This window comes from Lactuca virosa, chromosome 8, assembly GCF_052849685.1.
Source record: "Lactuca virosa cultivar CGN04683 chromosome 8, Lactuca_virosa_CGN04683_v6, whole genome shotgun sequence".
Taxonomy (NCBI): domain Eukaryota; kingdom Viridiplantae; phylum Streptophyta; class Magnoliopsida; order Asterales; family Asteraceae; genus Lactuca; species Lactuca virosa.
This window is the reverse complement of record NC_136433.1, coordinates 267,506,907-267,651,085: the sequence shown is the minus strand read 5'-3', so window position 1 is coordinate 267,651,085 and position 144,179 is coordinate 267,506,907.

Here is a 144,179-nt window from a genome sequence, read left to right as displayed (position 1 = left end):
ATTTCTATGGATTTTATCACCAAGTTACCGAGGACTGCGCGTGGGGTTGACGCGATATGGGTGATTGTGGACCGGCTGACAAAGAGTGCTCACTTCCTCGCTATCAGTGAGAGCTCTTCTGCAGAGAAATTGGCCAAGATCTACATTCGGGAGGTGGTGGCACGACATGGGGTGCCGACATCGATAGTATTAGATCGGAAATTTCGTTTTACTTCCAGGTTTTGGAATAAATTTCATGAGGATTTGGGTACCCGTTTACACTTTAGTACCGCATACCACCCGCAAACAGACGGGCAGAGCGAGATGTCACACCCCTGAACCAAACGGCGGAAACGTCCGAGGGCTCGTGTGACTTAGAAATATCATCACAATGAATATACATGAAACATAACATAAACATCACCATGCATTAATACATTACAACCGTCATTGTTCACATCCAGTACATTGTTTACATTACATAATCCCAAAAATAATTTGTTTATCAAATGACATCACATAAAAGACATTCAGACACATGCTTGATAATTCTTCATTCTAACGGTTACCTGAGAACACAAGTTATTTTAAAAACGGTCAACATATATAATGTTGGTGAGTTCATAAGCAGGTTTGATATGAAAATGTTTTGTGTAGTTTGTAAAACCCAGAAAATCCGATATTTTCTAAAACGACAATTGTTTACGAAATAGGTGTGATGATCCATAAGCATATGCGTGAATGATTTCAAAACGTGTAAAAGTAGTATGTTTCTCATAATGAATTTTTGTATTATAGTTATCGAAGGTAAAAGTGAATAATGTTGTTCCCCTGGAAAACCTGATGTTTTCCGATATAAATAGTATGATCGTTTTGTATTATTGTATCGTCACAACAAATAAATATGATTTCCCATGATTACTTAGATGGTATTGGATCTCTATGTGAGTCGTTATAACCATGCATAATAATGACTATTTCGTCTGTCTTGGCATTCTAGTGAAAGCCGATATTGAATTTAAGATTTTGTCACCCTAGACTGGCCGAGTCTAACTGTAGCGAACAACTTAGGTGTGGGGGAGTCACCCCCGTATAGATCTATACACAAACTCTCGCTCTCCCTCTAGGAGACTTTGATTATAACTACAGACTACGACCGACACTTATTGGTGTCGCCCATTATTACTCACTAAATCCAGTGAAATTGAATAACCTTGTTTAACAACCTGATTTATGTTTACTTGAATAAAATGTAAGCCTAACAGACGAAGAGATGAGGATTACGGGGGCCCAATAATCACGTATGTTATTATAGGCTGTCGAGTATGCGACGGACACGTTAGCTCATCACACATTATGATTGATTTAGACCTTACTAGCAATGCAAATGGGCCACTACGGCCCAATAGCATGTAAAATCCATTGAGGGTCTATTAAGCATGTAGTTGGGTCACCTGAGGCACAATAAGCATGTGTAATTATATTGGGCCCAATAATCATGATATTGGGCCACAAAGGCCCAATAGCACGAATAGAAGGTATTTGGGCCCAACCATTGAATTGCTTATGTTTTATCGAGTTTAAGTTCGTATTGCTGGTATTTGTTGTATGCTAAATGTTTATTTGCAATGTAAAAAAAACACCTTAACGTTTGATCTATAACGAAGCCTTTCGTTATATATGTGTATATATTTTTAAAGCCGTGCGTTATAACTTGATATTTTTAACCCAAACATTTATAATTGTTTATTTGGCCCAAAAACATTTAGATTGACCATTGTGGCCCCTTTTTCTATAAAAATGGCACTTTTAGTCCCTTTTTATGAAAATTGACATTTTTGGTCCTTAAACCATTTTTCTTGACATTTTCCACCCAAACTTTATTTGAATAGTAATTTCAGTCCAAAACTATTGCATTTGTCATTTCCAACCTTTATTTGTAAAAAGTTTACATTTTTGGCCCAATTTCCGTAAGTTTTACAATTTTGACCCCAAAATCAAAAACGTTGCATTTTTAGTCCAATTTGGTAATAAAATCATTTTCAACCCCTGAAATAGTTGATTTACGTTTTAGACTCATAGTTTGTTAAGTTTTACATTTCAGCCCCTCAAAACTTCATTTTTTTCGCAACCTTGGGCCCAAAACTCGTGAGGCCCAATTTAAAGCCCAATAAGCTAAAATTTATGTTTTTGACCCTTTGAAAAGTATTATTTTCATAAAAATCAGCTTTTATACAAATATACATAAAACCGATAATTATCCATTTACACCTTATCGTTGTAATTTTTGTAAAAAATGACACTTGTAAAGTTCCTTGGCTTTGTTTTTCATTTTTTAAACTTAAGGACCCTTAGATCTATGATGTATGTTGTTTATTATGTTTTTGTTTATGATTCTTTCACCCTTTTTGCTATAGATCTTGAAATATCACAAGTATTATATATTATCACAACCAAAAACTAAAGAAATCACACATAACATGCAAACACACATAGATCATCACATAATACTTGTATTCTCCCCCAAAAACAAGTAAAAACCGAAAACAAAGGGGTATGAACTCACCTTGATTTGTTGCTCACGGGTTTGAAGAAGAAATGGAAAAGATTGATGAGATTCTCGGCCCTAACAATCTTCTTGAAGAGACCTTCAAATTTGAAGAGTTCTAGGGAGTATGATCAAGAATTTAAGGTGGTAAGAAGAGTGATTAAGTTGTAGAAAGAAAGTATGTTGACAAGATCTTACCACAAGTATGTATCTTGGAGTGATTTTTGGATGAAAACCTTCTTCAAATACCCTAAATCTCGAAAATTAGGAAGGAAGAATGAAGGTGTTCTTGAGAGGATTTGGAAGTGAATTAAGTGTGTGTGTGTGTGTGTTGGTGTTCTCGGCCGAGAGTAGAAGAAAGAGAAAAGAGAGAGAGTGAGGTGACCATTATGGATGCATGTTGGTCCATGCATGGATACATGGTACACAATAAGGAGGTTGCAACTCCCAAAGTCAACCCTCCCCCATTTACATCTTTTTTTTCCACTTGGGCCGAAAGAGAGAAGGGAAAGAAATGGCTTAGGCCTTTAGTGCTTGAGTCCCATAATATTAGGTCCAATTTGATGGTTTTCGACCCATTGGGCCCTTAGGAGGGTTTACGGACCAATTAGAATGAAAGAATGGGTTTCACGGCCCATTGAAGTTTATTAGGTTTGTTATGGCCCAATAAGGCCCATTAAGGTAAACCAATTTATTTTGGATCCATTATGGCCAAAAATGTTAAGTTTCATCGAAGTGGGTCCAATTAGGGCCCATTTAAGGGTCCTAAGCCCAAAATAGTCAAATTGGAAGCTTATTGGTCCATTAGGCCCAATAAGAAAATCCTAGTCCATAATGTACTTAAACCGGGATTTTTAGGGTTTCCAATCTTTTGTTGACCATTTGAAGTGTTGTATAGAGTGTGTGATGGAATTTTGTTGTCATTGAATAAACATCATGCATACTTTCAAGTTTTAGCCACAAATGTTACTCTTGTTAATGTTTACAAAAACTTTAAAATTCGTAGTTGTGACATCATCCCCCCGTTAGAGGGAATTTCATCCCAAAATTCTTTTTGAAGCTAGATTTGAGAATGCGAGAATAGGTGAGAGTACTTTTGCTTTATATGGTCTTCGCGTTCCCATGTGAATTCCGGTCCACGTTTTGCGTTCCACCGAACTTTCATAATCGGAATGCGACTTTGTTTAGTACGTTTCACTTCCATGTCCATGATTTCAACTGGTTCCTCGATGAACAGCAGATTCTCGTTGATTTTGATTTCTTCCAATGGGATGACGAGAGTTTCGTCGGATAAGCACTTCTTCAAATTGGAAACATGGAACACGGGGTGTACACTGCTGAGCTCGGTAGGTAGCTGCAGTCTATAAGCCACTGGACCGATTCGAGCAAGAATCTCGAATGGTCCAATGTACCGTGGGTTTAGTTTTCCCCGTTTCCCGAAATGAATCACCCCTTTCCAGGGAGAGACCTTTAGCAACACCCGATCCCCGACTTGAAACTCCAAGGGCTTTCGCCGTTTATCAGCGTAGCTCTTCTGTCGGTCTCATGATGCTTGAAGTCGAGCTATGATTTGAACTCTCTTCTCTGTCGTTTCGCATATGATTTCCGGTCCTGTTAATGAATTGTTTGGTGTCTGTCCTCTTGCTAGCTGAGTGTCGCCTACCTCATCCCAACACAACGGTGATCTACATTTACGACCATATAATGCTTCGAAAGGAGCAACTTTGATGCTTGTGTGATAACTGTTGTTGTACGAAAACTCAATTAAAGCAAGTGGGTATCCTACGACCTTCCAAAGTCTATCATACATGCTCGAAGCATATCCTCAAGCGTTTGAATGGTTCGCTCACTTTGACCATCCGTCTGTGGGTGGTAAGCAGTGCTCATGTCGAGTTGTGTTCCCATAGCCTTTTGAAGTGATTGCTAAAAGTGTGAAGTGAACTTACTATCCCGATCTGAGATGATAGATATTGGCACTCCATGGAGTCTCACAATTTCCTTGATGTAGATTCTTGTCAGTCGCTCCATCTTGTATGTCTCCTTTATTGACAGGAAATGGGAAGATTTTGTCAACCCATCAACTATTACCCATATGGCATCCATTCCATTAGTTGTCTTGGGTAATTTGGTCACAAAGTCCATGGTAATCCTTTCCCATTTTCGCTCGGGTATTACCGGCTATTGTAATAGTCCCGAGGGATTTTGATACTCTACCTTCACTTTAGCACAAGTGAGGCACTTGCTAACGTAAGTGGCAATCTCTGCCTTCATGTTAGGCTACCAATAATATTGCTTAATATCCAGGTACATCTTATCTGAACCCGAATGGATGGAGTATCGTGCCTTATGAGCCTCATTGATGACTACTTCTCTGAATCCCCCAAGTTTAGGGACCCAAATTCGGTTCATGAAATAATATGTTCCATCCTCCTTGACTTCGAAATTCTTTTCCATTCCACTTAACGCTTCGCTTGTTCTGTTTTCTGTCTTCATGGCATCGAACTAACAGATGGGATTGAATGGTTATTGAAAGAGTTTTCACACGACGATTTGGGTATTCTTTCCGACTCAAGGCATCAACTACCACGTTAGCCTTGCCTGGGTGGTACTTGATTTCACACTCACAATCGTTTAACAGCTCAACCCATCTTCGTTGCCTCATGTTTAAATCTTTTTGATTTAAAATGTGTTGGAGACTCTTGTGGTCAGTGAAAATAGTGCACTTCGTACCATAAAGGTAGTGCCTTTAAATCTTCGAAGCAAAGACCACGGCTCCCAATTCGAGATCATGGGTGGTATAATTCACCTCATGTGTCTTTAGTTGTCGGGATGCATGAGCTATCACCTTCCCACGCTGCATGAGTACACAGCCTAAACCCTGATTCGAAGCATCGCAGTAAACTACGAAGTCCTCAGTTTCCTCTGGTAAAGATAGTACTGGTGCACTACAGAGAGCTCGTTTCAGAGTTCGGAAGGCAACCTCCTGATTTTCTGTCCATTCAAATGGTAAGCCCTTCTGTGTAAGCAGGGTAAGTGGCTTGGCTATTCTGGAGAAGTTCTGAATGAATCTTCTGTAATAGCCTGCGAGACCCAGAAATTGACGAATTTCTATGGGTTTCGTTGGGACGGCCCATCCTTCAATGGCTTTGATCTTAGAAGGGTCCCCATGTATCCCTCTTGACTGACAACATGACCTAAAAAGTTGATGCTACGGAGCCAGAACTCACACTTAGAGAGTTTTGCATATAACTTTTCGGTCCGTAGGGTTTCCAAGATTTGCCGGAGATGTCGACTATGCTCCTCTTCGCTTCGAGAATAGACCAGGATATCATCGATGAAAATGATGATAAAGTTGTCGAGGAATGGTCGGCAGACTCGATTCATCAGGTCCATGAATGCGGCAGGGGCATTCGTTAGACCGAAGGGTATTACAACAAATTCATAATATCCGTAGCGGGTTTGGAAAGCAGTTTTGGGAATATCCTCTTCCCGGACCTTGAGTTGGTGGTAGCCGGATCATAGATCTATCTTAAAGAAGTAATTTGCTCCTTGAAGCTGGTCGAATAGATCGTCGATTCGTGGAAGTGGGTAGCGATTTTTGATAGTGAGCTTATTCAGTTCTCTATAATCGATACACATCCTAAAGGATCCGTCCTTCTTCTTAACAAAAAGGACCGGAGCTCCCCAGGGTGAGAAGCTAGGTCGGATGAATCCTTTGCTCAAGAGTTCGCTAAGTTGGCTTGACAGTTCTTGCATCTCCGCAGGAGCCAACCTATAGGGTGATTTGGCAATTGGTGTAGCTCCTGGCACAAGGTCAATTCGGAACTCGACTTGTGTTTCTGGGGGTATCCCCGGAAGATCTTTAGGAAAGACATCTGGGAAATCACAAGCCATTGGGATGTCTCGAATATTGACCTCTTCCTTGGACTTATCCTCTATGTGAGCCAGAAACGTCAAGTCCTTCTTTTGTAGATACTTCTGTCCCTTTATGCACGAGATGAGACGAAGGTTCATAGTGGGTTTGTCTCCGCATATAATTAGGGTTTCGTGGTTAGGGAGATGAAGGCGAACGGCCTTCTCATGACACATAATTTCGGCATGATGGGGGCTCAACCAATCCATGCCGATAATCACATCAAAACTCCTAATACTTACAGGCATCATGTTTATTTGAAAGGCGTGGTGATTTAAGGTTAGGGTACATCCTATGTAGATTTCCCCAGTCGATTCTATTTTCCCATTAGCCATTTTCCACCGTAAAGGTTTCATTAAGCTTCTGGGGTTTTTGTTTTTGCAAATGTTTGAATTTATTACTCACAAAACTTCGCTCTGCCCCAGTATCAAACATGATGCATGCATATGTGTGGTTAAGGAGAAACGTACCAGTGACAACAGCGGGATCCTGAACCGCTTCTCCTTGACCCATTGTCAGCACTCTCCCTGCTCCTCCATTTCCTTGGTTGTTGATATTGGGGCAGTTTCGACGGAAATGCCCGGTCCTTCCACATCCATAACAGGTGTGGCTAGCCCCAGCGTTGTTGCCGTTGTTGTTGTTGGTGTTGTTGTTGTTGCTGTTGGTGTTGTTATTGTTGTTGTTGTTGTTGTTGCGGTTGTTGTTGTTGTTTGCTTGTTGCTGGTTCTGGGGAGGATAGGTCCTACAGTATTTTGTCGTGTGACCCATTTCAGTTGCAACTAGTACAATGCCTCTCCCTGCATTCACCATTGTGATGGAGATTGCACTTGTTGCACTTTGGGAGACTCCCGAAATATTGCTTAGGGGCACTTGGGGTGGATGAGGCTGGAGCATGTGGTGTGGAGGGAACTTGGGTGGTTGCAGCATGAACTGTCACTGTTTGTTGTTTCTTTGACGACTCTGAGCCTTGTCGTCCCTTCCTCTTGTTATTCTTTCCTTTGTTGTTGTCACTCTCCTTATTTCTTTCAGTTTCCCCTACCTTCTTGCCCTTCTTATTGTTGTGGTCATATAGCTTCTTGGCCAACCTCTTGGCATTGTCAAAGGTTTCAGGATTTGCGGCTATCACGTTTCCTTGAATTGGGGGAGTTACTCCCCTGATGAATCGTTCGATTTTCTTCCCTTCCGAAGTAATCATGCCAGGTCACAACAGGGACAGTTCGCTAAACCTCGATATGTAGGCATCGATGTCAGAGTTTCGTACAGTGAGATTCCATAACTCTTGCTCCATTTTCTGAACCTCGCCACGCGGGCAGTATTTAGCCATTAGCATTTCCTTCAGTTCCGTCCATGGCATGACATTAGCCACCGGGAGAGTCATAGCCTCCACATCCATTCCACCAGGTGAGAGCTTGATCAACAAATGTACATGCTGCAAACTTCACCTTGACTTCATCCAGGCACCCGCATATCTCGAACTCCGATTCCACCCTTTTCAATCCATCTTTTCAGGGTTATCACTCCCCCTGTGCCATTAAAGGTTCGTGGCTTAGCGTTGGTGAAATATTTGTAAGATCACGCCTTGATAGTTCCTTGGTTCATCCCGTTGTTTGAACTTCCGGCCCCCTGCCCGTTTCCTCCACCATTATTCCCATTGTGGATCTGCGCCAGTGCTGCTGTGACTGCAGCAGATACAGCTGCTTGAAACGCAACAGAGTTGATTTCCGGTGGTGTCGGTGGTTGATTGTTTCCACGGTTTGGTCTTTGCGGCATCTTGCTGTTATGGAACAGAAAGATGTTGACTACGTATTGTATTAAGTTGGGAATTTCGTGAGTCGATTTTTGCATTTAAGTGATTCCATGTATTTACACCAAAAAATAAGAGTATAAAACACATAGCAGATCACAACATCACAAATAAACACATAATATCTTCCACTAATAATATCCGCACTTTGATACATGAAAATTTTCTCTAAAGAGCATACATAAAGGTACAAAGTTCGGCAGCATAACGACTCTATGAGTAGTGTAATCACTTAAACATGGAGTCGGTAGTATATAACATGGTAAGCATAAGAGAACATAGCACTAGTAGGGTGAAACTGGTCCTAAACATGATAGGAGGCGCCCAACGGTGGTAGCGAAATCATATTCCAAAATTTTGTGCCAACAACTGGGCCATTTCAGTCATTTCTCCAATGACTTCATCCCTTTCTAGTTCAGCCTGCACCGCTCGTGCTTCCATGGAAAAGAGCTGTTGCCGTAGTGCGGCAGCCTCAGCCTTCGGAGAACGATCCCCTTCCACGGGATTCCCTGGTGGGGCAGGGTGGTCCTGATGTGTCTCGTCGGTAGGTGGTGTAACGGAGGCTTCGTTTGTGTCTCTTTCCTCCTCCATGTCATCATCGGTCCCATCAAACTCGTAGTCCGTGTCCGTGTACTCGTCGGGCCCAATGCCGTGTGCTGCCCCTTGTCCTTCCTCGGGGTCGTCTTCAATCATTCCATGGTCCACCAAGACCTGGTGAAACTGAATGCCTTGATGCTCCTCTTCCATGGTGACTGTGATGAGGAACACGTACGGAGGGTATATAAATAAGCTATTATTATTCCTAAGATATTTTTGTTGTTATTGAAATTGGTTTGATGTTCTCCTCTTGTTTAACAAGAGGGAATGTCTTGGGTTTACTGACCATCGCGATCGACCCAGGGCATGTGACAGTTGTATTCCGAAGAAATGTAGTTGATCACGCTACATTCATCCCTAATACAACTGTAAACAGTCCTGGCATAACCGAGACGTCAGGTTTTTCCCAATCATCTTCTTTGATTTGTTATTATGTTCATTTTTTTCTATGTCGCACAGGTAAGAGTGTTTATGAGTATATTTTATTTGTTTTGTTCATAGTTATTTAGTCCCTCTTTGGGTTTATAGTTGCATATCAATGTGTGGTTAGATATGCCAGTTCACTATAAACAGAGCTCTGATACCAACCTGGCACACCCCGAACCAGACGGCGGAAACGTCCGAGGGCTCGTGTGACTTAAATATTTCATCACAATGAATATACATGAAACATAACATAAACATCACCATGCATTAATACATTACAACCGTCATTGTTCACATCCAGTACATTGTTTACATTACATAATCCCAAAAATAATTTGTTTATCAAATGACATCACATAAAAGACATTCAGACACATGCTTGATAATTCTTCATTCTAACGGTTACCTGAGAACACAAGTTATTTTGAAAACGGTCAACATATATAATGTTGGTGAGTTCATAAGCAGGTTTGATATGAAAATGTTTTGTGTAGTTTGTAAAACCCAGAAAATCCGATATTTTCTGAAACGACAATTGTTTACGAAATAGGTGTGATGATCCATAAGCATATGCGTGAATGATTTCAAAACGTGTAAAAGTAGTATGTTTCTCATAATGAATTCTTGTATTATAGTTATCGAAGGTAAAAGTGAATAATGTTGTTCCCCCGGAAAACCTGATGTTTTCCGATATAAATAGTATGATCGTTTTGTATTATTGTATCGTCACAACGAATAAATATGATTTCCCATGATTACTTAGATGGTATTGGATCTCTATGTGAGTCATTATAACCATGCATAATAATGACTATTTCGTCTGTCTTGGCATTCTAGTGAAAGCCGGTAGTGAATTTAAGATTTTGTCACCCTAGACTGGCCGAGTCTAACTGTAGAGAACAACTTAGGTGTGGGGGAGTCACCCCCGTATACATCTATACAGAAACTCTCGCTCTCCCTCCAGGAGACATTGATTATAACTACAGACTACGACCGACACTTATTGGTGTCGCCCGTTATTACTCACTAAATCCAGTGAATTTGAATAACCTTGTTTAACAACTTGATTTATGTTTACTTGAATAAAACGTAAGCCTAACAGACGAAGAGAAGAGGACTACGGGGGCCCAATAATCACGTATGTTATTATAGGCTGTCGAGTATGCGACGGACACGTTAGCTCATCACACATTATGATTGATTTAGACCTTACTAGCAATGCAAATGAGCCACTATGGCCCAATAGCATGTAAAAGCCATTGATGGTCTATTAAGCATGTAGTTCGGTCACTTGAGGCCCAATAAACATGTGTAATTATATTGGGCCCAATAATCATGATATTGGGCCACAAAGGCCCAATAGCACGAATAGAAGGTATTTGGGCCCAACCATTGAATTGCTTATGTTTTATCGAGTTTAAGTTCTTACTGCTGGAATTTGTTGTATGCTAAATGTTTATTTGCAATGTAAAAAAAATACCTTAACGTTTGATTTATAAAGAAGCTTTTCGTTATATATATATATGTATATATTTTTAAAGCCGTGCGTTATAACTTGATATTTTTAACCCAAACATTTATAATTGTTTATTTGGCCCAAAAACATTTAGATTGACCATTGTGGCCCCTTTTTCTATAAAAATGACACTTTTAGTCCCTTTTTATGAAAATTGACATTTTCGGTCCTTAAACCATTTTTCTTGACATTTTCCACCCAAACTTTGTTTGAATAGTAATTTCAGTCCAAAACTATTGCATTTGTCATTTCCAGCCTTTATTTGTAAAAAGTTTACATTTTTGGCCCAATTTCCATAAGTTTTACAATTTTGACCCCAAAATCAAAAACTTTGCATTTTTAGTCCAATTTAGTAATAAAATCATTTTCAACCCCTGAAATAGTTGATTTACGTTTTAGACTCATAGTTTGTTAAGTTTTACATTTTAGCCCCTCAAAACTTCATTTTTTCGCAACCTTGGGCCCAAAATCGTGAGGCCCAATTTAAAGCCCAATAAGCTAAAATTTATGTTTTTGACCCTTTGAAAAGTATTATTTTCATAAAAATTAGCTTTTATACAAATATATACCTTATAACCCTCATAAAACCGATAATTATCCATTTACACCCAATCTTTGTAATTTTTGCAAAAAATGACACTTGTAAAGTTCCTTGGCTTTGTTTTTCACTTTTTAAACTTAAGGAACCTTAGATCTATGATGTATGTTGTTTATTATGTTTTTGTTTATGATTCTTTCACCCTTTTTGCTATAGATCGCGAAATATCACAAGTATTACACATTATCACAACCAAAAACTAAAAAATCACACATAACATGCAAACACACATAGATCATCACATAATACTTGTATTCTCCCCCAAAAAACAAGTAAAAACCGAAAACAAAGGGGTATGAACTCACCTTGCTTTGTTGCTCACGGTTTTGAAGAAGAAATGGAAAACATTGATGAGATTCTCGGCCCTAACAATCTTCTTGAAGAGACCTTCGAATTTGAAGAGCTCTAGGGAGTATGATCAAGAATTTAAGGTGGTAAGAAGAGTGATTAAGTTGTAGAAAGAAAGTATGTTGACAAGATCTTACCACAAGTATGTATCTTGGAGCGATTTTTGGATGAAAACCTTCTTGAAATGCCCTAAATCTCGAAAATTAGGAAGGAAGAATGAAGGTGTTCTTGAGAGGATTTGGAAGTGAATTAAGTGTGTGTGTGTGTGTTGGTGTTCTCGGCCAAGAGTAGAAGAAGGAGAAGGGAGAGAGAGAGAGAGAGAGAGAGAGTGAGGTGACCGTTATGAATGCATGTTGGTCCATGCATGGATACATGGTGCGAAATAAGGAGGTGGCAACTCCCAAAGTCAACCCTCCCACATTTACATCTTTTTTTTTCCACTTGGGCCGAGAGAGAGAAGGGAAAGAAATGGCTTGGGCCTTTAGTGCTTGAGTCCCATAATATTAGGCCCAATTTGATGGTTTTCGGCCCATTGGGCCCTTTGGAGGGTTTACGGCCCAATTAGAATGAAAGAATGGGTTTCACGGCCCATTGAAGTTTATTAGGTTTGTTATGGCCCAATAAGGCCCATTAAGGTAAACGAATTTATTTTGGATCCATTATGGCCCAAAATGTTAAGTTTCATGGAAGTGGGTCCAATTAGGGCCCATTTAAGGGTCCTAAGCCCAAAATAGTCAAATTGGAAGCTTATTGGTCCATTAGGCCCAATAAGAAAATCCTAGTCCATAATGGACTTAAACCGGGATTTTTAGGGTTTCCAATCTTATGTTGACCATTTGAAGTGTTGTATAGAGTGTTTGATGGAATTTTGTTGTCATTGAATAAACATCATGCATACTTTCAAGTTTTAGCCACAAATGTTACTCTTGTTAATGTTTACAAAAACCTTAGAATTCCTACTTGTGACACGAGAGAACGATTCAGATGCCTGAGGACATGCTGCGTGCATGTGTTATGGACTTCGGGGGAAGTTGGGACACTTATTTGCCCTTGGCTGAGTTTTCTTACAACAACAACCATCATTCGAGTGTTGGTATGCCTCCCCTTGAGCTTCTATATGGGAGGAGGTGTCGGACTCCCATTTTTTGGGGAGAGGAAGGGTAGCGAGTGATGGGTCGCACGAAGATAGTGCTAAAGACGACCGAGCAGATTCAGCAGCTCAGCCAAAGGTTACTGATAGTCCAGAGTCGCCAGAAGAGTTACGCAGATTGGCGACGATCCGAGATAGAGTTCCAGGTTAGAGATTTTGTCCTCCTGAATATATCCCCGTGGAAAAGGGCGATCCGATTCAGGAAATGGGGTAAGCTGGGGCCCCGATACATTGGTCCTTTCAGAGTGATCACCAGAGTAGGTAGGGTAGCCTACCAGTTAGAGCTACCAACAGAGTTGAGCCAGATTTATAACACCTTCCATGTGTCTCAGTTGAGGAAGTGTGTAGCCGATGAGACGACAGTGGTACCCTTAGAGAACATTTAGGTGGATGTGAGCCTGAATTATTTTGAGAGAGCGATTGTGATTTTGGATCAGAAGGTGAAGGTTTTGAGAAACAAGGAGGAGCCCCTGGTTCAGGTCCAGTGACAACATCGAAAGGGGTCCGAGTGCACTTGGGAGTCGGAGTCCGAGATACGCGAGCAGTATCCACAGTTATTTTTGGAGCCTGACTTCGAGGGCGAAGTCTAATTCTAGTGGGGGAGAATTATAACATCCCAAGACCAGGTGTCACACCCCAAAACCGGAACGGCGGAAACGTTCAGGGGTGGAGAACGTCATGTAAAGTATCATAACATTGCAAAGTAGTAAACAAGCAACAACATCATCCATTGCATTAAAAGTAAAGTTTTAATACATGAGTGTTGTTTCATAGTAATAAGACACCAAAATATGTAATCAAAATAAAAGACGAGTCTTGTCTGTGCTCCGTCTTCTCAAAAACCTGGTCATCGTACCTGTCTACTGGTGACCTGAGAATACAAGTTATTTTGAAAGTGTAGATCAGCATAAAGCTGGTGAATTCATAAGTATTATGGTGTCATTGATTTGAAAAGCTGTTATGAAAGACTGGTAAATATTTGATGAAACATTTAGTATAAGTGTGAAAACCCTAGAAAATCCCATATTTCCTACTAGTATAAAAAGTAGTCTTCTACCAAGACCCGAATGCTTTGAAAGTTGCCTTTCTGTATCAATGAAAGTTTTTCCCATGTGCGACTATTATTATAAATATATAGTCTACCTCATCGTTTATGTGAATGTGTCACAAAATAAAAGTAAAAGGGAAATTATATAATCATTTAAGTATTATCCTTTGGTACTAGGATAAACACGGCATAGTAATTGCCGAATAGTATTAACCGTAGCCATCCGTCGATGTGCATTTTCCCTCTGTAGCTAACAGCTGGGTGTAGAATGGTTAGTCCCGTACATATATAATAATATCTACACATATAATATGTAATAGTATCTCATCATATAGTATCTATGTAACAGAATCCATGTAAAAGTATCCATGTAATGATATCCATGTAATAGTATCTCTTCATATTGCATGTAATGTATTAGTATAGACTCATGAATGAACTGACTCTTGTGTAATTCCTTGTAATAGGAATAGTAGTTTATATCCCCTAAACTATACCTATAATAGTTTACTGGAATCTAAATTGAATGTCCAAGTAGGTTTATACACCCTTGCTATACAAGAGTGTTGGAACTGAAGAAAGAATGAAAGCTCTCATATCAATACATATGTATATGAAACATAAGTGTATAGATATGGTTTTTAACAATAAGTTGAAAGAGGTTTTGTAAAACATTTAAGAGTTTTGAACAATAAATAATGATGACTTGATGTCAGTTTATAAAAAGATTCAAAAGTAAATCATTTGATAACAAAGTATGAAAGAGCCGAAGACTATTGTATTTATTACATTTTGAAGTATGTGAAATCAGTTGGTTGAAAACACAGTTATAAATCACATGTGATTGATTCTATAACGTCCTGTTTTCTACTTGTATTCCCCCCCCATGAAAGCATTTAAAATCATTTAAAAGATTGATTAAGGGGTATGAACTCACCTGTAGTGGGTGGTTGTGGATGAACTGAATGATGTAGGATCCTAAGTGTCAAGTGAAGACTTGTACACACACAATGATCCTAGTTAACATATAATCACATATATGTATTCAATTAGTCATAAAACAACTAATTAACCAAGTTTAAGACATCCTAAGACATGTAAAACACTTGATTTAAGTGCTATAAGTCATAAGGATTGCATCTAAGGGTGGTAGGACCTTACTATTGAGTTTGGGGTTCAAGGCTAAACTTCCTTGGAGTTTACGGTTTTGTGACCATAACTCCTTGAGTTTACGGTCGTAAACCCATGAGTTTACTGCCGTAAACTCATGTTTCTTGACCATTTTGTTTTCTGAAGCCTTAAAGATCACAAGAAGCATTCCTACTTCATGTTTAAGCCTTAGGAAGAGGTTAGGGCACCATTTCACTCCTTTTTAGGAGTTTACGGTCCTTGGACCATTTCCCTTTGGGTTTACGGCCGTAAACCCAAATGGTTTGTGGTCTTTTGATGTTTTCAAGTCCTAAACACATTAAGGAAGGGATCTAGGCTAGTTTCCAAGGCTTAGAAGGGACTAGGGCACACTTTGGCACCCTTTTTAGGGTTTACAGTCCAAGAACATCTTGGACCGTAAACACCTTGATCTTGTGTTTCTTGGTTGGTTTCTTGATGTATAGAAATGTAACAAGCCTTATTATACTCTAGGATAGAAGTACTTACAAGATAGAGGCTTGAAAAGGTGCTAAAAGTCCAAGAACACTAGTATGTGTTCTTGGTGTTCTTGGTGAAACTTGAAGATCTAACATTTTGGAATGATTTCACGGATGGAAGTGTGTTAAATCACTAGATTAAGTAATATATCAACTTATTAGGGCTAGAAAAACTTACAAGTTGATGATCTTGAAGAATTGTTGGATGATACTTGAGAGAGAATTTGATTTTGGATCTTAAAAATGTGAAAAGTGGTAAAATATGACTAAGTGTCATATTTATACCCTCTTTTAGGGTTTACGGCCGTAAACACCCTTGTTTAGGCTGTAAACTCCAAACTCTTGGAGTTTTGGAATATTATTGTTGCACAATAAACCCTAGGGCATCCTCTCTCCTGATATCTCCTGAAGTACTAACTTAAAAACACTCAAACTTATTCCTAAAAGCTTGAAAGTTAGCAGAAACAGTTCTACCTTCTATTGAAGTGAATGGTTGTACAGAATAGAAATTCGGGTTGTCACATCATCCCCCCGTTAGAAGGAATTTCATCCCGAAATTAGAGTTTAAGCAAATAAGTAGTTACAAATAACTAAGTAAAAAGATGAGGATATTTCAGTTTCATCTGATCCTCTCGCTCCCAAGTGAATTCAGGTCCTCGCTTGGCGTTCCAGCGAACCTTCACTATCGGGATACGGCTTTGTTTCTTTTGCTTGACCTCCCGGTCCATGATCTCTACTGGTTCTTCCACGAAGTTGAGGCTCTCGTTGATCTCGATCTCGTCGAGTGGGATTACAAGAGTCTCGTCGGACAAACACGTTTTCAAGTTCGAGACGTGGAAAGTAGAATGTACGTTACTGAGTTCGCGCAGTAAGTTAAGTTTGTAAGCTACAGGGCCGATTCTTGCGAGAATCTCGAAAGGCCCTATGTACCTTGGATTTAGCTTTCCACGCTTTCCGAAGCGTATCAAGCCCTTCCAGGGTGAGACCTTCAATAGAACACGGTCGCCCACCTAGAATTCCAACGGTTTCCTTCGTTTATCAGCGTAGCTTTTCTGTCGGTCTCTAGAGGCTTTCAATCGTTCACGAATCTGAACGATCTTCTCTGTCATTTCCCGAATGATCTTCAAACCTGTGAGAGTGCTTTCAGGAACTCGTCCTTTAGCTAACTGGGTATCACCCACCTCAGCCCAGCACAGAGGGGATCTGCACTTTCGGCCATAGAGGGCTTCGAATGTAGCAGCCTTTATGCTCGTGTGATAACTGTTGTTGTAGGAAAATTCGACAAGGGGTAAATGAGTATCCCATGCTTTCCCAAAGTCAATCACACAGGCTCGTAACATATCTTCCAAGGTTTGGATAGTTCTCTCACTTTGTCCGTCGGTCTGTGGATGGTAGGCTGTACTCATGTCCAGCCTAGTTCCTAGGGAACTTTGTAGCGACTGCCAGAACCTCGAAGTTAATCTACTATCTCTGTCCGAGATAATAGATATGGGAACACCGTGCAGTCGTTCAATCTCCCGAATGTAGGTTCTCGTAAGCTTCTCCATCTTGTCTGTTTCTTTGATAGGCAGGAAGTGTGCGGACTTGGTCAATCTGTCGACGATGACCCATATGGTATCAAGTCCACCCGTTGTCTTGGGCAACTTGGTTATGAAGTCCATAGTGATCCGCTCCCACTTCCATTCAGGAATTTCAGGCTGTTGCAGTAGACCTGAGGGTTTCTGGTATTCGACCTTAACCTTTGCGCAAGTAAGGCATTTACTTACAAAGGTAGCAATTTCTGCTTTCATGTTAGGCCAGCAGTATAGCTTTTTAAGATCCAGATATATCTTATCTGAACTTGGGTGGACGGAATAACGAGTGTTGTGTGCCTCGGTCATGATCAAGTCTCTGAAGCCACCGCGTTTCGGTGTCCAGATCCGATCCATGAGGTATAAGGCTCCGCCACCCTGGACTTCAAAGTTCTTATCTATCCCTCTTAGGGATTCACTCGCCACATTTTCAGGTTTCAAAGCGTCGAGCTGAGCCTCCTTAATTTGCGTGGACAAGTGTGAATGGATAGTTAGAGTCAAAGATTTGACCCTACAAACAGAGTATTTTTTCCGACTTAGGGCATCGGCTACTACGTTGGCTTTACCCGGATGATAACGAATTTCTCATTCGTAATCACTGAGTAGCTCGACCCACCGTCGTTGTCTCATGTTGAGCTCCTTCTGGTCGAATATATGTTGTAGGCTTTTGTGGTCTGTAAAGATCGTGCTTTTTGTATCATACAGGCAGTGTCTCCAGATCTTTAGAGCAAACACAACTGCTCCTAGTTCAAGATCGTGGGTGGTGTAGTTGACTTTTTGTGTCTTCAGCTGTCTCGAGGCATAGGCGATGACCTTACCTCGTTGCATCAGAACACAGCCGAGCCCTTGATTTGAAGCATCGCAATAGACAACGGAGTCTTCTATCCCTTCGGGGAGGGATAGTATTGGTGCGGTGCACAAGGCTCGTTTGAGTGTTTGGAACGCTCTCTCTTGCTTCTCTTCCCAGTCAAAGGCCACGCCCTTCTGGGTCAGTGTGGTAAGAGGTTTCGCAATGCGGGAGAAGTTCCGAATGAACCTGCGATAGTAGCCAGTGAGACCTAGAAATTGACGAATTTCTGTAGGTGTCTTCGGTGCTGACCAGTTCTCAATGGCCTTGATTTTGGAAGGGTCCACGTGAATTCCCTCTTCACTAACTACGTGGCCCAAGAATTCGAATCTTCGAATCCAAAAATCGCACTTAGAGAACTTCGCATAGAGCTTCTCCGATCGTAATGTTTCTAAGACTCTTCGCAGGTGTTGACTATGTTCCTCCTTACTTCGAGAGTAGATGAGTATGTCATCGATGAAGACAATGACAAACTGATCCAAGTAAGCACGACACACCCTATTCATTAAATCCATGAATATAGCGGGCGCGTTTGTTAATCCGAATGGCATCACTACGAATTCGTAGTGCCCATAACGAGTTCGGAAGGCTGTCTTGGGAACATCCTCCTCTAACACTCGTAGTTGGTGGTATCCGGATCATAGATCTATCTTTAAGAAGTAGTTGGCTCCTTGAAGTTGATCAAATAAATCGTCAATGCGGGGTAAGGGATAACGATTTTTAATGGTAAGCTTGTTAAGTTCCCTGTAGTCGATGCACATACGAAACGATCCGTCTTTCTTCTTGACGAACAAGACCGGTGCTCCCCATGGTGAGAAGCTTGGCCTAATGAATCCCTTCTTGAGAAGTTCGTTAAGCTGACTGGAAAGTTCCTGCATCTCCGCCGGTGCCAGACGATATGGAGATTTGGCTACTGGAGTAGACCCTGGCACTAAGTCGATTCTGAACTCGACTTGGCGTTGTGGTGGTAATTGTCACACCCCGAAACCGATGGCGGAAACGTTCCGGGGCGGGGTGACGTCATGTAGAGTATCACAACCAATGTACATAGCAAGCATAGTAAACACAACCATTACATTACATGAGAAAGTTTTACATTTGTTTGGAAATAAAGTACTACAAGTTTTCTTAGATACATTGGTTAGAACAAAAGTAAAGACGAGTCTTATATATGCTCCGTCTTCTCCAACAAGTTAGTAGGAGTACCTGTCTATGGATGCCCTGAGAATACAAGCAGTTTTAAAATATCAGCATAAAGCTGGTGAGTTCATAAGCGGTTTGTTTTCTGGAAAAAGATTCAGTTTCCTTTAGTTTCATGAACAGTTGATATCCAAGAAAATCCTGTATTTTCTTATAAAAGTAGTTTGGTTATCCCTTTGTTACACAATTTGAATTAAGAAAATCCTACAAGTTTCCTTATGAAAATATGATTTGACTTCTCGTTAGATGTACCATACAACCTTGTTTATGAAAAGTTACGTTATCCCAAGAAAACCCTATGTTTTCTTATGAAAAATATTCGCTGGTTATCGATTCTGAAATGATGTGTACAAGTATCTACCATACTTGTATCGATTAAGTGAAGCATACTGAATGACTAGTTATCCCGTGGTAAGCATGTTAGTTTTGACATGTACACAAAACTAATAAGTAAATAGTGAACTAGTAGTAATCAAAGACAGTTATTACTAGGAGGTTAGTTCACTAGGTTCGTTATTACTTTATCAGTAAATCTCCATTATCTAAGTTGCGAGTTCCATAACCATACGATAGACTAGATATGGCAATAAGAAGTCCATCATCATTTTATGACTTTTGTCACCCATGGACCTGACGATCCTACTGTAGCTAGCAGCAGGGTGCGGGGTAGTCAGCCCCGTATAGATCTATACACTCAAGTCACGCTCTCCCTCCAAGAGATTCTGGTTACGGGAGTAGTCCTCCACTCTCGTATCCATGTGGAGTGTTACCGAGGACGTGTCTCCAATCATAAGAATAATGAACTTTACAAGTAATAGTATAGGAAATCCCGGTTTATGAAATGACATGAAATCCTTGTGAAAAGTAAAAATGTAAGATTTTATAATGAGTTTCACAATTGGTTTTGAAAACTAACTCCACGAGTTAGACGGTTGGTTAATACGGATTTCAATGTTTAAAACATATTGAACATGTAGTTATGTTATACGAAATAATATATTTGAGTACAAGTTTCCTTGTACTTTTGCTTGTATTCCCTCCCTGAAAACATGAAAAACACAGAAAATGGTGTAGGGGTATGAACTCACCTGACGAGAATGTGCCGATTTAGATGCTAAGTATCCATTTAGGGCTTGAACACGCGTGAGGTTCCTATGTAACATGAGGAGATACATAATTGTATCTAATTAGACTTTGATTTACTAAGATAGCAGGATAATACACTCCGAGGCACGAAAACACTTGAATTCAAGTGTTAGGGATGGTACGGGTTGTATCTATGGAGTGTAGGGCCTAGATAAGGTGTTCACTCTTCAAGTGTAAACCCTTAGGGGAGTTTACGGTCCAAAGACCACATCCCCCATGAGTTTACGGCCGTAAACTCATGGGTGATGTGTTCTCGGTTGATCAATGACCTTATCTTGTACACGGGAAGGTTCTAAGGTTGATTCCATGGCTTAGGAAGTGATCGGGACATGAAATGGCCTAGGACTTAGGGTTTACGGTCCTTGGACCACCCTTGGGGAGTTTACGGTCGTAAACTCATGGGTTTACGGCCGTAAACCCACCCTTGTCCATGTTTGTCCATTTTCCATGTGTTTTGGTGGTTTGTAGGCCATTCATGCAAGTTCTAGACTCAAATACAAGCCATGCAAAGTGTTTGGAGCATTAAAACACCCTTGGAAGGTGTTTACGGTTTTGGGAGATGTTCCCAAACCGTAAACTCAAGTTTATGCTCATTTGGACATGTTTTAGGGTTCTAAGATCATCCAAGCAAGTTTCAAGGCCATTAGACATGCATTGGAAAGGTTAAGGAGCATCAAAACCCCATGAAAGGGTGTTTACGGTTCTTGAACATTCAAGAACCGTAAACTCATGTTCATGGCCAAAAATTTATGATCTTGTGGTTCTAACTCCATGCATGTAAGGATCTAAGCATTAGAAGAGGTTTGGGGCTTCAAAACCCCCATTGAAGGAGTTTACGGTTTTTGGAGGCTCCCCCAAACCGTAAACACATACTTTTGGTGGTTTTTGGGAAGTTCAAACATAGATTTGTATGCATGATAGGATAAACAACTAGTTAGGAAGGATCACTTACCAAATTGGAGCTTGAAAGTGAAGATTTCTTGAGAGAGTTCGATTTCTAGAGAGAGAGTAGAGAGAGAAAGTTGAAGTGGGGAAAAGGGCTCAAAAGTGCCCACTCATCCTTTATATATGACTAGAGTTAGTGACCCGGTGGGAATACACCCAATATTGGCATTAAACGGAGCTTAATATTTTACCCGGGTAAATAACCATTACCCGCACTAGTCATAGCCTAGAAATTTTCAAAAGATTATTTAGAGTGTTTTCACTCAAATAAATATTTCGTTTCAACACATAGGAAATTTTAATAATAATTCTAAATGAATTATTTAATTTGAAAGTGAACGGAAAAACCCAAAATAAAATAAATTTTATTAACGGCATGGGTTATGTTAACGGAATATCTTTCGGGTTGTCACATTATCCCCCCGTTAGAGGAAATTTCGTCCCGAAATTTAGAATTTAGATACAAATCATGGAATTGGAAAGAGATGCGGCTATTTCGTTTTCATCGAGTCTTCGCGTTCCCAAGTGAATTCGGGTCCCCGCTTGGCGTTCCAGCGAACCTTCACTATCGGGATGCGGCTTTGTTTTGTTCGTTTGATCTCTCTATCCATGATTTCGATGGGCTCTTCCACAAAGTTCAGGTTTTCGTTGATTTCGATCTCATCCAGAGGAATCACAAGGGTCTCATCAGAAAGACACTTTTTAAGGTTTGAGACGTGGAAGACAAGGTGAATATTGCTAAGTTCATGAGGTAATCGGAGTCTGTAAGCCACGGGACCAATCCTGGCTAGGATTTCGAAAGGTCCTATGTACCTTGGGTTAATTTTTCCACGCTTTTCGAAGCGTATCATGCCCTTCCAGGGTGAGACTTTCAACAAGACACGGTCTCCAACCTGGAATTCCAAGGGTTTTCGTCGTTTATCGGCGTAGCTCTGTTGTCTATCTCGGGAGGCCTTAAGTCGTTCTCGGATTTGTATAATCTTTTCAGTGGTTTCACGGATGATTTCTGGACCAGTGAGAGTGCTGTCAGGGACTTGTCCCTTGACCAGCTGCGTCTCACCCACCTCAGCCCAGCACAGAGGGGATCTGCACTTGCGGCCATAGAGGGCTTCGAACGGTGCAACCTTGATGCTGGTATGGTAGCTGTTGTTATAAGAAAATTCAACCAAAGGAAGATGAGTATCCCATGACGCGCCAAAGTCGATGACGCAGGCTCTCAGCATGTCTTCCAAGGTTTGGATGGTTCTCTCACTCTGTCCATCTGTTTGAGGATGGTAAGCTGTGCTCATATCCAGCTTAGTTCCAAGAGCCTTCTGTAGTGACTGCCAGAACCTAGAAGTGAACCTGCTATCCCGATCGGAAATGATGGACACAGGTACACCGTGCAGTCGGACCACCTCTTGGATGTAGATTCGCGTGAGTCTTTCCATTTTGAAGTTTTCCTTGATAGGAAGGAAGTGAGCAGATTTGGTAAGTCGGTCGACAATTACCCAAATGGTGTCGTACCCACTCGGAGATTTGGGTAACTTGGTAATGAAATCCATAGTAATCATTTCCCATTTCCATTCAGGTATTTCGGGTTGTTGGAGTAGACCGGAGGGTTTTTGATATTCGACCTTCACTTTGGCGCAAGTCAGGCACTTGCCCACGAAGGTAGCGATTTCAGCCTTCATATTTGGCCACCAGTACAGTTTCTTGAGATCCAGGTACATCTTATCCGAACCTGGGTGTACGGAGTATTTAGTATTATGAGCTTCGTTCATGACAACCTCTCTGAAGCCTCCGAAATTTGGGGTCCAGATCCGGTCCATGAAACAATAGACTCCGTCGTTTCTGATCTCAAGATTCTTATCCATTCCTCTCAGGGCTTCGCCTGACACGTGTTCTGGTCTTATGGCTTCCAGCTGAGCCTCTTTGATTTGCGCGGATAAGTGGGAATGGATAGTCATAGTCAGTGCCTTCACCTTACGACCTGAGTATTCTTTCCGGCTGAGGGCATCTGCCACCACATTGGCCTTGCCGGGATGCTAGCGGCTTTCACACTCGTAGTCGTTGAGTAGTTCAACCCATCGCCGTTGTCTCATGTTTAGCTCCTTTTGGTCGAGGATGTGTTGTAGACTTTTATGGTCAGTGAAGATAGTGCACTTAGTTCCGTAGAGATAATGTCTCCAGATTTTTAATGCGAAGACCACTGCTCCCAATTCTAGGTCGTGAGTCGTGTAGTTGACTTCGTGTACTTTCAGTTGTCTGGAGGCATAGGCGATGACCTTGCCTCGTTGCATTAGGACACAACCGAGACCTTGATTGGACGCATCGCAGTAGACAACGAAGTCTTCCGTCCCATCGGGAAGGGACAGGATAGGTGCGCTGCACGAGGCTCGCTTCAGTGTTTGGAACGCAGCGTCTTGCTTTTCGCTCCAACAAAAGGGTACACCTTTCTGAGTTAGAGTGGTTAAGGGTTTGGCAATTTTGGAGAAATTTTGGATAAATCTGCGATAGTAGCCAGCGAGACCCAAGAATTGACGGATTTCGGTGGGTGTCTTCGGTGCTGACCAGTTTTCTATCGCTTTGATCTTGGAAGGATCCACGTGTATGCCCTCCTTGCTTACCACGTGACCAAGGAAAGTAACCTTCCGGATCCAGAATTCACATTTGGAGAATTTCGCGTACAGTTGCTCCGATCTAAGAGTTTCCAACACTAGCCTCAAATGTTGTTTGTGATCCTCTTCGCTTTTGGAATAGACAAGTATGTCGTCGATGAACACGATAACAAACTTATCCAGAAATGGACGACACACCCGGTTCATCAAATCCATGAACACCGCCGGCGCGTTGGTTAGACCGAAGGGCGTAACTACGAATTCGTAGTGACCATATCGGGTCCGAAAGGCTGTTTTGGGAACGTCACCCTCATGGACTCGCAGCTGATGGTACCCTGATCTTAAATCAATTTTGGAAAAGTAGCTAGCTCCTTGAAGTTGATTGAAGAGGTCGTCTATTCGAGGAAGACGATAGCGGTTTTTGATCGTGAGCTTGTTCAGCTCTCGGTAATCGATACACATTCGAAAAGATCCATCTTTCTTTTTCACGAATAAGATCGGGGCTCCCCACGGCGAGGAACTCGGTCTGATGAATCCTTTACTGAGCAGCTCATTGAGCTGACTAGATAACTCCTGCATTTCTGCCGGAGCTAATCGATAAGGAGATTTGGCTACGGGGGTAGCTCCGGGGATTATGTCGATACGAAACTCCACTTGGCGTTTAGGAGGGATTCCTGGGAGATCCTCTGGAAAGACGTCAGGAAAGTTGCAGACTTCGGGGATGCTCTCGAGGTCTTTAACTCCCTGCTTTTCGTTAACGACATGGGCTAAGAATGCATAACACTCCTTCCGCAGAAGTTTCTGGGCTTTGATGCACGAAATGATGCGAAGGTTTGAACTGAGTTTATCCCCGTAGATTACAAGAGTTTCATCCGAAGGAAGATTGAGGCGGATAGCTTTTTCGAAACAGAGGATGTCTGCACGATTGGGGCTCAACCAATCCATGCCAATGATGACATCAAAGCTTTTTATGGAGACTGGCATAAGGTCAATGAGAAATGAACGGTCGTTTAAGGATAGGGTACACCCTACGTATATCTCGTTAGTGCTCTCTTTCTCACCGTTAGCCATTTCGACGGTAAACTTTTCGGTTAATGGTTGGGATTTTTGTTTAAGAAATTGTTTGAATGCATGACTAACAAAGCTCCTTTCAGCACCAGAATCGAAAAGAATGCATGCATAAGAGTTGTCGAGGAGGAACGTACCCGTGACAACGGTGGGGTCAGCGAATGCCTCTTCTTGTCCCATGGTTAGAACTCTCCCGATGTTGTTGGTTGTTGCTGCTTTGGGGCAGTCCCTCTTGAAATGCCCGACCTCCCCACAGTTGTAGCAGGCTCGACCAACACCCGCTCCAGAGGCTTGATTTGTTGGTTGGGCTGGGGTTCTACAAAATCGCATCGTGTGCCCCTTTTTGCCACAGCTTGTGCATGACATCTCCCGGCACGGGCCGAGATTATGGTGGTAGTTACACTTGTCACACCGAGGAACGGTGCCAGTGTACCTGCTGGTAGGAGCCTGGGGGGCAGGAGTAGCAACAGGGGTAGTAGCAGCGTGGACCGCCATAGTTTGCTGTTTCTTTGAGGATCCTTGCGAACCCTGACCCTTTCGTTTGTTCCAGGATTTCTTCTTGTTTTCACCGCTCCCTTTAGCCGGATCAGAGGCGGTGGCTATTTCTTCGGGATCGTCGCTATGATCAATCAGAATTTGTGCCAAACACTTGGCGCTATCGAAGGTTTCCGGCTCCGCAGACAAAACATTTCCCTTGGTTGGCTGGGTCAGCCCCCAAATGAATCGTTCGATCTTTTTGCTTTCCGGGGATATCATTCCCGGACAAAGGAGTGCTAGGTCCTCGAACCTAGAAGTGTAGGAGGCAATGTCAGAACCCTTCATCTTTCGGGTCCAGAGTTCGTGTTCCAGTTTCTGCATCTCGCCCCGTGGGCAATACTGGGCTATCATGAGTTCCTTCAGTTTGTCCCAACCCATGGCATTTGCCACTGGCAGGGTTAAGGACTTGACCCGGCCGTTCCACCAGGTTAATGCTTTGTTGAGGAAAGTGCAAGCGGCGTACTTCACTTTGTTGGATTCGGAGACTGCGCAAATCTCGAATATGGACTCAATCTTTTCAAACCATTGAGTCAGAGCAATAACACCTCCTTTGCCGTCGAAAGATGTGGGTTTTGCGTTCATGAAGTCTTTATAGGAGCACTCCTTTTGGTATCCCTGACCACTTTCCTGTGATTGAGGATGCACACCACTTCCCTGACCACCAGATCCACCGGAATTTATTTGCGACATGGCAGCAGCCACTACAGCAGTAACAGCTGCCTGAAACATGACAGGATCAAATTGGGGAGGAGGCGGTGGTGGAGGAGTGTCGTTGTTTATCCTGGTAGATCTCCTTCGGGGAGGCATCTTGATCTGAAATGACCAAGAAAGAGGAGGATGGAATTTAGAGATATGAAGCAAGGATATATCTTATAATAATTTTTAGAGTGTTCTACTAAGCGATAGGACAGGAAAATTACTTAAAGTAAGTAAACTATCGCTAAGGGAGGAATGAGTAGTAACACTCGGAACGGATTTCCATGAGGTATTTGGTTCGGACTAAAATACTCCCATAGTATTTTATGTTGAATGGATATTAGGTAAGTTATAGGCCAGCTGTACACCACAGTCACTCCCAAGCACATGTTGGCCGTGTCTCGAATGAATATAGTTGATCAGGCTATATTGACCCTAGACATGACTACATAACTGCCCAGGTTTAACCACAGTGCACTACGCCCAATTTACTTATGCTTTGTTCTCTTCGCGATACGGATTTCGGTGCTCGGGAATACTTGTATACTTTTATAAAAATACTCGTATTTTAAAAGCATACTTTTAGTTTAGAGCACTTAGGCCCCTTAGTGTTTATAGTTGTATACCATGTAAGGTTCGGTATACTTAGTTCACTATAAACAAGGGCTCTGATACCAATCTGTCACACCCTGAAACCGATGGCGGAAACGTTCCGGGGCGGGGTGACGTCATGTAGAGTATCACAACCAATGTACATAGCAAGCATAGTAACACAACCATTACATTACATGAGAAAGTTTTACATTTGTTTGGAAATAAAGTACTACAAGTTTTCTTAGATACATTGGTTAGAACAATAGTAAAGACGAGTCTTCTATATGCTCCGTCTTCTCCAAAAAGTTAGTAGGAGTACCTGTCTATGGATGCCCTGAGAATACAAGCAGTTTTAAAATATCAACATAAAGCTGGTGAGTTCATAAGCGGTTTGTTTTCTGGAAAAAGATTCAGTTTCTTTAGTTTCATGAACAGTTGATATCCAAGAAAATCCCGTATTTTCTTATAAAAGTAGTTTGGTTATCCCTTTGTTACACAATTTGAATTAAGAAAATCCTACAAGTTTCCTTATGAAAATATGATTTGACTTCTCGTTAGATGTACCATACAACCTTGTTTATGAAAAGTTACGTTATCCCAAGAAAACCCTATGTTTTCTTATGAAAAATATTCGCTGGTTATCGATTCTGAAATGATGTGTACAAGTATCTACCATACTTGTATCGATTAAGTGAAGCATACTGAATGACTAGTTATCCCGTGGTAAGCATGTTAGTTTTGACATGTACACAAAACTAATAAGTAAATAATGAACTAGTAGTAATCAAAGACAGTTATTACTAGGAGGTTAGTTCACTAGGTTCGTTATTACTTTATCAGTAAATCTCCATTATCTAAGTTGCGAGTTCCATAACCATACGATAGACTAGATATGGCAATAAGAAGTCCATCATCATTTTATGACTTTTGTCACCCATGGACCTGACGATCCTACTGTAGCTAGCAGCAGGGTGCGGGGTAGTCAGCCCCGTATAGATCTATACACTCAAGTCACGCTCTCCCTCCAAGAGATTCTGGTTACGGGAGTAGTCCTCCACTCTCATATCCATGTGGAGTGTTACCGAGGACGTGTCTCCAATCATAAGAATAATGAACTTTACAAGTAATAGTATAGGAAATCCCGGTTTATGAAATGACATGAAATCCTTGTGAAAAGTAAAAATGTAAGATTTTATAATGAGTTTCACAATTGGTTTTGAAAACTAACTCCACGAGTTAGACGGTTGGTTAATACGGATTTCAATGTTTAAAACATATTGAACATGTAGTTATGTTATACGAAATAATAGATTTGAGTACAAGTTTCCTTGTACTTTTGCTTGTATTCCCTCCCTGAAAACATGAAAAACACAGAAAATGGTGTAGGGGTATGAACTCACCTGACGAGAATGTGCCGATTTAGATGCTAAGTATCCGTTTAGGGCTTGAACACGCGTGAGGTTCCTATGTAACATGAGGAGATACATAATTGTATCTAATTAGACTTTGATTTACTAAGATAGCAGGATAATACACTCCGAGGCACGGAAACACTTGAATTCAAGTGTTAGGGATGGTACGGGTTGTATCTAAGGAGTGTAGGGCCTAGATAAGGTGTTCACTCTTCAAGTGTAAACCCTTAGGGGAGTTTACGGTCCAAAGACCACATCCCCCATGAGTTTACGGCCGTAAACTCATGGGTGATGTGTTCTCGGTTGATCAATGACCTTATCTTGCACACGGGAAGGTTCTAAGGTTGATTCCATGGCTTAGGAAGTGATCGGGACATGAAATGGCCTAGGACTTAGGGTTTACGGTCCTTGGACCACCCTTGGGGAGTTTACGGTCGTAAACTCATGGGTTTACGGCCGTAAACCCACCCTTGTCCATGTTTGTCCATTTTCCATGTGTTTTGGTGGTTTGTAGGCCATTCATGCAAGTTCTAGACTCAAATACAAGCCATGCAAAGTGTTTGGAGCATTAAAACACCCTTGGAAGGTGTTTACGGTTTTGGGAGATGTTCCCAAACCGTAAACTCAAGTTTATGCTCATTTGGACATGTTTTAGGGTTCTAAGATCATCCAAGCAAGTTTCAAGGCCATTAGACATGCATTGGAAAGGTTAAGGAGCATCAAAACCCCATGAAAGGGTGTTTACGGTTCTTGAACATTCAAGAACCGTAAACTCATGTTCATGGCCAAAAATTTATGATCTTGTGGTTCTAACTCCATGCATGTAAGGATCTAAGCATTAGAAGATGTTTGGAAGGGTTTTGGGGCTTCAAAACCCCCATTGAAGGAGTTTACGGTTTTTGGAGGCTCCCCCAAACCGTAAACACATACTTTTGGTGATTTTTGGGAAGTTCAAACATAGATTTGTATGCATGATAGGATAAATAACTAGTTAGGAAGGACAACTTACCAAATTGGAGCTTGAAAGTGAAGATTTCTTGAGAGAGTTCGATTTCTAGAGAGAGAGTAGAGAGAGAAAGTTGAAGTGGGGAAAAGGGCTCAAAAGTGCCCACTCATCCTTTATATATGACTAGAGTTAGTGACCCGGTGGGAATACACCCAATACCGGCATTAAACGGAGCTTAATATTTGACCCGGGTAAATAACCATTACCCGCACTAGTCATAGTCTAGAAAATTTCTAAAGATTATTTAGAGTGTTTTCACTCAAATAAATATTTCGTTTCAACACATAGGAAATTTTAATAATAATTTTAAATGAATTATTTAATTTGAAAGTGAACGGAAAAACCCAAAATAAAATAAATTTTATTAACGGCATGGGTTATGTTAACAGAATATCTTTCGGGTTGTCACAGTAATCCCGGAAGTTCTTCTGGAAAGATGTCGAGAAAGTCGCGTACTTATGGGATGTTCTGAATATCTTTCACTTCTTGACTCGTATCAACGATGTGAGCGAGAAATGCATGACATTCCTTGCGTAAGCATTTCTGAGCCTGGATGCACGAAATGATGAGAAAACTCGTACTAGGTTTGTCACCGTAGATAATTAGAGTTTCGTTGTTAGGATGGTTAAGACGAACTGCTTTTTCAAAGCACAAGATGTCGGCGCGATGAAGACTCAACCAATCCATGCCGATAATGACGTCGAAAATTTTAATTGGGACCGGCATGAGGTCTATCTCGAAAGTATGGCCATCTAAAGTTAGAGTACAACCTACGTATGTGCAGTTAGTACTTTCCGTTTTCCCATTTGCCATTTCTACAGTGAATGATTTATCTAGTGCACGTGGTTTTTGTTTAAGCAGGTGTGCAAATTTCTGGTTTACAAAGCTTTTCTCCGCTCCACTGTCGAAAAGTATGCAAGAATATGAATTATCGAGGAGAAACGTACCAGTAACTATCGTCGGATCAGCTACGGCTTCCTCGTGGCCTATGGCCAGAACTCTTCCTACTCCGCCAGCTATCCCTGCCTTAGGGCAGTTCCTCTTGTAGTGCCCCACTTCGCCACAACCGTAGCAAGCTTGGCCCACCCCGGCGTAGGGAACTTGAGCGGTCGTCCTTGCTGGAGTCTTGCAGAAACGGGCATTATGCCCCCTTCTGTTGCAGTTAGTGCACTGCATTTCCCGGCAAGGTCCGTTGTGATGGAATGTGCATTTGTTGCACCTCGGAAGATTACCGGCATAAGGCTTCGCTGGTAAGGGATTAGCAGGGACAACAGTAGTTACTGTGGCAACATTGATTGTAACTAGTTGTTGTCTCTTTGACGATTCTTGCGAAGCCCCGCTTTTCCTCTTGTTCCACCCCTTTTTCTTGTTGTTGTTGTTGTTGTTTCCCTTTTGTTGCTCAGGTGTAGAAATCGTTGGGTTCTGGTGGTTTCCGTGATCTATAAGAGATTGTGCCAGCTCTTTGGCGCTGTCAAAAGTAACAGGCCTGGATGCTAACACACCTGACTGGATCTGGGGCGACAGTCCCCAAATATATCTCTCTATTTTCTTGCTCTCAAGAGCAACCATATCCGGGCAAAGAATTGCCAGATCACAGAATCTATTAGTATAAGTTGATATGTCAGTACCAACCATTTCAAGACCCCAGAGTTCCTGTTCGAGTTTTTGAATTTCCCCTCGTGGACAGTACTCTCTCATCAGCATGGCTTTCAAGTTTTCCCAACTTATCGAATTTGCCACTAATAGAGTCAGTGACTTAACATGGCCATTCCACCAAGTTAAAGCCCTGTCAGAAAAGGTACAAGTAGCAAACTTGACCTTATTGTTCTCTGGGAAGGCGCAGATTTCAAAGACTGCTTCTGTCCTTTCGATCCACTGCCTTAAGATCATCACCCCTCCAGTTCCATTGAAATTTCTGGGTTTGGCATTCGTAAAATCCTTGTAGGTGCATTCCCAGGGATGCCCATGACTCTCGCCATGGTGGGAAGGAGGTGCACCTGTTCCCGATCCACTAGGGACAGGAGTATTGATGTGTGACATGGCAGCCGCTACGGCCGCCGTGACAGCTGCTTGGAACATAGCAGCGTCGAACTGAGGAGGTGGTGGAGGTGGTGGTGGTATCGGTGTTTCGTTATTATTGTTACGCCTCGGATTTCTGCGAGGAGGCATCTTTTAACTATAAGTTTAGAAAGATGAAGAAATTGATAAGAATTCAATAGGAAAGTTGATGAAAATGACTCATGGACTAACTCTTTATAGTCCAACAACATGATTAAATGTAGCTCCAGAACTAGCAGATGATAGTATTTGGATAATAATTTCCATGAGATTAGGTACCTGTCAATATTATTGGAATTACAGATATAACAAGTTCGGGAAAAATGGCCTAGTAGGAGGCCTTACATCAACCAAGATGGAAAATTTTGACAGAACTACGACCTAATCAAGTCCTAACAGGTCTAAGATTTACAGAGATAGGAAATTAGACAAGAGTTTTACATAACTAGGTTATATCCAAAAGAGAAGTCGATGAGATTCTATCGGCGACGAGAACTACTAGAGTGAGTTCTTGATTCCGACAGAAGGCGTTCTATGTCCCTCACATGCCTGTCAGATCTTAATTGCTGAGCTCGAAGTTCCCTGACTTCAACTTGGGTTCCAACAAGTTCTCTCTACAGAGCTGCATTGTGGACCAGAGTCCTTTCATGAGCAGACTCTAGTTGGCGAATGCGGACCGTGTTAACGCCAGAGTTGGCGTCAATCTCCATGACTCGGTCGATAGCAGCTCGACCTTGTTCGGTGTTCCGGGAAATCCTACGAACCATGATGGGCAGGACCCTGTCAGCTGAACCTCCCTCAGTGAGGTTGTAGAAGCTTCTGTCTCCATTGTAGGGGATGGGTTGACTCTGTTCCTGACTCCATCTATTCAAGTTTGTGGCCCACAGAGGTGTGGGTCCTTGAAATGCTGGACGTGGGTTTAGGTTTGGGTCTTGAGCAACTGGGGGTAGGTTGCTGACTTCAGGCTCTAAATCAGAACCATCAGAAAATCCTTCAGCTTCGTGATCATCCAAAGGGATTGGGTGATCATCTTCTGGCTCTTCTCCCATCCATCCTGCATTGCTGTGGTTGGGATAGTACGGGTCGCCGTGGGGATGGAATCCAGCCATGATATCTACGCGAGAAAAGGGATATAAGAAGAAATTAATAGATGTACTAACTAAGATAATTATAAGATGATCTTTATCAGTTACTTCAATACTTGTTTAGTGCATACCAGTTATATGTACTCAGGACAAGATAGACCTTCGAATAAGTGACCCTAACTCTAAGCCTACAACCAAACAAGGACAAGAAGTAAAGGAAAGATTCACAGATTCTAAGTCTATGACGTCCTAGATACATATAATCTTAGTGTATCACCTCAACAACTATTGACCTACTGATAAAGACCTTTTAGTTCTCAAATAAGTAATTATAGTAACCCCAAATACCCCTATGGTATTTCATTGTGGTGATGTTGGTAAGTTTTTAGACTTGTTGCCATATCACAACCATTCTTGGGCATGTGCTAATCACTCCTCGGACCAGCATAGTTGATCAGGCTATGCCACTCCCAGGACTGACCATACATCCCCAAGCTTACTTGTGATATTCAACAACTGTAATACTTTTGTTCTTGTCATTGTGACACTGATTTTAGTATGAATGCAGGCATGTATACTTAGTTAAATATTATTATTTAAAAGTATAAACTCTTGGTCAGAGTATTTTAATCCCAATGTATTTATAGTCTGTATATCTTTTATGGCTTGATATACTCAATTCACTATAAACAAAGCTCTGATACCAATCTGTCACACCCCAAAACCGGAACGGCGGAAACGTTCAGGGGTGGAGGACATCATGTAAAGTATCATAACGGTGCAAAGTAGTAAACAAGCAACAACATCATCCATTGCATTAAAAGTAAAGTTTTAATACATGAGTGTTGTTTCATAGTAATAAGACACCAAAATATGTAATCAAAATAAAAGACGAGTCTTGTCTGTGCTCCGTCTTCTCAAAAACCTGGTCATCGTACCTGTCTACTGGTGACCTGAGAATACAAGTTATTTTGAAAGTGTAGATCAGCATAAAGCTGGTGAATTCATAAGTATTATGGTGTCATTGATTTGAAAAGCTGTTATGAAAGACTGGTAAATATTTGATGAAACATTTAGTATAAGTGTGAAAACCCTATAAAATCCCATATTTCCTACTAGTATAAAAAGTAGTCTTCTACCAAGACCCGAATGCTTTGAAAGTTGCATTTCTGTATCAATGAAAGTTTTTCCCATGTGCGACTATTATTATAAATATATAGTCTACCTCATCCTTTATGTGAATGTGTCACAAAATAAAAGTAAAAGGGAAATTATATAATCATTTAAGTATTATCCTTTGGTACTAGGATAAACACGACATAGTAATTGCCGAATAGTATTAACCGTAGCCATCCGTCGATGTGCATTTTCCCTCTGTAGCTAACAGCTGGGTGTAGAATGGTTAGTCCCGTACATATATAATAGTATCTACACATATAATATGTAATAGTATCTCATCATATAGTATATATGTAACATAATCCATGTAAAATTATCTATGTAATGATATCCATGTAATAGTATCTCTTCATATTGCATGTAATGTATTAGTATAGACTCATGAATGAACTGACTCTTGTGTAATTCCTTGTAATAGGAATAGTAGTTTGTATCCCCTAAACTATACCTATAATAGTATACACCCTTGCTATACAAGAGTGTTGGAACTGAAGAAAGAATGAAAGCTCTCATATCAATACATATGTATATGAAACATAAGTGTATAGATATGGTTTTTAACAATAAGTTGAAAGAGGTTTTGTAAAACATTTAAGAGTTTTGAACAATAAATAATGATGACTTGATGTCAGTTTATAAAAAGATTCAAAAGTAAGTCATTTGATAACAAAGTATGAAAGAGCCGAAGACTATTGTATTTATTACATTTTGAAGTATGTGAAATCAGTTGGTTGAAAACACAGTTATAAATCACATGTGATTGATTCTATAACGTCCTGTTTTCTACTTGTATTCCCCCCCCCCCCATGAAAGCATTTAAAATCATTTAAAAGATTGATTAAGGGGTATGAACTCACCTGTAGTGGGTGGTTGTGGATGAACTGAATGATGTAGGATCCTAAGTGTCAAGTGAAGACTTGTACACACACAATGATCCTAGTTAACATATAATCACATATATGTATTCAATTAGTCATAAAACAACTAATTAACCAAGTTTAAGACATCCTAAGACATGTAAAACACTTGATTTAAGTGCTATAAGTCATAAGGATTGCATTTAAGGGTGGTAGGACCTTGCTATTGAGTTTGGGGTTCAAGGGTAAACTTCCTTGGAGTTTACGGTTTTGTGACCATAACTCCTTGAGTTTACGGTCGTAAACCCATGAGTTTATGGCCGTAAACTCATGTTTCTTGACCATTTTGTTTTCTGAAGCCTTAAAGATCACAAGAAGCATTCCTACTTCATGTTTAAGCCTTAGGAAGAGGTTAGGGCACCATTTCACTCCTTTTTAGGAGTTTACGGTCCTTGGACCATTTCCCTTTGGGTTTACGGCCGTAAACCCAAATGGTTTGTGGTCTTTTTATGTTTTCAAGTCCTAAACACATTAAGGAAGGGATCTAGGCTAGTTTCCAAGGCTTAGAAGGGACTAGGGCACACTTTGGCACCCTTTTTAGGGTTTACGGTCCAAGAACATCTTGGACCGTAAATACCTTGATCTTGTGTTTCTTGGTTGTTTTCTTGATGTATAGAAATGTAACAAGCCTTATTATACTCTAGGATAGAAGTACTTACAAGATAGAGGCTTGAAAAGGTGCTAAAAGTCCAAGAACACTAGTGTGTGTTCTTGGTGTTCTTGGTGAAACTTGAAGATCTAACCTTTTGGAATGATTTCATGGATGGAAGTGTGTTAAATCACTAGATTAAGTAATATATCAACTTATTAGGGCTAGAAACACTTGCAAGTTGATGATCTTGAAGAATTGTTGGATGATACTTGAGAGAGAATTTGATTTTGGATCTTAAAAATGTGAAAAGTGGTAAAATATGACTAAGTGTCATATTTATACCCCCTTTTAGGGTTTACGGCCATAAACACCCTTGTTTAGGCCGTAAACACCAAACTCTTGGAGTTTTGGAATATTATTGTTGCATAATAAACCCTAGGGCATCCTCTCTCCTGATATCTCCTGAAGTACTAACTTAAAAACACTCAAACTTATTCCTAAAAGCTTGAAAGTTAGCAGAAACAGTTCTGACTTCTATTGAAGTGAATGGTTGTACAGAATAGAAATTTCGGGTTGTCACACCAGGTATACCTTATAAGCCCTTGTTCTTTTGGTAAATTGTCAAGTTTAGCCCTTATTGAGAAAAGGTGGTAAATGAGTATGCGGGGCGTACGCGAGTGTATGCTCAGCGTACTCATATGCGTGTTTTTGACGCGAAAGCTACCTAGTATGCTGAGCGTACCAGAGGGTATACTGGCCGTAGTAGGCCCAGAGTGAAAACCCTAATTTGGGGTGTGTCCCTGTATAAAGGATATGATGGCCTCATTCCTGGCCACCATTCTCAGACAAACAACCCTCTCAAACCCAATCCTCGTTCTTGAGCTTGTGTGTGTCCATTTGAGAACATTTAAGTGATTTTGTTTTGTGTGTTCTTGGAGTGAAGAAGGAGCTTTGAAGAAGAGGGAGTGGGAGTCCGGGCTATAGATCTGAGCATATCTGTGTTGGAAGCTTCATTATGAGGTATAAAGCTCAAATCTTTCTCACCCTTTTGTTTTGTGCATCATGTTAGACCATTTTAGGGTTTTGGTCCCAAAGTTGCATGCTTTATGAGAAAATGAGCTCCAGAGATTATGAGCAGCTCCTTTAAGTGTCTTTAGGGGTATAGTGTCATAAAAATCGAGACTTGGACGTTGGAAATAACCCATGCATGAGATATGAGCATTTTGAGATGAGAGAATGGGAGTTTAGTGTGTTTGTGACTTTATCAGCCATGCAAAGGCTCAAAGTCACTGACTTTATGGAGTAAGAGCCTTTAGGAAGTCCATATCTGTGATATGAGATAACAATTTAACTGATGAAGACCAAAAGAGTAGAAAGAGCAAAACTGGGGCGTACGCTAAGCGTAATACCAGTACACTCAATGTAGGGTTGAGAATCCCCAATGCATGCGTGGCATCGGAGTACGCCCAACGTAAAGATCTCGTACGTGCAGCGTACTCGCTGGCGTTGACTTTTAGGGTTTCGTGAATTTGTGGACTATTAAGGCCATGGAGGGGTAAAATGGTCTTTATGCCTTCTGTGAGTTTTCTAGAAGGGTTAGTCTAGCTTCATTGAGAGCCGTTATTAATTTTGGATAATTTTCGTATGTGTTAGGTGGAGGCTAGACCAGTGATTTGAGTTCGAGATTATCTGATTTCTTACGAGGTGAGTCTTCTCATTATACTTACCCTGAGTGGTATCTCTCTGTGACCGAGGTGCCTTATGTGCTTAATTATGTATTGTGATATCCTGAATTGTGTCTTTGTGAGTTATGCTGAGTATTATTACTATAAGCTTATCGACATGTGGGACCGGAGGGTCTCCACTGAGACACATTGACTGGAGGGTCGTATTGAGCTAGCCTCGAGTGGCTAATGTGATGTGTGTGGTATTTTGGGGAACTCACTAAGCTTCGTGCTTACCGTGTTATGTGTTATGTGTTTCAGGTACTTCTCAGGATCACGGGAAGGTGCCGACTTGATTGTACACACACCGAGTCGGAGATATGTTTTTGGAGGATCTTGGATTTGTGTGATAAACAGTTTTGAGACATGTGTTTTGATAGCTTGATGTTTGTGGAATTTTGTGATTTTGAAATGAAAATATTTGGGTTTTTAAATAAAAATTTGGTTTGAAATTTTACGTTGTTACAACCATCAATTCTGAATAAGAATCATCTCGATTTAAAGCTTGCCACTTTGGTCCTTCCCATATAATGTCATACTTCCAATTGTCCATAAGAAACCAGTCTTTGGTAAAGCCTTAAAATGTTCTTGACAGTTTCTTAACAACTTTAGTCACACAAAATTCTAGTCTTTTTTTCTCACAATGCTCAAGGCATTTGAAAAATCAGAATAAGTACATATTATAGAATATGTGATCGATCCTCTATCCGAAGCATATATGACTCGACTCATTATTACCTGCATATGGATTTGATATATGTTCAATTCCATGCTATAGTATTTCTATATATTGAATGTCCTATGTTGAAACATTTGAACGTTATATTCATATAGGTCTTTGACTAAGTTATATTAAACTATACAATCTAAACCTTTATATTCAAATCGAAGTATGAGTGCCCTCTCCCCAGGTTTACCATAGCGGAACATTTCCCTAGAGACAATGTTTCCTACGAAAAATATTGTCCTCATGCAATTCCATCAAAACAATTATGCTCCCAATAGCTTTGACATGTACCTAGAAATCAAGTGGACTTCTAGGAATCAATACCATTTGACTTTATTAAGGAAGTACATATTTCTGTTGCGTGATGATTCAATAAGTCTGTCTGTAACTAGACTTCTCAAGCTTATAAACCTTAGTTGGATGTGCATGTTTAAACCCTTCAAGACTTGATAGATATATCTCTCAAAATTTTAAACAATTCCTTAACATTCCTCGCAATTCAAAATATGAAGAGGGATTTCGTAATCATATTGTAAATTTTAGAATGCAATTAACACAATAAATATCCATATTGATCTTTTTTAGATCTATAAAATCTATTAGCAAAAGTATTTCATCATACTGATTTTCATGAATTAGAGCGAAACCTTTTCCATTTAGATTTCAAGGTTCATACGTTCCTATCCATGTGGATCTTTCAGTTCCAACCTATAGTCATAAGAATAGATTTATGACAAACCAAGTTCAAACTTAGTTTTTCTTCATGGACCAAACTTTTATATTCTTAATTTCTTTCCTCCTAGTAGCTCAACACCTACTAGTGCTTTCGTATCGTTAGCAACTTACCCATATTGATCAGTGTACTTTCAGTGACCAACACGCTTTACTTTTGTATTTAAATGAAAACCATAGAAATCAAAAGCATTGCTAAATTAGGTCGCGTGCTAGTGATAATTGAAACACAACAAGTTTTCAACCCCAAGGCGTGTGCTAGTGATAACTAAAAGGTTTATTTTCGGTTGACTCTTGAAACTCTCAAGATCAATACGACTCCTACTGACTTCTTGACATATGAGATTTTTCTCAAGGTTCATTCAATGATGAGGTAAAACAAATATTCAAAAGCTCTTGCAGATTCCCGACAAGAAAACACTTTATAGAATTGGACTTAGTTTATCTTTTGTTTCTCGATCAACGAAAACATCACAACTCCAATTCTAAATGTGCTTGATTAAGGAAAGGATTATAACTGCATATGTTATGAGGTGTTTTCAAACTTTTTAGTTTGAAATGAGCTTCAAGACATGATTTGGAGTTACTAAAGCATATCTCTAAACTTGATTGTAATGAAGTATGACTCGTCTTTGATCAAACCATTTCCAACAATGTTCGATTCCTCTTCTTAGTAATACAAATGCACTAAGATGTTCTTTCAGGATTTGTGATACAATTTTACAATTACTAAGATGATCATAAAATATGATACTAAAGTACTCTCTTTTCCTTTTAGATTAGAGAATATTTTTTCTTTCTGCCTAATAGATTATTCTATTCGTTCTGCTACTCTTTGAATCCTTTCAAAAGTATTAGAGATCTGTTTAATCTTATAAACATAATCATATTTACTGAAACATTAGTAAATCAAGATGAATAGAGTTATCTTCTCTTTAAATGGATCTGAAAGGACTATATCAATATATACTAGATCAATCAATCCTTCACTTGATTCACATAAACATGTGAACGGTTAGTTAGTCATAATTCTTCAATGAACAAGATTCTCATGCATCGTGCAATTCAAATTGTATGACTCCAAGTTTTTGTCCAATTGAAACTTGGTGATGAAATTTCTTTTCGTTTGTTCAATTATGACAGTACCACAAGCGACATCATAAGAATCAAATTTAATATTTCTATTATTAAAAAAACAAGATCAACACATTCATTAATGCCATTGCAAGGATATATAAAATAAGGCAATCATATAAACCAAAACTTCAGCTTTTATTGATTTAAGAGAAAAGTTGAACTTGTCCATACAATGCATGAAAAATTGAAAAACTATGTTTTTAGACATCATTGAAAAGTAACATCAATCTATTAAGGTTATCCTAACTCCTTAGTAGTAACTCTAAATTCAGACCATCGAAGCATGCAACAAAATTCCATTTCCCACTATAAGATTTAGCTTACTTTGTTTAAAATTCCTTCTTTCTTTTAGATCCTACAATACCATCGAAATATGATCATCACGTTATATATTAAGAGTCTACGAATAGGAACTGATGGAGTTAGATAATGGATGTACCTGAAGTAGGGTCACACGAATTGACTTTACCATCTTTGAAATACTTCAGGTATTTGGTTCAACTTTGATTCTAGTATCCCTTCAATAGACTGTAAAACAAATAGACTCATTGTGGTCAACATTCAGAATGATCTTAGAATCAATCTTTTTCTTTACCATAAGATCAAATGGTTTGACCTTGGTCAATCCATTAAGATTGGGAAGAGAAACCTTTTCTTGATCATAAATGTTACCATTTTCAATGTCCATGGAAACATTGGGATTAGACCCTATAAGCATTTCTGCTTGAGTTGTGTTCTTAAGCATTTCAGCTTCAGCAACTATCAACATCTTGGTCATATCAATTAGGGTCACATCCAGATTCCTCATATGAAAGTTCTCAACGAACTGGCCATACGACTTAGGAAGAGAGATAAGAATCAAGTTAATGTATGATTTCATTTTCAGAACATGCACACACACAAAATTTTCATCATCATTTTTACTTGCCAATTGGGCTTGATTAGTTTCATATCTTTCAACATGAATAAAGTGTGACGTTAGGAGATTCACTAGTAGGGAGGTGGAAGAGTTAAAGAGAGAAAAGGTCCAGTTCCACCATTTCCTAAGGAAGGGAAGACAATTTCACCTTGAATCGAATGTGGAGGACCATCTCTAGATGATTGAGGAAAAGCATTTCCATAAGAATAAGGAAGACCTTTTCTATTTTGATTAGACATCTAAAACTGGGAGAATAGAGAATTCAGGTTAGTTGATTTTAGTCATTAATTATTAATCCAAATTTAAGTTAAGGCTAGGATCCATATTTTCATTTCATAATATGAAGAGGGATGTTATAGTCATATCACCACATTATTTTCGGTATGTAGAAACAGATGGTGCAAAACAGATAATCATTTGGCATTTCGAAAGTCCAAGTTGAGCTATCCACAAATTCCAATGTGTTGCAGAAGTAAACGTTTCCGAAATTGATAAGATGTCCAAAGTTACTTAGAATAATACAACTAGCAAGATCAACATCAATAGTTGTGTGAGGCTGTTGATCTCCACTCCATGCACTTTTAGTACCTCCTTTTTCTATATAAGGAGTGTCAACCTTGAACCAATGTAATAGTAAGAACTTCTATCTTATCAATCAAGAAATATTCACTCAATCATTTATCTAACATTCTTCTTGTTATTGTTCATTGTTCATTGTTCATACTTTATTTCACTTATCTAGAGCACTTTGTTGAGTTATTTTCCTTAAGGCTTGACTGGTTTATCCATACTTGACTAGAACTGTTATTCTTTCAAACCCCCAAACCAGAACCACAGAAATGTTTGGGGGTGGATGACATCACGTGTAGTATCACAACAATTGTATCATAGCAATCATAGTAAACACAACCAAACATTGAAGACATATATGAAAAAGGTTTACATTTGTTTGAAACATAGTTTGTATACATCAAAAGTATAATAAAAAATAGAAAGACGTGACTCTGTGCACTCCGTCTTCTCAAAACTCCAGGAGGTACCTGTCTACTGATTTCCTGAGAATACAAGTAGTTTTGAAAGAGTATCACCGTAAAGCTGGTGAGTTCATAAGCGATATTTTGTAGTAAAAATCTGTAAATAAATTTGTAGAAATGTTTGTACGCTTCCAAGAAAATTCAATATTTTCTTAAATTATGAAAAGTAGTCTTAAACCCTAAAGACCAAATGTAAGTTCGCTATTGAGTTTTGTTCTTATATCTGACGTCCTCGTATGAAACCCTGGCTACCACCAGTAATGTAAGTATCATATAGTATGAAAGCCCTGGCTAACACCAGTATGTATAGTAATTTAATTACTTAAAATAATACCATTGAAGAATGAAATCCCGTAAACAAATGATTAATTTATACTTATTGTGAGTCGTATAACCATCCTCAATATGACCTAGTGACCTTCACAACGTTCTTCAAGTGTTGGCTAAATGACATTTGTCACCCCAGGCATGCCTGCCTAACTGTAGCTAGCAGTTCAGGTGTGGGATTGTCAATCCTGAATAGATCTATTCATAAATCTCTCGCTCTCCCTCAAGGAGACTCTGGTTATACTATGATAGGGTTTAATTCAGTACACCTAAGGGTACATTTTTGAAGTAGAGCCTCACAATGTTGTACAATTTACTTTACTTGGAGTTCCGTAGTGTTTTCTTGTATTAAAATCTGTTGGATGCTGTATATGGCAATAATTATACTTAAATAATTATGAAATGTCATGCCCTTGTAGTAATGTGTACTACAAACTAACTCTGCCATAGTTTATGTAATTAGTGGTGAATAACTCTAAATTCGTAAAAGTTATGCTTTGAAAGCCCCAAACTATACCTATTATAGTTCACATGTATGGTGTAGATGATGTGAATAATGAATCTGAAAAACTATGCAATTTTGGATGCAAGTTGAAAACGCCCCTTATGTTCAACATAGTACAAAAGGGGATAAAATATCTAAATATTTTATACAACTATGAAAATTGTTTGTCTGAATCAATTGCATGAGTTTTATGCCTGTTAAAAGTCCTTTTGTAATAGTTCAGAAAAGCATTTGAGTTTGATTTGTATCCCCCCTTAAAACGTATAAAAATCGTAAAAGCATAGGGGTATGAACTCACCTTGAGTGAGTGGTTTGTATGAAAGATCGATATGAGATACCGAGTGTCAAGTGAAGCCTCGAACACAATTGGATCCTATTTAACGTGTAATAGCACATATAGGAGCCAAATTAGGGTATTTCACTACTAGACATGATAAGAAACCACTCTAGGGACTTGGAAACACTTGAACTAAGTGTTAAAAGCACATGGGATTGAGTGAAGGAGGTGTACGGCCACCTTAAAGGTGTGTGCGGCCATGGGTGTGCGGTCCATGAGTGTGCGGCCGTACACTCATGAAAAAGTGTGTATGTTGAGGTGTTTCAAGGACCTAAGAAGCATCAAGGAAGTGTTTTGGGCCGCATACTTTGTTGTTATGCAAGTTTCATGCCCAAAGTGATCATAAAAGTGGGCTTGCGGCCCTAGGGGGTGTGTGCGGCCGTACAAAGGGGTGTGCGATCGCACACCCTTCATCTTTATGCAAAAGTTGACGACTTTAAGGTGCATCAAGGCTAGGGTCATGTCCATCTAGAAGATAGAAGTCAAACTCTCACTTTAGACAGCCTTTAAGGGTGTGTACGGCCAATCTTATGAAGGTGTGCGGTCGTACTCCTTCAAAGGGTGATGAAAATGATGAAACTTGATGATTCAAGGCTTAGATCACGAGGTCCTTAAAGTATAATAAGCTGGGTGATGGAAAACGCACGTTTTTTAGGCCTTGGAAGGGTTCACAGTTGAAGAAGCTTGAGAGAAGAAGGAGTAGTGTGCAGCCAAGGGAAGAAAGGAATGAAAGAAGGAGGTCTACCCATATATATATGGGTGGGTGACCCGCCACCTTGGGTGTGCGGCCAGGAGGGGGGTGTACGGCCATACACCCATGTGTACGACCGCACACTCCTCCTAAAGGAGCGTATGGCCCAGTTTGCTACTTTATGACTTTGACAACTCATCCCTAGGCTCAATCTTGGTTGTACTTAAGCTTAGAACACTCAAATGAACCCTTGAACAGGGCTAAAAGGCAACATAAACGAGTTTAACATTCATTGAATTGAATGATTGTACAAGATAGAAGTTCCGGGTTGTCACATCATCCCCCCGTTAGAGGGAATTTCGTCCTGAAATTCAAGAATAGAGATACAAATCATGGATTTGGAAAAATATGAGGGTACTTCTGCTTCATTGAATCCTCACGCTCCCAAGTGAATTCAGGTCCCCGCTTGGCATTCCAGCGAACCTTCACTATCGGGATGCGACTTTGTTTCGTTTGTTTGACTTCCCGGTCCATGATTTCAACTGGTTCCTCTATGAAGTGTAGACCTTCATCTAGTTTGATCTCATCGAGGGGAATCACAAGTATCTCATCGGACAGACACTTCTTTAGGTTCGAAACGTGAAAGACAGGATGTACGTTGCTAAGCTCTCGGGGTAACTGGAGTTTGTATGCTACAGGACCGATCGTAGCGAGGATCTCGAATGGTCCAATGTATCTTGGATTTAGCTTTCCACACTTTCCGAAACGTATCATGCCTTTCCAGGGTGAGACCTTCAAAAGGACATGGTCACCAACCTGGAATTCCAAGGGTTTTCGTCTCTTATCGGCGTAGCTATTTTGCCTATCTCTTGATGCTTTTAGTCGTTCTCGGATTTGTATGATCTTCTCAGTCGTCTCTCGGATGATTTCAGGACCCGAGAGAGTGCTGTCGGGGACTTGACCCTTGACTAGCTGCGTGTTGCCCACCTCAGCCCAGCACGGAGGGGATCTGTACTTATGGCCATAGAGGGCTTCAAAAGGCGCAACCTTGATGCTGGTATGGTAGCTGTTGTTGTAGGAAAATTCGACCAAGTGTAGATGAGTGTCCTACGACGTGCCGAAGTCGATGACGCAGGCTCTCAACATACCTTCTAATGTCTGGATTGTTCTCTCACTCTGTCCATCTGTCTGTGGATGATAAGCCGTGCTCATATCCAGCTTAGTTCCAAGATCCTTCTGTAGTGATTGCCAGAATCTCGAGGTAAACCTGTTATCTCGATCGGAGATGATGGATATAGGTACCCCATGAAGGCAAACTATTTCTCGAAGGTATATTCGTGTGAGTCTTTTCATTTTGAAGTTTTCTTTGATTGGTAGGAAGTGGGCATATTTAGTCAATCGATCGACGATTACCCAGATGGCGTCATGCCCACTCGGAGATATGGGTAACTTAGTGATGAAATCCATAGTAATCCTTTCCTACTTCCACTCATGTATTTCTGGCTACTGATGTAAACCTGAGGGCTTTTGATATTCTACCTTCACCTTGGCGCAAGTCAGGCACTTGCCCACGAAAGTAGCGATTTCTGCTTTCATGTTCGGCCACCAATAAAGTTGCTTGAGGTCTAGATACATCTTATCTGAACCCGGGTGAACAGAGTATCTAGTCTTGTGAGCTTCATTCATGACAACCTCCCTATACCCGCCGTACTTCGGGGTCCAGATCCGGTTCATGAAATAGTAAATTCCGTCTCCCTTGACCTCTAATTTCTTTTCCATTCCCCTCAAGGCTTCATCCGGCATGTTATCTGGTTTTAAGGCTTCCAGCTGAGCCTCTCTAATCTGTGTGGATAATTGGGAATGGATGGTCATTGTCAATGCCTTCACTCTACGATCTGAATACTCCTTTCGGATGAGAGCATCTGCTAAGACATTGGCCTTGCCGGGATGGTAGCGTATTTCGCACTCGTAGTCACTGAGCAGCTCTACCCATCGCCGCTGCCTCATGTTTAACTCTTTCTGATCAAAGATATGTTGTAAGCTCTTATGGTCGGTGAAGACAGTTCACTTGGTTCCGTAGAGATAATGTCTCCAGATCTTTAACGCGAAAACCACTGCTCCCAACTCTAGATCGTGAGTTGTGTAATTGACCTCATGCATTTTCAGCTGTCTCGAGGCATAGGCGATAACCTTTCCTTGCTGCATGAGCACACAGCCTAGGCCCTGATTGGACGCATCACAGTAGACAATGCAGTCTTCCGTCCCTTCAGGCAGGGACAAGATTGGTGCGCTGCATAGAGCCTGCTTCAATGTTTGGAACGCAGTGTCTTGCTTTTCTCCCCAACTAAAGGTTACACCTTTCTGTGTTAGGGTGGTTAAAGGCTTAGCGATTTTGGAGAAGTTTTGGATAAATCTGCGATAATAGCCAGTGAGACCCAAGAATTGACGGATTTATGTGGGTGTCTTTGGTGCTGACCAATTCTCAATCGCTTTGATTTTGAAAGGGTCCACGTGTATGCCTTCCTCGGTAACCACGTGACCAAGGAAAGTTACCTTCCTGATCCAGAATTCGCACTTTGAAAACTTTTGCATAGAGTTTCTCCGCCCTTAGTGTTTCTAGCACTAGTCTCTAGTGTTGTTTATGATCATCTACGCTCCGCAAATAGACAAGTATATCATCAATGAAAACGATCGCAAACTTGTCTAGGAAAGGGCGGCACACCCGATTCATCAGGTCCATGAAGACCGCGGGTGCGTTGGTTAGACTAAAGGGCATTACTACAAATTCGTAGTGCCCGTAACGAGTTCGGAATGTTGTCTTGGGAACATCATTCTCATGAACTCGCAACTGATGGTACCCTGATCTAAGGTCTATCTTTGAGAAATAACTGGCTCCCTGAAGTTGGTCGAAGAGATCGTCGATTCTGGGTAAGGGATAATGGGATTTTATGGTCAGCGTGTTCAACTCTCGGTAGTCAATGCACATCTGATAGGATCCATATTTCTTCTTCACGAATAAGATCGGGGCTCCCCATGGCGAGGAACTCGGTCTTATGAATCCTTTGCTGATCAGCTCATTGAGCTGGCTGGATAACTCTTGCATTTCTGACGGCGCTAGACGATATGGAGATTTAGCTACAGGAGTAGCTCCGGGGATTAAGGTGATACGAAACTCGACTTGGCGCTCGGGAGGAATTCTTGGAAGATCTTCGGGGAAGACATCAGGAAAGTTGCAGACTTCGGGGATGCTCTCGAGGTCTTTAACTTTTTTCTTTTCATCAACAACATGAGCTATGAATGCATAACACTCCTTCCGCACATACTTCTGGGCTTTGATGCATGAAATGATACGAAGGTTCGAACTGAGTTTATCACCGTAAATTGTGAGGGCTTCACCAAAGGGAAGATTGAGACGAATAGATTTCTCAAAACAAAGGATATCAGCACGGTTGGGGCTCAACCAATCCATGCCGATTATGACATCGAAACTCTTTATGGACACTGGCATCAGATCGATAGGGAAGGAATGACCGTCTAGGGTAAGGGTACAACCTTTGAATATGTCGTTAGTACTCTCTTTCTTTCCGTTAGCCATCTCGACGGTGAATGATTCAGTTAAAGGTTGGGATTTAAATTTTAGTAGATGTTTGAATGCACGACTAACAAAACTCCTCTCCGCACCAGAATCGAAAAGAATGCATGCATAAGAGTGGTCAAGGAGGAACGTACCCGTAACAACGGTAGGATCCGCGACTGCTTCCTCCCGGCCCATAGCTAGCACCCTCCCTGTGTTGCCAGCCGTTGTTGCCTTGGGGCAATTTCTTTTGAAGTGCCCAACCTCTCCATAGCCATAACAGGCTTGACCAGCGCCCGCTCCAGGAGCCTGATTAGTCGGTTGGACGCGTGCCTTGCAGTATCGAGCCGTGTGTCCCTTCTTTACACAGTTGTTGCATTTCAAATCATGGCAGGGTCCGTGATGTTGAAAGTTACACTTGTTGCACAGAGGTAGGTTTCCAACATAACCTCTGGTAGGAGCTTGGGTGGTCGGAACAGCAGCTGGAGTAGCAGCGAGAGTAGTAGCAGCATGAACTGCCACTATTTACTGTTTCTTGGAGGGCTCCTGCGAAGACTTCCCCTTTCGCTTGTTCCAGAATTTCTTCTTCTTCCCACCACTCTCCTTTTGTGGTTCAGGAGCGGCTGTCACCTCATCAAGATCGACCCCGTGATCTATCAGGGTCTGCGCCAGGCACTTGGCGCTATCAAAAGTAGTGGGCTTAGCAGCCAAAACATTCCCTTGCATTGGGGGCGTCAGTCCCCAGATGTACCTTTAAATCGTCTTGCTTTCCGGGGTGACCATTCCCGGACAGAGGAGAGCCAGATCGCAGAATCTAGCAGTGTAAGTAGCAATGTCGGAACCCTTCATCTTCAGGGTCCAGAGCTCGTGCTCTAACTTTTGCATCTCGCCCCTCGGGCAGTACTCAACCAACATGAGTTCTTTCAGGCTCGCCTAGCCCATGGAATTTGCTACTGGCAATGTTAGGGATTTGACACGACCATTCCACCAGGTCAGTGCTCTGTCGGTGAAAGTCCAAGCGGCAAATATCACCTTGTTGGCTTCGGAACAGGAACAAATTTCAAAGATGGATTCGATCTTCTCGAACCACCGAGTTAAGGAAATGACTCCACCATTGCCATCGAAAGACTTGGGTTTGGCGTTCATGAAGTCTTTATAGGAACACTCCTTTTGGTGTCCCTGACCTCCATCATGGCTTTGAGTATTGGGCCAGACTCCGGATCCACCAGAGCTGTCCTGGTTAATCTGCGACATTGCCGCAGCCACAACAGCCGTAACTACTGCCCGGAACATAACACGATCAAACTGAGGAGGTGGTGGTGGTGGAGTGTTGTTGTTCCTTCTGGTGGGTCTTCTTCGAGGAGGCATCTTGTTCTAGAACAATCAGGAAGAAGAGGATGATAAGTCCCCTAAATTTAAACCAAGATATATGAAACAAGATATATCTCATTCTGAAAGTTAAAGTGTTCTACTAAGCGATATATAAGGAAGGGTTACTAATGCAAGTAACTATCACTAAGAAGAAACATGTAGCTACACTTGGAACGAATTCTCTATACTGTGTTCGACTCTAGCTAAAATACTCCTATAGTATTTTAAGTTGTATGTTTTTGTTCTACCGATATCTGATGTATATATACTTAGTAAGTTTTAGGCTTGCTGCAACACCACAGTCACTCCCAACAACATGTTGGTCATGTCTCGAATAAATATAGTTGATCAGGCTATATTGACACTAGGCATGATTATATAACTGCCCAGGTTTAACCGCAATGTCCAACATCCAAATAGTTTTGTTTGGTTCTATTTATGACTCTGATTCTGTTATGTGTGCATATTTGTATACTTCTTGTAAAATACTTATATTTTGAAAGTATAATTTTAGTTCAGAGCACTTCAGCCCCTTAGTGTTTATAGTTGTATACCATGTAAGGTTCGGAATACTTAGTTCACTATAAACAAGAGCTCTGATACCAATCTGTCACACCCCCAAACCGGAACGGCGGAAACGTTCGGGGGTGGATGACGTCACGCGTAGTATCACAACAATTGTATCATAGCAATCATAGTAAACACAACCAAACATTGAATACATATATGAGAAAGGTTTAGATCTGTTTGAAACATAGTTTTTATACATCAAAAGAATAATAAAACATAGAAAGACGTGACTCTATGCACTCCGTCTTTTCAAAACTCTTGGAGGTACCTGTCTATTGATTTCCTGAGAATACAAGTAGTTTTGAAAGAGTATCAGTGTAAAGCTGGTGAATTCATAAGCGATATTTTGTAGTAAAAATCTGTAAAATAATTTCAAAAGTAGTCTTAAACCCAATATTTTCTTAAATAATGAAAAGTAGTCTTAAACCCTAAAGACCAAATATAAGTTTGTTATTGAGTTCTGTTCTTATATCTGAAGTCCTCATACGAAACCCTGGCTACCACCAGTAATGTAAGTATCATATAGTATGAAAGCCCTGGCTAACACCAGTATGTATAGTAGTTTTATTACTTAAAATAATACCATTGAAGAATGAAATCCCATAAACACATGATTAATTTATACTTATTGTGAGTCGTATAACCATGCTCGATATGACCTAGTGAAATTTACAACGTTATTTAAGTGTTGGTTAAATGACATTTGTCACCCCAGGCATGCCTACCTAACTGTAGCTAGCAGTTCAGGTGTGGGATTGTCAATCCCGAATAGATCTATTCACAAATCTCAATCTCTCCCTCCAGGAGACTCTGGTTATACTATGATAGGGTTTAATTTGGTACACCTAAGGGTACAGTTTTGAAGTAGAGCCTCACAATGTTGTACAATTTAGTTTGCATGTAGTTCCGTAGTGTTTTCTTGTATTAAAAGCTGTTGGATACTGTATATGGAAATAACTATACTTAAATAATTATGAAATGTCATGCCCTTGTAGTAATGTATACTACAAACTAACTTTGCCATCGTTTATGTGATTAGTGGTGAATAACTCTAAATTCGTAAAAGTTATGCTTTGAAAGCCCCAAACCATACCTATTATAGTTTACATCTATGGTGTAGATTATGTGAATAATGAATCTGAAAAACTATGCAATTTTGGATGCAAGTTGAAAACGTCCCTTATGCTAAACATAGTACAAAAGGGGATAAAATATCTAAATATTTTATACAACTATGAAAATCGTTTGTCTGAATCAATTGCATGAGTTTTATGCCTGTTAAAAGTCCTTTTGTAATAGTTCACAAAAGCATTTGAGTTTGACTTGTATCCCCCCTGAAAACGTTTAAAAATCGTAAAAGCGTAGGGGTATGAACTCACCTTGAGTGAGTGGTTTGTATGAAAAATCGATATGAGATACCGAGTGTCAAGTGAAGCCTCGAACACAATTGGATCCTATTTAACGTGTAATAGCACATATAGGAGCCAAATTAGGGTATTTCACTACTAGACATGATAAGAAACCACTCTAGGGACTTGGATACACTTGAACTAAGTGTTAAAAGCACAGGGGAATGAGTGAAGGAGGTGTACGGCCACCTTAAAGGTGTGTGCGGCCATGGGTGTGCGGTCCATGAGTGTGCGGCCGTAGAATCATGAAAAAGTGTGTATGTTGAGGTGTTTCAAGGCCCTAAGAAGCATCAAGGAAGTGTTATGGGCCCCATGCTTTGTTGTTATGCAAGTTTGATGCCCAAAGTGATCATAAAAGTGGGTTTGGGGCCGTACAAAGGGGTGTGCGGCCGTACACCCTTCATGTTTATGCAAAAGTTGATGACTTTAAGGTGCATCAAGGCTTGGGTCATGTCCATCTAGAAGATAGAAGTCAAACTCTCACTTTGGAGAGCCTTTAAGGGGGTGTACGGCCAACCTTATGAAGGTGTGTGGCCGTACTCCTTCAAAGGGTGATGAACATGATGAAACTTGATGATTCAAGGCTTAGATCAAGAGGTCCTTCAAGTATAATAAGCTGGGTGATGGAAAACTCACGTTTTTGAGGCCTTGGAAGGGTTCACGGTTGAAGAAGCTTGACAGAAGAAGGAGTAGTGCGCATCCAAGGGAAGAAAGGAATGAAAGAAGGAGGTCTACCCATATATATAGGGGTGGGTGACCCACCACCTTCGGTGTGCGGCCAGGAGGGGGGTGTACGGCGGTACACCTATTTGTACGGCCGCACACTCCTCCTAAAGGAGCGTATGACCCGATTTGCTACTTTATGACTTTGAAAACTCATCCCTAGGCTCAATCTTGGTTGTACTTAAGCTTGGAACACTAAAATGAACCCTTAAAAAGGGCTAAAAGGCAACAGAGACGAGGTTAAGATTGATTGAATTGAATGATTGTACAAGATAGAAGTTCCGGGTTGTCCCAGTTATTAGCAACCATTGCTTTTTTTTAATTCAATGTTTGATTTATGAAACCTTGTTCGCACAATATTTTTCTTCTTAATTGGTATCAGAGCCTAAGTGGTTGTCCTTTGAATACATAAGAATAGATTATAGTTGGTTGGAAATTACCTTGGTATCGCAATCATTTATGTGTTCAGGATAAAAGTTCTTATATATACCACTTCTGGGCTAATATTCAAACAAAAATGGCTGCTTCTAATCAATCTCAACAAATGTATTAAATGCTAATCACAAATAGTATAGGTTGTCCATCAAGAGCCCTAGCGCTATTTGTCGAAGAGTATGATCATTGGAAAGTTAGAATATAGTGATTTTTTGTAACATCATGTTTCAAGTCGATTCATGATTCGAGGTCGTGACCCGAAGATCAAGTATCATAAGGATTCTTTCTTTGGGAAAGAGAGGTTTATACCCATTTGGATGTGGGTAATGTAGAGTACCAGATCCAGGAGTTTGGTTTGTGTTGGAGTCAAAGGGTAGAACGAGAAAAGTGATGTTTCAGACTTCTTGCATGAAATATGGATTTTTGTTCGGGAAGTTTTTAGTCCAAGATATCTAGATAATATTGTTGGCCTCTTCAATACATTTCCGTTGAAATAAAGATCATCGAAAATGGAGTTGGAACGAAGAAGTTATGACCGTTTGAAGTTTTGATGGTTTTGGGATTAGTCTAGTATGCTAGGTGTACATGATGTATGTTGGGCATACTAGGCATATCTAGAGTACGTTGGGCGTACCTGGAGTACGATGGGCATACATGATCGCTGCCCAGATCTTATTTTTGTGGTTTGAGGCTATTTAAGCTCCTTAACTTCCCAAAACCCATTCCAATCTCAACCTCCACCTCTCCAACACCCTCCCTTGACACTCTAACCCTAGTTTGAGCATTTTGAGCAAAAGAAGGTGTTCTTGAAGTTCTTTGGAGTGTTCTTTGTGCATCTTGGAGAAGAAAGAGCTATTTGGAGACGTTTTCGTTGCATTAGAGCTTATAGATCCAGACTTGGTTGACCTGGATCTTTCTTCTATAGATATAAAGCTTGAATCTTGATAATGCATTTGTTAGATCTAGCTAGTTTTCGGTGTTATGAGCTTTTGGTCACTTTAGTGTATAAAGTTTAGACCTTGAAATTTTGTGACCTTGTTATGAATAAAGTTGAAAATTTTATCTATCTAAACATCATATTGATTCAGATCTAAATGTTGAAGACTTGGACTTAACGGATTAAGTTGAAAAAGATGCACTTTTGGTCCATTTGAGACTTGAAGACTAGATCTTTGTTGTTTGGACCAATCTAATGGATAAAGTTGGAAACTTTATCCATTATAGAGTTATTAGGAACCATAAAAATGTAATATTGGACCTTAGTTTCCTTTAATGCATGATCTACGTTGTGTTAAAGAGTTAAGAAGTCAGGATATTTGGTATTGAGCACTTAATAGCCATGTAAGATCATAAAGTTGGAAACTTTATGATTAAGAACATCGTTTGAGGGCTAGATTTGGTTTTTTCCACGAAAGAGCTTAAGGATTAAGCTCCTAATGGGAAGAAAAGGTGGCAGCCGCGTACGTTGGGCGTACCAAAGGGTACACTTCACGTACCTGGTCAGCCCCTCGACTCTGTTCAAACGTGTAGTACGCCCTGTGTACCTGTTGGGTATGCCCAACGTACTCACTAAGTTGACCCGGTTGACTGGGTTAACTTTGAATTTGACCAGGGGGTATTTTGGGTATATTGATTATATGTTAAGTTTGGTCATGGTCCAATGATTAGGTGACCGGTAGAGCTGATATTCAGAGCAATGTCCTATTCAACGATCTTTATGATTAAGAGGTGAGTCTCCTCACTAGATCCATGGGTTGATGGAAATAATGCCGGCCCATTACTTTGTTATATAGAATGCTAGCTGTGTCTGTGATACTTGCACGAAAGAACAAGATCTACCCCTGGAAATTGTATGAAAGACCAGGATCTGGCCCCTGACAATTGTATGAAAAACTAGGATCTGGACCCTGACACTTGTATGTAAGACCTAGATTTGGCCCTCGACATTTCAAGGAAAGACCATAATTTGGCCCATTGCAGGAAATGATTGTAAGACTATGATTTCGCGCATGGCATTCACTTTCTTATGTATGGTGTGTGGTATTTTGAGGAACTCACTAATCTTTGTGCTTACAGTTTTATGTTTATGGTTTCAGGTACTTCCGGTACGAAAGGGAAGGGCCCGAAATGAGTGCATTGCATCGATCAAGGTTTTCCGTATTGGCAACTTTCAATATTTACGCTAATGTTTAAGTAATATATTCACTTTGATCGGTTTTGGAACAACTCGTTTGTATGGTTTATTGTTTTAAAAATGAAAATTTTATTGTGAATTTTTTGGAAGTTACAAGTTGGTAATCTTTTGAAGGAAAATAAGTTTATAAAAAGATTTTTGTAAATAAAATAAGTTTCTGAAAAGATTTTTATAAATAAAAAGGGGGTGTGATGCGTTCAATCCGCCAAGCTCAAGTAAGTGATTCCCAGAATATCCATACATGTTGAGATGATATATAATATGAATGCTTACATGCTAGGATAAAGCTACGGATACTTTAAAAAATTCGATGATAGATCGACCTGATATGTGATGCCTTGTAGCCTAGGAGAATTGGATGATATGCTAGATTTGGAATTTATATTTGTAGAAGTGATTGCTAAGTGTATGTTTTAGAAATTGTATACGATTAGTATCATATTTCCTATATTGTGTATAGTTTGCATTCATAGGGCAACCTGCAGTAAGTGAGCTTGAGATGTCCTTTCGTTGTTTTGTGGCTTGGAGTGTTACTGCACAAATGATTCTTTCTTTGTGCTCTGTGGGGGCCCTTAGTAACGGGAGTTAACTATTAAGTGAACATGTTAAGTTGTATGTTGCAAATGTTAAATAAACTCAGAGTGATGGATTTGATCTTATTGCACAGCTCTTGTTTGAGTCCCACCGTTGTAGGGATTAAGTCTTTTACTTGAAGGATTATTTAAGCTTTATTGCATGTGATTGTATTCATGAAGTAGTTAGCTGACATTAGGGGAGTTCTTTAGTAGCTGATGGCAGGGTGAGGAGAGGAACATAGAAGAGCCTAGGAAGTGCTTTAGTGGGTTGGGTTGCGCTGTTTAGCAGGTATTTGGAGTACCGATTTGATAAGGTAACTTGGAGGATTCGTGATAACTCTCGAGGAAAGTGTGGCAGGGGGGAGAGGTAGTATTGTGCCCATACTTTTGAAAGCACAAGATCCATACTTGAATCAAGGGGAGTCACGAAGGATCTAGGAAGCCTGAGGGATGAGGATTCTTTAAGTATGTTCTGATTATTGTATGGTTGATTTTGAGTATGGTGGTGGGAATTCGTGGTGAAGGATTTGGTTCAGACTAGGTGTTGGTACTTAGCCAGTTGATGAGTAGATGTGGGAGTTCATCTCTTCGGATATCACCCACGGTATTTTGGAGCAGAGTCATGTGATCTTTGGTACGATCAAGGTGGGGATCATGGAGATTATGCAGGAGCATCTAGACGCGTACGGTTTTATGATTATGGAGTTGCTGGATGAGTGACTCCGAGATTTTCACGCCGAGATCGCGGTAGGATAGTTGGGAGCACGAACTCCCTAATTTTGAGAGTTTAAGGTTTGGGGAGCTCCAGAGTTCTTTAGGGCTAACGACCCCATTGCCAGCCGCCGATGGATCGCTGACATGGAGAATGCTCAGCGAACGAGCTTTGGCCCTAAGGGGGAGAAGGTGGGTTTTTTCTTTTTGTCTTTTGAGGGACCGAGGCTGTGATTGGTGGGAGGAGGTCAGTAGGGCATTGGGATCTGCGGTCGTAATGGCCATGTCTGGGCAAGAGTTTGTCACGAGAATCGAGGAGGAGTTTACACCGACAATTGAGGTGCATCAAATGGGGAGGGGGTTTCAGGGCCTTTGCCATACTACTAAGACTGTGGCATAGACCACTGCTTAGTTTTGGGAGAGAGCTTTGTTGGCTCTGCAGTATCCAACGGACAAGGAGATGAAGAAGGCGAGGTATCATGATATGTTGCCAGATGATATTAGGGATTTTGTTAGCTTTTTAGCTTGTCGGACTTTGGAGGACATGATAGCTAGAGCCCGAGAGCGCGAGATTGATTTGGAGAACCTCGGGAAGAGGAAGCCATAATAGGTGCGGACAATTGGGGGACCTATGAAGAGACCCAAGACCTCTGGTCAGCGAGTGAGAGGCTATCAACGTCGAGGTTAGTGCAGTACGTGCGGGAAGTAGCACGATGGAGTTTATCGATATAGAGGTTCGGGTTGCTATAATTGTGGTAGGCTTGTTCATGTCAGCAGAGATTGGGCCCAGGGGACGAGTCTTTTATGTTTACACTGCAACCAAGTAGGCCACAAGAAGGCCGATTGTCCGGAGCTGATGATGGGCGCAGTGAGGGCACCTCCTCCAGCCATTCTGAGGATTATTGATGGTCGCAAGGACATAGTGGATGTTCCCATGGTGAAGAGCCGAGGATTGCAGTCACAGGCCGAGGAGATCCGAGTTCCACCAATTGACGTCGCAAGCATTTTATTTTGAGAATCTTTATATGCTTTTTTGCATATCGAGAGCCGTTCTTAGAGGATATTTGGGTGAGCCGGTTTAGGATTTTGTTGTGGGAGGAATTGACCACCGTCAGAGCAAGCTTTAAGTGAGAGAAAACCAATAGCCTGTTTGATATTTGGTGGCATCAACAAGGAACTCAAGGAATCTGCAAGGTGGGCATGTTGGGTTTGAATGCAAAATTTTTAGGGGTCTTTTGGGGATATGAGGCAATGAAGAATTGGTTTGATCGCAAGTGTAAGATCGGTAATTATCAAGTTCATACCTTCGAGGTGTGGTCAGTTACAGGTTCGCATGGGAATTACTCTAGTGCAAGTAGGTCGTTGAATTAATTGGGTACCCATTTCGATAATTGAGATTTTGTGATTCGTCATTTGATAAAGTCGCCAACAACTTATAGTAGATTCAGTGGAAAGTGCTCGGGAATATTGAGCTAATTGAGATTTCGGGGAGTATTCATTCAAATTTGGTAGGTATGTGTTCTCTAGGATTGTCTAGTAATGGAACGCTGGTACTTGTGGGCTCAGGTTGTCGACAACTTCGAGTAGTCTGGTTACAAGATTGATTGGATATCTATCAACTTTGTGGTTGGAAGAGTGCAGTTAAATCCAAGTGGGGGAGAACCGCTTGGACTAAGGGATGAGATTTCAGGTTACCTTGCAGATCAGTGGTGGCACATAGAGGGTATGTGAATAGGTTCAGGTTGAGGGTTGTGATAGAGCCTCTCTTCCTATTCTTGTCTGATAAAGGCTTTGGGACTCCAAGCATTACTCGAATACCTAATTGGGGTATAGCTGAATGAGGCTTTGCCCATGATTTATTTGGTTGGCAGGTAGTGATAGAAGTGTCGTAAAATTGTGGGGTGGCCATATCATTCACTAGGTTGGCATGTACTGATAGAAGTATTGTAAGGCTGTGGGGCGGCCGTAGCATTCACTAGGCTGGCAGGTAGTGATAAAAGTGTTGTAAGACTGCACTCACTTAGAGAAAAGTAAGTTACATTGCATCGATATGATGGTTGGTTATGATATCCCTAGTTGGAACAATAGGGATGTTAAAGCGTTATATACAAGTAGGTTAGGGTAGCTTCGCCATACAGACTCTTGGATAGAGTCTCGTGGTACATTCTTTGGAAAGGATGTTGGTTTCAGCAACCGGTCAGGAATCCCACGCTTCAGATAGTTGGTAGATCATCTCAGAGATCAAAAGATCTTGGATGGATTGAAAATGTGAATGTTTGGTTAGTGGGATAATTTAGGGTGGTAAGGATTTTGTTCAGATTAGATGGAGAAGTGGAGCAATATTGGCTATGATTCAAAATGGTTTTGTATGTCGAGAAGTCAGATAAGGTATTGGATTCCAGGATTTGAGTTGAGTAGTGATGCTTGCCTTTTATTGTTTAAGGTCAGTAGAAACAAGGATTCATTCGTCGTCAGTATGTGATTTCTGCCAAGGAGGGGTTCCATTACTAGAAGGCCATCATATGTTAGGATCGACTTTTATCAGGGATCTGAAAGATATGGTTGGATCGTCAGATTTCCTAGAAAGTAGCAATGAGTGATTTTGACGACGAAATCTAATTTAAGTAGGGGAGAGTTGTAACACCCTATTTTGAGTCATTTCATAATTCAAGGCCGTGACCCGAATATCAAGTATCATAAGGCTTCAGGCTTTAAGAAAGAAAGGTTTAGACCCCTTTGGATGTGGGTAATGTAGAGTACGGGATCCAAGAGTTTGGTTTGTGTTGGAGTCAAAGGGTAAAATGGGAAAAGTGATGTTTTATACTTCTAGCATAAAATATGGATTTTTGTTCAGGAAGATTTTAGTACATTATATCTAGATAATATTTTGGGGCTCTTCAATACCTTTTTGTGAATATAAAGATTGTCAAAAACGGAGTTGGAACGAAGAAGTTATGACTATTTAAAGTTAGGAAGGTTTTGGGCTTAATCAAGTACGCTGGGCATACTAGGCATATTTAGAGTACGCTAGGCGAACCTGGAGTACGATGGGCGTATCTGATCTGAGCCCAAACCTATTTTCGTGGTTTGAGCCCTATTTAAGCTCTTTAACTTTCCAAAACCCATTCCATTCTTAGCCTCTACCTCTCCAACACCCTCCCTTGTAACCCTAACCCTAGTTTGAGCCTTTTGAGCAAAAGAAGGTGTTCTTGAAGCGCTTTCGAGTGTTCTTGGTGCATCTTGGAGAAGAAAGAGCTCTTTTGAGAAGTGTTGGTTGCATTAGAGCTTGTAGATCCAGACTTTGTTGACCTTGATCTTTCTTCTAGAGGTATAAAGTTTAAACCCTGGTAATGCATTTGTTAGATCTAGCTATTTTTGGGTGTTATGAGCTTTTAGTCTTACTGGATTAAGTTGAAGACTAGATCTTGGTTGTTCGGACCATTCTAATGGATAAAGTTGGAAATTTATCCATTATGGAGTTATTAGGAACCATAAAAATGTAATATTGGACCTTAGTTTCCTTCAATGCATGAGCTAGGTTGTCTTAAAGAGTTATGAAGTTAGGATATTTGGTATTGAGCACTTAATAGGCATGTAAGATCATAAATTTGGAAACTTTATGATTAAGAACATCATCAGAGGGCTAGATCTAGATTTTTGGAAGAAAGCACTTAATGGTAAGAAAGGGTGGAAACGGAGTACGCTGGGAGTACCAACGCGTACGTTGTGCGTACATGGTCAGCCCCTCGACTCTGGTCAAACGTGTAGTACGCCCCACGTACCTGTTGGGTACGCCGAGCGTACTCACTAAGTTGGCCCGATTGATTCGGTTGACTTTGACTTTGACCAGGAGTTTGACCAAGGGGTATTTTGGGTATACTGAATATAAGTTTAGTTTGGTCATGTTCTAATGAATAGGTGACCGATAAAGTTGATATTCAGAGCAGTGTCGTGCTCAGCGACCTTTCCGATTGAGAGTTTAGTCTTCTAAGTAGATTCATCGGTCGAAGGCACCAATGTCGGCCTATTACTTTGTTATGTAGAATGCTAGTTTTCTTTATAATACTTGCATGAAATACCCAGATATGGCCCCTGGCAGTTGTATGAAAGACTAGGATTTGGGCCCTGGCACTCCTATGTAAGACCAGGAATTGGCCCTCGGCATTGAAAGGAAAGACCATGATTTGGCCCATGTCAAGAAATGATTGTAAGACTATGATTTTTACCATAGCATTTACTTTCATATGTATGGTATGTGGTATTTTGGGGAACTCACTATGCTTTGTGCTTACCATTTTATGTTTATGGTTTCAGGTACTTCCGATACAAAAAGGAAGGGTCAGACGTGATTGCACCGTAATCACCAGAATTTTCCGCATTGGCAACTTTCAATATTTACTCTAGTGTTTAAATAATATATTCACTTTGATCAGTTTTGGAACAACACGTTTATATGGTTTATTGTTTTAAAAATGAAAATTTTACTATGAATTTTTGGGTCGTTACATTTTTGGTTCGTAAAGAAAAAGGTGAAGAAATATGGAGATCTAGGAAAGAAGGTCCTCATGTCCCCATTAGGAAAATGGTCAGAGATGTTTTTGCTTCTCTCATGGTTCAAGACAAGCTCAGAGTTGCACCTCTAACAACCAATGACATCGAGAAACTCCATGTTGATCAAATATCGTTTTCCAAAGTGGTGTTTGGTGTTCCACCATCTTTTTTTGAGCATAACAAGTTGTGCAAATCTGTAAAAGTGATATGGGACACACTTCAAGATCTGTAACACCCGCAAGATAGGGCTAGATGATTAAAGAATAATAGGATAATTATTCTTCATGCAGAAAAATAAGTGTTTTCAGTAGAAGGTTATTTAGGGGAAATAATCTAAATAAAAGTCGTAGTATTCGTAAAAGCATACTTGAGCAAATAGGGAACGTCCAAATCTGACTTCGTGATAGGAAGTTATGATTTTTAGAAGTTTCAGCGTAGCAGTGTACCGCTCAGAAACAGAAATTGAAATCGGTCAATTGTTAGGAAAAACAATGTAAACGAGAGTTGAAGATCTCGTCAATACCTATACGTCGATATATAGAGACAGTCGAGAATGGATATAGTATAAGAGAGTTATGATTTTTATACAGACTTTAACAGTCTAAGCCCATTAAAAATATAGATTTAAAAATAAAGTGAACAATAACCGACGGGGTATAAATGAACGTTGTAGATCTCATCAATAGCAATGAGTGGATATAAAGAGCATTGAAAACGGAGTTCTTATGAAGAAGTTATGAATTTTTGAAGTTTGCCTAGCGCAACTCGCGCAAAAGAGGTGAGATACACACCTTCTAGTAGCCGCCACGCTGCACCACCCGAATCAGGACACGTGTTGGCAAGCGAGAGGAGCAACCTGTTCAAAGTGAGCGGAGTGTACATCAATTGCACAACTTGCATATGGACTATATATAGATCAACCATCTCCATTCTTCCTCCACACAACTCCCACACCTTCCCAATAGTTCTCTCATGATTTCCTTCAGTTCTAGCCTCATTTTCCTTAGTTTTAGTTTTTTGCGAAGTCCTGCGATCCCTGGAATAGTAGTAGCTATCAAGTAGATGCTCTGCCAGTGCAATTTCCAGACTTTTGTCTAAGGAAATCTCTGTAAGTTCAATTACACTCAACTTTAACTCAATGTAATTTATATTTATAGTCACAGTCGTGATAATGAATCTGAAAATAAAATTTATCAGTAATTTGAAGTCATTACACTGATTGATCTACATATGGGAATTATGTTTTGGTTGGATTTATTGAGGTGTTTAAAGTGTGATTTCCAAATAGTATACTCTGTATACCAAACGGACCCTACCTTCGATATGATCCTACCTATTTGTTCCGTACTTTATGGATCTTGTTGTATACATTAGGATTAGTTAGGAATCTAGGCTATCATTAGTCACCAGGAGTGTAACGCCCCGATTCTCAGGTATGGATTTAAATAAAAGGTTATTTGGTTTTATGTCCTACTCGACGAGTTGGTTGCCTACTCGTCGAGTAGCGGCGGGGTGGGATCCCGTGTTTAGCGACCTGCTCGCCGAGTCCATTAAGGGACTCGACGAGTAGGAGCTGGCGGATGAAAGCCTAAATCCTGGGGTTTTGCACTCTATTTAAAGGCGCCTCAGCCTCCTTTGGCCTCTTTACAGTCTTTGAGAGATCAGTGAAACCCTAATTCGTGTGGTACTCTTCTTGGTGTGATTTAAGCCTTGGAAAGAAGGTTGGCTAGGAGGGAAAAGCTTGAAGAGCAAAGGAGTTGAAGCAAGGAAGGTGTGGGAAGCAGAACTTACCTCAGCTAGCATCTTCTGGAGGTATCAAGTTGCAATCTTTACTTCCATTTCCCTCTAGATCTCTTTTCTTTTGGTTGAGTTTTAGGGTTTTATGGATTTTGAGTTGATATGTGAGCTATGGGCTAGATCTGAAGTTGTAACTTCAGATCCGGACCCTTCCTAAGTCCTAGAGTCATAAAGTTGCGGGTTTGGGGTGATTGAGGCCCTCCTTGTGCATGAAACCCCATTAAGAGCTTAGAATTGCCATTAAGAGCCTTTTTAGTCATGCATACACGTAAAGTTTGCAACTTTACGTGAAAAGCTTGCTCTAGAAGCTTAGATCTGTAGTTTGGAGCCATTGCATGGCTTAAATGAGTCTGTATGGCTTAAGGACTGAAGGAACTCGGCAAGTCGCAAGGTTCACTCGGCGAGTCGTATGAAGATGGCTTTGAACTCGACGAGTTGGATGAGCAACTCGGCGAGTCCGATGAAAATTGCCATAGACTCGACGGGTTGTATGAACAACTCGACGAGTCGGATGAGTTTTCCCCAAGATGTGAATGCATGTGTATCCGTCCGGTTGCTAGTAGGAAACTCGACGGGTGGCTTTAGGGTTTGATCGAAAACCGTAGGAGCTCGACGAGTCACCCCGGTGACTCGGCGAGTGGGAAAGAACTTCAAGGAGCTCGGCGAGTAGCTGAGGGTACTCGGCGAGTAAGGTCAACATGGACTGTTGACCTTCACTGAGGACTTTGACTTTGACCAGGGGTTGTCTAGTTGGCTCAGGGAGCACTTTATAAGGTTGAGGGCTTTTAAGTATGATTCGTTCTATGGTGATAGGTAGTGGATTCTTTGGGAAGTGATTCGAGAGTTGGGATTTATCTATCAAGTCGACATCTGCGAGGTGAGTTATCCTCACTATATCGATAGGGTCTAAGGCACCAAGGCCAACCCTTTAGTTGTTATCGTTATGGTATGCTACATGTGGACATGATCTGTTAGATCAGAATCAGGATAGACGGTATGTTATGCTCTTATGATCTGTAAGGATTGATATGTTAGTGACCTGCTAGGTTAGTGCTCTAGTTATGAGAGATTGCTATGTTTGGTAATCAGTGAGATAGCTATGTTCAATGTTTGTATATGCTAGTCAATGTTAGTATGCACACATGGTTATTTGCTTGTTTCTTGGGTTGAGGCGGTCCTGCTTTGTGTTGAAGGCCAACACACCCTATGAGCGGTCCGGGAAGACTATAGGCCCGCGTGGCGGTCCAGTCATGCCGAAGGCTCGGTATAGATTCAGTTGGACTGTAGGCCCTGTAGGGCGGTCCAGTCAGGCGATGGCCCAGTATGCATGTTGATTGATTGATTATTACGGATATGGTATTATCAGTGTGGTATTGGTATTTTGGGGGTAGCTCACTAAGCCCTTGGGCTTTGAGTTTTTAGTTTATGGTTTCAGGTACTTCAGGAGTTCATGGCAAGGCGAAGGCGTGACCGTACCGCTCCTCATCCTTATGATCTGGCTTTTAGGACACTCTGATTGAATAATGAATTGAAAACACTTTTGTAAACAATTACTATTTGGTTTTATTTATTCTTGAAAAGTTTAAATTGGGCGTAAAATTTTGGATGTTACAAGTTGGTATCAGAGCCTTTGTTTGAGTGAATTGGGGGAACACATGGGTGAACCCAATCTCAAATCAAGGAAATTTTCAAAATAAATTCTAAAATGGTTTTCAAAATAAAGGATGGAGGATGCAGAGGGTACGATCAGCCGGAGCCTGTAAGTAAACCCCAAAATACCATACAGTTATTATGATATGTTAGAACAATATTTTAGTGATAGGCTAGGGATCTTCATGAGTCGCATGATAGACTTGCCTGATTATATGATGCCTACTAGCCTAGGGTTTCTTGTATATGGAATTGACATCATTACTGTAGTCGTTAGCGTAGGCGCCACGACTGTGCGTAATCAAGATCTTATAGCCTGAGAATGTTTGATCCAGTCTTCGGATAGGATTGGGTATTCGAAAGTATATTGGGTCCAATGTTATGTATAACTAGCCTGCACTAGCACTGCAGGGGTTGATGAAAGTTTCATGGATGTGTGGGTTGTGAGGAGCTGTGAGATCAGTTGTGGGATGGGCGATGTTTCCTTAGGAGTAAGGGTTGAGCGCATATTATGTTGATGATAGTGTTAGGGTGTTGTGGTGATACTTGAGACAAATATGGGTAGGTGTGGAAGGTAGTATGGGCCCGTACTACTGAAAGCACAGGACCCATACGCGTAGCAAGGAAGTGACAACCCCTAGGATTGTGGGTTTTGGTCTCCCGATATTATGTTATTTATCTGATGACTTGAATATATCTTTCAGTATGGTGGTGACAAGGCGTGTTGCTACTGGATCCGGATCAGGATCAGGATCGGGAGACGGAGGGTCAGAGGTGCCGATAGCACCTGAGCCCATGGTACAGATAGGGACCGAGGAGTTGGATGCCAGGATCCAGGAGATTATGCACGACGAGATTGTTGCAGCGTTCCGAGCGCAGCTGCCAGAGATGTTTGGGTCGATTAAGACCGCGATGGTCGAGTACTTTGATGAACGATATGCAGCTCTAGCTAAGACAGCTGCCGCTGCAGCCACTTCGGCTGTAACTGCAGCAGAGGTTGGAGGAGGAGCCAGCAGGGCTTTCCAATACCGGGACTTCGATAATACGAAGCCCCCGACGTTTGATGATACACAGGATGCGATCAGGGCTATGAGGTGGATATCTGACGTGGAGGGTTGTTTCTTCACGTGTTCATGCCCTACTGACCAGAAGGTCAGGTGTACCCTGAACGTGCTGAGGCTTGGGGCCAAGGATTGGTGGAGATTGATCACCATGTCGTATACTGATGATCAGAGAGCTGCTGTTACTTGGGAGCAGTTCCGGGATATGTTCCGTACCCGCTACGTTCCATGTGTGGAGCGGGAGCGGCTTGCTCAGGAGTTTTTGACATTGAGACAGGATGGGGAGTCAGTGATGGAGGTCACTCGTATGTTCACGGAGAGGGCTATGTTCTGCCCGGAGTTTGCTTCAGAGCAGTCTCAGATGACTCGTTATCTGAGTATGCTTAAGACTGATATTCGACAGTTTGTTGCTACGCAACGTTGTGAGACTCTTTTGGATCTTCAGGAAGCCGCGAGGCGGCGCGAGTTGGAGATAGAGCTGCAGTTGAAGGAGCAGCGTCAGGTCCCGGCATAGTCTCAGCCGGCACCTAAGGGGTCCAAGACGGCTGATACTCGGACCGGGGGTCAGCAGAGCCGCACTTGTGGAAAGTGTGGCAGGGGTCATTCAGGGATTTGTCGAGCAGGAGGTGGTTGCCACAAATGTGGCAACGAGGGGCACTATGCTAGGGACTGTCGCCAACCCGCCCCTCCAGCAGATATGAGGATTTGTTATCATTGTCATCAGGTTGGTCACGTGAAGACCAACTGCCCGCAGCTCACCGCCAAGCCGGCGCAGGGATCCGCACGGGCTACTTTGAGGATTGGGGATGGGAGGCTAGTCAAGGTGGAGCCTCCGAAGGCTCAGGACGCGCCTTCCAGCTCACGGCCGAGGAGGCCAAGGCAGCACCAGATGTGGTTGCTGGTACGTTTTTAGTAAACTCTTCGCCTGTATTGGTTTTATTTGACTCGGGGGCGAGTCGGTCGTTTGTATCTCAGACTTTCAGTAGAGAGTTCAGTGTGTCGGTAGATGAGCTTGAGTGTCCGTTGCGAATTTCGATCGCCAACGAGCACGGGATTTCTGCTTCTTCAGTTTACTGGGGATGCGAGTTGGAGATTTTCGGGGTATCATTCCCAATAGATTTGATTCCTATTCCGATGGGGGAAGTATGTGTGATCGTAGGAATGGATTGGCTCAGCCGGTCTAGCGCCATGATCGACTGTGAGGGACATCGAGTAGTAGTTCGAACCCCAAGTGGGGGAGAACTGGTGGTATATGGTGAGGGCACCAGAGTAGGATCAGGGTTTTGTTCGGCCGCCAGGGCTCAGCAGTATATTCTCCACGGATGTGCAGGTTATTTAGCGTGTGTGGTGGACACGCGGGTCAGGGGTCAGACTGCAATTTCAGAGGTCCCGGTGGTTAGGGAGTTTGCTGACGTGTTTCCAGAGGAGTTACCTGGAGTGCCTCGGGAGAGGCAGGTGGAGTTCAGGATTGATTTGGTGCCGACGGCGGCCCCTATCGCTAAGGCGTCGTACCGACTGGCACCGCCAGAGATGCAGGAGTTGTCATCTCAGTTGCAGGAGCTGCTGGGTAAGCAGTTTATTCGTCCGAGTAGTTCCCCATGGGGAGCACCGATCCTCTTCGTCAGCAAGAAGGACGGTTCATACAGGATGTGCATCGACTATAGGGAGTTGAACAAGCTAACGATGAAGAACCGTTATCCACTCCCAAGGATAGATGACCTTTTCTATCAGCTGCAGGGTGCATCTTGGTTTTCCAAGATCGACTTGAGATCAGGGTATCACCAGGTCAGGGTAAGGGAGGAAGACGTGGAGAAGACCGCGTTTCGGACTCATTATGGTCATTACGAGTTCGTGGTGATGCCGTTTGGGCTCACCAATGCGCCAGCAGTATTCATGGATCTGATGAATCGAGTCTGCACGCCGATGCTCGATCGCTAGGTCATTGTGTTCATAGATGATATCTTGGTGTATTCCAAGACCCGAGAGCAGCACGAGGAGCACCTCAGGGAGCTGCTGGAGGTTCTGCGGCGAGAACGGCTGTATGCCAAGTTCTCGAAGTGTGAGTTTTGGTTACGAGAGGTCCAGTTCCTCGGACATCTCATTAACCAGGAGGGGATTTTGGCCGACCCGGCCAAAGTCGAGGCGGTTATGCAGTGGGAGATTCCGAAATCTCCCTCCGACATCAGGAGTTTTTTGGGATTAGCAGGGTACTATCGGAGATTTATTCGAGATTTTTCCAAGGTTGCAGTACCCCTCACTCGTCTAACGAGGAAGGGGGTGGATTTCCGGTGGGGCCCTGAGCAGCAGAAGGCGTTTGAGACCCACCGGCGATGTTTGTGTGAGGCGCCAGTGTTGATGCTCCCCGAGGGAGTCGAGGATTTCATGGTATTCTGTGATGCGTCCATCACAGGTCTGGGGGCGGTCCTCATGCAGAGGGGACGGGTGATAGCCTATGCATCGCGGCAGCTGAAGCCGCATGAGACGAGATACCCTACGCACGATCTTGAGTTGGGAGCGGTGGTTTTCGCTCTCAAGATTTGGAGGCATTATTTGTACGGGGTCCAATGTACTATATACACGGATCACAAGAGTTTGAGGCACATCATGGATCAGCCGAACCTGAATATGAGGCAGCGCAGGTGGCTGGATGTAGTCAAGGACTATGATTGTGATATCCTTTACCATCCTGGTAAAGCGAATGTGGTTGCGGACGCTTTGAGCCACAAGTCAGCAGGGTCTTCCACCCCGGCAAGGTGTATGAGGATAGCGGTGGATTCCCCGCTTGTGAGCTTGATTAGGGATGCTCACGTCGAGGGCATGAGACCAGAGAACTGGAAGATGGAGCGGATTAAGGGCGAGAGCGCCCGGTTTGTTCAGGATAGTCGCGGGTTGTTGACTCGATACGGCCGCGTTTGGGTTCCGATGTCCGGAGGGGTTCGGCAGACAGTGATGGAGGAGGCTCATAAGTTTCATTTTTCTATCCATCCGGGGGCCACCAAAATGTATCGCGATTTGAGTTTGAGTTATTGGTGGCCCAGAATGAAGCAAGAAACCGTTGGGTATGTTGAGAGGTGCTTGACCTGTAGGATGGTCAAGGTCGAGCATCAGAGGCCGCATGGTAAGATGCAGCCTCTAGAGATTCCCATGTGGAAATGGGAGCAGATCACGATGGATTTCATTACAAAGTTGCCGAGGACGACGATGGGGTTTGATGATATTTGGGTCATCGTGGATCGGTTGACCAAGAGGGCCCATTTCTTGGCCATTCGGGAGAGTTCGTCGGCTGAGAAATTGGCCGACATGTATGTCAGCGAGATTGTCTCTCGCCATGGGGTTCTAGTTTCTATCGTCTCCGATCGGGATGTCAGGTTTACTTCCCGTTTTTGGCAGAAGTTCCATAAGGAACTGGGTACGCGACTGCATTTTAGTACAACATTCCATCCTCAGACCGATGGGCAGAGTGAGCGGACCATCCAGACCCTCGAGGATATGTTGAGGGCGTGCGTCATTGACTTTGGTGGGAGTTGGGATTCCCACCTACCGCTTGTAGAGTTCGCCTACAACAACATCTATCATTCCAGTATTGGCGCCCCGCCTTTCGAGCTGTTGTATGGTCGGAAGTGTAGAACCCCAGTCTGCTGGGGTGAGATTGGGCACAGGGTGATGGGGCTGACAGAGGTAGTTCTGCAAACTCCCGAAAAGATACATCAGATTAGACAGCGTTTGCAGACCGCTTAGAGTCGACAGAAGAGTTATGCCGACAGACGCCGAACCGAGTTGGAATTTCAGGTGGGTGACATGGTACTCCTGAAGGTCTCACCCTGGAAGGGTGTGATCCGTTTCAGGAAAAAGGGAAAACTGGGTCCCCGTTTTATTGGGCCGTTCAGGATCATTGCCAGGGTTGGCAAGGTGGCTTATAGCTTGGAGCTTCCAGAAGAGCTTAGCCGGATTCATAGTACGTTCCATGTTTCGCAATTGCGGAAGTGTATCATGGACCAGGAGGCAGTGGTATCACTGGACGACATTCAGGTCGATGAGCGCCTGAATTATGTGGAGAGGCCGGTGGCCATTTTGGAAAGGAAGAAGAAGATCCTTAGGAACAAAGGAAATTCCTTTGGTGAAGGTGCAGTGGGAACATCGGAGGGGATCCGAGTGGACATGGGAGCCGGAGGCGGAGATGCGTGAGAATTACCCGACATTTTTTATCCCAAGGGACTTCGAGGGTGAAGTCTAGTTCAAGTGGGGGAGAATTGTAACGCCCTTATTCTCAGGTATGGATTTAAATAAAAGGTTATTTGGTTTTAAGTCCTACTCGACGAGTTGGTTGCTCTACTCGTCGAGTAGCAGCGGGGTGGGATCGCGTGTTTAGCGACCTACTCGCCGAGTCCATTAACGGACTCGACGAGTAGGAGCTGGCGGACGAAACCCTAAACCCCAGGGTTTTGCACTCTATTTAAAGGAGCCTCAGCCTCCTTTGGCCTCTTTACAGTCTTTGAGAGATCAGTGAAACCCTAATTCGTGTGGTACTCTTCTTGGTATGATTTAAGCCTTGGAAAGAAGGTTGGCTAGGAGGGATAAGCTTGAAGAGCAAAGGAGTTGAAGCAAGGAAGGTGTGGGAAGAAGAACTTACCTCAGCTAGCATCTTCTGGAGGTATCAAGTTGCAATCTTTACTTCCCTTTCCTTCTATATCTCTTTTCTTTTGGTTGAGTTTTAGGGTTTTATGGATTTTGAGTTGATATGGTGAGCTATGGGCTAGATCTGAAGTTGTAACTTCAGATCCGGATCCTTCCTAAGTCCTAGAGTCATAAAGTTGCGGGTTTGGCGGTGATTGAGGCCCTCCTTGTGCATGAAACCCCATTAAGAGCTTAGAATTGCCATTAAGAGCCTTTTTAGTCATGCATACACGTAAAGTTTGCAACTTTACATGAAAAGCATGCTCTAAAAGCTTGGATCTGTAGTTTGGAGCCATTGCATGGCTTAAGTGAGTCTGTATGGCTTAAGGACTGAAGGAACTCGGCGAGTCGCAAGGTTGACTCGGCGAGTCGTATGAAGATCGCCGTGAACTTGACGAGTTGGATGAGCAACTCGGCGAGTCCGATGAAGATTGCCATAGACTCGACGGGTTGTATGAACAACTCGGCGAGTCGGATGAGTTTTCCCCAAGATGTGAATGCGTGTGTATCCATCGGGTTGCTAGTAGGAAACTCGACGGGTGGCTTTAGGGTTCGATCGAAAACCATAGGAGCTCGACGAGTCACCCCGGTGCCTCAGCGAGTGGGAAAGAACTTCAAGGAGCTCAGCGCGTAGTTGAGGGTACTCGGCGAGTAAAGTCAACATGGACTGTTGACCTTGACTGAGGACTTTGAATTTGACCAGGGGTTTTCTAGTTGGCTCAGGGAGCACTTTATAAGGTTGAGGGCTTTTGGGTATGATTCGTTCTATGGTGATAGGTGGTGGAGTCTTTGGCAATTTATTCGAGAGTTGGGATTTATCTACCGAGTCGACATCTGCGAGGTGAGTTATCCTCACTATATCGATAGGGTCTAAGGCACCAAGGCTGGCCCTTTAGTTGTTATCATTATGGTATGCTACATGTGGACATGATCTGTTAGATCAGAATCAGGATAGACGGTATGTTATGCTCTTATGATCTGTAGGGATTGATATGTTAGTGACCTGCTAGGTCAGTGCTCTAGTTAAGAGAGATTGCTCTGTTTGGTAATCAGTGAGATAGATATATTCGATGTTTGTATATGCTAGTAAATGTTAGTATGCGCACATGGTTATTTGCTTGTTGCTTGGATTGAGGCGGTCATGCTTTGTGCTGAAGGCCAACACACCCTATGAGCGGTCAGGGAAGACTGTAGGCCTACGTGGCGGTCCAGTCATGCCGAAGGCTCGGTATAGATTCAGTTGCACTGTAGGCCCTGTAGGGCGGTCTAGTCAGGCCGATGGCCCAGTTTGCATGTTGATTGATTGATTATTACGGATATGGTATTATCAGTGTGGTATTGGTATTTTGGGGGTAGCTCACTAAGCCCTCGGGCTTATAGTTTTCAGTTTATGGTTTCAGGTACTTCATGAGTTCATGGCAAGGCGAAGGCGTAACTGTACCGCTGCTCATCCGTATGATCTAGCTGTTCGGACACTCTGATTGAATAATGAATTGAAAACACTTTTGAAAACAATTACTATTTGGTTTTATTTATTCTTGAAAAGTTTAAATTGGGCGTAAAATTTTGGATGTTACAAGGAGTGTTAGACTAAGACTTAGTAATGTGAACCTAGGTTACGTCAGAAGAAAAGATAAATCACCAAGGCGAACTTCTGCCCAAATTCTGAGGCATCCACTATTATCATGTGAGTGGATAATTACTTTCATCCTACACATAGATACGAAGTATTTAGATAATTGAATGTTATATGTGCTTATGTGTAATGATGTTATGTTTTAGATGAAATATTATAAAGATAGATCTTATATGATATATACCATACATGTATTTTATAAATATAATACATTTGGTAATGATGTGTGCTTATTTAGTTATATCTTTCATACATTATTTTATATTTTATGCAACATTTTTGTTAATTCTACAACGAAAGGTACTTATTATGTTTGAAATATGCTTTGTAGTAGCGAAGACATGCTCGGGACAAAAAGGAAGCATAGAAGAAGTTGGAAGCAGGAAAACGAGAGATAAAGCAAAAAGAAGACAAAGAAGGATGTTGTTGGACAGCTTGACCCCTCGTCAGTGTTTTGGCCATATCTCATGACTCATAATTCTGATTGACGAGATTTAGAATGTTCTGAAAACTAGAAACAATTTATGAAGACTTTCTTGTTTTGAGAAAATATTGATTCCAAACGAACACACTGTGTTGAATAGAAGCTTCACGATTCTTGATGCTGACTTGGAGAATACAAGATTTTAATGAAGAACACACCGTGTTTGTGTCTAACACGCTGTGTTGACGCTGAAACCTATAAATAGAGCCAAAAATTATCCATAATAATATATCTTAAACCCTAGATCGATTCCTGAGATTATAAACCTTTATTTTGCCGTTTTGAGGGTCTTGAAGGTGGTCGGGAGGACGTTAAGATGACAGGAGTGAAGATCTGAAGGAATTGAGAATAGATTCATGCCAGTAATCATGTGGTTCGTTGTTCCGACCAATATTAGCATTCAAATGTGATTCTATATGCATTTACTTTCTGATTTGGGTGTTAAAACCCTTTGCTTTTTGTTTATGATTGAATGAAACCTTGATTTTGTGGATTAATTGTTATTTGGATTGTTTATTTGTGTTTAATTTTTTTTTCAAGTTTGATTGCAAGATCCACATGTGTTAGAGATTGTTACTTATACCTTGTTGCTGAGTTAATTGAGTTTAGATGACCATCTGAATGTGTTGATTCGAATCAAGGTTATCCACTAGTGTTTTGACCAAAACCTAGGGTTTGGAATTAAGTAATGAACTTTAATGTGTGTGCATGAGTAGAATGACCATTCTTTGCATGATTTAATTCCAATGACCATTAGAGTTAAATAAGATCAAATCTTGCTTAATATGAACTAAATACTAATTTTCATGATTGTTTGTTCACCAGAACAGTGAATTAATAGTTGTGTTGAAATCAAATGATTAGTATTAGTGAACATGAACCTAATCATATTTGAAATCAGTGAACACGAATAAATAAGTCTGTGTGCGCAATTATCTATGATTTTAAGATCTAATCTGTCTAAACCAAAGTACCTAAAGAGATTTGTCTTCCATTCAGTTTATCGATGTTTGATGTTAAGTGGTATTTAAAGTATTTAATAAAACTCTTCTTATTGCTTATGTGTTTTGTGTAACCTATAATCAAACATTCTAAATTAATTCACCACCGTTCCCTTTGTGTTCGACAACCTTGATTATCAAAACTATACTATACACGATCGAGTTCACTGCCTGTAAGGTGTGGTTTAGATGCGATAAACTAGGAGTTATAAATAAAAAACTAGTGTATTAAATATACACATCAATAATGCATGTTTGTGATGTTTATTTTATGTGAAATGTATGTTATGTTTTATGTATGAAAATGGTTTTTATATGTCAAATAACCTTTTTTTTTCATAAGATAATATCATTTGGAGTTTGAGTAAAAAATATTTAGAAGATAACATAAGATGTTTATAAATGGATATTTATATATCGTTTTACCGGTTACTGGTAAAAACTCATTTTTTTTTAAAATAGTTTTATTGTAAAACTTATAAATACCAAACTTTAAAATATTTGAAATGGGCTAAAAGATGTTTAAACTTTATATAAACTCCATGTCTTTATAATAAATAAGGAGTTTTTATTAAAAAGACTAAAAATCAGTTTATAGCGTTATTACGTCGAAACTATAATACTACTTATTACTTTTCCATCGAAATTTAATATATGATATTATTTTTTAAACATAACGCAACATGTTGATATTATGAATGCCAAATGAGATTTAAAACATAAGTATCATCACCCAAGTTTTGGTTTATCAAAATATGACTTTTATCATAAGATGCTTAAAATTGCGTTTATAAAATAAAATGACTTTATTCTACAAATTTATGAAGTCATAAGTTTTTGATTGTTAAAACGAGATTTAAAATTGTGATTTTAGAGCTCATCCTAAACTCCAAGTCTTAAATATAAAATGAAGTTTTATTAAGACTATTTTCGGTTCTTAAAACCACTCTACGACTAAACTTTAAAATATTGGATTTTAGTTTATAATTGATCGCGGCTAATGGAAAATAAAATGAAGTTTTATTTGGCACCTTAAGAACCTTATAACAAGTGATATGAATTTTACAAAAGGGTACATGAATCGTTGGATGCATGCAATATTCATGAGACCGTGTTTAAATAACTATAATTGTAAAACATATATAAAACATTTTCTTAAAAATGCAAGTCATTGTCGTCCTTTTGAAGAACACTTGGTGTCACACCCCAAAACCGGAACGGCGGAAACGTTCGGGGGCGGAGGACGTCATGTACAGTATCACAACAATGCATAATAGTAAACAAGCAACAACATCATCCATTGCATTAATATTAATAATTTTAATACAAGTGTGTTCTGAAGTTTATAAGACACCAAAATGTATAATCAAAAATAAAAGATGAGTCTTGAATGTGCTCCATCTTCTCAAAACCTGGCCATCGGTACCTAACTACTGGCGACCTGAGAATACAAGTTATTTTGAAAGCGTAGATCAGCATTAATGCTAGTGATTTCATAAGTATTTTAGTGTCTTTGTTTGTATAAGTTTGAAGAATGTAATTGTAAATGTATGATGTAAAAGTTTGTAAGTGTTCGATGTAAATGTTTGTAAACTTCCTAGAAAATCCAATATTTTCTACTAGTGTAGCCTTCTACCAAGACTCAACTATTCTCTATGCTTGTTCTTTTGTAAAAGTGTGCGTTTTCCCAAAGTATGACTATCATTACCAAAATATAGTTTTTCATTACCGTTTATGTGAGAAGATCACAATTTGAATGAATGTGGGAAACTAATGATGTACTGTAGTTTTATCTAGGTAACTACTAATGTACTAACTACCTTTAACTTGTTAGTTAATTAAGGTAAAATGTGATATGATTGTACCATACTAACTAACTAAAACACGACGATGAAAGACGTCGGAAGAAATGACATTTGGCACCCGTAGAGTTGCAAGTCCCACTGTAGCGTATACGCAAATTCACGCCCTCCGTCCAGGAGATTCTGGTTACAAAACAAGTAGGATAGTCAATCAGTTATGCTATGCCCCGAAGTAGTATCTCACATTGATGTTATAATATTCTTGTATTTGTATAGTATGTACTAGTGTAGTGTATGTTCTCCCTGTCTAGTATGTAGTATGTTCCCTAGTGTATAGTGTGTAGTATGTGTGGATTCTCATTATAGTATGCTCTATCTGTTTCTCTTTATAGTGGGTATTGTTTCTCGTTATAGTATGCTCTAGCTGTTTCTCTTTATAGTGTATATTGTTTCTCATTATAGTATGCTCTATCTGTTTCTCTTTATAGTGAGTATTGTTTCTCGTTATAGTATGCTCTATCTATTTCTCTTTATAGTGAGTATTGTTTCTCGTTATAGTATGCTCTATCTGTTTCTCTTTATAGTATGTATTGACTCATGTATAAACTGACTCTTTGTATGTTTCGTTGTTCTAGTAATAGTATTAGTAACTTCCTAAACTATACCTATTATAGTTTACTAGCAATGTTGTTTGTATGAATGAACATGTTTGTATACCTTTGCTACTCAAAGGTATTGAACTGAATGAAGGAACTTTTATATCTATATACATATACATAATATATAACTAAGATTCAAACGACCTTCGGACAAACCACCGATACCGTAATTCCACAACCAAACAAGGAACAGGAAGTAAGGCGAGCTATCAGTCCTAAGTCCTTTCAATCCTACTTATATAACTATATCTATATAGATATGCATTTGACAAAATATAAGTTAAAAGAGTTTAATAGAAATTATTTAACATGTAAAAGAGTTTATAAAATGATTTGAATTAGTTTGATTTATAAAACAGTTTGAAATGTAAGAAAACCTATATGTTTGATAGTTATTAATCACATGTGATTGATGTAATAACTATAATAGTTCAACTTGTATCCCCCCCATAAAATCATTTAAAATCATTTAAAAGATAAGTTAATGGGTATGAACTCACATGTAGTGAGTAACTTGAATGAAAGATCGGGTTGTAGGATGCTAAGTGCTAAGTGTAGACTTGAGCACAATGGATCCTAATGAGCATATATTGGCATATATATAAATATAATTAGTCTATATACCACTAATCATGAAAGGAAAACACCTTAGGACTTAGAAAACACTTAGATTTAAGTGTTAGAATCATCAAAAGTCTTCTGAAGTGAATGTACGGCCGTACAGGGTCGTGTACGACCACCTGGTGTGCTGCCCATTGGGTGTGCGGCCAGGTGTGTGTGGTCAGAGAGTGTGCCGCCGCACACTCCTAGGGAAAATGGTCAAAAACATGTTTCTAAGGTTATATCTTGTATCCCTTAAGTGTGTTTGATCTTTTGCTAGCATACTAGTTGAGTTTGAGGCCTTAAAGCACTAATATAAGGGGTGTACGGCCATATGAATGTGTGCGGCTGCACACTCCTTGAAGGTCGAGTTCTGGACTTTTAACAAGGCTCAAATATAGCTAAACACATGTAGGAGTAGGGTACTTATAGTGTAGAAGTGTATAGGGGTGTTTGGAGTCCAAGAACTTAGTAGGTGTGCTTGGTGTTCTTGGTGTTTTTGAAGAACACTTGAAGATCTAAACAAAAGCAGTAATTTCATGGATGAAATCATTTATTATTACTAGGAAGTGTATTGAATCAACTAAACATAAGGAGAAACACTTACCACTTGAAGATCTATAAGAAAATTCGGAGGATAGTTGAGAGAGAAGTGTGTTCTTGGATTAGGAGTGTGAAAAGAGTCTAAAGAAGGATGAGTTCTTACCTTATATACTCGTGTGTGCTACCAGGAGGGTGTGTGCGGCTGCAAACCTAAGTGTGAGACCGTACACTCCTAATGTGGGAGAGTTTGGCCACCTTTTGCGTATGGTGAACTTGCGGAACACAAATCCAAACTTCTAACTTGCAACTACTAGGTTTAGAACACCCAAATAACTCAAAACGAGGCTAGAAAATAGCAAAAACGAGTCTATCTTTAATTGATTTGAATAATAGCACTGGATGGAAATTTCGGGTTGTCACATCATCCCCCCGTTAGAGAGAATTCCGTCCCGAAATTAGAGTTTAACAAATAAGCTATATAAACAACTAAACAAAAAGATGAGGATATTTCAGTTTCATTTGATCCTCGCGCTCCCAAGTGAATTCAGCTCCTCGCTTGGCGTTCCAGCGAACCTTCACTATCGGGATACGGCTTTGATTCGTTTGCTTGACCTCTCGGTGCATGATCTCTACAGGTTCTTCCACGAAGTTGAGGCTCTCGTTGATCTCGATCTCGTCGAGTGGGATTACAAGAGTCTCGTCGGACAGACACTTTTTCAAGTTCGAGACGTGGAAAGTAGAGTGTACGTTACTAAGCTCGCGGGGTAAGTTGAGTTTGTAAGCTACAAGGCCGATTTTGGCGAGAAACACGAACGGCCCTACGTATCTTGGATTTAGCTTTCCACGCTTTCCGAAGCGTATCAAGCCCTTCCAGGGTGAGACCTTCAATAGAACACGGTCGCCCACCTGGAATTCCAACGGTTTCCTTCGCTTGTCTACGTAGCTTTTCTGTCGGTCTCCAGAGGCTTTCAATCATTCACGAATCTGAACGATCTTCTCTGTCGTTTCCTGAATGATTTCCGGACCTGTGAGAGTGCTGTCAGGAACTCGTCCTTTAGCTAACTGCGTGTCGCCCACCTCAGGCCAGCGCAGAGGCGATATGCACTTACGGCCATAAAGGGCTTCAAATAGAGCAGCCTTTATGCTCGTGTGATAACTATTGTTGTAGGAAAATTCGACAAGGGGTAAATGAATATCCCATGCTTTCCCAAACTCTATCACGCAGGCTCGCAACATATCTTCTAAAGTCTGGATAGTCCTCTCACTTTATCCGTCGGTTTGTGGGTGGTAGGCTGTACTCATGTCCAGTCTAGTCCGTAGGGAACTTTATAGCAACTGTCAGAACCTCGAAGTGAATCTACTATCTCTATTAGAGATAATGGATATGGGAACACCATGCAGTCATACTATTTCCCTCAGGTAGGTTCTTGTTAGCTTCTCCATCTTGTCTGTCTCTTTGATTGGCAGGAAGTGTGCGGACTTAGTTAACCTGTCTATGATCACCCAAATGGTATCGAGACCACCCGTAGTCTTGGGCAACTTGGTTATGAAGTCCATCGTGATTCGCTCCCACTTCCATTCAGGTATCTCCGGTTGCTGAAGTAATCCTGATGATTTCTGATATTCGACCTTAACCTTGGCGCAAGTAAGGCATTTACTCACGAAGGTAGCAATCTCTGCTTTCATGTTAGGCCCCCAGTATAACTTTTTAAGATCCAGATACATCTTATCCGAACCTGGGTGGACGGAATATCGAGTGTTGTGAGCTTCGGTCATGACCAAGTCTCTGAAACTACCATGTTTTGGTGTCAAGATCCGATCCACGAGATATAAGGTTCTGTCACCCTTGACTTCCAAATTCTTATCCATCCCTCTCTGGGATTCACCCGTCACATTTTCAGGTTTCAAAGCTTCAAGCTGAGCTTCCTTAATTTGTTTCGACAAGTGTGAATGGATAGTCATAGTCAATGATTTGACTCTACGACCAGAGTATTCTTTCTAACTTAGGGCGTCAGCTACTACTATGGCCTTGTCGGGATGATAACGAATTTCGCATTTGTAATCACTGAGTAGCTCGACCCACCATTGTTGTCTCATGTTGAGCTCCTTCTGGTCGAATATATGTTGTAGCCTTTTGTGGTCTGTAAAGATTGTGCTTTTTGTACCATACAGGTAGTGTCTCCAGATCTTCAGAGCAAACACAACTGCTCCTAACTCAAGATCATGTGTGGTGTAGTTGACCTCGTGTGTCTTTAGCTGTCTTGAGGCATAGGCGATGACCTTACCTCGTTGCATCAGAACACAACCGAGCCCTTGATTTGACGCATCGCAGTAAACCATGAAGTCTTCTGTTCCTTCGGGGAGGGACAGTATCGGTGCGGTGCATAAGGCTCGTTTTAGCGTTTGGAACGCTTTCTCCTGCTTCTCTTCCCAGTCAAAGGCCATGCCCTTCTGGGTCAGTGTTGTAAGCAGTTTTGCAATCCGCGAGAAGTTCTGTATGAACCTGTGATAGTAGCCAGCGAGGCCTAGAAATTGACGAATTTTTGTAGGCGTCTTCGGTGCTGACCAGTTCTCAATGGCTTTGATTTTGGAAGGGCCCATGTGGATTCCTTCTTCGCTAACCACGTGACCTAGGAATTTGACTCTTCTGATCCAAAATTCACATTTCGAGAACTTCGCGTAGAGCTTCTTTGATCGTAGTGTTTCCAGAACCTGTCAAAGATGTTGACTATGCTCCTCCTTACTACAAGAGTAGATAAGTATGTTATCGATGAAGACAATGACGAACTGATCCAAGTAAGGACAACATACCCTATTCATTAAGTCCATGAATATTGCGGGTGCATTGGTTAATCCGAACGACATCACTACAAATTCGTAGTGTCCATAACTAGTTCGGAAGGCTGTTTTCTGAACATCCTCCTCTAGCATTCGTAACTGGTGATACCCGGATCTTAGATATATTTTTGAAAAGAAGTTTGCCCCTTGAAGTTGGTCAAACAAGTCGTCTATGCGAGGCAGAGGGTAACGATTCTTAACGGTGAGCTTGTTGCGCTCCCTGTAGTCGATGCACAAACGAAACGATTCGTCTTTCTTCTTGACGAACAAGACCGGAGCTCCCCAGGGTGAGAAGCTTGTTCTTACAAAGCCCTTGCTGAGCAGTTTGTTAAGTTGACTGGATAGTTCTTGCATCTCTGCAGGTGCTAGACGATAGGGCGATTTGGCTACTGGGGTAGCCCTTGGAAGTAAGTCGATTTTGAACTCGACTTGACGTTGTGGAGGTAATCCTGGGAGTTCCTCTGGGAAGATGTCCGGAAAATTGCGTACTACTTGGATGTTCTTAATGTCCTTCATCCCTTGGCTCAGATCGACAACATGAGCAAGGAATGTGCGACATTCCTTTCGGAAGTACTTCTGGGCTTGAATACTCGAGATGATACGAAGGTTAGTGCTGGGTTTGTCGCCGTAGATTACTAGAGTTTCGCTAGACGGCAGATTAAGGCGAACAGCCTTTTCGTAACACATAATGTCGGCACGATGTAGACTCAACCAATCCATGTCGATAATGACGTCGAAACGTTTAATTGAGACTGGCATGAGGTCGATTGAAAATGAATGGCTATCTAGAGTTAGGGTACATCCTATGTATATACTGCTAGTGCTCTCAGTCTTCCCATTAGCCATTTCTACAGTGAACGGTTCTTTAAGTGCTCGTGATTTTTACTTAAGTAAGTGAGAAAACTTTTGGTTCACGAAACTACTCTCCGCTTTGCTATCAAACAGGATGCATGCATAAGAGTTATCGAGGAGAAACGTACCAGTGACCACTTTAGGGTCGGCAACTGCCTCCTCGTGGCCTATAGCCAAAACTCTTCCCACGTCGCCAGCATTCCGTGCCTTCGGGTAGTTCCTTTTGTAGTGGCCCGGCTCGCCACAACTTTAGCAAGCCTGGCCCACACCAGCGTCGGGGACTTGGGTTATTGGCTTTGCTGGAGCCTTACAGAAACGGACAGTGTGCCCCTTCCTGTTGCAGTTAGAACACTGCATTTCCCTGCAGGGTCCATTGTGGTGAAAGCTGCATTTGTTGCACTTCGACAGTTTCCCTGCGTACTGCTTTACCGGTGCATCAGTGGCAGGTGCTATCGCAGCGTGGACAGCTACGACATGCTGCTTTTTGGCAGCCTTCTTCTTCTTCTTGTCATCCCAGAATTTCCGCTTGTTGTCGGCGGCTTTGGAGGGTTCTAAGATGGCTAGGGTTGTTGTTGCTGATGGGGTACGGACCCCATGGTCAATGAGCTGTTGTGCCAATCGCTTGGCACTATCGAAGGTAGTGGGGTTGGAAGCTAGAATGTTCCCCGAAAATGGAGGCACCAGCCTCCAAATGTACCTCTCCACCTTCTTGGCCTCAGAGGGGACCATTCCCGGACATAGCGCTACCAGATCGCTGAATCTGGCAGTGTAGGAGACTATGTCGGAGCCCTTCATGGTTAGGCTCCAGAGCTCCTGCTCTAACTTCTGTACTTCGCCCCTTGGGCAGTACTCCTCGATCATCGGCTCCATAAGAGCTTCCCATCAGATGGCATTAGCTACTATAAGAGATAGTGACTTGACATGAATGTTCCACCATGTCACAGCTCGGTCCGCGAAGGTGCAAGCGGCAAATTTTACCTTGCTCCCTTCCGGACAGGAGCAGATCTCAAAGATCGACTTCGTCTTCTCGAACCATTGCGAGAGGGCAATGATTCCGCCAGTACCATTGAAGGACCGAGGTTTGTAGCTAGTGAAATCCTTGTATGAGTACTCCCTAGAGCTCACAGGAGTTTCAACTGGGGTGGGAGGCACATTAGCCCCACTCCCGCTAGTGCCAGTGGTGGTGAATTGTGCTAGACCTGCAGTAACAGCTGCATTCACAGCAGCTTGGATAGCTGCTGGGTTGTATTGAGGAGGAGGAGGAGGTGGTGTTTGATCACGAGGGTTTCGTCTCGTTACTCGTCGTGGAGGCATCTTGTAGCTATAAGTTTAACAGATGAAGACATTGATAAGAATTTAAGAGAGAGGATGATGAAAGTGAAACATGAACTAACTCTCCATAGCCCAACAACACAGATGAAAGTATGATTGAATAGAAATCTAGCACTAGAAAATGAAAGTATTTGGATAAAAGTTTCCATGAGATTAGATATCTGTCAATAAAGTTGGTATTACAGATGTAATACGTTTTGGAAAAATGACCTAAGAGAAGGTCTTACATCACACCAGGATAAGAAAATTTTGACAAAATGTAGACCTATCGACCGAAAGTTCAAGGTCTTAACATAGACAGGAAACTAAAACTAGAGTTTTTACATAGGCCTAAGTTATATCCAAATGAAAAGGGATGATCAGAGCATCCCCTACTGACGGCGGGAACCCCTTAGACGAACCCTTAAGTCATCCATCTGACGCTCCATTTCCAGAAGGCGTCGCTCGTACACTCGCTGGCGCACGCGATGCTCTATGACTTCAGTACTAGTCTCAGCCAGTGCTTGCAGTAGAGACTGTCGGTCTCTTTCAGCTCCCTCACGAGCATCTTCCAGCCGACGAATGCGGGCCGTGTTGATCCCTGTATTGGCATCAAGTTCTACAATTCTTTGGAGGGCTGTCCTTCCCTGAATATCGTTACGAGCAACCCTACGGACCAGGATAGGCAGGACCCTGTCCGTTGAGCCTCCTTCGCTCACATTGTAAAAAATTCGGTCTCCATTGTACGGGATAGTTTGTCCCTGTTCCTGACTCCAGGTCTCTAGACTTTCCACCCACGGAGGCGTCGGGCCTTGAAAAGCTGGACATGGGTTCGGGTTTGGGTTTGGAGCTACTGGGGGTAGGTTGTTGACTTCTGGTTCAAAGCCAGAACCATTAGAAAAGCCTTCAGCATGGTGATCATCCAAAGGGATTGGATGATCATCTTCTGGCTCCTCTTCAAGCCATCCATCATCGTCGTTGTTGGGATAGTACGGGTCTCCGGGGATATGGAATCCAGCCATGATATCTACGCGAGAAAAGGGGTAAAGAAATAAGTAATAGACGTACTAATTAGATATTTATAAGATGGTCTTTATCAGTTACTTCAACATTTGCGTAGTGCATACCAGTCATACGTAACCAAGACAGGATAAACCTTCGAATAAGTGATCCTAACTCTAAGCCCACAACCAAACAAGGAACAGGAAGTAAAGCAAAGGTCACAGATTCTAAGTCTGTGACACCCTAGTCACATATAACCTTAGCGTATCCACTCAGCAACTATTGACATACTAATAAAGACCTTTTTAGTTTTCACATAAGTAATTATAGTAACACAAAATACTCGTATAGTATTTTTAAGTTTATGTTCTGTTCTAATGTTTTCATTGTAGTATTGTTGGTAAGTTTTTAGACTTGCTGCAACATCACAAACAATCCTGGACACATGCTAATCACTTCTCAGAAAGATATAGTTGATCAGGCTATATCACTCCCAGATCTGATTATATGCTCCCAAGACTACTCGTGTTGTCCAACAATCGTAATACATTTGTTCTGTCCTAGTGACACTAATTTTAGTATGAATGCAGATATGTATACTTAGGTTAAATATTTTATTATTTAAAAGTATAAACTCTTGGTCAGAGTATTTTAATCGCGTTGTGTTTATAGTTGTATATCTTTTATGGATTGATATACTCGATTCACTATAAACAATGCTCTGATACCAATCTGTCACACCCCAAAACCGGAACGGCGGAAACGTTCGGGGGCGGAAGACGCCATGTACAGTATCACAACAATGCATAATAGTAAACAAGCAACAACATCATCCATTGCATTAATAGTAATAATTTTAATACAAATGTGTTCTAAAGTTTATAAGACACCAAAATGTATAATCAAAAATAAAAGATGAGTCTTGAATGTGCTCCATCTTCTCAAAACCTGGCCAATGGTACCTGTCTACTGGCGACCTGAGAATACAAGTTATTTTGAAAGCGTAGATCAGCATTAAAGCTGGTGAGTTCATAAGTATTTTAGTGTCTTTGTTTGTATAAGTTTGAAGAATGTAATTGTAAATGTTTGATGTAAAAGTTTGTAAGTGTTCGATGTAAATGTTTGTAAACTTCCTAGAAAATCCTATATTTTCCACTAGTGTAGCCTTCTACCAAGACTCAACTGTTCTATATGCTTGTTCTTTTGTAAATGTGTGCGTTTTCCCAAAGTATGACTATCATTACCAAAATATTGTTTTTCATTACCGTTTATGTGAGAAGATCACAATTTGAATGAATGTGGGAAACTAATGATGTACTGTAGTTTTATCTAGGTAACTACTAATATACTAACTACCTTTAACTTGTTAGTTAATTAAGGTAAAATGTGATATGATTGTACCATACTAACTGACTAAAACACGACGATGAAAGACGTCGGAAGAAATGACATTTGGCACCCGTAGACTTGCAAGTCCCACTGTAGCGAGCAGCAAGGTGTAGGATAGTCAATGCAGTATAGATCTATACGCAAATTCACGCTCTCCCTCCAGGAGATTCTGGTTACAAAACGAGCCATATCAGTTATGTTATGCCCCGAAGTAGTATCTCACATTGATGTTATAATATTCTTGTATTTGTATAGTATGTACTAGTGTAGTGTATGTTCTCTCTGTCTAGTATGTAGTATGTTCTCTAGTGTATAGTGTGTAGTATGTGTTGATTCTTATTATAGTATGATCTATCTGTTTCTCTTTATAATGAGTATTGGTTCTCGTTATAGTATGCTCTATCTGTTTCTCTTTATAGTGAGTATTGCTTCTTGTTATAGTACGCTCTATCTGTTTCTCTTTAAAGTGAGTAGTGTTTCTCGTTATAGTATGCTCTATCTCTTTCTCTTTATAGTATGTATTGACTCATGTATGAACTGACTCTTTGTATGTTTCGTTGTTCTAGTAATAATATTAGTAACTTCCTAAAATATACCTATTATAGTTTACTAGCAATGTTGTTTGTATGAATGAACATGTTTGTATACGTTTGCTACTCAAAGGTATTGAACTGAATGAAGGAACTTTTATATCTATATACATATACATAATATATAACTAAGATTCAAACGACCTTCGGACAAACCACCGATACCGTAATTCCACAACCAAACAAGGAACAGGAAGTAAGGCGAGCTATTAGTCCTAAGTCTTTTCAATCCTTCTTATATAACTATATCTATATTGATATTCATTTGACAAAATATAAGTTTAAAAGAGTTTAATAGAAAGTATTTAACATGTAAAAGAGTTTATAAAACGATTTGAAGTAGTTTGATTTATAAAACAGTTTGAAATGTAAGAAAATCCATATGTTTGGTAGTTATTAATCACATGTGATTGATGTAATAACTATAATAGTTCAACTTGTATCCCCCCATAAAAGCATTTAAAATCATTTAAAAGATAAGTTAAGGGGTATGAACTCACCTGTAGTGAGTAATTTGAATGAAAGATCGGGTTGTAGGATGCTAAGTGCTAAGTGTAGACTTGAGCACAACGGATCCTAATGAGCATATATTTGCACATATATGAATATAATTAGTCTATATACCACTAATCATGAAAGGAAAACACCTTAGGACTTAGAAAACACTTAGATTTAAGTGTTAGAAGCATCAAAAGTCTTCTGAAGTGAATGTACGATCGTACAGGGTCGTGTGCGGCCACCTGGTGTGCTGCCCATTGGGTGTGTGGCCAGGTGTGTGTAGTCAGAGAGTGTGCGGCCGCACACTCCTAGGGAAAATGGTCAAAAACATGTTTCTAAGGTTATATATTGTATCCCTTAAGTGTGTTTGATCGTTTTCTAGCATACTAGTTGAGTTTGAGGCCTTAAAGCACTAATATAAGGGGTGTACGACCACATGAATGTGTGCGGCCGCACACTCCTTGAAGATCGAGTTCTGGACTTTTAACAAGGCTCAAATATAGCTAAACACATGTAGGAGTAGGGTACTTACAGTGTAGAAGTGTATAGGGGTGTTTGGAGTCCAAGAACTTAGTAGGTGTTCTTGGTGTTCTTGGTGTTTTTGAAGAACACTTGAAGATCTAAACAAAAGGAGTAATTTCATGGATGAAATCATGTATTTTTACTAGGAAGTGTATTGAATCAACTAAACATAAGGAGAAACACTTACCACTTGAAGATCTATAAGAAAATTCGGAGGATAGTTGAGAGAGAAGTGTGTTCTTGGATTAGGAGTGTGAAAAGAGTCTAAGGAAGGATGGGTTCTTACCTTATACACTCGTGTGTGCTTCCAGGAGGGTGTGTGCGGCCGCACACCCAAGTGTGCGACCGTACACTCCTAATGTGGGAGTGTTTGGCCACTTTTTGGGTATGGTGAACTTGCGGAACACAAATCCAAACTTCTAACTTGCAACTACTAGGTTTAGAACACCCAAATGACTCAAAACGAGGCTAGAAAATAGCAAAAACGAGTCTATATTTAATTGATTTGAATAATAGCATTGGATGGAAATTTCGAGTTGTCACACTTGGTATCATTTGTATGGTCTTAGTGGGAGATGGGTCACCTAACCACTAGGATTGTCTTATGATGATCGAGGTAGTTTTATAGTTTCTGGTTTCTAAAGGGTCACCTTGTCACTGGTTAGTTACAATACTACAAGTTGTTTCAAGTAGGATCACTTGATCAGAATCTTGTGTGATAAAGTCACTAAAGAATGAGAGGTCCGAGGCATAGATGAGATAAACATGCCAAGTTAAGCAATAGTTGTTTAGGATCACATTGTATGCAATTGGTAATCGCTACCTACCGAGTTTGATTAAGTTTATGGGATAAAGGTCACCTAACCATTTACTTGTTTCGTTACTTGGATCCTAGAATTTAATAACAGTAATGTTTTAAGAAACAATAAAAGGTATTAATTTTTAAAGACTAAATATTGAAAATACTGAATGAAACTTTGTTAAATTCTGTTGATAATTGTTAATAATTTTACACCCTGAAAAAACCTCTCTCTTGTTGAGTTTCAAGAGACAGTAACATTTGATGATTATAATTTCTATAACTAGTATAATACTTTGAGGTTCTACCTTAAGGATAAATAGAAATTATATATACTGAAAGATCCCATACCTGAACAACCTCTGCAAACTAGTCAGTATGATCGTGATACTTTGATGGAAGTATTATTTTAATGATGTTGATGTGTCTCACATCATGCTAGAGTAATTAACCTTGAATTGTAGAAAGTCTTGGATAATTATGAAACATATCAGATTTCTCATAAGTAGAGCAGCTATTCAACAGAAGACTAGAAAGTGCTTCAAGTTTGTTCAAGTATTGAATAAAAGGAAAAGTCTAAGAGATTGTGTACTCAAATAGACTTATAGTTCAGTTAAGGGAAATACAACATAAACCCAAAAATTAAGAAAGGACCAAATGATTAATGTTGTTTCTATTTTGGAAGAAACTGGACAATAAAAAAGGAATTTCTCCTCTAATCTCATTTAATCTGAAGAAGTCTGTCTTGGAAAATACTTCAAATATCTACATGATACAACTATTTATTTTTCCATCATTAAATTGAGTATGTTATACATAAAGTGACACTAATAATTGATAATATGTGTTGATGATTAGAAGAAATAATCAACTGATTACAAACGAATGGCATTTCGTGTTGAAGATGTAACAAGTAATGTTACAGACTTTACTTAAACAATAGATGTTTTGTACCTATCCTTATATCGACATGTAACAGTTGTAAATTTATGAATAAATCTAGATTTACTTATCGTTTAATGGATGTTCGCATTCATGTTCTAAAACGATGTTTTCTGTGTTAGAGAATATTTTTCTCATAATGTAAGTTATGAAGTAAATCTATAAGCTTTCAATAAATTAATAGTTCTAAAGATAACACCTATATAATCAAATGATATTTGATTCAAACTTATATATGTCCTAATCTTCATGACTATATAAATATGAAACACATATACAAACTTCAAAAGGATGGAATTTTTGAAGGCAAATGAGCTTGATTCATTTAATATATGTGAATCTTATTTATATGGGAAGATGATTCACAAGTGTCTTTATCTATTAGTAGTTAAAGAACAAAAGGCTGGACAAATAATTATACATAAGTTATGTATGTAATTTTTTTCAATCCATGAATAGATTTGGTGATAGATACTTAATCAATTTCACTAACGACTTTTATTCGTTATTGTTGAAACTTTTGATTAGATCAAATTGTTTCATAGTGAAGATTGAAATACAACTTAATGAAACCATCATTAACCTTTCGTTGTGATAAATAAAATGATTTTTTCTAAACCAAGTCTTCTTGGAACATCATAGGAGTTATGGAACCAATTCACAACTCATTCCAAAAAAAAAACAATCACTCATCATTAGTATTGTTCTTGTGGCATAGGATCACCTGGTCACTTGGATCTATCTTTTGATGTTCGAGGTAGCCTTCATATTCTTTAGTGGGATAGGGTCACCTGGCCACTGGTTGAATGTCGATAGTACATGTTTTTGAAGAGAATAAAAATAAACCTTTCAGTCTATTATATGATGTTTACTAAAAGAGCTATTTACTTTATAAAAATTTTGGAATTATGCTCACTGCAACAAATATATATTAAATATATATTTTCCAACCAAACAAGTATTTTCATTAGAATAAGGATGTAATTGTTTATCCTTATCTAAAAGGTATTGAGTTATAGGGCGTATGTTTGACAATAAGCTTAACCACTCTAAAATATACTAACGACATTTTTGTAGATTATCCTAAATGATTGTTTAGGATGAAGTTTCTACCATCTCACTAATTCTTATTCCAGAAGACAATTACTTAGAAAGTTATTTTTCTAAGTGGGAGAAATATGGAACTTTAAGAGCTAAAGATCCACACATCAAATGCATCATAGTTTGGAACTAGCAAGTTTTTCAACTATTGTTGAATCTGCTCAATGGTTGATTAGAAACTAATAAAACACTTAGAGATGTATTCATGTATGATTATCAAGTGTGGGCTTGATTAATCTTCCTCGATATATTGCGAATATAAAGAGTAAGTGAGTTTTCAAAGGAGAAAACATACATGAATGAAAATCTTCTCATATTCAAGCTGACATCTCAAAGTAAGAATCTTCTTTCTTATAAGATAATTACATAGTGTGATTTAATTATAAATAAAGATGAATCTTGTGTTTTCTATAAATCTAGTGGGAACGCAGTAACATTTCTAGTCTTATATGTAGTTGACATACTAATTCTTAGAATAAAGATCTATATAGATAGATCGTGGAAACTTAAAGGATTAAGTGAAATTGCATTGATTTTCAAGGATCTTAAAGAGCTTACGATAAAAGACTCTAAGAGAGTTTGTCTTGTCAAATACCACATGACATGATTTTGAGCAAAATCCTAGTGCAAATGTTTGTGAACTAGATAATATGATTGTATTACATATGTTGCTGCAATCAGATTAATCATATATGTCATGATTATGGATGAAGACCAGATAAGTCGTATGCTTAGAGTATGTCGAATGATACCAGTATAATCCGAGAATAAGTGATGGTGTGACTTAATGGAGGATTCTTAAGTACTTCCGAGAACTAAAGAAATATTCCTAATCCGTGGAGCATTCTTGAAAGTAAGCTAAACTTCCAAATAAATTGAGATGTTTCTCAATCGGGCATGTCCTCATTATGAATGAAGAGAAAGTTACATGGATAGTCTTTCCTTGTAGATTTTAATTACAGTTACACATCAGAGTTAGAGTACATTGTGGTTTGGAGAACCACATACAAAGATGCTTAATGTATAGTTCTTTATGAGCATGAGTAATCCCATTACGCAAGTAGTGGTATCTAAGTCATATTTAAGCATCTAATTCATTCTCAATAGTTTTTTCTTTATATATGAATTATATACATAAAATTGAAAGTGTTATGTACTCGCAAAGTTTATACAAATCGAGTTTGTCAAATCTACTTAACAAAGCTCTTTCGTTAGCAAAAGCATGAAAGTCATGTTGGTGCTATAAGGCCTTGTTGATATAAGTAGATGTATTTGATTGAAATTTTACTATTTGGATATTGGAACAGTATAACCAACATATATTGTAATTAATGATATATTGGATATGAGTCTTTCATTAAATAATTGTTGTGTTCTATATTAGCATGTTTAGATCCTTGAATAACTTGGTTATTCTAAATGTCCATAGTCATTCATAGTTGTGGGAGCATCTATGAGGTAAGAATAGTATGAGTGGATTGGTTGATTTTCATGGAGATGAAAATAGCAAGAGCTACTACCAACTTCATAGGTACTTGATTAGGAGAATAAGTATTGGACCTGACCCGCATCAAAATCACTTTATGGTTCATAATCATGAGTGATGTTTTGATCAAGGTTGTATCTTTGTATTATTTGTCACACCCCGATAAAGCGGAAACACGAGGCGTGGCAGTATAAAGGGTTTCATAGCAAAAGTTAAAAGACAACACCAACCATAGTATTAAAAATCATTACAATTTTACAATGGGTTTGAACAACTTTTAAAAGAAATTACAATGTAAATTGAAATACAACACATGCGAATGCTCCTAAAAGTGAAGTGTCCTTAAGTGCCACTTACTCGATGATTCCTGAAAAAGCATGTAAAACGAGCGTCAACTATAAAAATAGTTGGTGAGTACTCACAAGTTTAAAAATAATATTGGTTTCATGAATCGAAATCAAAATTTTGATATAAGTTTCCATAGATAAAAATATACTGCTAAAATTAGTAAATAAGTTTGTGTAAACAAAGTTCGTTGTCATCATGAGAAATAAAGTATGTTGCCCAAAAGAGATGCAACGTTCATATCCTCATGGGAAATAAACTTTGTTACTAAAATGAGTAATCAAGTTTCATTGCTACAAGGAGCAAACAAGTTTGTTACTATAAGAAGCAACCAAGTTTGTTGCTAAAACAAGTAAATAAGTATTTAGTAACAAAAGTTCGTTGTTATAATGAGATACAAAGTTTATTGCTATAATAAGTAACGAGTTTGTATGTGTATGAGCAAACAATGAGTTCTCAACCAAGCTTCTGACTGAAGCCCTATCAAGATCTATGCTTATCGTTCCATAGATTATATGGTATCATGCACTCTAGCAATCGGGCGAGTGAGGAGTTGTCAATTCCTAATAGCGCTATCCACAATGACCATTGGCTCAAAGAGTTAATGGTTACAGAAAAGTGTAAGGGAAGGGCCTTAAGACGATAAGTTCTCATGTTCCGTGTTGCATAGACATACATAGAGAGATATAACAATAAAATAGCAATCATGTTTGATACAAATCAATTTAAATACAACGAACAAATAATAGTTTTCCGGAACATGCTTTTTCACCCCAAAACATAAAAACTGAAAATAGGGGAGTGCGTGAATACTCACAATGCATTGAGATGATGCAAATGGTGCCTTGAACTACGCTCCACTCGTACCACTATCGTTTTCCTACAACGATGTTACACACTAATGAGTATCTAATCGAAATCTAACACTAGTATACATACTACTACAATAGAATTATGCCAATATTGTGTCAAAATTTAATATTGATAAGTTACAAACATTTTTCTGTGGAAATTAAGTTTCAAAGAATCAATTGTTATATAACAATTTAAGTGGAAAATTTTCATTATTGAAATGTTAATATTTAACATTTTAGAGGTGTTCCAATGATTAAATATTCAAAACTAAATCAATTCAGTTCTAAAGTTTCCTAAACTTTGCATTTCAGTTTTAATTGAAGTCAAAGACCTTAAGATAAATTTTCTTGAATTTTTGATTTGTCTAACTATTTTTCACCATTTAATTCCATGAATAATCATAAAATCATGGAAAAATAGTAAATTATCATGAAAAATTCTTATAATTTTTGTGTAACTATATTACAGTGTACATAATCTATGAAAAATATTAATATGTGTTTTCAAAAAATTTAACACAAATTTTCTAATTCTTGTGTATTTATTCTATAAAAATAGAAATAAATAGATAACAGTTCCAAAAATTCACCAAACTTTTTTTTACAAGTGTTATTACACATACTTAATCTGGAAAAAATATAAAAATGGATTTCCAAACTATTTAACCCAAATTTATGATTTTTGAGCATTTATTCGAATAAAAATTGAAATAAATAGAAAACAGTTTCCAAAATTGCCCAAAATTTTTGTAACACTGTTATTATACATGTAAAAGCTGTGAAAAATATAAAAGATATTTTTCAATTAGTCTTTCTATTTTTTGTTGTTGTATCCTCTTAAATAATCATTAATTGGAGAATAATTATTAAACAGTTAAAGTAAATTACCAAATTTTTTGTAAAGTTCATTTACAGTATAAATAATCTGGGAAAAATCTCAAATGTGGTTTTTATCTACTGGAATCCGATTTTGTGTATTTAAGTGTATTTAATTTAGAAAATAGGAGAAAAATAGTATACAGAAGAGCAAAATCATCAAAAATTTTATGTAGCATCCTAATGTACTACAAGGTGTTCTGTCGAATTGTCATGAATTTTGGATGAGTAGAACTATTTTTTCGGTTTTTAGTCCATTATACACACAAAATCAAGGAAAAATAGGAATGCATTATGAAAATTTTTGAAAATATTTTTCTGAGTCTTAAAGCTCTGGTAGAAGTTTCGAAAATTGTTAGATAGCCTTTTCAAATTGTCTAAAGGGGTTTTATGATTTATTGGGGCTAAACAAAAAGAAAATTCAAAATCACGCTAAACAGTAACAAAAATCGATGAAACTTAATGAGAAGTCTTTATTTAGCGTAGGAGTCATCCACGAATTTACCTAGGATTTATAGACCTCATAAAGTAATTTATATGATTTATTGCCATATATTATTGAAATAATTATAATAATTCGAAAAAAATGAATTATTTTCGGAAAATTTGTAGAACATTTCATTTTGTTGGTGGGAATCTGGGAAAAATCGGATTTGGTAAGAAAATGAGTTTTAGATATTTATTTGGAAATAAATCCTTCATTAACATATTTGAAAGCTTTTAACAACAAACTTTGATCATCAAGCATCTAAGCTTGAAGATCATCGCATGCATGTTGTTTTGAAGACCATTCATGAGTTTGAAATGTTTAAAAATCGTTTTTGATAGAAAACTTAGGGTGCATGTGGTGATTTTTACCCAAAACTTGTAGAAAAGTGCATTATGTTGATTTTGACTTAGGTTTTGGTCCTTGGATTTCACTATTAACAACATGCATGTTGTTTTTGGGTGAAATCCTACCACCATCATCATCAAAACCGTGAGTTTGTGTGTGTGTATGTTTATGTGTTCATGATCTTTCATTAGAATGGAGTAGAAGATGGAGAAAATCCATGAAAAACAAGTAAAACTTGAAGGAAAAGAGAAGGAAAATGAATGATTTTCGGGTTTACCTTTAAGAACACCTCAAGATGATTAAGATTTAGAGTTCATGCTGTGTTCTATGACCCATGTTCTGGAGAATTTCGTGGTTGAGGGAGAGAGGAATAGAGAATAGAGAGAAAATGAAGTGAGGGAGTGTGAGAGAGAAAGAGATGGAGTGGGTGAGTGAAATTCATTAATGACATGGGAAAATGGTGTATTGGGCGGGGATGAGTCCGATATTTGGGAGGAGGAGAGAGGATTTCTCTCTCATAAATCCCATTCAAATCATTTCCCCCAATTTTTATAAATTTCTAAAGTTTTTATAAAATATGCTTAAGCTTTACATTGTTTTATAAAATCCTTGATTTTCCACTTATAAAATAAGGATAAATGTTGGTACATTAAACTATAATTTCCTTGATTATATTTCCCAACTTGATTATTTTAAGATAATTTTATAAGTTTCATAAAAAAATTTATATAATTCTTGATGTTAAAACTTTATAAAATTTAGGTTTTAGGGTTTTTGGAGTTTAATAAATCTTTGGACATCAAAGTGAATTGTATTTTTTAGACTTCAAATTATTTTATGGTATTATTGTTGGATTAATGTCTAAGTCCATAACTATATTTGGTATGTACTTGACCCGACCCGGCATGGTCCATTTGGGTTGCACTTCACCGGCACAATTTATATGGATAGTCTTTTGAGAATAGTATATTTATGATTTATATTAATATATTATAAGGTCTAATATATTAATATGGAATCATATTATTTAATTAGTATTGATCAAGAATTAATTTAGAATTAATTAAGTGATCAAAAAGAACTAATTAAATATGGACTCTTATATATATGGAATGGGCCAAGTTCATTTAGGTTGGGCTAAGCTTTCATGGATGGTCCATGGAGCTTTTAACCCATGGATCCTATGTAAATGAAAGGTCATAGGTATTAGGGTTTACATGGATGTAACCCTAATCCTCCATAATATATAAATGGGTCCTTGGCTCACAAAATTGGTACAAGTGTGTGAAAATAAGAGTGGGCCGATTTTAGTGTGCATACATATTCTCTCAAGTTCTTCCAAGGTGTTTTGGTGATTTGTTATTCCATTTGAGGCTTCCACACTATTGGGGCTAAGCTCTTAAAGCTTGAAGACATCAAGCTACATCAAAAGGTATGTCATCTAACTAGAACTTTGTAGTATAGGTGCTTCATAATATGCTAGTTAGGATGAAACCTTGGAATAGTTAATATTTGCATGTATAATAGAGAAACAAGATCAAAGGTTTATAGGGTTGCATGTACACCATAGGAGTGTTAGAATGCTCAAAACACAGCAGTGGTATCAGAGACTGGTTGTTTTCTGTTATATTAATGCAAATGTTTTATTTTCAAAGTTGGAAAAAAAAACATAACGTTTGTCAAATTTTAAGATAATTACTTGTTTTTGTGAAAAACTAATTATTTGTAAAATTTGAATCATTTGCTATATGAGTTGAATTAGGTCAAATTTAGTAAAAGATAAAATGATATGATTATTTTATTAGTTTTAAAAGTTTGATCTAAAGAGTTTTTTGAAACCTCCATAACTTATGGATATGAAAAGGTTTTTAAAAAAAATTGATTCAAAGTTTTTTTATGGAGTTACAAAACTTGGTCTTAATGTTTTAAAGAATTCCATAACTTGTTCTTAATTTATGGAACATGAAAAGTTTCATCATAAAACAAGTATTTAACTCCATAAGTTATGTAATCCAAAAGTTTTCAAGAGTTACAAAACTTGCCCTCAAGTTTTGGAATTTGGAAAAAGTTTTTTTATGATAAAAAAACGAATTGAATTCTAAAACTCTTGGGTTCATAACTTAAACAATTAATTAAATGGTTTTAATTTTGAATTTAATAATTGGAATTATGATGTTTTATTGAATAATTCAATTAACTCTTATGAACTTTATTAATAGATAATTAAAGTGTTTAATTAAAAGAGAATTAATAATTCCATAATGACATGGTTTAAATTTAATTAAATTAAGAGTATAGTTTAATTAATAGATTAAACCACCAAGTATTTTAAATGTCTAAAATACACCCTTATACTATTATAATATTAAAAGTTTAATATATTATATGTATAAGAGCAAGTCGTCTTACCATTAGTAGGCCTCATTCACGAAGCCGGTCTATAAGGGGTATAAGGTTACTGCCTATAAAATGGCAGTTTAATGGGTGTCCACTCTCACCCACCGCTTCCTTGACTGGTGGAGGGTCGTTAGCCGAACAGGTAGGACAAGGACTATAATTCTCCCTTCATTAAAAGTATTAATGATAAATACTAAGTAACTATACTTTTTATAAATTCCCAATCTTAGTTACTTAGGAAAATGTGAATAAGGTGCTAATCCATGAAATTACACTTTGCACTTTGTTTAAGCTGTTAGTGGAGCGTGTGTGGTTAACCGGCACACTAACCTGGACTTAACAAGGTAGGCAAAGGGTAACTTAATGTTTATCATAGTATCGTTGGAGCGTGTGTGGTTAACCGGCACATCGATTGAGGGGTAAATATTAAGGGTACCAAGTATATTTGCATGGTTACTTCACACCTTGTTTTGTGATCCTCGGCATCCCAGTCACAAAACCTGAAGGGCACACTCGAGATTGAAACATGCCATTGAAAAGTTCAATGAATCTCAAAAGAATCTAGGAGTTTCAAAAAACCAATTAAAACCTAATAATACATTTCGTTTATCTTGGTGGAAATTGGTGAATCGTCATTCACCTACCTTCAAATATTTTATAGCTTGGATTACGACATCCCTCTTCCCAGTTATAAAATAGTTTGTTGGGTCCTAGCCTTAATATATCATATTGGGTGTTATATTAAGGACTTAAATCAACTTTACGTGAATTTCTCCCATTGTTGATGTCTGGTTTAGACAACAATGATCTTCCCAAACCAAGCTTTCCTAATGATTATGACTTCCCGAGTTTGGCTCATGGAAGTCATACTTCTCTTCCTCCACCTCCTCCAATTATTCTCCCTAACCCACAAGTTCAAGGTCACTCAAGCCCTAATGGCAAGCAAGGTCTATGTGTGATCACATCTTAGAGATGAAGTCACATATTGACAAGCAGGGAGAGTTGGGTGTCAAAGTCTTGAGAAAGTTGGATGTTCAATCACTTTCTAAGTCACATAGTGAGTTCCATTGGGACTACTATGAAACAGACTATGACATGAACCTTAATGATCATATCTATTTGCTTGGTGCTGCTAAATCAGCAATGATTTGGAACGATAGTAAAGCAAATTTGATTAGAAGATCAACTTTCCAAAAACTTTATGGACAGTGACAATGATGACACTGGAAATCTAGAAAAAGCATTCTCTTCCCAATGGAAAGGGATTGGCCATAGTCAACCCGTTTGACCAAATGGTAAAGAGAAAGGCTAAGTCTGAGATAGTCCCATTACCAAAGGGTCCATATGTTTATTTTTGCCAAAGGAAGGAGCGTTGATTGCAAAGCTGCCAAATTTACCTAAGGATGTTAAGTCAATAAGTTTGACTCTACATCAGGTAGAGCTCATTATCTAACTCTGTTAAGTTCTATTCTGAGATCCTCATTACATGATGTGACTGGGTCACATGTTGATGTTTTAAGAATCAAAGAATAGAGAGAAATCTTAAAGGAAGTATATGTTGATTCTGATCGCGAAGGTGGATTTCGATCGCATCAGAATTTTGAGCAGTTGCTTAAGAAGTTATGATATATTGCTAAGGAATAGATAACAACAATTTTCCATGTGGATTGTAAGGATAAGTTTTTCCGCAAAGTTTTAAAATAAAAGAAAATTGTTTAATTTTATTTATTTGAAGTATCCTTACAATGGCATTTGTGGAAAATTGTTGCTTATATGATTCCACTAACAGCAATATTGGAAAATGGATTTGATTCTTTCATTTGTGGTAGTGTCTAAATTTACCAAATCAGGAAAGTTCCTCATCACCTAAGTTTCAATTGGACCGAAACTTGGAATCATGCAAGTTGAATAGTATGATGAATGAGAACTTTCAAGCATTGGAAAATCAAGACTAATTACGTGTTCACATGGATGTGTGAGTCAAGTGAAGGATTAAAGGGATCGAGTACACATTCTTGTGCACTGGTCATGTCCACCACAAAGCTCGTTAAGACTATTTGATTTACTAAAGTTTAGTAAATATGGTTATACTTACAAGTTTAAGTATAATTCTGAAACATTGGAAAAGTCTCAATGTATGGCAGAACGAATGGGAAGAATCAAATTAGGCAGAAAGATAAAAGTTTCTCAAATCTGAAAAGATGGGAGAGTACTTTAGTATCATGTTTGTGATCATCTTAATGATTTAGAAATCATATCACAATTAGTCCTATAAAGTTCATCGTAGTGCATTATTAGGACTAAGAAGAGGAGTCATGAATTGTTGAAATGGTTAGATCAGGAAGATGAGTCATACTTCGTTCCAAAAGAATTCTTAGAGTCATACTCCAAGATTGCAACTTGAGTGACATATCTTAAAGAAAGGTTTAAAACACTTGTCAAATGTAAGAGTAAAAGTGTCCTACTCTTGTACATTTGAAATTGGTAAGTTGTGATGTTTTGGATAAAACAAAGACCAACTAAGGCCAATTGTGTGAAGTGTTTGTCTTGATAAAGAATCCGCACTATCTCTTGAATATTTGGCAAGATAGTCTTATATGTCAAGAGGATAGTGGGGGTCTTAAAGATCCTAAAAAGAATTTCAAGAACTAATCAAGAATAAAACCTGAGGTTCTTCACTAGCACACGACTTGAGGTTTATAACCTATTGTGTTGACATATTATGTGCCCATTCCGGTTAAAGTTGGCTTTGCATAGGAGTTCTGAAAGTTCTCAATTGGTTGCATAACAACTTGGAAGCAATGGCAGGCCATGTACTGCCAGGTGGCAAGAAGTTAAGATTGCATAAGTTCAGTCCATATGAGTTTGGATTTGTCATTATCCTTGTCTTGTGACTATGGGTTTAACGATTCACATGGATAAGAACACATACACCATAAAATCTAAGGGTCATAAGGTTTCTCTCCAGTTCATGAAAATGATGGTGAGGAAACACTTCCACTAAGTAGATTTGAAGCAGATGGTAAAAGGTCTAAACAATTGAGACTATGATTACGGCATCCCTTTTCATAGTTCTGAAATTGTTTAGACACACATGCTTGCTATCTAGGGAAAGGTGTATGATTTTGATAAAGTTTTATCAAAGCATCTCGTATCAGAAATCTGAACTTTGGTAAGAAAGTCAATAAAGTATTGATTTCTAGAAGTCCAGCTGATTTCTGAGTACATGTCAAAGCTAGTGGGAGCATAAGTGTTATGCTAATAATCATCATGTTAGTGGGAGCATGATAATTATTGTTAGTGTTGCAAGTTAGCAATGTTAATTATAGAAAACAAAAGTTTCAATTCGTGAGGCTGCAGGGATTGAAAAAGTTGTTTTGCTATAATTAAGGGAGAGGATATACTTCATTTTAGTTCTAAAGGCTTAGATTGAGACCTTAATCATCTTTAGTCAAGAATATATATATGAATTTCATGTTGGATTGGTTCAACTTAAGGAAATTCTATATATTGCGTTCTCAAAATTCGATTATGATTACGGCATCTCTCTTCATAGTCAAATTTTGAAAACATGGCAAATAAAAATATTGTAGCAAAAGACTGGTCTAGAATCATGTCTTTATGTGAGACATCATGAATCGTGTACCATTTGCTTTGGGTACAGGATCGATTGCATGTGCTATAATATTTGTCATTTCTAAATTTTTCCAAATGCGTAGAGGCATTAAGACGGGAAAAGGTCTAGAATTGGATATGACTAAAATGATTAAGCAATTGTCGAGGACAATCTGAGGTTTACCAAAGATTGGTTGCTCAGGGACAGTTTGAAGTATAGTGCTAATTTTGGAAGGACCATATTGACATATTCTTAAAAGAGGCATCTCCTATTCAGAAGTGATAGTCAAAATGAGAATATGGAGTTGTCTCCATAGGTGGAAGTTATCTGTGTAAGATTAGAAAACTTAATGCAAGAAGCATGTCCAAAGCAATGTACTTTGAATATGAGACTTAGTTTCCATGGAGTTGATCTCCATTGGAATACCTTATAATGACTGTTGACAAGTCTTTGTGACTTTGTACATATTCATTACAGGAGGGTCAGTGCATATAAGTTTAAAATCTAAACAAATTTCGATAAATGATAGGAATTTGAAATTCTCACATTTTTCGATAAGGATTTGGGAGTGTGAAATTATGTTCAATTGGTTTATTTCACAAAGTAAGGATCATAGACAAACATAGAGTGCATACTTGGTGTATGGCAAAGCCATTGTTTAAGAAAAACATAGTGTACATGCTTGGAGCATGGGACAACTAGTGTTTTTAATTCAAGTATAAAGTTGATAAAACCGAAACAATGAATAATTAGTAATCAGTATGGTGATAAATAAAAGTGTTTATTTATGTTCATAGGGTTTGATACCATATTTGATTCATTTATTCTTGTGTTTCACTTTGCATGTTTTGACTTCCAGAATAACTAAGTCGCTCTTCCTGAATGATTAAGTTATTCAAACCATCCACAGTCGGTCATATGTTGGAAGTAGATATGAATCAAGACTGTCATGGGTTGGTTTGTAGAGGTCCAAGTTGGTGGACAAAGTGGTGCTACAACACTCATGAGTGCTCATAAGTTCTGAGTATTGGATTCAACCCACGCTCATTTGAATCACTTCATGGATTTTATCACGAGTGATCATGAGACGATAATATCTTATATTCTTAAAACCTAGAGATATGAGTTGTTACTATGAGTTGGTTATACATTGATTGCACGAAAACGCATTGGTAACTCGATGTTATAAAACGTGCCTTTGTGTATGATTCAACAAGTAGTAGAACAAGCCATATGAGTCGAAGTTTATCCATTCCTTTTACCTTCAGGATAAAAGCGATATCTGTGGGCCCCTCGATGATTTAGCGATGACATATGTGAGTGCTTGGCCAAGCCAGGACTGATTTGATTTGTTCAATCAGTCAGTCATCATAAATCGAAAATCGGGAAACAACAAATGGACAGTGAGAATGATTATAATCCATGTCTCAGTCCATATGATATCTAGAATGGAGGAATATATGATCCCTTATCTAATGGACAAGTCATTGACAAGGTCAGAGTTCGACAACAGCTTTAAGAGCTACGATTTCCAGTTAGGTTTTGAAGTCATACTCAATCATAGTTTTAGACTTATCCAAGTGGGAGACTGTTGGATTAATGTCTAAGTCCATAACTATATTTGGTATGTACTTGACCCGACCCGGCATGGTCCATTTGGGTTGCACTTCACCGGCACAATTTATATGGATAGTCTTTTGAGAATAGTATATTTATGATTTATATTAATATATTATAAGTTCTAATATATTAATATGGAATCATATTACTTAATTAGTATTGATCAAGAATTAATTTAGAATTAATTAAGTGGTCAAAAAGAACTAATTAAATATGGACTCTTATATATATGGAATGGGCCAAGTTCATTTAGGTTGGGCTAAGCTTTCATGGATGGTTCATGGAGCTTTTAACCTATGGATCCTATGTAAATGAAAGGTCATGGGTATTAGGGTTTACATGGATGTAACCCTAATCCTCTATAATATATAAAGGGGTCCTTGGCTCACAAAATTGGTACAAGTGTGTGAAAATTAGAGTGGGCCGATTTTAGTGTGCATACATATTCTCTCAAGTTCTTCCAAGGTGTTTTGGTGATTTGTGATTCCATTTGAGGCTTCCACACTATTGGGGCTAAGCTCTTAAAGCTTGAAGACATCAAGCTACATCAAAAGGTATGTCATCTAACTAGAACTTTGTAGTATAGGTGCTTCATAATATGCTAGTTAGGATGAAACCTTGGAATAGTTAATATTTGCATGTATAATAGAGAAAACATAGATCCAAGGTTTATAGGGTTGCATGTACACCATAGGAGTGTTAGAATGATCAAAACCCAACAATTATAACTCTTTTATAGTTATAAATAATGTTTGTAACTTATTTTATCGGTTTATTGGCATTCTATGTAGTGGTTTCGAGATTCAAGCGAAATTGAGGAATCAAGTATACTAGTCCTACTCTTCAACTTTGACTTAAGTTTCTATGAGACTTTGACCTAACTTCTACTTCTAGGTCAAGTGCATGATGTGTGTATATGATTCATGAAATGTTGTTCGAGTCAAAGAGTGACCCAAATATGGATAGTCACTACAGCTCAGTAGATGTAGAATTCACATATCAATGTGAAATCTAAGTACACTATCCATTAATTCTAATTGTTTTCAAGTTTATAGTAGGTTATAACTTAGCTTCTAGTTACTAAGTCTAGTATGTGTAGTGCCTATATGTGCAACTAAGTCTAGTCAAATCTAGAACCGACTCGAATTTTGACGGTTGTCACAGTCTCCCCCGGTTGAAAGAATTTCGTCCCGAAATTCAATTCGTGACACATTCTATTAGAACTCAGCCGGATACAATTGTATAATACGAGAGGTGGTGACTTGAAGAGCTCTTCGATTATTTTGGGTTAATTCCTCAAGGGAAGAGCCCAACTCTTTAGCTATAATCAAATTAATGTTTTCCTAATTCGAGTTCTACAGTCTAGATTGCGAGAAATTAGGATCATGGAAATCATGAACCAACCATGGCGACCTAGTTGAAAAAGGTTATATAGTTAGATATTATCTAACTTAAAAGAACGTTATAAGTTTTGCTGACGCACCAACTGCATTGAGCGTTAAATCCGCATTGATCCTCAAGTCGCATTTTAAATTAGCACTAAGTGTAAATTCGCCACCTAATAAAGAAGAGATTAGGAACAATTTGGTCACTTTCGGGTTGGCTACTATATCTGGAAAAGATATATTCCGAAATAAGAAGGGGTATCACGAATGAAAGGGAAGCAATCGCGGTTAAGTTCCTAAAAATACGTTCTAAGGGTAGGCAACGAAGTTTTGGTACATCTCCAATGTAAAGGCTATTTAAGTGTCGTCTACAAAATAAGTCACGAATTGATTGAGGATCTCCGAGGCTATAATTACTACTACGGTTACTCTTACAATAATAGAACTATATTCGAAGAATATATATATTTAGAGAGTCAATGTTGCAAATGGAGGTGATTAAATCACATTGTGTAGATAGCATTTTAAGTATTTTAGAATTGATAAAAATCTCACTGTTATCAAAATATGTAATAATTCCAAGATAATGAAAATACATGTTTGGCAATCCAACGAAGTAGTAAAATAGTATAAAGATTAATTAAGGTTAAAGGTTTAAGTCGTCAATAAAGGAATTTGTATTGAAATATTTGTATTAAATTTTTGAGAAATTGTTCAATTGTCTAAGTCGGGACAAATTCAAGCTCACGAGTCAGAATATTTATGTGAACAAAGTTGAGAGTTTAGGAACTCAATGAAAATTACAAAGTAGAATGCTATTTTAAGAAAGGTGTAAAAATATCTATCTTCGAAAATAGTGGATTCTTAATTTAGTGTTTCTACAAAAACAATCATTTAGAGAATATATAATAGTAAAATTCAGGACTTTTGATGTATTTAAATAAAAGAAGAAACATAAGGAAACATATCCTTCACATATAATTTCCGAATATAGAAAAATGATAAGCATAAGAGTATTCATATTGTGTATTAATTATAAGGAAAAATATAATGGAAATTGTATTTTATATCAAGTTTCTGAATTTAGAACGAAAGAGAAAATGTAAATAAGGATCGGTTGTTTATAGAGATTTCCAAATAAAAACAAGATGCATATGATAAAAGGCGTAATTGAATATATCAAAGTTGACTAAATCAAAATTATGTCTCAGGAATATACATGTATTAATTGCTCAAAATGAAAGGGTAGACTTGTAGTCTGCATGTGTAAGAACATGGTACCAAGAGAAGCAAAATATACAAAAACAAAGTTAGACAATATATTATGTTGTTATCATGGGCGTGCGAGATCTAAAATCAGAAGGAGAGCGAGAAATCAAGTTAAGGGGGAAGAAAAAGGAAGGTAGCGGCGGCAATGATTGCTATTGTTAAAATTATAAGAACAATACCTATAGGTAGATTTAAAACCAGGTTGAGATATATTTCAAACTTCAATATTTGATGTATATTGATGATTAAATAGACATGTGGGAGTTCTAAAGTGTTTGCTAAGGATTGCTAAAAATTCATAAGTTACATATTAAGTTAAACTCCATTTGTGAAAAAGAAGAAGCCCTACAAATGGCAATTGAAAATCTGACAATTTTGACTTTTTTTTTACTGGGGTCCAACAATGGTTAAAACGGATAAGGTAAATACTTAACATATTTAAAAGAATAATTACTTTTTTATTTGAAAGTGCCTCACTGAAAATTTAAAAGTGAACACTAAGTTTTCAATTCTTTAAATTTTAGAAACTTTACAAATTATAAAACTAATTTGAAAAAAAATAAAAAAAATAAGGTATGTTGGAAATGTAGGAATTAGAGATTTCTTATAAACATGTTTAAATTAGAAAGTTGTAAAAATACCGTGTTGGGTTTCAAGAAAACACATTTAAGTAAAGTACAATGCCTAAATGAGAAGGTAGTCAAAAGTCTTAAAACAAAAGTGGTTTGAAGATCCGATGAAGCTTTTACACATAATATGAACTTTAACATCATATGTTTAAGTTTTATAGCATAAAGTTTAAACACTTTTATAAAAGAAAATGTTTCTAAGTTTTTCGAAAACGTGCCAAAATGGTAAGCAAGGTTTAAAATGGTGTATATGCCCTTAAAAGCACATCTATCCATTGAAATGGATTGAAATGAAATTGAAATAGCAATGTTAAAACAAATATTGGTTAAATTGAGTTTTGAAGAAAAGTGTTAAATTAAAGCAAGTTGTCAAAAGATTTTTAGCGAGAATATGGCTTACATTGTTAGGAAATGTCTACTAAGTTGAATGAAGTGGTTATAAAATATTTTATCAATGATAAATAAAACCGATGAAGCGAAATAATTTTTCGATGGAAGATTAAGAAGTAAGGAATAAGTATGTTATTGTAGCTGATCGTACCTAAATACTAAGGCTAGTACAAGGCGAGTATAAGACGAGTACCGATGTCTTTTTCCCAAAGATAAAGGACAAGAAAAATTGTTTGAAAAACGTTTTATGGTGTCAATGTAGTTTACGACCTTTTATAGAGCTGAAAGGGACATCTTATGTTAAGTTTTAAGCTCAAGGTGGAAACAACCTAGAGCTAAGTCGTAACGTAGTAATAAGGTCTCACGTATGGGTAAACCTCCGTATCTCCTCGTGAGTTGAATCCAGAATGCCCGCCAATGGTATCCAAGTGATTATTTAGTGGAGACTCATCTACCTCCTTACATGATGCTCCAATTCTCATCCGTGTCGATAACAAAACGCTTTTTCATAGTTGTAACTCTAGTACGAAGACGATGAAGAGGTATTGAGGAATAATACGTATAGGTTTCGACTTATGATTATTACTAGTGTATATCTAGCTACTAACCTTACATCTAAAGTCAATAGCTACCAAGGAATACTCATTCTCAGTACTAAGTGCATTGCTCCTAGAGTGGCTAGTGATATAACTTAAGTGGTTAACCTAGCACTTGATAAGGGACAAGAATATTTCTAAATAAAGGCATTGTTATAAAAGTGCACTTAGTTTCTAAGTGTATCTAGATGAATGCCTATAATATGCAATGCCTGTATGCACACCGAAAAATTATGTTTTTCAAAAGTTTAAGTTGAAAATTGTTTTGAACATAATTCTACTATAACCGTTTCCACCCTCACATTAACTTTCCTTAATTAAGCATAGTTGGCCAGGCTATACTTAATTAAAGTCCAATAATGCGTACTCGAATTAGTTATACCATTAGTATGTTCAGTATTTTAAAAACGTTTTGAAATTTTTTTTGGCTACAGTTGTGGTTTTGCAAAGGAAAATCGGTATTCTCTATAACCTTCGGCTCTGATACCATTTTGTGTCACACCCCGCTAAAGCGGAAACACGGGGTGTGGCAGTATAAAGGGTTTCATAGCAAAACTTAAAAGACAACACCAACCATAGTATTAAAAATCATTACAATTTTACAATGGGTTTGAACAACTTTTAAAAGAAATTACAATGTAAATTGAAATACAACACATGCGAATGCTCCTAAAAGTGAAGTGTCCCGTAAGTGCCACTTACTCGATGATTCCTGAAAAAGCATGTAAAACGAGCGTCAACTATAAAAATAGTTGGTGAGTACTCACAAGTTTAAAAATAATATTGGTTTCATGAATCGAAATCAAAATTTTGATATAAGTTTCCATAGATAAAAATATACTGATAAAATGAGTAAATAAGTTTGTGTAAACAAAGTTCGTTGTCATCATGAGAAATAAAGTATGTTGCCCAAAAGAGATGCAACGTTCATATCCTCATGGGAAATAAAGTTTGTTACTAAAATGAGTAATCAAGTTTCATTGCTACAAGGAGCAAACAAGTTTGTTACTATAAGAAGCAACCAAGTTTGTTGCTAAAACAAGTAAATAAGTATTTAGTAACAAAAGTTCGTTGTTATAATGAGATACAAATTTTATTGCTATAATAAGTAACGAGTTTGTATGTGTATGAGCAAACAATGAGTTCTCAACCAAGCTTCTGACTGAAGCCCTATCAAGATCTATGCTTATCGATCCATAGATTATATGGTATCATGCACTCCAGCAATCGGGCGAGTGAGGAGTTGTCAATTCCTAATAGCGCTATCCACAATGACCATTGGCTCAAAGAGTTAATGGTTAGAGAAAAGTGTAAGGGAAGGGCCTTAAGACGATAAGTTCTCATGTTCCGTGTTGCATAGACATACATAGAGAGATATAGCAATAAAATAACAATCATGTTTGATACAAATCAATTTAAATACAACGAACAAATAATAGTTTTCCGGAACATGCTTTTTCACCCCAAAACATAAAAACTGAAAATAGGGGAGTGCGTGAATACTCACAATGCATTGAGATGATGCAAATGGTGCCTTGAACTACGCTCCACTCGTACCACTATCGTTTTCCTACAACGATGTTACACACTAATGAGTATCTAATCGAAATCTAACACTATTATACATACTACTACAATAGAATTATGCCATTATTGTGTCAAAATTTAATATTGATAAGCTACAAACATTTTTCTGTGGAAATTAAGTTTCAAAGAATCAATTGTTATATAACAATTTAAGTGGAAAATTTTCATTATTGAAATGTTAATATTTAACATTTTAGAGGTGTTCCAATGATTAAATATTCAAAACTAAATCAATTTAGTTCTAAACTTTCCCAAACTTTGCATTTCAGTTTTAATTGAAGTCAAAGACCTTAAGATAAGTTTTCTTGAATTTTTCATTTGTCTAACTATTTTTCACCATTTAATTCCATGAATAATCATAAAATCACGGAAAAATAGTAAGTTATCATGAAAAATTCTTATAATTTTTGTGTAACTATATTGCAGTGTACATAATCTAGGAAAAATATTAATATGTGTTTTCAAAAATTTTAACACAAATTTTCTAATTTTTGTGTATTTATTCTATAAAAATAGAAATAAATAGATAACAGTTTCAAAAATTCACCAAACTTTTTTTTACAAGTGTTATTACACATACTTAATCTGGAAAAAATATAAAAATGGATTTCCAAACTATTTAACCTAAATTTATGATTTTTGAGCATTTATTCGAATAAAAATTGAAATAAATAGAAAACAGTTTCCAAAATTTCCCAAAATTTTTGTAACACTGTTATTATACATGTAAAAGCTGTGAAAAATATAAAAGATATTTTTCAATTAGTCTTTCTATTTTTCTTTGTTGTATTCTCTTAAATAATCATTAATTGGAGAATAATTATTAAACAGTTAAAGTAAATGACTAAAATCTTTGTAAAGTTCATTTACAGTATAAATAATCTTGGAAAAATCTCAAAGGTGGTTTTTATCTACTGGAATCCGATTTTGTGTATTTAAGTGTATTTAATTTAAAAAATAGGAGAAAAATAGTATACAGAAGAGCAAAATCATCAAAAATTTTATGTAGCATCCTAATGTACTACAAGGTGTTCTGTCAAATTGTCATGAATTTTGGATGAGTAGAACTGTTTTTTCGGTTTTTAGTCCATTATACACACAAAATCAAGGAAAAATAGGAATGCATTATGAAAAATTTTGAAAATATTTTTCTGAGTCTTAAACCTCTGGTAGAAGCTGCGAAAATTGTTAGATAGCCTTTTCAAATTGTCTAAAGTGGTTTTATGATTTATTGGGGCTAAACAAAAAGAAAATTCAAAACCAAGCTAAACAGTAACAAAAATCGATGAAACTTACTGAGAAGTCTTTATTTACCATATGAGTCATCCACGAATTTACCTAGGATTTATAGACCTCATAAAGTAATTTATATGATTTATTGCCATATATTATTGAAATAATTATAATAATTCGAAAAAAATGAATTATTTTCGGAAAATTTGTAGAACATCTCATTTTGTTGGTGGGAATCTGGGAAAATAAATCCTTCATTAACACATTTGAAAGCTTTTAACAACAAACTTTGATCATCAAGCATCTAAGCTACAAGATCATCACATGCATGTTGTTTTGAAGACCATTCATGAGTTTGAAATGTTTAAAATTCGTTTTTGATAGAAAACTTAGGGTGCATGTGGTGATTTTTACCCAAAACTTGTTGAAAAGTGCATTATGTTGATTTTGACTTAGGATTTGGTCCTTGGATTTCACCATTAACAACATGCATGTTGTTTTTGGGTGAAATCCTACCACCATCATCATCACAACCGTGAGTTTGTGTGTGTGTATGTTTATGTGTTCATGATCTTTCATTAGAATGGAGTAGAAGATGGAGAAAATCCATGAAAAACAAGTAAAACTTGAAGGAAAAGAGAAGGAAAATGAATGATTTTCGGGTTTACCTTTAAGAACACCTCAAGATGATTAAGATTTAGAGTTCATGGTGTGTTCTATGTCCCATTTTCTGGAGAATTTCGTGGTTGAGGGAGAGAGGAATAGAGAATAGAGAGAAAATGAAGTGAGGAAGTGTGAGAGAGAAAGAGATGTAGTGGGTGAGTGAAATTGATTAATGACTTGGGAAAATGGTGTATTGGGGGGGATGAGTCCGATTTTTGGGAGGAGGAGAGAGGATTTCTCTCTCATAAATCCCATTCAAATCATTTCCCCCAATTTTTATAAATTTCTAAAGTTTTTATAAAATATGCTTAAGCTTTACATTGTTTTATAAAATCCTTGATTTTCCACTTATAAAATAAGGATAAATGTTGGTACATTAAACTATAATTTCCTTGATTATATTTCCCAACTTGATTATTTTAAGATAATTTTATAAGTTTCATAAAATATTTTTATATAATTCTTGATGTTAAACTTTATAAAATTTAGGTTTTAGGGTTTTTAGGGTTTTTGGAGTTTAATAAATCTTTGGACATCAAAGTGAATTGTATTTTTGAGACTTCAAATTATTTTATGGTATTATAACTCTTTTATAGTTATAAATAATGTTTGTAACTTATTTTATCGGTTTATTGGCATTCTATGTAGTGGTTTCGAGATTCAAGCGAAATTGAGGAATCAAGTATACTAGTCCTACTCTTCAACTTTGACTTAAGTTTCTATGAGACTTTGACCTAACTTCTACTTCTAGGTCAAGTGCGTGATGTGTGTATATGATTCATGAAATGTTGTTCGAGTCAAAGAGTGACCCAAATATGGATAGTCACTACAGCCCAGTAGATGTAGAATTCACATATCAATGTGAAATCTAAGTACACTATCCATTGATTCTAATTGTTTCCAAGTTTCTAGTAGGTTATAACTTAGCTTCTAGTTACTAAGTCTAGTATGTGTAGTGCCTATATGTGCAACTAAGTCTAGTCAAATCTAGAACCGACTCGAATTTTGAGGGTTGTCACATTATTAGACATGAGATACATATTTAGGACTTGAAGTGTAGGGATTGTTATGCTTTGACATGGTTTAACGATGTTCCGTAAGAGGCAATCATAAGGGCCATTGGGTATGATATGAACTACATTGGTGGGCGTATGTAGTTTAGAGATGGGATTTGTCCCTCTTATTCATTGAGAGTTAGAAATCTAAGGCCTTACTAAAAGTTGAACACTAAATGAGATTGATGGCTATCCACATTAAATGTTCGCCATGATGTCTGAGACAAAGGAATAATTCATACCACACCTTTAGTAACAATTTTAGCTTAGAGCTCCTGGAATTGGCTATTGATGAGATGGCACCCTTCATATGTTTGGTAGGGGCAATAACCCATTGCTAGACATCAACTACTTTCTATGTCAGTCTATATTAAATCTTATGTAAGTAGGAGATTGTTGAATCTATATGCCCTAGAATCATTATGGAGTGATATTGCTAATAATATATGATCCTATAGGGTCACACCTTCATTAAGTTGGCACATTTTGTATAGTTATTATTAATATGATTATTAATAAATAATATATATTCTTGTATTTTAAATAGGGAATAGTTATTGATTTATGAAAATAATAATTATATAAGAGTATAACTAATTTTTATTTCATATGGTATGAATTAATAAGTCATGCACAAATTTTTGGACTAGTTAAATTCTTTTTGTCTTTTACCTAAAGACAAAGTTTATATTTTATAAACTTTGAATTTATAAAATATAAACTAATTCTTTTGTAGCATGATGAGGTTAGGAGACAAGTTTTGTCTCTTTCTTTCACTCTAAGGCCGAAAGTTTGGACAAGCATAAGAGGTTGCTTGTCAACCTTTCTCCCATGCTCAACATGATCCTAAAAGTTAGTAAATACTTTATATTATTATATGGTGTTGCTTTTTCTTTTGCATGGTTATTTAAAGAGGGGTCTTGCATGAGTTTGAAACTAGGACTTCTAGTGAATTCTCTCCATTGTTCCATATGGACGAAACTCTCTTCTACTCTCCACCGCTCTCTCTTTTGAAGCAAGTTTGGTGATTAGAATACCTCTTGAGTTGTCTCCTTTAGTGCTTATTTGAGTTAATCACTTAAAGGCTTAAGACAATAAAGAATACAAGAAGGAACGAGCATTCCAAGTGCCTTAATCTTGATGGTGGATACTTGTAGAGAAGATCATATTCTTTGATCTTTACATCTTCATCAACACCTCAAAACCAAGTGGGTTCAAAGTCTTCAAAGGTTATCTCTAGAACATCATATGGTTGTTTTAATATCATTCTAACCTCTATCAATGGATCCTAGATGGTTTGGCTTTGTTATAAACTCGAAAATAATATTGTTATTTTTAAAGCTTCCGTTGTCGGTTTTATGAAAATCGAACTTATATTTTGTATCAAAACCCATCAAATACACGATCTAATTAAATTATTATTTTCGTTCTAAGTTCCAAACCACAACCTGACGATAAAGGCAGTCGCGATCCATGTAGATACCATAACGTGATTGAGGACCATCCACATTGTGGCGAAGAGGTAGAGTGACTAACACGTTGTTTTTCAAGCATAAACGGGTTCATTTTCTATCAAGGAAAATTTCTAGACTATTAAAACAATGTAAAACCGAACCCTACACATACAAACCCTAAAATACGCAAAGGACAAAGTCTAAGTGCAATAGACTTTATTTAGCCTACGCTCTAATACCACTGATGGGTTTCGAGCCTCATTAGATCAAACGTAGGGCAATGCAAACGTTAAAAAATCTGATATATCAGTCGAAAAAAAAGGATCTAAACTGAACTAATATATGTAACTTATTAGAACTTAATAAATAGAAAACATACCTTAGATTTGTTTTACATTTTTTCTTCTGACAGACCAGTTGATTGGACTATAGAACCCAACAGAGGGTTCCTATCTTGTAATCACACCCAAAATGTGAAACTCTGGCAGATCTGATGTAACACTTGTGTTTTAGATTGGTTAACCTTATTTGTTATCAAGGACCAAATATGGATTTTTGGGAAAAACTATGTGCCACGATGTGGTGCACGGATGCCCACGACGTGAAATTGTTTAAAGGGAACACGTGTTTGTATTTAATGCCAATGCGTGGCTGAAGATTAACCACGACATGACATCTGTTCTTGCCCAATCCAATGACCTTTTAGGGTTTCCATCATATTTAAACCCCATTATCTTGAATCTAGTGTTCATTATCACTCTCAATCATCCTCAAACCCCATAAAACCCTAACCCTAAACCCTCTTGGTGATTCTTGGCTTAGTTTCGTGCTTTTGGTAGGTTGAAGAAGAAGTAGTGTATTAATTCAGCAATCAAACATCATCATCAACCTCTTGAGCATTCTTTGGGCTCTTGTAAGTGATCAAGTTTCCATCTTTTGGTGTTCTTCTCTCTAGATCTAGGGTTTATTCCATATTTTGGTCCCTTTCTTATGGTTTGTATGGTTGGAAGAGAAAAAGATTGCAAGTGTATTATATCTCATAGATCTAGGAGGCGGTGGTGATTTGGAAGCCTTGCATGAAATCTAAGTCATATTGCATCTTTTGACGTAGATTTGAGAAGAGACATGCATGTCCATAAAGTTTACATTTTTAAGGTTTATTAGGATCCATAAAGTGCTTCTAGAAGTTTTGGGTTTAAGATCTCTTGTATTAAGTTCTTAATGGTCTAGTACCATGCTTAAAGTTTCCCTTTTAAACTTTAGAATTTTGATCTAGACTTAAAGGGGCGTCTTAAGGTATAAATTTGGAAAGTTTATCCATTAAAACCTTCGAAAGGACCAGATCTGAGCTTTGAAGCTCTTAAAACCGGAAGAAAATCGATTAAGCTTGATTGAGCTGTTCAGACCAATCCCCACGACGTAGAGATTTTGACTTTGACTTTGCCCATTAAGACCTTCGACTAGGGGGATCATCTATTGTTTTGGCATTTTGTGCCCACAACATGGAGGGACACTGTTGGAAATTTTGACTTTGACTTTGATTGTTGATTTTTGGGTAAGGATTGCCTTTTAGTCAAATTCCTATTTTTGGAAGGTAGACTTAACGTTTACCTTGTATGGATCTTTAGGAGGCGTTTAATACCCATTTATTGGCTCGGGGAGAGCTGTAAGTTGTGGACGGCATGACATTAAGCTGAGGTGTTAGTCGGCTTTGTGATTCAGGTGAGTCTTCTTAGTATACCATGTAGGATGACTAGGTGGCGGCCCTGGAAATTATGTGAAAGACCTGGATATGGCTACCAACAATCTATATGCAAGACTAGGGACTGGACAATGGCAGTTATATGTAGGATGCTAGTTGTCTTTGCGATACTGGCATGGAAGACCAATAGGTGCCTCTTTCCACTTGTTTGTATGCCTTGACTTTTGGCCCCTGGCATGGTCAAAAAAGACCAATATGTGCCTCATGGAATGATAGTGATTGTAATCATATGGTTGGAATATAGCATTCCCTATTCTATGTAGGGTATATGGTATTTTGGGGAACTCGCTAAGTTTTGTGCTTACGGTTTTGCAGTTTAAACATTTTCAGGTACTTCTCGTTATAAAGGGAAGGGCCCGACTTGACTGCACATCATCCCCTGATGGCTTTCCACATCGATTGTCATTGTGTTACTCTGATGTTTCAAAAAAATACATTTACTTTGATTGGTTTTGAAACAAGTGGTTGTATGAAATTAATGGTTTTAAATGAAATTTTTTTTGGTATTTCTGGGACGTTACAAGTTTGTATTAGTGCCTTGGTTTGAGGGACTCGGGCACACTCCTGGGTGTGTCTGAACTCAAACTGAGGAATTGGTAATCTTATTGAAAGAAAATGAGTTTCTAAAAAGATGTTTATAAAGAAAAAGGGGTGTGATGCATGCAATCATCCGTAAGTGATTCCCAAAATAGCCATACATGTTGATATGTTATGGAATGTTTGCATGCTAAAAGTTAACATAAGGATATGTCTAGGGTGGCCTATACAGTTCTGTTACTCGAATGTTGCTTGCTTTGTAATTTATTGGACTCATATTGATGTGAGTTAAGTATTACATAAATACGTTAAGTTGCATGCTGCATAGGTTAAATATCTCAGAGTGATTGATTTGGCTCTATTGCGCAGCTCTTGTCTAAGTCCAATCGTTGAAGGGTTGAGTAATTCTGTCGAAGGATTATTTAAGCTTTATTTCATGTAATTGTATTCATGAAATAGTTAACTGACATGGGTAGGGTCAATTAGTAGTTGATGGCAGGAAAGGTAAGGATCCTAGGAGAGCCTAGAAAGTGTTTTAGTGGGTTTGGTGTGTTGTTTAGCGGGTAACTGGAATATCAGTCGAGAAGGTGACTTAGAGGATTCAAGATGATTCTTGAGGAAAGTATTGATAGGTTCGGAAGGTAGTATTGGTCCCATACTATTCAAAGCAAAAGATCCATACTCAAATCAAGGAAAGTCACAAAAATCCTAGGAAGCTTGTAGGATGAGGATTCATGGGTATTTTCTGATCAGCATATGGTCTCTTTTCAGTATGGTGATGAGCACCCTTGGAGGAGGATCTGGTTTTTGTTCAGGTTCAGGATCTGGTGCTGATCTGACTGATAAAAGAATTCATGAGTTCAATTCATCTGAGATCAGTTGCGGTATTTTGGATACGACTCCTATGATGTTTACTACCATCAATGACAAGATCACGGAGCTACTGGATGAAAATATCGGGGATTTTAGGTCCTAGATTGCAACGAGGCAGTTGGGGGATTGAACTCTCTCCTTTCGGAAATTCAAGGCATGTGGAGCCCCAGAGTTCTTTGGGGTGAAGGACCCTATTTCTAGTAGAAGATGGATTGATGAAAAGGAGAACGCTCAACGAACGAGCTTCTGCCCCGAGGGGTTGAAAGTAGGATTCATGTCTTTCCTTCTGAGGGACCAAGCTCGTGATTGGCGAGAGGAGGTGGGTTACACCTTAGGATCAGTGGCCGTGGAGGCCATGACTTGGGATGACTTTGTGATGAGGTTCAGGGTTGAGTTTCCACTGGCCATTAAGGTGCAGCAGTTGGCAAGGGACTTTTAGGACCTTCACCAGACAATAGAGAATATGGCGGAGATCACCACCAAGTTCAGGGAGAGGGCTATGCTAGTTCCTCAATACAATGTGGATGAGGAGATGAAGAAGACGAGTTATCTTGATATGCTACGGGATGACAGTCAGGAGTTTATGAGTATGTCCAACTGCAGGACCTTGAAGGACAAGATTGCTAGATCCCGAGAATGGGAGATTAATTTGGAGCTTCTAAAGAAGCGGAATCCGGTTGATACTCAGAGAGTGGAGGGCTCAACAAGAAGCCCAAGATTTCTGATTCGCAAGTTAGCGACATGCACAATCGGGGCCTTTGCAATAAGTGTGGGAAACCGCACAATGGGTATGTTTAGAGGTATGGGTTGCTACAAGTGTTACGGGTTTGGTTATGTCAGCAAGGATTTTCCCTAGGGGTTGAGTCCTATTTTTTTCCACTACAACCAAGTGTGCCACAAGATAGCCTACTGTTTGGGGTTGATGAGTGGAGCGCTGAGGGAACCTGCTCCACTTACACTAAGGATTACTGATGATCTCGAGGGTAGGGCATAGGCTCCAGTAGTGAGGAGTAAAGCGTTTCAGTTGTAGGCCGAGGTGGCCCGAGTTCTGCCAAAGGATTTTGTTGGTATGTATCATATTCTTTCAATTCATGCTTTTATTATTTATGATTTGAATGTGCGAGACGCCATGTTTGGGTTATTTAAGTATCCACTTAAGAATCACAATACCTTCATGATTGTCTGGAAATTATTATTTATGGATTATCACATTCCATTTTGCATACCCAGGATCATGGTTATAGGGTATTAGCCGAGTCGGTTTAGGCTTTAGATTGGGAGGCATAGGCCAATGCCAGGGTAAGCCTTAATTAGAGGAATACTGAGTGTTGTGTTCGAAAGATCAGCATCCAATCTGATTTTTGATGGTTTCATCGCATTGATTCTGAGGAAGTTGCAGTGTGAGCATGTTTGATTCAAATGCATGATTCGTAAGGATCATTCATGGTTGTGAGGCAGTGAAGGATGGGTCAAATCACATGTGTAAGGTTAGTTGTTGGCAAATCAATGCCTTCAAGGTGTGGTTGTGCATGTTTGCGTGGTATTTTTCTGTAGTAGTGGGTCGTTGGATTGGTTATCTATCCATTTTTGATAGTTGGGCTATTAGTTCTTCGTCATCCGTTAAAGTCGGTCGAAGATTTCGAAGTGGTATCGGTGGAAGGTGCTTGGAGATATCAAGTTTTTTTTAAGATAGTAGTGTGTTTTTATCCGAAATTTGGGATGTGTGTACACTAGGTCCACTGGTCATGAAATCTTAATTCTTGCAAGCTCAGGTTGATGGCAGTCTTGAAAAGTGATATTGTAGATGGCTTGGAAATTCAAATGGTTAGAATGTTGAGAAGTAGTAATTGATTCCAAGTGGGGGAGAATCGCTTGGGATTAATGGGAATATCTCCTAATGCAAGTCAACTTGAACTTTCATGTCCAAGGTAAAGTGGATAACCAGTTCTGGTTGTGGTTTGAGACGAGGCTTATGCAAGTGATTATGTTCAGTGGTCAGTTGTTATCAGGGAAGCAAATGATGAGGATTCAGTCTATATTTTTTGAGAACGTGGAGCATCGGTAGTGGCACATCATAGGTTTGTGGTTAGGCTCAGGTTAAGGGTTGTGTTAGGATATCTCTGCCTATTCTTGTCCGTTGAAGGCTCTGGGTTTTGAAGCACGACCTGATCGCCTGGTTGGGTTTAGCAAGTTAAATTTCGGCTTGTGTTGATTTTCGCAAGGTATTCATGAGGATGGTTGGAAAGACCATGAGATGCATGATGAAGTAGATGTGTTGTAAGACTGTGGGTTGGTGTGTAGCATTCACTAGGTTCGTAGGCAGTTGTAGAAGTGTTGTAAGACTGTGGGGTGGCCCGTAACATTCACTAGGTTGGTGAGCGATTATAGAAGTGTGGTAAGATTACGGTGTAGCCTATAGCATTCACTAGGTTGGTAGGAGATTGTAAAAGTTTTGTAAAACTGCAGGGTGGTCCGTAGCATTCACTATGTCGATGAGCACTTATGTGAGTGTTGTAAGTCTACGATTTACCTCATAGCCTACACTATGTTGAGTTTAACTATTGCAGGAAGGGTTGTGAGAATTTGGGAGGGCCACAACATTCATGGGATTGAGCAAGGTTATAGGCCAATTTGGGAACGAGTATAATGTAGACTACGACTGGACTGGTAGCCTTATTTTGGAGTAAAGCGGACTAGCTAAAGATCACGTGATGGTAGGTTATGCTGCCTTTGGTTCGATCAGGAGGGTTGTTGGGGCCGTGTTGGCGAACATGCTAGGATAACCTTGGTCAGTTAGACTTTTGGATGGATTCATGTGGTGCGGCTAGATGTGAGGTTATCAGCTTCCCCAGTCTATCGGGGGTTCTACACTTCAGTTTATTTGAAGGTCAGAATGGAAACAGGGGATATCAGGTAGATCAAAATGTGAATGTTTGGTTAGCATGATGCGATTTTTATGTTGCTCTAGCATCAATTCTTAAGACTCATGTGGGGAGTCTCCCTTGTTTTTGGGTGCAAGGTTATCGACGTCAAAAAATGGTCAAGATTTCTGTTTTTTAGTTATTAGAAAGCTATTCAAGGCCGGAGGGGTTCATTCGGTTCGGATTGCAAAGTGGAGTCCTTATGGATGTAGTATGGAATGATTTTGTCTGTCAGGAGGCCAGACATAGTGTAGGGATTTTAGTTTCCAGGCAGAGCAGTTGGATCTTCTGTTGTTGGCTGAGGGTAAAATGTTAAGAGTTGTTCTTCGTTAGGGTATTTGATTTCTGCTAAGTTTGGGCTTCGATAGCAGTGTTGGTAGGCGATCGACGGTGTGAGATGACTTTTCAGTCATAATCGGAATTCAGGAAGTTCTGACAGGGTTGTCTGATGTGCTAGGGTAAGATGTAAGCGATAATTTTGAGGACGCAGTCTAATTTAAGTAATAGAGAGATGTAACACCCGTGTTCCAGATCAGTTAAGCTTACTTGTCATCAAAGACCAAAGATGGAGTTTTGGGAAAAACTTTGTGTGACATTCCCTAATTTCTCGGCCAGAAAAGACCGATTTAATTTATGCTTTTTAAAATAAAATATGAGAAATCTTTTAAAAAGATGTTGCGGAATTGTTCCCCAAAACAAAACATAATAAAATTTTATCAAAACCTTTCTTTAAGAAATGTATAGTTTCATTTCATATCAAAACCTCGGGATGTCATGTTCCGATACTGATCAAAAGCATAAACAAGACATTATAAGCCTTTCAACAGTTATTTACAACTACTGGCCTATAATCCAAAAATCTCTCATCATCCTCCAACTATGCTCGGGGTCCACTACCTGTAACATAAAAAGCTGAGTGGGTCAGGCTTGGGAGCCTGGTGAGCATATAGGGTTTTCAACCCACAATAATAATAGACTAATTAAGTTCACCAATCAACAATAACCCTGATGACCCATTCCCGTTGTCCTCACTTTACGTCCCTAAACACCTATCACAAGGGACTTAACCTAAGGAATATCATCGGGATGGACACTACTGCTAAGGGGACTCCTCAGCCATACATGTCCTAAAGGCAACCATGAGGGGGATGGAGTACGCCAATGAACATTTAGTTCATCATCATCTACAAGTTGCGAACTTGCTAGCGTACCACTGGACTGTCTAGAAAGGTCCGTGATCGTCATCTATACTCCGCTAGACGACTACAACAACAACAACATCAACATCGAGGCCGCTCTACCCTTAATCATATCTTCAATAGACTTGTCAGCCCAGATAGCTGCCTCCAAAGTAAGTGACTGATGTACTGGCACCGCATACTCCCATGGAAGTCCCTTTGCGTACCTGTCAATTTTTGCCAGCTCATCTGGGACAATACGCAAAGCAAACTCCATTTTGTCTGTGAAGTTATTCGTATATTCATCAACGGTCATACTCCTTTTCTTGAACGTTAGAAATTAGTTTTCTAACTCAAGTACGTTTTGGGCCGAGCAGTACTTGCGCTTAAAGTGCACCAAGAACTCTACCCAAGTCATTTGCAGTGGCTCATTAGGGCTTAGGGTTTTCCCCGGAGTGTTCCACCAACGAGCAGCATTACCCCTGAACTGACGTACTCCAAATGTGGTCTGTAACTTGCCTTGGCAACCACAAGTCATGAAAGCCAATTCCATTTCCGAGATCCATTTCATTACTCCGACAGGATCTTCTTTTCCGGTGAAGGTCAATGGCTTGCAAGTCATAAAGTCCTTATACTTGCACCCATTTCTCTCCACTCTATCCTCGTGGTTATTTCTCCCAACCACAAGCAGTTCACTATGACCAACCGATCTGCTGTTGTTCCCTTCTTCAGATCGATCGTCATTTAAGTCACGTTGTTCAACAGGAACTGAAGGTTCATCCCTGTTGTTCAGCAACACTTGCCTCAATTCCTCCCTTTGTTCAGCCAACATGGTCTGAGTCATAGTTCGTACTCCAGCCATGGTGATGGGTTCGGGTGTAGCTCCTACTATAGGCACCTGTTCCACCACTTCGGGTTGAGGTTGTTGGTTTCTGTTTGCATTTCCCGCTCCACTTCGAGTTCTTGCTATTACAATCTATATATCGAATAAGGCGAATTTAGGTCTTTATCCTTGTTAGATATTTCAATTCCCTTATCACTCCGAAATGTTTACATGTTAGTTCTAATATCGTAATCATACGCTAAGAATCCTACACACATAAGGTTTCCAGATCCGGTCGGCAACAGACCATAGATCCGAACAAATAATGGCATATATGGCAAACATATAACATTTAGCACATAAAAGCATTTTAGGCACCTTTCCTAAAATAAACTAGTGCTCGTGTCTAAAATATGGTAGACACTCACCTCACAATCATCACTTAGCATTCTAAGTTTAAATCTAGAAATCCTACAATTTCTTAGTTCTCTTAAACTAATGCTCTGATACCAACTGTGACATCCCCTAATTTCTCGGCCAGAAAAGACCGATTTAATTTATGCTTTTTAAAATAAAATCTGAGAAATCTTTTAAAAAGATGTTGCGGAATTGGTCCCCAAAACAAAACATGATAAAAGTTTATCAAAACCTTTCTTTAAGAAATGTATAGTTTCATTTCATATCAAAACCTCGGGATGTCATGTTCCGATACAGATCAAAAGCATAAACAAGACATTATAAGCCTTTCAACAGTTATTTACAACTACTGGCCTATAATCCAAAAATCTCTCATCATCCTCCGACTATGCTCGGGGTCCACTACCTGTAACATAAAAAGCTGAGTGGGTCAGGCTTGAGAGCCTGGTGAGCATATAGGGTTTTCAACCCACAATAATAATAGAATTATTAAGTTCACCAATCAACAATAACCCTGATTACCCATTCCCGTTGTCCTCACTTTACGTCCCTAAACACCTATCACAAGGGACATAACCTAAGAAATATCATCGGGATGGACATTACTGCTAAGGTTACTCCTCAGCCATACATGTCCTAAAGGCAACCATGAGGGGGATGAAGTACGCCAATGAACATTTAGTTCATCAACACCTACAAGTTGCGAACTTGCTAGTGTACCACTAGACTGTCTAGAAAGGTCTGTGGTCGTCATCTATACTCCGCTAGATGACAACAACAACAACAACAACATCGAGGCCTCTCATTATTTTAACACCCATCGACTATTTCGTCTACCCATGTTCTACCCAACATATTTGTAGATAAAATATATATATATATATATATATATATATATATATATATATATATATATATATATATATATATATATATATATATATATATACAGTTTAAAACGTGTATAAAACATCTATTCAACAGTCACCTCAAATAAACAATTAATATATTTACACATAGCACGTATTTTAAGGTAAATACTTCATATCTATGTGTAAAGTGAAAGTAACTACACACTCACATGTTTTGATGATAATCGGGCAGCAATTCGTTTCCTAAAACGATCGTTTCTAATAAAACCGGGAGTTTTATTCAGAAACCGGGCTCTGCGAGGGTCGGGCTTCGAAACCGAAAAGATAAATTTCTCTGGCTTGTCGGGCACTTCGTGGCGTATTTCGGGGGTTATAATTGATACCGGGGCTTTGGGGGAAGTTAGAATGAAAGAAATATGGAAAGAGGGGCTAAAAGTGTCAAATTTTCAAATATTCCCCGGGAGTTCTCGTACCCTCCTATTTATAGGCCGAGGCTGCTGATCCAAGGGTTGAGAAGCCTCCAGGTGGCATCAGATGCGAGAAGAGGTCACGTGGGCTGCGCATGCGAGGGCCTCGCTGGCAGCTTCTGATTGGACCGCAGTCCGGGTCCGAGGAGGGGGGGCTCGTGGCTCCTGCGAAGCTCGGATGCACGAGGAAAGGGGCACGCGTCGCATTCTCACTGGACCACTTCAGATGACTCTCCAGTTCGGATGACTCAGCAGAATTTCGGATTCGTGGCATGATTTAAGCGAGGGTGAGGTGGCCGAAGTCCACCTATGCGAAATTCCTCGGTTTTGACAATTTTTCTCGATTTTCGCGCCAAAACGTCTAAAATCTATAACTTTCGCATACAAGCTCCTTTTTTGACGTTCTTTATATGCACGCGTAGGTAAAATTACGCTCTACAACTTTCGTTTAGACTTCGTCGGCTAATTTTGACTTTAATTTTCATATTATTATTTTTAACAGACCAGGACAGGAAATCCGTTAAAAATTCATAACTTCTTCATCCGACGTCCGTTTTCGTCTGTATTTTTACTGTTGTGCTACTATTAACAAGACCTTCGATTCTCGTTTAGGTCGTGTCGGCTAAAAATCACTCGATCTAAAATTCGAGTTTTTAGCTGTCTACTTCTAAGCTGAAACTTCGAAAAATCATAAGTTACTCATACGAAGTCAGATTTGGGCGTTCTTTTTATACATACTCTCGGTTTAACGAACACTACGAGTTTCGTTTAGATCACTAAGGCTAAAAAGTAGTGTATCAAAAACTCACTTTTTACGACATTCGGCACCGTGTCGGTTTTGTCGTGAAACTCCGACACGTCATAACTTCTTCGTTATAACTCGGATTTTGGTATTCTTTATATATCTGTAATCCTTGTCACGACCACTACAACTTTCTTAATAGATATCGGCTTTATCTAATATTTATTTTCGACTCTTATTTTTATTCTTAATTAATTAACTCCTAGTAATTAAGTATAAAACACATAAAACACATAATATTCACATAATTCCTTTTTCTTTTCTTCAAAATGAGTTACAAAGGTTAACCTAGACTATCACATCAATATTAATGTCTAGGCTAGAAACACGAGCGTTACACTTTGTGCCAGGACGTAGTGCAAGGAAGCCAACGACGTGACATTGTTTAAAGGGAACACATGTTTTTTTAGTGCCATGACGTGACATCATATTGGCCACGACGTGACATCTGTTTTGGCCCAAGCTCATGACCTTTTAGGCTTTCCTTCATATGTAAAACCCATTATCTTGAATCTCGGGTTCCTTATCAGCCTCCATCGTCCTTAAAAACTAGAAAACCCTAACCTTAAACCCTCTTGGTGATTCTTGGCTCATTTTGGTGCTTTTGGTCACTTAACAAAGAAGAAGGTGTCTAGTGTATTGATTCAAAAAGAAAAGATCATCATCAACCTCTTGAACATTCTTTGGGCTCTTGTAAGTGATCAAGTTTCCATCTTTTGATGTTCTTCTTTCTAGATCTAGGTTTATGTCATATTTTGGTCCCTTTCTTATGGTTTGTTTGGTTTGAAGAGATAATGGTTGCAAATTTATGGTTTCTCTAAGTCCCAAGAGTATTATATCTCATAGATATAGGAAGTGGTTGTGATTTGGAAGCCTTACATGAAATTTAAGTCATATTGCATCTTTTGACCTAGATTTGGTAAAAGGCATGCATAGGTTATGCATGTTCATATATTTTACTTTTTTTAGGGTTCATTAGGATCCCTAAACTGCTTCAGGAAGATTTGGGTTGAAGATATATTGGATTAAGTGCTTAATGTTCTAGTATCATGCTTAAAGTTGCCTTTTTGGACTTTAGAGTTTGGATCTAGACTTAAAGGGGTGTCTTAACGGATAAAGTTCGAAACTTTATCCATTAAGACCTTGGAAAGGATGAGATCTAAGCTTTTTAACTCCTAAAATAAGAAGAAAATGGATTAAGATCGATTCCACTGTCCAGACTAGTCCCCACGGCGTGGCGACTGGGGGATCATTGACTGTTTTGGCCTTTTTTGCCCATGACGTGGCCAAGAAAGCCCACGATGTGGAGGGCCACTGTTGGAAATTTTGACTTTGACTGTGACCGTTGACTTTTGGGTATGGGTTTAAATTTTGTCAAATTTCAATTTTTACAAAGTAGACTTAAGTGTTACCTTGTGTGGATTGTTAGGAGGTGTTTAGCACCCATTCGTTAGCTGGGGGAGAACTGTTAGTTGTGGACGACGTGCTATTGAGCTGAGTTATTAGTCGGCTTTGTGAGTCAGGTGAGTCTTCTCACAATACCATGTAGGATGACCAGGTGGGGGCCCCTGGTAATTGTATGAAGGACCAGGATATGGCTCCTGACAATCTATATGCACAACTAGGGTCTGGACCCTAGCAGTTATTTGTAGGATGCTAGTTGTCTGTGTGATACTTGCATGGAAGACCAGGAGGTGGCTCTTGGCACTTGTTTGTAAAACGTAGGCTTTAGCCATAGGCATTGCAAGGAAAGACAATGATGTGGACCATGACATGATAGTGATTGTAAGACTATGGTTTGCACATAGCATTCCCTATTATATGTAAGTTATGTGGTATTTTGGGGAACTCACTAAGCTTTGTGCTTATGATTTTGTGGTTTAACATTTTAAGGTACTTCTAGTTCCAAATAGAAGGGCCCAGCTTGATTGCAAATCATCCCTTAATGGCTTTCTGCATCGATTGTTATTGTATAACTCTGATGTTTGAATAATACATTTACTTTGATTGGTTTTGAAACAAGTGGTTGTATGAAATTAATGGTTATACATGGAACTTTTTATTGGTATTTCCAGGATGTTACATCTTAACAAACCACCACGAACCAACACGATGCACACTTAAATCGACGATATTGTTCATCGTCACATTGTAAAAGAAGAGGTGTCATGACGTGGCATCGAGACTTCGGGTTTCATAGGGTTTTCTTAAGGATTCTGAGTTTCGGAGTAAGAAGGCTAAGTTTTGATCCATCCAAAATTGAGATTTGACCCTTTTATTTATAGGGAGGTGGTTTGAAACACTAAAGATAATTACCAAATCTATTAGTAATTATCTAGGCTTTTGGTAATTATCCAAGAATCAAACCATTCTATAATAGTCCATATTCTCCATGTTTTCTAATTAATTAATTAATCTATTAATCACTTAACAAAACAAGTCCCTAAAATAAATATCTTTTTAGTTCCGCTTTATTTTGTTCTTGCGTGTAACCCAAAAGGACACTACTATTTATAGTAATATTATCGGGCTTGTTATGGCTATAAGCACTATTCTCCATCATTAAAACCTAATGGCTAATGTTTTTGCTTTATGAAGGCTTTTATTCTTCTCATTTCCACTAGTAAAAACCACGATATTTTGGTCTTCCCATCTCTATATTCTCTTTAGTTTTGTCTCTTAAAGAATTAAGATCAAAGTAAGAAGAAGATGCAACTTTATTCTCTCCTTTAAAGCTTTCGTTGTCGTTTTTAGAAACTGGATTTTTTAATAAAACCCAACAAGGATATAGAGAGTTATTGGAGCTTTAAAACGTCATCAAGAAAAACAAGGGTATTCACGATCAGGAGCTGAATCTTGCCTTGATTATGATCATTAACAAAGTCATGAATCTTAATTTGGTTCCTCTTCAAGGGATAACTTCTTCATCAACAGCTCTAGGTGCCTGTGCGATTTGAAGGAGAAGATCCAAGCATGCTCAAATTTTGTTACCCTTCAGATCCTTTTATATTAATAAACCAATAGGAGTTGTTCCTGTTCAACATCTTTTCATCCAAGAACTAGTGTATGGGATGTTCTATGTTGCTTGGAATGATCATATGTGTTTCCAAAGGACTGTTGAGCTTTATAAAGCTGCCATTGAACACTTGTTTATTTGAGATTAGAATGTATGGGCAAACGTGAAGCTAATAGTTATAAATAGCTAATATCTTTTAAGTTCAATAAAATAAGAAATGAACTTGGATGTGATGACTATAAATGGATCAATCTTGGAATCATTATTGAAGATGAGAAAGTTTGTTATCATGACTTTTCACTGGATTAGTTTTGACACCAACAGATTGGGGGAGATTGTAAGGTCGAACCTTATAATATGATGAGTCAAACCTGCTTCACACTGGTACATTAGCGTCATCATATCAGCTGCTGACCAGTTCCTCTCTCGACAACATGAAGACTAATTTTGTAACACGGCTCCAAATATATTATCTTTGTGATAAGATCTTTTATTGTATAGTTTATATTATCTTTGTAAAGTTTAATTTAAATCCCTAATTTTTAACGATTTCAGATTTTATGTAGTTCTCACGACTGTATAAGTCATACTAGGATTCTTGTAATTCTAACATTTGGCACATTCTCTGTTTGTGAGAGTTTTATTAATCAAAATTGGTTTTCGATTACTTTCGTTCTATATTGCTTGATCTTAACTCATTATGATCCTTCACTTTTAGTCTTCCAATTGCAATTACTGACTACTTTTGGTACATGAATAATTTGGATGTTGTGTTACCAGTTTTTACTATATCAACTACACTAAAACCTAATGCTTCATCATTTTTTGTTTACTAAATCAAGATGATGCTTTACCATTTTTTTACTAAATCAGGATGATGCTTTGTTATTTTGTACTAAATCAGTATGATGCTTTACCATGATCAATTTACCTAAATCTGAATATGAATAAATCACAACATGGAACTATAGTAGCATACACATCAAGATAAACAACTCAAATAAATATCATTTCAACTACTACGCATAATGTTAGTAAAAAATAAACCAAGTTGGTACCACCTGTGTAAAATCGTCCACCTGTTTATAATCTACCGGCAACCCTTCCTCGTCGGAGGATTGCAATGTAGTAAACCCTTTTTCCCTAGAGGTAGTCTCGCAAGCCAATATCGTAGATTCCTCAACATAAAGCAGTGACGGCTGATTGATTATGCATTGTGGTTTTCCAACCTTATCCAAATTTACCATATCCAGAAGTTCATTTTTCATATTGACAATGAGAATTATAAGAGGGCCATTCATACAACTTTTAGAAACTACATGGACTATTTAATTTAAAAAATTAGGAGGGACTGAGTTTGTGACTTTTAGTAAACAACAGGGACCATTTATGTAATTTCATCTTATGGTTATAAGTTTAGCCTCTCTGCTTTGGAGGTTTTTTTTAAGGAAATGACTTAAAAGGGTAACAGTAACATTTTTTTCTTTTTCTACACATTTGTAACATACATAAAATATGGTCCCAAAAATTTCGTTTTTAATTTATTAAATAAACAACATTTGTCAAAACATACAATAATCTTCATAAAGCAAAACATCCATATCAAAAACATCAAAGGAAAATCCCAATCAAAAACATCATGGTGTGTGCAGTGCAGTCATCCCGAGCTCTTCCCCGTGCTACCAGAAGTACCTAAAACCAAAACTGAAAACTGTAAGCACGAATCTTAGTGAGTTCCCCCAAAATACCACATACCAATCATATAATCACAAATAGTGGGCCCCGCCCAGCTTTGGACCCCGTCCGGCATCAGGACCCACCCGACATTGGACCCCGCCTGACATCGAGCTGAGCTTAGTAAAATGGGCGCCGCCCAACATACAATAACATATATCAAATAAACATATACATATGCAATAATCACAGAGATACATAACATACAAATATCCATCGGTCCCCGCCCGACATTGGGCCTTGACCTGGAAAAACATATAAACACAACACATGCAAGAGTCACGGAGACAACTAGCATACTAACAACATAATGTAAGCATGGGCCGGCCTTGGTGCCTTTGACCCACTAAACCCGGTAAGGAAACTCACCTCGGAAATACGGCCTAATTTCCAATTGGTCGCAATCCCTTCATATGGCCCTAACCCAAGGCCCAAAAACGTTTTCCTAACCCAAAGAGTCGATTCGAGATGGCCCACTAAGGCCCAATGCACAATCCTAAGAAAACAGCCCAAACTGAGGCCCAAAAGACAACAACCCAAATCCATTGAGTACGCAGGGCGTACTCAGCTGTACGCTTAGCGTACAGGCTGCATGGCGTGTACACTGCGCGTACGGGCTTGTACACCCAGCGTACTCTCCTGTTAAGCTATAATCCCAAAAAGAGCTTAATCCTTTAATATCTAAAGCTCCAAACACAAATTTGAGTCCATTGAAGGGTCTTAGCCTATAAAGTCGAACACTTGGCGGCTTGAACACTTCAAAGATGGGAGCTTTCTGACTTAGGGACTCCCATAACACCAAGGGCGGAAACCCCAAGCTTAGGAACCGACTTTAAATGATAAAGCTTCATTCTATGGACCAAAAAAGGTCAAAACTCAACTCAAGAGATCTAAGCATCCATAAGGAGAGTTTAAGACTTTATACCTTGAATAGGTCTGAACTGAAGCAAAAATCCCAGATCCACAACTTCTCCTTTGAACCACCACCTTGCTTCAACCTTCAAATCTTTGGAGAATGAATCAAAACACCAAGAATGCTCTCAAGAGGCCTTCCAAGCACAAGAACACACAATATATGAATTAGGGTTTCATGGGAGCTGCTTAAGAGTGAGAGGGAGGATGGTCTTCAAGAAATAATGTTCTTTATATAGGGCTCAACCCTAAAATTTAGGGTTTGGGGACTGCACGCGTACATTGCATGTACTCTTTAGTACGTTGCGCGTACGTGTATGGCATGCACGATCATCTCTTAATAGTACATTGCACGTACATAAGGTGGCACGCCCTGCGTACGACACCCTTAAGCCCAAGTAATAAGGATCCAATGGATCCAAACCCAAGTCAATACAATTTATTAACCCGAAAGAAATAAATAAATATTACCTTGGAAAATTTCGAGCGTTACAATTCTTCCCCAGTTAAATCAGACTTCGTCCCCGAGGTCCGCCCTCCCGAACAACTCCGTATAGTGCTCCCTCATATCCTCCTCGGGCTCCCAAGTCCACCCAGACCCCTTGCGGTGCAACCATTGCACCTTCACCAGCTCCACAACCTTGTTCCTCAAGGTTTCCGTTTTCCAATCTAAAATTGCTACCGGTCTCTCAATATAATTCAGGCGGTCATCCATCTTAATGTACTTCCAAGGGTACAACTACGGAATCATCCACTAAACACTTCCGCAGCAGAGAGACATGAAAAGTGTTGTGAATCTGAATGAGCTCTGCTGAAAGATCCAAACGATAAGCAACCCGGCCCAACCGAGCCAAAACCTTGAACGGACCGATGTACCTGGGGCCCAGCCTGCCCCGTTTCCTGAACCGGATGACACCTTTCCAAGGTGACACCTTCAGGAGAACCATATCCCCCACCTGAAACTCTAAGTCTGACCGGAGCTTGTCGGCATAGCTTTTCTGCCGACTCTGAACTGTCTGGAGCCTGCTCCGGACCTGCTGAGTCATCTCAGTTGTCTTGAGTACCACTTCGGTACTCCCCATGACTCACCGACCAACCTAGCCCCAACGAATCGGGGCCCTACATTTCCTCATGTAGAGCATCTCGAAGGGAGGTCAATCTATGCTAGCATGATAACGGTTGTTATACAAAAATTCCGCTAACGGAAGATACGTATCCCATCTCCCACCATAATCCAATACACATGTGCGTAGCATATCCGCCACATTCTGGATCGTCCGCTCACTCTGTCCATCAGCTGCAGAAGGAACCCATGCTAACCACCTCTAACTAGCTCACGAACAAAATTACATATTACAAATACTAGATAATTCTTCGAATGACAGGTCTCTCCCTACAACAGTTGGACGCAGACAAGAGTTGCACAATAGAGCTAAACCTAACCTTCTGAAATTATTTAGTTTCCATGATATATAACTTAGCATGTTTTCTTCCTAACTAGATGAGATTAGCAAGAACTCCTAAAAGCACAAAGCAAGCAACATTCGAGCATCCAGTAAACAAAATTGAGCATAACCTAATCAGGCCATCCTATCACTGATTGATCTGTACTAGCATGCAAATCTATAAGCTCATATAAAAGGCATATAAAGGCATCTCTCGTAGATCCTTAGCCCTACTCTAGCATGTAATTCACATTTCACAATTCATATCATATATAAACATGCATGGGTATTTTGTGATAAGTTACTTGAGCTCGGCTGATTGCATGCACCACACCCTTTTCCCATAAATTTTTTTTAAATTATTTACTTTTTGAAAATTTCCACCAAATCCTTAGTTTGAGTTCAAACACACCCGAGGATGTGCCCGAATCCCTCAAACCAAGGCTCTGATACCTACTTGTAACATACATAAAATATGGTCACAAAAATTTCATTTTTAATTTATTAAATAAACAACATTTGTAAAAACATCCAATCATGTTTATAAACCAAAACATCCATATCAAAAACATCAGAGTAAAATGCCTGTCAAAAACATCATGGTGAGTGCAGTGCAGTCATCCTGAGCTCTTTCCTTGTTATCGGAAGTGCCTGAAACCAAAACTAAAAACTGTAAGCACAAAGCTTAGTGACTTCCCCCAAAATACCACATACCAATCATATACTAAAAAATAGTGGGCGCTGCCCGTCATCGGGCCTCGCCCGGCTTTGGACCCGGCCCGACATCGGACCCCGCCCGGTATCGGGCCCTGTCCGACATCGAGCTAAGCTCGGTAAAATGGGCCCTTCCCAACATACATTAACATATATCAAATAAACACATACACATGCAATAATCACAGAGATACATAGCATACAGATATCCATCGGTCCCCGCCCGACGTCGGGCCTTGACCCAGAAAAACATATAAACAGATCACATGCAAGAGTCAGGGAGACAACTAGCATACTAACAACATAATGTAAGCATGGGCTGACCTTGGGGCCTTCGACCCACTAAACCCGATAATGAAACTCACCTCGGAGAGCTGAATGATACGGATGATCCTCGACTGTTGGTCCTACGATTTCCTGCGCTATCAATTGACAAATAAATACTAATTAATTTTGGGACCGGAATCAATTCCTTAAAGTCCATTAGGACCGAAATCACTCTTTTGTGAGTATATATGTGGGATTTTGGTCATAGTTGGCAGCAAACACCTTCTTTATGTCTGCAAACTAAAGTGAATTCCCCAAGAATGCATCCAGTAGACAAGGTTGATCTTAAGCTGTGATACCCATTTCTATTTCCCATGCAATTCACAGTTTTCTACATAATATCCAACGTATATCCAGGAAGCAACCAACTGTCCTCAAATTAAACTTCACATCCACTTTACTCCTCTTATTTGAATAAGGTTATCCTCATTAAACCTCACAGCTCCTTCATCTTGTTTGTGATTAACTCATACTCTCTCAGTTATCCCTCCCTCACTTCACTTAACAAACAATTCAAAACCTTCTCAAGAACAAACATAGGATCATTCTAGCTCAACATTCTCCAATTATCATCCCTAGATCCTTGTAAGTATTTCGAGTTTGGCTAGTGATTCTACACATTATTTTGTTGATTTCATCCTATTTACACAAAATATTATATGTTGACGACCTTAGGGTATCATAATCTTCAAGCGTTCATCAAACACTCCAAGTGTTTTAGGCTCAAAACCTTCATCTAATCACTTCAACTACACACATCAACCACTCAAGGTGAGTTCATACCCCCACATTTTCCCAAGCTTTTCTATGTTTTAAGGGGGGGGGGGGCATACAAGTAAAACATAAGAAATCTTGTGTTTAAAAACATAAATCGTTTATTATGTTTTCGAGTACTTTATATATAGTTTACGCAAAAATGCTAAACTCGTTACTACCAAACTTATAAACTCTTATGTATAAAGTTGTTAAAAATACTAAACTTTTACCATTTCATCGAAACATACACTTTTAAACTATAATAGGTATAGTTTAGGAAACATTCACGTTATTTTACTCTTTTGGTCAAAGGAATAATTATATAAAAATATGATTATTTTATACATTGTAGATACTATAAAAGGATAATACATACGATAACAAGGAAAATATGACTTCAACACACTTTATGTAAACTAGTTAATACATGATTGTGAGCCACTCCTTCGTTGTACCAAACATGGTACCCGTTAAAATCCTGAGTTGTAACCAGAGTCTCCTACAGGGAGAGCGTGAGTTTGTGTTTAGATCTATACGGGATTCACAACCCCACACCTCATTTGTTTGCTACAGTTAGACCAGCATGTCTAGGATGACAAATGTCATAACTTTCCGACGCCTGAAGAACGTCGTGTAGGCCATTAGTCATATTAGCATGGTTATAATGAAGATTCACAATAAGCATTAACTAAATATTTACGTAATGATAGACAGTGGAATGTCTAGTAGACAGTGGAATGTGTGATTTCCACCTTATTTCCTTTTCCTTGTTTGGTTGTAGGCTTAGGGCAGAATCACCCATTCGACTGTTTGTTCGATCTCGATTTTATATAACTCGTATGTACAAAGTGATCATAGGAGGGTATTAACGTCACATCTGGTTACAATGCAAACACGTCTTCAGCTAGTTTTACTTATAAATAAAACTACGTATCATTAAATTAAGTATGGAAATTATACTTGTACTTTTCGGTCTTCGAACGTTTAAGACTACAATTTGGTTTTATGGAAAATATAGGATTTTACAGGATAATTAAACATCATTATTTTACAAGAAAACAATTTACAATTAAACTTTTTGGAAACAAATACGATTACTTTCTCTTCGGTTAGGACCATTATTGTTGATTCTATGATTTCTTATTTTATACATCAGGTTTATATCATTGTTTGGTTACTTGATAAAATCCTGAATTGTAACCAGAGTCTCCTGAAGGGAGAGCGTGAGTTTGTGTATAGATCTATACGGGATTGACAACCCCGCACCTCAGTTGTTCGCTACAGTTAAACCAACATGTATAGGATGACAAATGTCATAACTTTCCGACGCCCGAAGAACGTCGTGCAGGCCATTAGTCATATTAGCATGGTTATAATGAACATTCACAATAAACATTAACTAAATATTTACGTAATGATATATTTTTAAATAGTCTTAAAGGGGTATTCACTCTATGATTACTTAGTATATACATTAGGACTATATAAAATTAATGTCTGGTAGACAGTGGAATCTGTGATTTCCGCCTTATTTCCTGTTCCTTGTTTGGTTGTGGGCTTAGGGCAGAATCACCCATTCGACTGTCCGTTCGATCTCGATTTTATATAACTCGTATGTACAAAGTGATCATAGGAGGGTATTAACGTCACATCTGGTTATAGTGCAAACACGTCTTCAGTTAGTTTTACTTATAAATAAAACTACGTATCATTAAATTAAGTATGGCAATTATACTTGTACTTTTCGGCCTTGGAACGTTTAAGACTACAATTTGGTTTTATGCAAAATATAGGATTTTACAGGATAATTAAACATCATTATTTTACAAGCAAAAAATTTACAATTCAACTTTCTGGAAACAAATACGATTACTTACTCTTCGGTTAGGACCATTATTGTTGATACTATGATTTCTTATTTTATACATCAGGGTTATATATAAATAATATCCGATAGGCAGTGGAATGTGTGATTTCCGCCTTATTTCTTGTTCCTTGTTTGGTTGTGGGCTTAGGGCAGAATCAAACCCTCAACTGTCCGTTTGATATTTGTTTATATATAACTAGTACACACTGAGGAACCATAGTAGGGAGCAATATGGGTTACATTACTTACATAAATTCAAAGCGTCATATTTTATTCTTCAAGCATAAGAAACATATATATTTTGGTCCTAATTCCTAAGACTACATTCCATTTTACTAAGAAAATATAGGATTTTCTGAAGGAACACAGAAACATTTTCAAGGAACAAAGAACTTATTTTCTAAAACAAAATGCTTAGGAACTCACCAACTTAAATGTTGATACACTTTTAAAATCACATGTATTTTCAGGAAACTAGTAGACAGGTACACACACAGGTTTCGAGAAGACGGAGCATAGTAGCTTCAAGTCTTTGTGTTGCTATATACTTTTGGTGTGAATCATATGTGAATTGAATACAATGTAAACTCTATATTATTAATACAATGGTTGATGTTGTTGCTTTGATTACTATTATATAGTTTTGTGATACTGTACATGACGTCCTCCGCCCTCGAACGTTTCCATCATTCCGGTTTGGGTGTGTGACAGATTGGTATCAGAGCATTGTTTATAGTGAACTAAGTATATCAACCCATAAAAGATATACAACTATAAATACAATGGGATAAAAACGCTCTGGCCAAGAGAAACACTTTTAAAATATAACAGTATTTGTATAAAATTATACGTACATGCATATATATATATATATATATATATATATATATATATATATATATATATATATATATATATATATATATATATACTAGAACAAGTATCAAAAGAAGAACAAAACAAAAGTATTTAGATGTTTGGCAGTGATTGTAGTGTTGCAACAAGTCTAAAAGTTACCACACTCTACATATAAAGGAACACTAGAACCAAACATAAAGTTTAAAATACTATAGGAGTATTTTATGATACTATAAAATAACAACAAGTCTAAAAAACTTATCAACTTCGTATACCAAGAAGCTCTAGAATCAAACATACACTTAAAATACGATATGAGTATTTTAAGTTCTATAAATAACCTATGTGAAAACTAAAAGACCCTTACTGGTAGGTCTATAATTGCGGAGTGTGTGCCCCCAGGGTTATATATAATTTAGATTTTATAGACTTAGAATTTGTGATCTTCGCTCTATTTCTTGTTCCTTGTTTGGTTGTGGTCTTAGAGTAGGATCACTTATTCGAAGGACTATTCGATCTTGGTTATATACAAATTGTATACACTGCGTGATTATAGGAGGACCCGGTAAGGATCACCCCATAAAAATAAGATTGTTTTATTTATCTCATAGATTCTTTAGACAACCATGTTCTCGCCCAAACGACACACCTAGACATCGCAAACCGCCAACAGAGGAGTCGAGGAAGAACCAAAAGGAGTACAGGAGGAGGATTTCGAGAGGGAATCAGACAGAGAGAAGCACTCGCAAGCCATACGAGGTGGATGACCACCGTATGCATCACACTAATAACTAAGAAACTAATATAACCTAGTGAGTCAGTGATTACACTACACACACTATGTGTTAGATTTATAACGTCTTTCGTCACAACTAATAACTGCAAATCAAGTCACAAAATTTCATTGAGGGTGGTCACTATTAAAAATTCATAAGTTTATTTTCACATAAACTTCTGTTACGAATTGTTTACAAAATCACTTTTGGAGCATGATACACACAAAACTATGATGACCTAGTTCATATGACATTCGATTGATAACCACCACCAATACCTTACCAACCTTTCATCTTTAAACTCTGTGATAGAAAGATGCCGCCTCGTAGATATATCAGACATAACCACAACACGACAACAAATCCACCACCGCCGCCACCACCACAATACGATCCTGCTGTCTTTCAGGCTGCTGTAACAGCCGCAGTAACAGCCACCATAACTCAAATTCATGAATGTGGTACCAGTGGGGCAAGTAGTGGTACTAACAATTCGAACCATGGATAAAGCCACGGATACCCAAGGGAGTGTTCGTACAAAGACTTCATAAACTGCAAAAACTATTCGAAGGTCTATTCACTCTACTTCCTGTTCCTTGTTTGGTTGTGGTCTTACAGTAGGATCACTTATTCGAAGGTCTATTCGATCTTGGTTATATACAACTTGTATACACTGCGTGATTATAGGAGGACCCGGTAAAGATCACCCCATAAAAATAAAAATGTTTTATTTACCTCATAGATTCTTTAGACACCCCTGTTCTTGCCCAAACGACACACCTAGACATCACAAACAACCAACAGAGGAATCGAGGAAGAACCAGAAGGAGTACAGGAGGAGGATTTCGAGAGGGAATCAGACAGAGAGAAGTGCTCGCAAGACATGCGAGGTGGTTGAGCACCGTATGCATCACACTAATAACTAAGAAAATAGTATAACCTAGCAAGTCAGTGATTACACTACACACACTATGTGTTTGATTTATAACGTCTTTCGTCACAACTAATAACTGAAAATCCAGTCACGGAATTTTAGTGAGGGTGGTCACTATTAAAAATTCATAAGTTTATTTTCACATAGACTTCTGTTATGAATATTTTACAAAAACACTTTCGGAGCATGATACACACAAAACTATGATAACCTAGTTCTTATGACATTCAATTTATAACCACCACCAATACCATACCAACCTTTCATCTTGAAACTCAATGACAGAAAGATGCCGCCTCGTAGATATATCAGATGTAAACACAACACGACAACAAATCCACCACCGCCGCCACCACCACAGTACGATCCTGCTGTCTTTCAGGTTGCTGTAACAGTCGCAGTGATAGCCGTCATTACTCAAATCCACACAAGTGGTGCCAGTGGGGCGGGTAGTGGTGCTAAGAATTCGAACCATGGAGAAAGCCACAGACACCCAAGGGAGTGTTTGTACAAAGACTTCATGAACTGCAAACCCAAATCCTTTAATGGAAGCGGGGGATTCATTACTCTAATGCAATGGTTCGAGAAAACGGAGTCGATTTTTGAAATATGTGCGTGCCCAGAAGGAAGCAAAGTGAAGTTTCCTGCCTACACTTTCTCTGACAAGGCCCTTACATGGTGGAATGGTCATGTCAAGTCACTAACCCTTGCATTGGCTAACTCAATGGGTTGGGAGAACTTAAAAGCCATGATGATGGAAGAGTACTGCCCGAGGGGCAAAATACAAAAGCTAGAACAAGATCTCTGGAGTCTGATGATGAAAGACTTCGACATTGCTGCTTACAAAGCCAGATTTAGTGACCTAGCTATTCTGTGTCCCGGGATCGTCACTTCGGCAATTAGGAAAGTGGAAAGATACATCTGGGGACTAAGTCCCCCGATCCAAGGAAATGTTATAGCTGCAAAACCACTTACCTTTGACAGTGCCAAACGTCTAGCACAAACACTCGTAGATCATGGGGTCCGTCAGGCGTGATGAACCCCGTTCCTGAACCAACAAAAGGGGCGACCATAAGCGAAAGTATGGGAGTAAGAAAAAAGGACAGCCAACTCAAGAGCCCTCGAAGAAACAACAAATTGTTGATGTTCATGCTGCCACAACACCTGCCACACGAACACCTGGGAGACAATATGTTGGGATTCGCCCAAAATGCAACAAGTGAAACTTCCATCTGTCACACCCCCAAACCGAAACGGAGGAAATGTTCGGGGGTGGAGGACGTCATGTACAATATCATAACAATTGCATCATAGTAATCAAAGTAAACACAACCGTTACATTGAATAAGTAAAATATTTACATTTGTTTGATACATAGTTTGTATACAGGAAAAGTATAACAAAAGTATAAAAGACGTGACTCTATACGCTCCGTCTTCTCAAAAGCCTGTGGAAGTACCTGTCTAATGATTTCCTGAGAATACAAGTGGTTTTGAAAAGAGTATCAACATTAAAGCCGGTGAGTTCATAAGGAAGGTTTTTGTAATGAAAACCTATTGATTCAATAAGTGAAAATGTTTGTATGTTTCCAATAAAATCCAATATTTTCTTTAATAAAAGCATGATAATACCTGTTCTTTCTATGACCACTTAGTTCATACTAGTTATGTATAAACCAATATCGAACAGACAGTTGATTATGTGGATCTGCCCTAAGCTCACAACCAAACAAGGATCAGGAAATGAGGCAGAAACCACACATTCCGCAGTCTATCGGATATTCTTCATACGTAAACCCAGGTGCATAATCTACGGAATTATAGAATTAACAATGAATGTTCGTTACTATATCCTGTTGTAGTGTATGAAAAATGTTGGGTTGTATGCTTGATTAATACCAACTGTAGTGTATGGTGAGTTTTGTATGAAAGCCTTTGTATAGAATGTTTTGTATGAAAAACCCTGGCTACCACCAGTATATATAGAAGTTTTATTATTTAAAGTAAAACCATGTATTCGAATTTCCTGAAATCCTCTAGTTGTAATGTATGTTAGCTATATTAATGAATATAAAACTCATTGAAGGAATGTATCCCGTAAACAAATGGTTAGTTTATACTGTTGTGAGTTCGTATAACCATGCTTGATATGACCTAGTGACCCCTACGACGTTATTCAGGAATCGGACGATATGATATTTGTCACCCCAGGCATGCCTGCCTAACTGTAGCTAGCAGTTCAGGTGTGGGATAGTCAATCCCAAATAGATCTATTCACAAATATCATGCTCTCCCTCCAGGAGACTCTGGTTATACTATGCTATGATTTAATCTGCACCCCAAAGCGTACAATTGAAGTGATGTCTCACAACCCTATATTAATCAGTTTACGTGTAGTTTTTTTATCGTTCTCTTGTACTTGAAATCCTATGTATACCTTATAGAGTAAAGATAATAATTATAATTAAATAATTATTTAGTTCGGTACTCTGGTGTTCAGAAAGTACTAATGTATACCATAAACTATATCTGTCATAGTTTAAATGATTGTTAATGTATAGTTCTAAGATGGTAAAACGGTGTATTGAAATCCCAAACTATACCTATTATTGTTTGCATGTGTGTTAAGTACTCAGTTCGTGCATTGTTCTCAAAACTATGCAATTATAGTTGCGAGTTGAAAACTTCCCTTATGCTCAACATGTTACAAAAGGGATAAAATATCTAAATACTTTATAATATGTGGTGATCTTTTGCTTGTATCAATTGAATAAGTTTTAATCCTGATGAAATCTGTGTATATAGTTCATAAAAAAACTATTTGTGTTTACCTTGTATTCCCCCAATTAAAAACGTTAAAATAATAAATGCGTAGGGGTATGAACTCACAGTTGCATGCGTGTATGTGCCGGACAACGAGACTAGAGATGAGGACCCTCGAGTTGTTGTACGCGAAGTTAACGGAATCCTAATAATAATTAAGCACATATTTGTATTTTAATTAGCGAATCCATTAGTTAAAGTGTTAGAAAAACACTTGCTTTTGGATAAGGAATGTTACCGAGACTCGATCGAAGTGGAAAAAGTGGGTTTGCAGCCAAGATTCACGATGTAGGGCTGATTGTGGCCGTGAAGGGTTTTCGGCCGTGAACTGTTCTTGGTCGTGAACGGTTCCCTACCTTTGAAGGGTTTACGGTCTTTGAATAGTTTACGGCTGTGAACTGATTTTGGCCCTTGAAGATTTGAAGGGTTTATGACCGTGAACTCAAGAACAAGGAATGCTTTATTTGATGAAAGGATGAATGTTTGATGCCCCAAAACGAGTTCTAAGGTGAATTGGGTGATAGATGAAGAGAAACTTGAGTTTTCGGTTGATGGTTTTAGAGAGAGAGAGAGAAGTGTTTTCGGCCAGAAAAGTATAAATGAGGGTAAGAAGACACACACACACACACACACACACATATATATATATATATATATATATATATATATATATATATATATATATATATATATATATATATATATATATATATATATATATATATATATATAGATAGGCTGGGTTCATGGTCGGTGGTGGGGTCCACCCGGCCGTGAACGATTTACGGCCGTGAACCGTTTGCGGCTGTAAACTCCGGAATGCACGAGACTTAGCTGATTTTTGATGAAAAACTTGATTTTTGTACCGACACACACACACACACACACATATATATATATATATATATATATATACTAGGTTCGTATACTCTAAGTTGTTCTCAACCCTTACAAGTTAGACAAAATGAATAAAATTCGAAATTTTTATTTATTGGAATTTGACTTTCGATGACTGAAAATGGTTCGGGTTGTCACATCATCCCCCCGATGGAGGGAATTTCGTCCCGAAATTCTAAAACGAATACAATTATGGACTAGGGAAAGAGATGTGGATACTTCTGTTTCATCTGGTCTTCGTGCTCCCAAGTGAATTCAAGTCCCCGCTTGGCATTCCAGCAAACCTTCACTACCGGGATGCGACTTTGTTTCATTTGTTTGACTTCCCTATGCATTATTTCTACTGGTTCTTCCACGAAATTAAGACTCTCATTGACCTCGATTTCATCGAGTGGGATTACAAGTGTCTCGTCGGATAGACACTTTTTGGGGTTTGACACATGGAAGATGAGATGTATGTTAATAAGCTCTTGGGGTAAACGGAGTTTGTATGTACGGGGCCGATCCTAGAGAGGATCTCAAAAGGCCCAATGTATCTCGGATTTAGCTTTCCACGCTTTCCGAAGCATATCGTGGCTTTCCAGGGTGAGACCTTTAATAGGACGACGTCACCAACCTGGAACTCCAACGGTTTTCGTCTTTTGTCGGCGTAGCTCTTTTGTCTATCTCTTGAAGCCTTTAGCCGTTCTTGAATTTGTACGATCTTTTCGTTGGTTTCTCGGATGATTTCTAGGCCAGTGAGAGTGCTATCAGGGACTTGACCTTTGGCTAACTGCGTTTCACCCACCTCAGCCCAGCACAGAGGAGATCTGCACTTACGGCCATAGAGGGCTTCGAATTGCTCAACCCTGATGCTAGTGTGATAGTTGTTGTTGTAAGAGAACTCGAACAAAGGAAAATGGGTATCCCACGACTTACCAAAGTCGATAACGCACACTCTCAGCATGTCTTCTAGGGTTTGAATGGTTCTCTCACTCTGCCCATCGGTCTGTGGATGGTAAGCTGTGCTCATATCCAACTTAGTTCCAAGAGCCTTCTGCAATGACTGCCAAAATCTCTAGGTGAATCTGCTATCTCGATCAGAGATAATGAACACAGGTACACCATGCAGTCAAACTATCTCTTGGATGTAGATTCGGGTAAGTCTCTCCATGTTGTATGTTTCTTTGATTGGCAGGAAGTGGGCAGACTTGGTCAATCTGTCGACGAAGGTAGCAAGTTCTTCTTTCATGTTTGGCCACCAATATAGCTTTTTGAGATCCAAATACATCTTATCCGAACCTAGGTGAACGAAGTATCTAGTCCGATGTTCTTCGTTCATGACAACCTCCCTGTAACTGCCGAACTTTGGGGTCCAAATCCGGTTCATGAAATAATTAACCCCGTCACCCTTGATTTCTAAGTTCTTTTCCATTCCCCTCAAGGCTTCATCCAAAATTTTCTCTGGTTTCAAGGCTTCTAGCTGAGCCTCTGTGATTTGTGCGGACAGATGGGAATGGATAGTCATTGTGAGTGCCCTCACTCTGCGACCTGAGTACTCCTTCCGGACCATGGAATCTGCTACTACATTGGCTTTACCCGGATGATAGCGAATTTCACACTCGTAATCATTAAGTAGCTCTACCCATCGCCGTTGCCTCATGTTCAGCTCCTTCTAGTAAAAAATGTGCTGAAGGCTTTTATGGTCGGTGAAGATGGTGCACTTGGTTCCGTAGAGATAATGTCTCCAAATCTTTAGTGCGAAGACCACTGCTCCCAACTCCAGATCGTGAGTTGTATAATTGACTTCGTGTGCTTTAAGCTGTCTTGAGGCATATGCAATGACTTTTCCTCGCTGCATGAGCACACAGCCTATCCCCTGAATGGATGCATCACAATAGACCACAAAGTCCTCCGTCCCTTCTGGAAGAGACAAGATAGGTGCGCTGCATAGGGCATGCTTCAATGTTTGGAACGCAGTGTATTGATTTTCTCCTCAACTAAAGGTTACACGTTTTTGAGTCAAGGAGGTAAGAGGCTTAGCAACCCTGGAGAAATTCTGGATAAACCTGCGATAGTAGCCAGCAAGACCCAATAATTGACGGATTTCTGTGGGTGTCTTCGGTGCTGACCAACTCTCGATCGCTTTAATTTTGGAAAGTTCCACGTGTATGCCTTCTTCGCTAACTAAATGACCGATGAAAGTTACTTTTCTGATCCAGAATTCACACTTTGAGAATTTTGCATATAGTTTCTCCGCCCTTAGAGTTCCCAACAGTTGCCTCAAATGCTGTCTATGATCTTCCTCACTCTGGGAATAGACAAGTATATCATCTATGAATACTATCACGAACTTGTCTAGGAATGGGCGGCACACCCGATTCATCAAATCCATGAATACCGCGGGTGCGTTGGTTATACCAAAGGGTATTACTACAAAATCGTAGTGACCATATCGAGTCCGAAATGTTATCTTAGGAACATCACTCTCATGGACTCGTAATTGATGGTACCCTGATCTTAGGTATATCTTTGAGAAATAGCTGGCTCCTTGGAGTTGATCGAAGAGGTCGTCGATTATGGGCAGGGGGTAATGGTTTTTGATGGTAAGCTTGTTCTGTTCGTGATAATCTATGAACATCCGGAAGGACCCATCCTTCTTTTCACGAATAGGATCAGGGCTCCCCAAGGTGAGGAACTTGGTCTGATGAATCCCTTGTTGAGTAGTTCATTGAGCTGGATGGATAACTCTTGCATTTCTGTCAGCGCTAGATGGTAAGGGGATTTAGCTACGGGGGTAGCTCCAGGAATAAATTCGATTCGGAACTCGACTTGGCGTTCGGGAGAAATTCTGGGAAGATCTTCGGGAAAGACATCAGGAAAGTTGCAGACTTCGGGGATGCTATCGAGGTCTTTAACTTCCTGTTTTTTGTTAACAACATGGGCTAGGAATGCATGACATTCCTTTCGCAAATATTTTTGGGCTTTGATGCATGAAATGATACGAAGGCTTGAGTTGAGTTTATCACCATAGATAATAAGGGTTTCGCCAGATGGCAGATTAAGGCGAATGACCTTTTCATAACAAAGGATATTAACACGATTGAGGCTCAACCAATCCATGCCGATGATGACATCGAAACTTTTTATGGAAACTGTCATGAGATCTATTGGAAAAGAATGGTCGTTCACGGTAAGGGTACAGCCTATTAATACGTCGTTAGTGCTCTTTTTCTTTCCGTTAGCCATCTCGACGGTGAATGTTTCGGTTAAAGGTTGGGATTTATGCTTGTATAGATGTTTAAATGCATGACCAACAAAACTCCTCTTCACACCACTATCTAAAAGAATGCACGCATAAGAGTTGTCGAGGAGCAACGTACCCGTAACTACGGTGGGATCAGCAACTGCCTCCTCCTATCCCATTGCTAGCATATTCCCTGTGTTGCTAGCAGTTGTTGCCTTGGGGCAATTTTATCTTGAAGTGCCCGGTTTCTCCACACCATAGCAAGCTTGGCTTACTCCAGCTCCACAGGCCTGATTGGTTGGTTGGACTGGTGTCTTGCAGAAACGAGCTGTGTGTCCCTTCTTGCCACAGCTGTTGCATTGCAACTCACGGCAGGGTCCGTGATGATGGAAGTTACACTTATCACACCTTGGAAGGGTACCAGCATATCTAATGGCAGGTTTTTGGGCGGTAGGAACAGCAGCAAGAGTGGTACCAGCATGGACTGCCACTGTTTGTTGTTTCTTGGAGGGCTCCTACGAAGACTTTCCCTTGCGCTTGTTCCAGAACTTTCTCTTTCCACCACTCTCCTTTGGTGGTTCGGGAACGGCTGCTACAATTTCATGATTAATCCTGTGATCTATCAGAGTCTGAGCTAGACACTTGGCGCTGTCAAATGTGAGAGGTTTAGCAGCCAAGACGTTCCCTTGAGTTGGGGGTGTCAATCCCCATATGTACCTCTCAATCTTCTTGCTTTCCGGGGTGACCATCCCGAGACACAGAAGAGCCAGGTCGTTGAACCTAGCAGTGTACGCAACAATTTTAAAACCTTTCATCTTCAGGTTCCAGAGTTCGTGCTCCAGCTTTTGCATCTCGTCTCTTGGGCAATACTCAACGAGCATCAGTTCCTTCAGACTTTCCCAACTCATAGAATTGGCCACCGACAGAGTTAGGGATTTGACTCGGCTATTCCACCAAGTCAGCGCTCTATCGGTCAAGGTGCAGGCGGAAAACTTCACCTTGCTTGCCTCGGAGCATGCACAGATCTCGAAAACTGATTCGATCTTCTCGAACCAACGAGTTAGGGCAATGACACCTCCATTGTCGTCAAAGGATTTGGGTTTCGTGTTCATAAAGTCTTTGTAGGAACACTCCTTCGGGTGTCCCTGGCCACCACCAAGATTACGGGGGTTGGGTCCACTTCCCGATCCGCCTGCGCCGCCAGGATTGATCTGCGACATTGCGGTTGCCACAGCAGTTGTAACTGCTGCTTAAAACATAAAAGGACCGAACTGAGGAGGTGGCGGCGGTGGAGGATAGTTGTTGTTCTTGTTGGGTCTCTTCCTTGGAGGCATCTTTCTCTGAAAAATACAAGGAGAAAATTACGATAAGCCTTCTATATTGATCATGAGTCGGATATTTTTGAACAAGATATATCTTAATGCTACAACGATAACAAAGATCTACAATAAAGGTTTACTAACATAAGCAAAGAATGGGAGGTCTTTCATTTGTGTGGATTAGTACTACTTGTAACGAGTATGTGCAGTGCTATAGAGTTATAAAATACTCCTATAGTATTTTAACTATGTGCTTCATTAGTATTGGATTTGGTGAGTTTTAGACTTGTCGCAACACCGCAGTCACTCCCAAACACATGTTGGTCATATCTCGGACAAATATATTTGATCAAGTTCTATTGGCCCCAGATATGATTACATAACTATTCAGGTTTAACCATAGTGCCCAACTCGTCCTAAATACTTTTATGTAGTTCTTATTATGTTACAGCTTCTAGTATGTAAGTATACTTGTATACTTCTTGTAAAATACTTAAATATTAAAAGTATACTTTTTGTTGCAGAGCGCTTCGGCCCCTTTAGTGTTTATGGTTATATACCAAGTAAGGTTCAGTATACTTAGTTCACTATAAACAATAGCTCTGATACCAATCTGTCACACCCCCAAATCGAAACTACAAAAATGTTCGGGGGTGGAGGACGTGATGTACAATATCATAACAATTGCATCATAATAATCAAAGTAAACACAACCATTACATTGAACAAGTAAAATATTTACATCTGCTTGATACATAGTTTGTATACAGCAAAAGTATAACAAAAGTATAAAAGACGTGACTCTATACGCTCCGTCTTCTCAAAAGCCTGTGAAAGTACCTGTCTACTGATTTCCTGAGAATACAAGCGTTTTTGAAAAGAGTATCAACATTAAAGTTGCTGAGTTCATAAGCAATGTTTTTGTAATGAAAACCTATTGATTGAATGTGTGAAAATGTTTGTATGTTTCCAAGAAAATCCAATATTTTCTTTAATAAAAGCGTGATAATACCAGTTCTTTCTATGACCACTTAGTTCATACTAGTTATAAACATTTGATTATGTGGATCTGCCCTAAGCCAACAACCAAACAAGGAACAGGAAATGAGGCGGAAACCACACATTCCACAGTCTCTCGGATACTCTTCATACATAACCCGGGTGCATAAACTAAGGAATTATAGAATTAACAATGAATGTTCGTTACTATATCCTGTTGTAGTATATGAAAAATGTTGGGTTGTATGCTTGATTACTACCAATTGTATTGTATGGTGACTTCTGTATGAAAACCTTTGTATATAACGTTCTGTATGAAAAACCCTGGCTACCACCAGTATGTATAGCAGTTTTCTTATTTAAAGTAAAACCATGTATTCGAATTTCCTGAAATCCTCCAGTTGTAATGTATGTTAGTTATATTAAGGAAAATAAAACTAATTGAAGGAATGAATCTTGTAAACAAATGGTTAGTTTATACTGTTGTGAGTTCGTATAACCATGCTTGATATGACCTAGTGACCCCTACGACGTTCTTCAGGCATCGGACGATATGATATTTGTCACCCCAGACATGCCTGCTTAACTGTAGCTAGCAGTTTAGGTGTGGGATAGTCAATCCCGAATAGATCTATTCACAAATCTCACGCTCTCCCTCCAGGAGACTTTGGTTATACTATGATAGGATTGAACCCGCACCCCGAAGTTCTGAAAACTATGCAATTATAGTTGTGAGTTGAAAACTTCCCTTATGCTCAGCATGTTATAAAAGGGATAAAATATCTAAATACTTTATAAAATGTGGTGATCTTTTGGTTGTATCAATTGCATAAGTTTTAATCCTGATGAAATTCTATGTATAAAGTTCATAAAAAACTATTTGTGTTTAGCTTGTATTCCCCCCTCCCCCCCCCCCCCCCCCGCCCTAAAAAGGTTAAAATAATAAAAGCCTGGGGGTATGAACTCACAGCTGGATGTGTGTATGTGCCGGACAACGATACTGGAGATGAGGACCCTCGAGTTGTTTTACGCGAAGTTAACGGAATCCTAATAATAATTAAACACATATTTGTATTTAAATTAGCGAATCCATTAGTTAAAGTGTTAGAAAAACACTTGCTTTTGGTTAAGGAATGTTACCGAGACTCGATCAAAGTGGAAAAAGTGGGTTTGCAGCCAAGATTCACGATGTAGGGCTGATTGCGGCCATGAAGGGTTTTCTGCCGTGAACTGTTCTCGGTCGTGAACTATTCTCGGCCGTGAACGGTTCCCTGCCTTTGAAGGGTTTATGGTCTTTGAATGGTTTACGACCGTGAACTCATTTTGGCCCTTGAAGATTTGAAGATTTGAAGGGTTTATGACCGTGAACTCAAGAACAAGGAATGATTGATTTGATGAAAGGATGAATGTTTGATGCCCCAAAACGAGTTCTAAGGTGATTTGGATGATAGATGAAGAGAAACTTGAGTTTTCGGTTGATGGTTTTAGAGAGAGAGAGAGAGAGAGTAGTGTTTTCGGCCAGAAAAGTATAAATGATGGTAATAACACATATATATAGGCTAGGTTCATGGTCGGTGGTGGGGTCCACCCCGCCATGAACCGTTTGCGACCG